Source organism: Seriola aureovittata, chromosome 2 (assembly GCF_021018895.1).
Source record: "Seriola aureovittata isolate HTS-2021-v1 ecotype China chromosome 2, ASM2101889v1, whole genome shotgun sequence".
Taxonomy (NCBI): domain Eukaryota; kingdom Metazoa; phylum Chordata; class Actinopteri; order Carangiformes; family Carangidae; genus Seriola; species Seriola aureovittata.
In genome coordinates, this window is record NC_079365.1 from 7370460 (window position 1) to 7514638 (window position 144179).

Here is a 144179-nt window from a genome sequence, read left to right on the forward strand (position 1 = left end):
TCCATGTTAAGTCTTTTATGGTAAAATGTTGTTTGTATTGCAATGAAATACAAGATTATTATCAATTACTTTTATTTTTAGTGCACAGGGGTTTGACGCAAAACCTTATATATTGCAATCCGATACAGTAAAGCAGTAAAGCTGTGATTGTGTCCACCTCTTCATGTAAGATATTTTGAGTTCATTTATCTTTATCAGTAGAGGAAAATTATATTGAAGTTGATAGAAGCCTCATGACATGAAAATCAGATTAACATTTAGCGTGTTTCCCCCATGACATACTTTACATCTTCTCAATTTTAAATCAGTCTCTTCATCTCATTTGTGTAGCAGCTGACCATTGTTGTTCTTTCATTGTGCCAAATATAGACCATCTGATTTGTGACAAGTTATGTGAGGAAATAGCAAGTGTGGTTGGAAACTAACTCACCACACTCACCTCACTTTTCCACCAATAGAAGAGGAAAAGTACAAGCACTTGCTTCTCTGAGATGTACAGTACTTTCTCATTCTCTCATTCAAATAAATTCACTGCACCTGCTTTTATGTGCACTTATTAGCCAGAATTAAAGGCATTACTGATAAACAAACTCACCAGACACCTTCTCATGTTGTAGCTTTATTCAGTAGTAATATAAATGAGTTGAATCAGCAGACAGTGAGAAGCACCACTGGGCCCCTCAGTGAAGGGACTCACACTTTTCACATCAGAACCCACTTGTTAAAGGTTGTTAAAACATCACTGAATAATCTGTTCGAGTGAACAAAAACATCAACACAAAGCAGAAAGAGAAAAGGAGACGATGAGTTCAGTTACAAAAAGAATCCAAGATTAATGAATTAATGAATGAATGTGAAGTGACAGTCGACTCACTGGTACACTTGTTCTTAACACTGAATGTTCTTCCATGTTTAAATGCAGTTCTCACCACTGCTTTGATTTAGTTTTACTTACAGAGTGCTACAGTATGCAATGGTTCTTCCATGTAACTTCCACATCACTTTTTCTGGGATCATTCTAAATATAGACTGCCATCCTATTTCTGCAGCTACTGTACGTATAGTGATCCCTCTACATATATTTGTGACTAATTTGTATTGCAGCAGTGTTTGAGAATAAAAACAAATATACAATGACTCACAATCAGTATAGCCCACATTTTGACAACAGAGAAGACCAGTTCAAATAGTAAAAGTGTTGTACTGTGCAATTAAATGAAAAAAAAAGAATCTACAGGTTCCTTTGAACACATGGAGGATTTCTACAGTGTGTGTGAAGACATATAAACAAATACAATGTGAAAAAAAAATAAATACAAGAGGGTGAGGTTGGACAGCTGAGTCAAAGATACGGTTTGACCATTTGAATATACAACACATCTGAATGTAGTTATGGTTTCTTGTAGGAATGTGACTTTGATGGTGTATTCAATATAATATTTAATAATATGCATCTGTTAATATATTTATTACATCCGCTTTTCTAATCACATAATTCATTACAGATCCTCCTGGCTTTGAATTGCTTAGGAGTGGGATGAGAGAGGGATAGAGAGAGACAGAAAGATAGGGGGGGGGGGGGGGGGGGGGGCACATAAGTTACTATGGGAGGGTGCAGGGGGTGGGATGGGGTTTAGCAGGAGACCTCCATGGTCTGGGGTCTGGCCTGGTTGTCCAGCCCCCCAGTGGCGCTGCCCTCCAGCAGGCTGTTGAGGTTGTTGCGACTGCGACTGCTGTCCATGGAGGTGATGCTAGAAGAGGAGGTGGTGCGCGAGCGAGCCAGACGAGTCATTCCCGCTGACGGCACTGGAACAGAGAAAACATGCATTAATATTCCACTCACACAGCACGCAGACTCAGAGCCGTGTGGGATCACTTAGGTAGTCAGATACAACAACAACGAAGGTGCTTACCATGCAAACAAGTCTCACATATGGAGGCTAATCAAATAAAAGGAATGTGTGAAACAAAAACTATTGCATGTGTGTTCACTGTAGAAAAAAATGAAAGCAGTATAAAAGCAGAATACAGCATTTGCAATCCAACTCAACTGACAGGAAGCAACACGAGCAGGTCATGCAAGAACAGAGGACACTGAGGACAGATTCCATGCTAACAGGAGGAACTAAACTCCTGCAGGAAGATGAACGTGTCAAAGTATGCAAAACAATCTCCCTGTGTATAAGCACTGAACTGCTGCCAGATACCAATATGAAACAGTGCTCTCTGGAGAATTTCTGCATACACTGACATTCATCCACCGTGTTACGAGGCCATTGGGTTCATAGCCTTCTAGTCTGGCAGTTGCTCAAGGACCCGATACCTGATTCGTTGCTCAGGTGACTGAGGAGAACGTAGGGAACTGTAAGCAATGATTCAAGAAGGAAAGAAAGAGGGAGAAAGGGAGAAATGTTGAGAAGGTAGCTCTTATGTTGCTTTATCCCACCTCAGTTTATTTCTGATCACTCTCACAGCTTGGCGATCGTGGAGGACAATGAACTGTCTGCTCGCAACAACAGGTAAGAAAAAATCAGCTTTATGTTTTGTTCTCTTTGGCCGTTCCCCCGTCACATTTCACACTGTGGCAACGTGTTAATGAGGGAAAAACAGCTTTTAGAAACATGCTGAGGTGTTGAGATTTATTTTCCACACTTTCTCTGTGCAACACACTCTTTTTAATCTGTTCTAATCCTGCAGTGGCATTTACTCAACGGGGGGGGGGGCTCGGTGGCCTTTAAAGCAACACTGAAGCACTGACATACTAGCTACAACCGAGAGTGCCTCCCATGGTGAAGGGTTTGGGAACAGGAGTGAGCAAACGAGAAATAGCATTACAGAAACACACACAGGCATCATCTGTGTGGCCAGAGCAAGCAAACCTACATTCATGACTTCATCCATCCATGGATCAGAGTCTGTGTGGTGCACTGCAAGTCAGTATGGTCTGACAGAAATGTGTTTGTTGTTGTTGGCAGATGAATGACTGTAAAAAACCCAAAGGCCTGTTTAAGTATGCACTTTGAGTCTCTGCATCATTAAACAGTTCTGAATAGAAAAGAAAAGCACACCAGGCAAAAAAACGGAGTATTCTTTTAGGCCCACTCTGAACTGAACAGGAAATAAATTGCTGTTCAGTGCATCTGGAGTGCTGCTGTCATTTCAGTCATGCTAGAAGCACAAACACCTCACCTACTGAGGGGTGTGGGTGCCACACACTGCAAAGAGCAGAGAGGAAATTGTGTTAGCATCAACCTTTGCACAGGCTGCCTCTCCGTGACCAGGCTGACAAAAACAGTGTCTTTTCATGCACTGTTGGCCACAGTCCAAACCCCATCAGCAGGGCTGTTCAGCAGCAGCTCTTAGAAGACCGAGGTGAAAACAGTTCTCAGTTAAATAACACTTGTCGCTGCACTTGTCAACAGGAAATTCAATGAGACAAACCTTGACCACAAATACGTCAGCTCAGAGAGATATCAGTCTGTAAACAAGTTTTGGACATTGACCATTTGATACATATAGTTTGAACCAGCTTCATGATATATTTAGATGTTTAGATATATTAAGAAGTTTTTACTCTCTGAACATACGAAATGAATGACGTGAGCATGTTTACTTACTGTAGCCCATCCCCTGAACAAAGTACTTGAAGGCCTCAGCAAGTTTCCCTGGCTGTGAAAAGATAAAGGATAAAAATTTGAGGATAATTTCGACAAGAAAACTGCTAGATGAAAAACTCCTTGATGACATGAAGCTGTGTCTAAAAAAGTAAATACCCACCTGCACAACCTGGGGCAAGCCTCCACAATCAGCCATCTGAAAGAGCATTATCAGTCTCATTAATTAATCATTTGTACAACCACAAAATGAATGACATTAATTGTATAAAAGTCATTATAAAAACCTTCACCTTTAGCAGTGTGGTCTTGGTCGGATTTAACCTGGAATTGCACTCCACCTTAAACATCAATGAGAGGTTACTACTGAGCTCAAAAAAGAGAAAGAACAGCAACTGCTTTGGTGCTGTAACAAATTCTTTGTGAAGCCTCATAAATCTGAAATGTTTGTGTGTAACTCACCACAGCCTCCACAGCAGGTGATGTGTCACCAACCACCAGCAACGCGGGGCACCTGCACAGAAACAGATTAGATTTAATCATTCTTAAATCACACCATGCACTCAGAGAAATATGTGTATTTGTTCCATCCTGGTCTCAAAACCTACGTTAGTGTGTTGACTGTGTCCTCATTGAGACCCACGACTGGCCTCTCGATTTCCAGGTCCCGGCGGCTGGTGCAGGGAGACAAATTATGATTAACAGCTGAATGTGATCTGGCTAAAATGTGAGGGGAATTTGCAGAAATCCTGCTTCTCAGTGCAGCTTATGATTTTATATTATACCCTTGTTCTTTATATTTTGTGATGCATTGCTTCTTTCTATGTATTCAGGTCTGGCTGACAACAAGTTCTGATACTGGAGGAAACATGTACGTGCCTCAACTGCACCCATAAATGTTATCAAGAACACAATAAATGTTTATTAAAAACATTCATATACAGTTTATAATAATGTACTGTATCTTACTATTGGTAGGAGCCACAGAAGAGGGCCAGGTTGTCCTGGTTGATATCTTGGGCGATATGCAGACGATATGTCTGGATCAGCTCATGGTTCTCTGTCAGCTCATCCTGGTGAACAGAAAAGAGTTAATCTGACCCAAACAGGAAATCTTTGTTCTGCTAAGAAGAGCTAGACTGCATATAACGTGCATGTAAGTATCATGTACTGAATGTACAGGGAGCTGTTTATATTAGCATTAGTCTTTCAGACAAACAGAGGGGTCTGTATATGCAGTAAGCTTAGCTTCAGCTCTGTCAGTTATCAAACTGAGCCAGTAATCTACATGTCATAAACCAGCAGTCTATGTATCCAGGAGGACAGAAATAGAATAATTAGTTATAAATGTCTGTATAAGAGTGAGGTGAGGTATCAAGGGAAATCAAGACAAGCCTCCTGAGGTTCAGTTACTTTTTAATGCAGTCAATGAAAAAGGTCAACACTGGGAAAAAAAAAACAGCACAGAGTGAGTAATACTGCGCTGCAAGAGGAACTCACAGTGCTGAAGTGGTGAGCCATGACGATATCCACCAGATTACTGGTCCATCCAGACAGCTGCACACAAGAGGAAAAGACAGACCCAGTTAAAACAGACAAGAGGGGACTTTTTTAAATTACTCTGGAATCTTAAGGCAAAATATGGCAATGTCCATGTTTACATGTAGTGTATGTACTGGCAGATATAATTATCAATTTTGAAGGAGGCAAATACACAGAGAAGCCATGTAACAGATTTAGAAATTGTGAGGGATGGGATGTCTTGGTGACCTAGTGCTTAAGACACACACTATTATAAATTCAGTCCCTTCAATTTCAGCTAGGACCTTTGTTGTTGCATTTCACATCTCTCTGTCAATCTCCCTCCAATAAACGCACAACAGCAAAAAAAATGAATGAACGTTTTTTTACTCTTTAATTTCCTTCTTAAACGTTGTTAGGTTGAACCAAGTAATATCAGCAGAACAGATACTAGAAAGCTCTTTTAAATGTATAAGGACAAAAGTTATATCAAGCTCCCCCTGGCTCTGTGACTGTGTGTAACATTAACACTGAAAAGAATGTTCTCCCTGAACAATCTTGTACACTACACACAACAATGTACACAGTATTATAATAAAGTAATACAGTACGGCATTGTGACCTGAAGCCAATTAATCCACTCAAAATGAAACTAATCCAAATGAGTGAACTCTAAAAGACTCCATGCTGCTCTGACGTGTTTATTGTGTAAAATTTGAGGCTTAGTTTTGATTAACTCGCAACCCAAAAACAGCAGGTATAATCAAATTAACACAGGATTAGAGGCCCTGCCTGTGTCTTCCATGCCATCAAGTCCAAAACTACGGTAAAAAAAAAATCTAGTTTTATGTTTATCTTTTTTTCTATTTTTATCTTCTCTTGTAATATCTATATAATATCATATTGTCTGGCTTGGTGTCAGAATTCATGATTTTAAAACTAGTAATCTGACTTCTAGCTTCAGATAGAGTAGATTATAAGAGAATTCTGGGCATAAATAACATTTTACAAAATTGTATTAAGGTGGAGAGCATACAGTGTGGTGGTTAAACTACAACATGCATTCATTAATAACAACCTAACAAAAGGCTGCAAACTGAACTGAAATGGCGGATCAAGTATTTAAGTAATAGCTCTGTGTTTCAGAGCATACTTAGGACTTTCTAGGTTCATACTGCAGTGGTAATACAGACCTTTGAAGCTGCCCAGTCAATCCAGCCTTCGGCACATGGGTCGACGTTAATCAGAACCAGTCCCTCCACCAGAGTCGGGTTGTTCAGCTGGGAGGGGAAGAACAAATGTCAAGTGTTAACGGCAAGGGACTTATGGGACTTGACAGTATGATTTTTTTGGTGGTATCTTGTATTTTGTGTGCTGTGGTGTGCTTACAGTTTTCAGGTAAGTTTTCACTCTCATGTACATTTAAAGGGTGGTTTAGTCTGAGAATTCATTGGTACAGTGAAATAAAGGAATCGTGCACAGACATAGCTACATCTTCACAATCAAAAGTTTTTCAGTTTTTCATGTTGTGCAGGTAGAGGATAAAAACACTGCAATGTTTCTAACATGATAAAAAAAGTGAAACATGTCTGTTTAAACGAGGACATGAAACAATGAAGGTGGAATCCTTGGCATCTAAATGAAGGGGTGCGGCTCTGGAATTGCCTGAAGACAGAACGAGGATGTCTGGGGATATCTAAGATCTGCCGAGGGAATACTGCGGATGCTGCTTTCAACATGATGCAAATGCAATGCAGCAACAGCTGCTATAAATCTATCATGGGTAAACACATTTTGTTCCAAGCCAGTTAAAGCAAATGCATTTCAGCATCAATTTTGCTTTATGTATTCTGAACAAGAGCAGACTCTCCACAGAAAGCCCAGTGCTACGATTCCTACTCCCAACAACCCCCCCCTTTTTTATTTTTACCCCTAAACAACTATCCCCTCTTTTCATTATTCATCTTTCAGTGCTCCCTTGCTCCTCTGTCATTTCTAGCTCCTTGTGCACTGTTGTACATAGATTGTGCTTATTTTTAGCTCCACTGCGTTGAGTGTGGAAACAAGATGAAAGCAACTGAAAAGGAGAGAATCACCAAGGTGATTCATCATCTGGGGAATGGCAGCATATGCAGCAGACTGTAGAGCAACCTGATGCCCTGTGTGGGTTTGATGTGATGATGTTCAGTGTAACAAGCTGTGTGGCCTGAAAACCCTCAATTATTCCAGGCGAGACAGAGAGGAGGACAAAAAAGACTGGGATGGAGAGTAAGAATAGTACAGATGCTCTGGTCCTGATGTTGACTCACTGCAAAGCGGGTGAGGATGTACGCCCCAGCTCCAACGCCAATGCCGATCACGCTGTTGACCCTGCAGAGAAACCACCAGTTACCGTGGGACTGGAGATGATATAGTCATTTTATGTACATTATCATTGATCAGGTATCACAAGGGGGGGCCCACTCACTTGAGCTGAGTCATCACAGAGGGCAGCATTTCAGCCAATTCGTCCATGGTCGGGTAGCGATAACTGGAGACAGATGAAATACATATGAGTCTGTGCAAGTAGCACATATAGGGGCAAGTTTGAATTAATCAAAAATCTGATTGGTCATAAATTTAAATACTGACACACTAATCAAACAGGATTTTCACTAATAGGTTATACAATTAAAGTGCTTCCATTAACAAATGAACCAGCAGTGCACTTTAATTTCTTAAAAAAGAATGAATTGATTGCTGCTCTTCTACCAGGACTGAAATAAATATATTCCCATTTATCAGCGCATGCACAACCAGCCTGACACCCACCCGCTGGGGAAGGGAGGTGCACCTTCCTGCTGCCCGGGTGCGTCCACATGAACCACTGCAAAGTGCTGCGTGATCTCCTGCATGTCCTCATAGTTGAACAGGGTATTGAAGCACGACTTGTCTGGAAAGGTGCAAATAGAGGACAAACTCAAAATGTGAGAGTTTAGGTGTTCAAACTGTCAATGACCTGAATGTGGCTCTTAGGTGTATAGGGTGAAACGCAACCATTTAACCGCACCCAAAGACATTGTGTATTGATTTGTCTATATTTGGCTGACTCACGGTTGAGGCCGATGTCGTGATAGGTGAGGATGACAGGTCTGTTGCCCTTGGGGACGCCTCTCATTGTCACATGGAGAACGCCATGGGGAGTCTCAATGTCATGCTCCTGCAGTCACAGAGAAAAGCAAACAGTTGAACTATATTAACTGAAGGATCAGTACCTGTTGTGCGTAAAGAGGAAAGGCTTGCTGAGAAGATGATCTGTCTTTGTAGCTAAAGCCTGATGTAGCTTTCAGCTCAGATCCTCACATCCAAAAAACACATAAAAGAGCCATACTATTACATTTACATTTACATTTCGCTGTCAAACCAGCACAGCAGTGTAAACAGGGATCCTCCTACATGCACAGGAATGTCTGTATGACACACAGATAATCACTATTAACAAAAATGCAGTTGCAGAACTAACTACATTGTCCATGTTCAATGTAATGGATGAATGTTACACAATGCACCAATCTTTCAAGTGTTTTCAATCATTTCAATAGTGCTCTATTGGTTCTATGGCCTAAGCTACAGTACATCAGGCTGTGGCTCTACAGACTCATTAGCAGGATACATTAATTTTAGTGTTGTTTTATTGATAAGATTTTTTGATAATAAAAGTGGAAAATGGGCTTTTTCTCTTTAAATGAACATTATCTCAGTCAAGCACAAAGTAAGAGTTTATCCATGTCATTCCCAAGACCAGCATAATCTTGTAAATATTTTCACCAAGTGAAAAAGTTAAATCTGCATCAAGGCTACAACAAAGCTTGAACACAGAAGGGAACAGAAATCAGACACAGGAGATACATATTCCCGAAAGTAAACACTCAGTGACCAACACTACATTTGGGGATTATGTCTCAGATTGAGGATGCAGAGCATGCGCCTCTCGTCTCCACCACACATCCCCTGTGCCCTTGGACAAACAAAGCACTGAATCGGCTTTCTGGAAAACAGTCTTTTCATTTGGGGAAAATAGTTTTTATCCAATAGTCTGAAACTCACAGCACTTTGACAACTATGACTTTGCAAAAAATGCCAGTGTCATTTGATTTGTTGAATGTCTTTGCGGAGAGACCCATTAAAATTCAAGGAGCTAACAACAGCTTCAATCTCTCACTGCTTTCTTTTGAATTCCTTTCTCTATCAAGCACAAGGACGCCCTACGTTAGTGCTTCTCTGTGCCTCAGCAAGAGAAACACATCAGACGGCTTAAAGGGAATTTCAGATGACAATTTTCTTTAAATATAAAGGCGGAAATTAGTGAAAACATGACACAGCAAAAACATGCTGTCATTAGTGCTTATGGGAAAGATTGTAGAAGGAAAGTGATACAATATACAGGAAGTGAAAAAGCCGGTTTCCAGACTGTCCTCAGCGTCACTTGGTATCATACATACACTTCCCAACGTCAGCATGACTTGGTGCAACACACAACACTGTCTGTGACGTAGTTACGTGTGTGTGTGTGTGTGTGTGTGTGTGTGTGTGTGTATGTGTGTACTGCACAGAGAGGGGAGGGAGTAACGGGCGGGGCCCAAAGCTCGTCTGGTCTCAAGGCCCACTGGTCATCAATAATAAAGAGAGTGAGCCTGGGTGGATGAGAGACGCAGGTTATGGCCGACAGACACAGAGGGAGTGTGTCTCCAACTGTACACCATTTCCCTCCTTGGATTCCCACTGCAGGCATTCGGCTGATGGATATGTGTCACAATCTCTTCAGAGGGGATGAAGGTTAATTCTCAAGGACAAAGCTGCAGTAATTTGTGTCTGCAATCTGTAATGGACACAGTAACGCAAGAGGGAAAGTGCTCATCCTGACAGCAATGAAATAAGACATCTTTGTTTGAGTGGGCGTTAATACAGAGATTAGCCTGTCGCACCAAACATGAAAACTATGAACAAACACAAAGCAATTCCCTCTGCCTGCTATCAATAGTGTGCTACAGTCTACAGGTACTCAATGTAACCTCTGTTCCTGAGATGGAATAAACCCTGAAGAAACTGTCCTGGAAGGAAGCCTTGTGTTCATTGAAGGCCTTTTCACAGATAATGAAATGATTCTGCAAACCTCGGCCATAGTAGGGGGGCAGAACAAGCTGTTGTAGACGGAGAGGAAACTCTCCATGACTGTGGTGCTGCAGAATTTTCATTTTTAGGCAAGGACAGAGTCAAGGACACTCAGTGTCTCCGCTCTGAGAAACAAGACAAACACACTTGTTCAAATGTCTGCCTTCAGTCATGTGTGCTGTACATGCGCCAGAAAAGGAAGGCGAGTACACCCAACCACTAATAGGAAATGAAATTGTGATGGGAACATAGTGGGGAAACAGAGAATGAAGATGAGATGGATAGAAAAAAAGAAGTAGAAGTAGATGGGATGAAATAGAGCGTGAAAGCAGGGACAGAGTGACACAGACAGGAGGAAAGAGAGAAAAGACAGGGGGAGTCTTGTATGACTAACAAAAGGGTGTGCCTTAAAACAGAAGGGGTGCATCGCTTTAATTTATCATGTCCTTCCAGGCATGTCCTGGCACAAACATGGGTGAAGAACCATGGAAAAAAGGTCTGTGGAAAGGGAGTGAAGGAGAGAGCCTTTTATCTATCCATTTAGCTCTTGGCGTGGTGTAGAAGCTGTATTGATCTAAGAGCTCTGCCTCTCATCATTTTCTTTCAGACACACACACACATATGGGTATATATGTATACACAGAGGCATCAGAGGAAAACAGACATAGGGTGGGGCTGCTAGCCTAGACAGCTAGAGGGGAAAAAGGAGAGCACTGCAATGACAGCAACCTTTTTCCCCTTTCATACACTCATGGTGACGAGCTGCTGGACAAAAAGTGTATGTGGATGTTTGGTGTGTTGTAGGTGAGACGGGAATACTGAGTAGGGGTTCATGCTTTGAGCAGAGGGGCTTCAGGAGCTTCCCTAGGGCCAACCGCGAGGTAAGGTCTAGGGTTTTGGTCCCAGAATGAAGGCGAGTGAAGGAGGTGGGGTGAGGTGACAAAAGGAGAGCAGTATGTCATGCTGTTCCTCTTCCCGCAATCCCTCACTTATCAATCCTTCCTGCCCCTCCTCCCTGTTTTCCACCGCCCTGCCTGGAACAGCATCAATCACCTTTGAGAGCAGCATTACGGGGCAGAAACACCAAGCAGCCTGCAAATGACTTTGGCGCTCGCGCACACGCACACACATATCCATATCTTCTATGTATGTGCTCCAGTGGGATCATCCCTGGTGCAAGCCATCCTACCGCCTTTTTGACACAAACGCAGCATTCCCATCCCAACCTGCAGCACACACACAGCAGGCGCGTGTCATTGAAGCAGTGGGCTGAAACTACAAACTCAAGGTCTCTGCAGGGGAGGGAAGGAGCCACAACAGTGGTTTTGGTGTGTGTTGTTGCTACAGTGTGTGGGGGGGTGAGTGACCTCCCCGCCTGTTTTCAGTGATAACAGAATAAAGAACACAATGCTGGCAATTTGGACAATCTACTACCCTGTAGTTATGGATACACAGAAAGAAACACATTTGAAACATGCGAGCTGAAACACACAAATACCAGCGACCCTGTTGATGGACACCCACACACAGAAGCACGTACACATCCTCCTGTTGTGGCATTTGAAGATTCAGAGACACTTGAGCGCTACACACATGCATCTTTCATATCATCACATTAAAATGCACCACTGCGCCCTGGGCATGTTTAGCCTGTGCTGAGAGCACACATGGGCACTGTGTGACCTGTAGACCTAAACACACATACACACACACATACACAAAGAACAAATGTTCAACCAATACCGTCAGCTGCTCAGAGAGAAAAGCCCAAAGTCTCAGCTGTCTGCCGAAGGTGGTGACAAGCAAGCCAGGAAAGACCCCCACCAGCTTTCCCTTTCCTGGAGCCAGCTGCTGTCACCCTGTCTTTGGGGAAACCACACGACAACCCCTCTCCTAATCTGAACCAAAACCCCCTGCTGCAAGGACCCAGCCAGGTGTGTCAAGGCAGGCAAGATGCATTTGTCACTCACCACTCCATTCCCAGAGCATGCAATCTGGTCCAGGTCCAGAATAGCTGACATGTTTTTCCCACGCAGGAGAGGAGTGTGTTATGCTATGTGCAAGTGTGTGCTGGGCAGCTTTGAAGATCTCCAGAAGGAGGAGGAGTAGGAGGAGGGAGGGAGCGCTAGTTGGAAGGGAGGGATGTAGGGTGAGGCGGCTAGAGCAGCAGCGGCAAGGAAGAGAAGAAGAGAGGGAGGAGAAAGACACAGCAGAGGAAGCAAGGAGGAGATGGGTAAATAATCTGAATGAAAGCAGACGAGGGGGGTTGGGTAAAATGCAGAGACAACGAGAGAGAGACAGAGACAAGAGGTGGGAAAGAGAGCAGGAAAAGAGACAGAGGGGGAGGAGAGTGAGACTGCAGTTTGTGCTTGGTAGTCACAGTGCGTCTGTACATCCAGCCATCGGTGCGTCTAATTGGATTGCGGCGGGTCAGGTGGGTAGAGGGAGAGGGTGGGGCTTAGAGGAGAACAGAGAGGAGGAGGGGGAGAGTGGGAGGAAGAGAGGGATGGGTGTGTGAAAGAGGGGTGATGGGGTGCAAAGGATGCAGAGGCAGTCCAGGAAAATGGGTAGGTTGCTGACGTCACGCTGTGATACTGATAAAGTGGAGAGGAGAGGAGAGGCGAGGAGAGGAGGCTGACTTTGACAGCTCACCCCTGAATTCTGCATCAGCAAAATGGCTGCTCCTCACTGAGATTCAACAACTGTCTCCAGATTCACTTTAGCTTCACCTTGCAGAGAGAGAAGACTCCAAATGACCTCAGCTCCCGAATAAGAAACATTTCAATGTGAATGGCCATAATCAGCAACAGTTAATAACTTCCAGGTGCAAGAGTGAGTCTCTCAGAAGCACTAGCATAAAATGCAGCAGTGTGTCACACACCAACAATAGCTTTGCTGCAAATGTTGGATCATACTGCAACACTTGTTTATCCTGTAAATCCTCCTGTAATACCCAGGTGTTTATTTCAGTATTGGCATATATATAGGTAAACCTCATTATATTTCAGGCTTACCAGAAAATGCAACCCCACACCACCTATACTATACTATACTATACTATACTATACTATACTATACTATACTATACTATACCTGTACGAAAGGATCTATTTCTTCTAAACCTCCCACTGAGTCATTTGATCCCTATAGTTTATTGATCTGTCATTTTCTCATATGTCTTATATATATATATATATCTCTCCTGTGTCATATGCACAACAGCTAGCAGTGCAGGACATCACGCCTTTGTCTGAGACAGGCTGTTATGCACAGCCAATGGCACACATGCAAACAGCACAGAGTGGGTGGCATGACCAAGACAAGGGGGTGCTTCATTGGTTACTCAATGCAGCAGCATGTTTGGTTGAAAAACTGCTTTTTCTCCTTTACATTTTTGCTGTCCTATCCAGCTGAGGGTGCCACTGACACATAAGTAGTACATGCACATTTAAAGGACTAAACACTCATAGTACATAGTAAACAAATACAGTAATACAAATATTTAAATGTACATTTGGTAGTTTTTGTATAATATGATGCTACAATAGAGTAGTATGTCCAATGTTGTGTTTCCACAGACACTTTCTTCACAGTATAAGGTTTGCAAAAATGTGATTACAATCTGTTATGACATTTAGGCTAGATCGTGATAAGAATGTGATTAATCGTGCGTAAACTGTAATGTGTAAACATATTTTTTCCAGATTAACGTGTACATGCATTCAGTCACATCAGCTCATGGAAACAATTTGTGTGACCGACTACACCCTTTCCTCGATAGAGCAGGTGGCTCTTTGTGTCGTACACTGAGTCATCGAGTGTCTCAGTGGGACTCTGCGGTCTGAGGAGTCACACAGGCTCACAGTGACGCTGCTCTGCATAGTTCATCTGAGCTCAACAGCAGCATCTAAGGTTTGATTTACACATATGTACAAAAGCAAAAATGCACAAGAAAAAGATTAGATTCAGAAAGAAAATCTATTATGCTGTCTACAACATGAGATGACATGGTCCACCATATAACATTATCAATTTTACCCTCTTCTGAGATGGTGACTGTGCTACAGCTAACAAATTTACTGTTTTTCTGCAATGCTTCAGCCTAACTCTAGGATATTCAGAGCAGACATTCAACAGCAGACCAAAAAGACATCACAAAGGCACAGCCCTCCAGCCACAAAATGAACAGGCTTATGGCGCCCTCTGCTGAGCTTCCTGAGACAGTGAGGATTTTAAAAAATAGGCATGACTTGGCAGCCATTGTCTGTACAAGAAAGTAGACATTCTCTTCTAGTCATTGTGTTGCTGTGGCACAAGGTCAGCAAGAGAAATGGATGAAAAGTGAACATAACCCTGAAATGTGAAACCTAATATGAGATGATGCTATAAAAACAACTGTTAAAAAAGAAATAAACTAATATTGGCATACAAGCTTTCAAAACATTCTGAGCCAATAAAATCAAACAAAACGATTCCATGGTAACCATCTCAGCCTTTTGCTCTCTACAGTAAACTCCATCAACCTCAATATGTTCTATTTTTAAAATGTACAGTCAGCCATTTCCATGTCCATGAAGTAACTTGGTGTTCTTAAGTATGCACTTTAAAACACAGCAGGTCCCACGGGTGGTGGAAGCTGACTCACTCCCTCCTCCCTCCTTTACCTTTCAGTGGCGTAAGCAGGACATCATAGAAGACACAGGACTGCAGCACCACACCCTTTAGGTTCTTTTCTATGACCCCACCTCACCACCCTCCTCGTGCAGGGGCTCAGGGTTTTGACATGACTGTTGCAGTACCTGTGGACCGCCTGTGGTAGGAGCTTTAGCAGCAGAGAAGTTAGCAGGATAAGGCAGCTGGATTTGTCCTACAGCTGCTGGAAAGTCACAGCGGCTGCTCAGTGAGATGGTGCAGCGCTGACGAACCCTCCCACAGACTGTGTTCATGTGAAGTGTGCTGCTAATGCCTTGTACTGCATGTAGGCTCCTACTGTACTAGCCATGTGGCAGTGGAAGTCAGGTGCAATGAAATAAAAAACCTTATTTCAGCAACAGACATTAAGAGGTTAACATCACATCTGAGTTCTGTACACTGTGTCTCTACACTGTGTCTCCTACATATACACATAAAGGTACACAAGTACACACACATTTACCATTTACCAAAATCTGGAAGAACACAAATTCATATTTGATGAAGTTAATATCTTTGGCTGACTAAAGCTGGCTACCAGAATGTAGCTGAAAGCCTATACCTAACTGCTAAATAGCTAGTAAGCTGCCAACACTCCTTTTGTCATAATTGCTGCTATTATGTTTTGTAAAACAGAAGATTACACAAATTCTCTTACATTTTTACCTATATAAACCCAAAAGTATACATTCAGAAACACAATTCTACCTGACTGATGCTCTTTAAATTCATGTACAAGTTGTAGCTGTTCCCAAGACTGCTTGCTAATTTGACAATATGCTTTTTTCATAGCAGACATTTTCACTAGCAAAGGCACAGGTGTTACTAATAACATTAACGACTCTGTTCTGTTCGAGTGTCTCAGTAGCCAATGACAGTGTGACAATGAGGCAGCATGTACAATACCAGCACCCTGAAACTGAAGCAGCTAAATAGAATTCAGTCCTCATTAATTTCATTATTTATACACCTGTGCTTTTGCTACTGTGACATGGTGTTGAATGTGACTGTGAGGTCAAAATGGCTGCCATGGAAATAAGGTCAAATACACTTAAGTCTGCCTCAATGCCACTGAGACTAATTCTGATACAATTCTTTGTTTAAAGAACAACTGCAGGACCTGGACTGTATCACAAGAGGATGAGTGTAAAAAAATGTATCACACTGAGAGTAGCTGGGTGCAGGTGGGTGAGTGCAGCGTTTTATGAATGTATTAGTGGCAATGCAGACTGGAATGGATGCTGGGGAGCATGTAGCATGCCTGCATCAGCTAACATGCATATTCTCCTCCCCTGCCTGCAGCAGCTATATTTAGCTCTGGTGGGATGCTGGAAGCAGACGTGACTGCAGAAAGTGAGAGAGGGATGAAAGGTTTAACCCTTCGTCGTCATGATGCTCATGAAACACAGCAGAGAGCTTGCTTGCCTGTGGGAGGACCCTCCTTCTCATGTAAGAAACTCCTTGCAAGCAGCGCAGCACAGAGGCAGAGAACGCGCAGTCTTATTCCCCATGCAAAGAAAGGAATCTGGAACACTGCATACTCAAGGCCAATACCTCTGTTTCCTCAGTGTTAATTATTCTATCACATAAAAAGACTTGACTGTAGCTGAAATGCTTACAGTGAAAAGGCACACACAGTCTCTGTTAACACTACAATCCTATTGTGGAAGATATTACCTGAGACAACTCTTAAAAGATACTGGACTCTATTAAGATCACCTATTTCCATCACACAACAGACACAAGAGAACCATCGCTACACCTATCAAAAATTCTTTGTTTCATTGTTTTGTGGCATAAAATGTAGAACTCTACAAAAAGTAACCCTTGGTGACCATTAAGCCACAGGGTAAGAGTCTAAAAGTCCTACTAAAAATCTCTGGAGGCAGTGCTGTATCTACTTTGACCAGAGTGGTTGGAAAAGTATAATGCCCTTTAAGTCCTCATCATATGTGTAATTGCACATTGTCAACTTCCAGTTAGTCCCATAAGATTTTGCCTTCATCTTATGATTTGACAGTAGACAGTAACAAGTGAGAGAGAGCAGGATGACATGAAATAAGTGTTCCCAGACAAATTTGTGTTGTGAAATAGTCAAATATGTCAGTCTTTACATACATTCAAGCTGCTGGATCATCAGGGTGTCCGTCCTAACATTAATGATTTAACAATTTTCTGGGTCATTAGCAAGGATGATCCAGCTGTCACTCCCAAAGCCTTTGTTTTTAGAAATGAGTCCCAATAAGCTAACCTCTAAATCTCTTTTAGTGGCTATGTCCCACACTGTCCTAACTCCACCAAACAGGCTGCTGATGTGAATGCATTGGCTTTTCATATTAGTACAAATGATTCCCAGTAAACAAGCAGTAATTTCACACAGACACAGTATGCATCCATCCAACCTAAAAAAAACTCTACAATTCCTTAAGTTATTGGTTCGTCCCTCAATGGTGCATAACAAAACAACCTGCCAAGAACCTACCCTACGCAACGTACCCTTCAATATGCAATATTATGTGTACAGACTCAGGTAGTGTCCTTGGGCTTTGTCACTCACCTGTACAATGGAATGAGCCGAAACAGTATTCAAAGTTATAAGTGATGATTTTGCCCTTCCCTCAATAGTCACAGATGCACATTAACAGGAACATTAGCAACAGTAACAGAAGGTTAATCAGGAAGGGGCCTGTTTTGGTGCTGATATATTGCTTTTCTGTTTTGCTCACAGTCAGTGTGAACAAAAGACAATCTAAGATAACAAGCTAGGAAAAAACTGTGTATAATGAAAACATTCAAACAGTGTCACCTTGAAAATGTAATGGGCAGTGTGGTGGATGACTTTCACTGATTTATCCATTAAAAAATTCCACTTTCTACCAGCTTGTGTTGTGTGGTAGAAGTTCATGGTGCTGGTGAGAGACAATGTTCAGATGTAGGGCAAGGAAGCAAATGGGCCCAGAATAAGGGGGCAGAGAATGGGGCCATGCCCCAGTGCCCCAACCTCCTTCAACTAGCAAAACCACTACCCTCTAAACATGGCACAACAGTGCTTTAGGGAGGAGCAGAAAGCAGCACTCACCTGGCAGTCGAAGTCTTGAAAGTTGCGAGCATTCTGCAAACAAAGTAAAAGAGGAAAGTTAATAAATATACCACAGGCTCATAGATGTCATTTTCTCTATGTAAAGCCACAAACATTACTTAATTTACTTTTGTTTCACACTGGAGGTTCATTTACGTGTATAGTAATAGAATTAATGTGCTGGTGTCTCACATTTTTTACAAGACGATGAATAGAAGTTCCATAAAAAAAGAATAAATCTTTAAAAGAATAAGAAAATAAATATAAAGAGAAATAAATAAATGTGCAAATCCGTGTCAAGGCAACTTCCTGTTGTCCACGCTAAAAAGTTCCCACCCAGGCACGATTCATGTGTGTAGGAATTGACTACTAAATGGATTAAATTATAAACTATATATATATATATATATATATATATATATATATATATATGTATGTATACATAGATATGTATACTTAGATATGTATATCTAAGTAGATATGTATACTTATAAATATACATATATAGATACACACATTGGTGTAATACTATGAGTATCTGCAATAGTTTCTGCATGACATGGATGGGTGTGACTTACTGTGGCTAGCACTTCATTATTTGTTTATAGATAAATTGGCCCAACTGATTTTAAAGTTAGCACACATAACTGTGACAACACTGACCACAAGTGGGTATGACTGCAAAACCCCTTTTCTTCTATGCATCTTAAATCATTATGTTATCAGTATGTTGAATTAGATCAGTTTTCAATAGTATAAAAATGAAATACTTTGCTGCACTGAACATGATTCATGGTAGTACTTCAAAGTATTTTTGCATAGCATTGTCTCAGTTGGTGTTTTGTATTTAGTCGGTCAGCTGGAAACAGGGTAGATGGGCAGAGAAGTGAAAGTGGGCATCAGACAACAGAGAAGGTTCTTGTGGGATTCAGTCGTCAGCCAGTCCAGTAGGTCTGGCATCATAGCTGCCTCTAGACCCTAGGGTGCAAAGCAGTGTTGGGGAGTTGTGACCTACATATAATTAAACTAGTAGTTTAACTGCATTTTGCAGTTGCTTGCTGGTAATTCAATTGCATTTAAATGTGCATAGTGATTTAAGTAGTTCATTTTTTTTTTTTTTTGCCATTTTTGTGTAGTTAACTAGTGAAACTACAAAAAAGTTTGGACCATAAAAGGAAAAGAATAATTTTCTTGTTATTATACCATTGTTTCTTTCCTTTTCATCCTGACCAGTGTGAAGGCATGCACAGGCAATGCATTCGTCAGGCAGTCCACAACACACACTTGACCACTGTGTAGTGCATTGCTCAACATCATCACGGGTAAACCTCCTGAATCTCAGCCTGAAGAAGAATCACCATGGCCATACTTCAGCAATTGTCTATGTATGACCTTTGAACATATAAGAACTTTTTTCAGTAAACTCAATGGAGTGGCATTTTTTGCTGACATGTGACTTCTTTGTATTTCATTTTATTATAATTTTGTATCACATGTACATTGTCAATTGGATAATTTTTTTACAAAGTAGTTTGAACTATTTCTTCTGAGTAGCTTTAGTTTACCAAACTAGATTTCTCCCTAGAGTAGCTTTGCTGTAGTTCAACTTCTCTCAGTGTGAGGTAGTTATGCTTTCAGAGAAGCTTCCCCAGCACTATGGGAGGTAGCTATAACGCTTCCTCTTTCTCCTTCCTACTGAAATAGCTGTGCAACAGGAACATGTTTCCAGCCAAAGTCTTCTCTTCTTCTGTTTCTGTAATGCATTTGAGGTGCTCAGTATTGTACAGATATGATGAAGGTACAGGAAGAAACAAAATATCCTTGCTTTGGATTTACAATAAATGAACCCCAAAATGTCAGCACAATCATTTCCATGACAACATTAGCCCCTGGTTTAATAATGAAACCAGTTTCTGGACTGTTTACAAAGCTCCTTCATCACAGTCAGCTGCCCCACATGCTGAGGGGCGATGACAGTTTTTATGCGAGAGATGGTGCGATGCAAATGTGCTCATCTGTCGTATCTGTTGTCATGCCAACTGTTGCACTAAGCTGCGAGTTTACAGCTGCTTATATGAATGTTCTAAAGCCATATAATTACATACAATTTTAACCTTTGGAGATTATACTTGTTAAGCTGGTCTTTACCATTATTATGGGTACTTTCCTGCTGCAGACAGTCCACACTTCTCCCTCCTACCTTGCTGCATCGTTAGTGTAATCATTCATAGATGCATTATCTGAATGGTAATCAGAACTTGTTTTCATCATTTCAACAGAGGAAAATGAGAATCCTCTTTCATCATTGTTATCATGTCATCATCTTCGTCTGCTTTCAAGACTCCTGGTTTCTCTTTTTAATGAGCTGGCCACTAGGTGGAGTGAGAGGTCAGTGCCAGTCTTCTTCATTCAGATAGGTTTTATGATATATATTCCCCACCCTGTCACCTCACACAAGACATCTATCTTAACTGGCACACAGCCCGACAAGGAGAAATATAAGAGAAGGCCAGGAGAGGATGTGAGGAGCTTTGATCTACCATTGGGTGTTTTTTTCTCTTCCATACATCTGTTTTTGCTGTCGCTCACTCGCTAGAATCTTTCATGCTCTCAAAAATTAAGAGTTCAGTTTTTTCCAGCTTCTCCTTTGATCTCTCTTCGTTCTTGCTTGACTGTCTTACGTTATACACCACCCTTTTCTTCTTCTCTCTTGCCTCATTCCGTCTACATTCTCTCTTTTGCCGTTCGACTTGCTCTCTCGTTTTCTCCCTTCTTTTCTTTTCCCTCTCGTCAAGAAGATATGAATAATTCACTTTGATGAACAGGACTGCAGAGTGTGCATGTCTAGTGTATTAGCGTATGTATTTGCTTGGGAGGACCATATGGGGTGCTCATTCACTTTTAGAGCACACAATACACAGTCTGTTCACTTTGTGTGTGTGGTTATAACGATGTGTTCAGGCGCACAGTTGTGTGCCTGTTCCCTGTAGCAACTTGTCACTAACTCACCTTATTGGTCAGCAGTGGCTTGATCTCAGTCAGCTGTACATCCTGCAGCTCATCCATCTTCCTCTCTGGTCACTGTAAACCACTCTGTCCGAAAAATGGAGAGAAAAACATTATAATCACTTCTGCAGTCAGGCAAGCAATTGTGCATATTGGTAAGAGTAGTGAAAAAGATATGTAATGAAAGCAGGATATTTTACAGCTTAACAATAAACTTTATTGTCCAAAATGACATCAGTGCACTGTAAGGGTAAACTTCACTGAGAATTACATGAAATAAGTGTAAAAAAATAATAACTATAAATAAAAAAACATAAGAACAAATAATGTGCAATAAATAAACATTTAACTTCAATGAAAACAAAGGATCAAATATACATAAAATGCTGCCTATATAACCCGACTTGACCAGAGCATTTCCACCGCATTATTGCTTCTTAATAAAAGTATTCATATCAGCGTATATCGGAGAATATATGCGCCGATACCGATATATCTGTGATAGGCCAATATCGGCCAATAAAATAAATAAATCGGTCGTACTCTAAGTAAGAGCATTACATAAAACAGCCCCCAGTCTTTTTGTTCACTCTTGGCACAAATGAACAAGCTCATTCATGGTGAGGAAGATGTCATTGTAAGGTCTGTCTTTTTATGCATGTCTGAAAATGAATGACTAAAATTCTTCAGAACTGACAGAGGGTGTCTGGATTGATATCTGACTTATATTTAATGGTGGTTCTATTTGCTCCCACTAATTATGTTTTTCATCATTGTTAAATACTAATTGTTAAATCCATAAAATGTCAGGAAAAAAATATGCCCATCACAACATCCCCAAACCCAAGGTGATAAATTCAAGTTCCTTGTTTTGTCCAGCAGTTCAAAGCCCACAGGGATTCAGTTCACAATTACAGTAATAATCGTCTCAGCACCATCTCAGCACCAGGTGCAGTTTATGGCAACACAACCTACACATCTGATACTGATCAATCAGTATGCGGTTGAAGTAAGTGGTCACAAGTCCAGCGCTGACAATGTAATGTTCTTTCTCTCTAGGGAACCTTCCCTTCCTGATTCCATACTGGCACAATGTGATAACACTGTACAAGGAGGGGGATAGAGGGCATTTTCTCTATCAATTCTCAAGGAAAGGTCACACTTTCAGTTCACACAGGTGGTGTGCAAACATGCACACACACAAAGATGGATCAGGCCAGGTTTAACAAGAAGCTCTAAAGCCCACCTCATTTGTTTTCCCCTTGAAGCCAGCCGTTTGTCCATGCACATAATTACTGAACAAGAACACTGACACAAAAATGCCCCCTCCCCTCCCCCACTTTCCTTGAAATGGTACCTCTTCAGCCTTGCCTGTTTGCACAAGGTGAGGACAGGAAGTGGTATTAAATTACCTGGCTGTACCCAGCAGAGTGGCTCATGTTGCACATAACAACAGATGGAGCCTCCGCCTCTTCTAGGTCACTGCTTACAACTGGAAGACAAAGCCAAATCAGCCTCCACCGCACCGCAAACAGCCTTTGAGGACTGCGTTTATCGAACAGATGCATATGATGCTAACACAAGAAAGCAACAAGGGCATATGAAATTGGTTAGAGTACTAGCCAATTGGAAAAGCAGCTACAATCACTTCCTGAGACAGAGCCAATCCCCTTGAACGACCTTGAGCTACTGGTATCAGATAACATTCAGGGTTGGATAGTGATGAGTCTTGCAGCCAACCAACAACGGGAGGTACCAGCAATGATGACATCACGTTAGGTCTGTGTTACCAGCAGTTTCATCCTCTGATTGCCTGACAGAGGTCTGAACAGACAGCTGCCTGTTGACGCATGAATAAGGTCAGAGGTCATCCTGCTCTGGCAACAGACAGCACCTTGCTTGGAAACAACCAGGGAAGCAGATGGATGCAACTGAGCCCAATCCTCAAATTACATAAAGCAGGGGGGGAAAAAAAGTAGAAAAATTGAGTGTTGGAAATACTCAGCCATCAGCATGGGGAGTGAAAACATGCCCAGAAAAATCCCTGCTGACAAATCCGGCTCAAGGGTGGAACTAAATAATATTTAGACAAGTGAACAAGGAAAAAAGAAAAACAAATACTCTGCATGCTTGAGCGGATTGAGCGTATTGGCCGGATCAATCCAACACTTCCTCAGACTGTCACAGAAAGTGGGATGGAGGCAAAGGCCGCTTTAATTGTAGCCGGCTAGCCCGGTAATCGAGGTGTTAAGGGAGACGGGGTCAGGGTGGGCTTAAACCAACTGACAGATTGACTGGGCGGCTTTCAGAGCCCAACCCCACTGACCCCCTTATACTGGGTAACCCGGGCAACTAGCAACCATCACTTCCCCACCATCATCCTGTGCTTCATTCTTCCGTTTCTATCTGAGGCAGATCTCACAACCCTAAACTGTGCATCAAATCACCTGAGAAAACACTAGCAACACCACATTTAGCAGCATCCACCACCATCGCAACCCTTTCCTACCTACTCCATGCCTGCATTACTCTTCAGCCTGCGCAGCTGTTGCCATAGAGACAAAGCTGGTTGCCGATGTTTATTCTGAGCTGGGCTAGCCCCAAGGGAGAGATGTGAGGCAAGGAGACAAGGGGAATAGATAGTGATAGAAATGAGAGGAACTGAAGCTCTAAACATGTGCTTTCAGCAGCGTTTACCCAACAATCACACGGACTCAAATGAGCCATGCAAACTGTCTAGATATGACAGCAACGGTTAGTGTAGTTGCAATAGAAAAATCAGGAGAAGTAGTCCCAGATGACAGGAGGGAAATTCCATTTGCAATCTGTGCAGCTTGCGGGGTTTGTCCTATATTCACACCATACCATTAATGTGGAAGAGGATGGGGGAAGGACTGAGAGAGCTGATGTTGAACGAGTCCCTACAGCGTCGGCAGCAGGACTGTATGTTGTAACGGATCGCTCTCACAAATGGTCTCCCTGTCACCAGAATCTGTTTTACTCAGCTCTTCTGCTTGAAACTGAGAAACACGTGAATTACATGCCGACTCTCACACATGACTTCCTTCATCTGTTCTTCAAGTCCATTTTTCTACACAGTGTGCAGCTTCCAACAGAGCCTCGTCTCAGCACTAAATATTATGCCACGCAGCGAGGGACCAGGGGGCTGTGCTAGGTGAACAAATGACAGCAGAAACAAATCGTGTCAGAGGAAAACCATGTGGCCCCTTCCGTGCAGCAAAGGTCAGCCTTCATTACAGTCTAGCGTCAGCGCTGCCTCCAGGAGACCAGAAGGTTTTCAATTCTGACCCAGTGTCTTCATTGAAAGAATTGCAAAGGCATGTTGAAATCTGTCAGTGTAATAAATGGATAACTTATTTACATCGCTCCTTCTCTCCTGTTGGCAAGCACTGCTGCCAACCTCACAAACATCATCCTATATGTACTGCTGTAAGAAGAGAGGACATGCCTTTACCTTCATACAGAGGCGTGTGCCAAAACACCTACTGTAGATATATGGTATCTCTGCCAACAAAAAGGAGTCCTGTAGCTGCCATGTCAGCAGACGGTGCTGAGTGATCGATGAACACATCCCCTGCTCCTCCTCCTACTTTTCCTCCCTCCCTCCCACATCTTTCTCCTCCTCCTTCTTCTCTCTCTCTCACACTCTCTTTTTGTCTATCCATTTCCAGCTCACCTTGGGTCGTCAGGAAGTCTAGTCAGGCTGCATGATGGACGACTGAGAGCCCAGCTGTGATGGTGACCCTCCCTTTAGCCTGTTCAATTAGTCTTCTTTCCTCTTTATTGCCATGGCAACCGTGACTACAGAGTCAACTGCTGTCATCATCATCATTCGCATCACAACTCTGAACTCATGCTTTGACTTTGACCTCTCTGGTCTCAGGTTGACCGAGGTGAATGTCACCATGATGACCTCGTATTAACCTGCCTCTGTGTCCCTATGGAGACCCTGACTCAGCCAACAGGCATATTGCCATGGTGATGTAAAGCTGGAATCTTTTACCGTTCACACATTGTCACCCTCTGCAGTGGGGGGATGTGTCCAGCAAACATGGTGAGGGTGGAGGGTTGTGTGACAGCCTGCTGTTCAACTTAATCTGCCGTGCAAAACACAAAAAAAATTGTACAAAATGTGGCAAAATGATGCCTGACTTTGATATAGAAGAATCCAGACTTCTTCAGTCGGTCACCTCTAGTACATTGGCTCTGATTTGAACAGACTTTATGGGAAATGTCAACCTGGATAGGTGTAGCCTGATAAACGAATCAACAAGATCAAAACTTCTTACAGTCAGAGTAAGAAGAGCAGTTGCTGTAAATATGAGTCGTTGAGCGTTTTACCCCACAACACACAGATTGCGAATGTATTAATTCAAAAACATCATGGTTTATTTATTATATTTACTTTAACCTCATACGGTCCCTTGATGTTGATCAAACTCTACTTGAAGGATGTTTTTTTAGTCGCCTGCCAAAGCGTTTCTTGCTTGAAATTGCAGACATTTTGTTTAATGTTTTGGTTCTCTAGATGTGCAAACAGTTTCAGTTTTGAAGGAGTATCTTACTTGACAGTAGAATAAAAAATATATTTTTATACAAACCCTGTATGAAGGAATTTGACCATGAATTATGAAAAATGCTGTGGTAGTGATCCAGACGAGACAAAACAATCACTTGACTACAGTATCACACAAAGAAAAAGCATTAGTCATCCTTTATTCCTCCTCCACATCACAGCCACATCAACACATCATTATGACTGTAGCTGCCCAGCCACTGCATGGGGTGGTGACAGCTCTACATAGGCAAAACATTGTTGGTGTGTCCCACTTTAGGAGCTGGATCCTCCTAAGTCTGCATTTCTATACCAACTACGTCCCAAATAAGCCTTTTGTTGACTAAATTTGAAGGAGACTACTAATGTAACTTTGCAACTTAAGTCAAGAAATATCATGTGATCACATCACACTTACCAGGTATTTGCATTCACTTAGTCAATCAGTATAGACCAATAAAAAGGCCACTGCAATTAAAAGTTGGAAGTCGGATATAAATTAGAAATTAAGAGTCACATTTTAGATATATGTAAACCTGGTACACTTTTTGCTAGCTGTCCATAATATATTGAACAATAAACTCAGGTATTATGAAACTTATCCCAATTTATCACTGGTTTCTAAACTTTTTCATCTTTTTCTCCCTAGTCAAATATTTTTGACATTACAAGTTGACAAATGTAATCCAAATGAGCCATTATTTTTGCATGCTTTGACTTGACTGTCTCCTTCAGAGCAAAGGATCAGGTTCAGTCAGGCCTTGGTAGCCTCTGAAGAACACACCTTATTGGGTGGCATCCATTAAAACATCCAGCCCCTTATTTGGGACGCAGCTACTGACAATTACCAACTTGTCTCCAGCCAAGAGAAGCAGTGTCCTCTGCCTGTCTGCTTTCTCTGGGAGCCAAATTATTCTAATGACACGGAAGAACACAAGCATGTCTGTCCTCAACTGGAGCCCCGGTCTTCAGTCAGCACTTCACCAGGCTTCACATCACAAGAGAAAATAGGCCACCACAAATTCCAGAGATACTACCCTCCTGCCAACCATTCAGACAGCCGAATGTCTATGTGCGCTCTTCTTTATGTGCAGGAGTGTTTTGCTGTCAGGGCTTCAAACAAGTGGAAACAACTTGTCCCTGTACAGTCACCAGTGTGGTCACGCCTTACCCTTAGACTGGGAGACTTTTCCATCCAAGGGGTACGTCACTAGAAAACTTTTCATAACCAGGCCAAGCCAGTGTTTACAGCAATCTGCACCGGAGTAAAGCTAATGGACTGTGACAAGGCTCAGTTCCAGATTACTGCTCTAACCTGAGCAATTTGGTAAGAGAATTAGAAAAGGAAAATCCATTTGTTTGGCATTTTAGCCCCCACCTCCCCCTCCTTTCAGGTCAATAACAACATGAGTGATAGAAAGGACGGTTGAATTTTATTCAATCCGTCCAATTCTATTCTGGAGACAAGGGACAAGACACAGAAGGAAATCTGATCTGAGTCTGCTCTTTTGTTTTCCATCACGGAAAAGCTGACCTATAGCACTGAACATTCCCTGCTGACGCTGTCAGCAAATACACACACACATGAGCGAGTAGGGACCAGCACACACTCACACGTGCACACACACGCACACATCTCCCCATGCTTCACGTCTACTTAATTAAATGACAGCTTGCTGTCCTGAGGCTCCATCATGCTCCTTACAGCTTATATGATTCTCCTGATACCAGATGACAGATCCTTTTTTTATTTTCTTTTGACAGTGCAACAAAAACTATGATGAGACATATCTCTGATGTCTTTTTCTGTCACGAAATGGTCTATTCTTATCCATTTTCTCACCTCAAAATGGAACAACACCCAACTGCTTTTGAAACCAAACTGAAAACACTGGAGGTTCACTTTGAGATGCAGATCCTGCTCAGGTATAAGTTCACAATTATACACACAGATACTATATATGCAGAGGACCACTGAGGCGAAGACAAAGCAAAACAAGTGACTCACTCTGCTAGAAGTTATTTTAAGACATTTAATAAGAGAAACAAATGTTCATCCTCAAAATACCAAACTTCTTGTTTGATCCATCCAGGATTAAAAAGGTCTAATAAACGCTAAATACTGCATTACTATGATTGACTTATCCCTTCTTTGGAAAACCGAATCTGATGGCACACTCTCTAAGTCACCATCACATTTAATATCCTGAGCCTGGGGCCAGTCATAACTCATAATGCAAGTGATAAAAATGTAGCAGAGGTTGTACTTGGATGGGACATGGGAGATAAGACACAAAAGAACAATATTGCAAGTGCTACTGTGAAGGTATAAAACGCTCATACGCATCCTATTGCATTTGTGTGTGGGAGGAGATTTGTGACCTTGTCTTCTAGGTTGTGATATTCACTCAGTGCGCATGTTTGCCTCCTCAAAACATCTGTATAATAAGCCGAACAGCTGCATCTTTTAATAGAGGAAATCCTAAACTTATTTTCCATCACTTGAATATTTCTGTGTATGTGTGTGTCTGTGAAGAAAAGTCTGGTTCCCCAGCAAAGACACTCATTGGCACGTAGCAGCCACTGCACTGATATGTCTGCCAAAAAGAGGATCCCCCTCTACACACACCCTAATCCGAACCTCTACACTCTATGCAGGATTGGGGACAGTCTCTGTAGCACTCACAAACACACATCCATGTAAACGGGCACATAATGTCCATACAGACACACACAGTCTCAGATATGCACACATCGACATTAACACCTACCATATATACCCACATACACATATCTAATCCTGCAGGGCCACTGAGTGCAAGACCCCTCTCATTACTCTCTGAGGGCTTTTAAAGAATTACATTATTCTGTCAGGGGCCATTTTATCTGCTAATGGTCTTATGAGATTAAAGAGCAGCATCTGGCTGTACTGATTTATAACCACATATCTATTGGCATCATCAGCATGCTTCACCTCGTACATGAAGACGCACACAACTAGAGAGTCTCAGAGGACAACCGACTGGCTCCCTAAATACAGTGCTGTGGTTTGTGAAATTATATGTCATAAATTCCAGTGGCATGCTAAATTTACTGCATTAATACGGACCCAGAGACCAACAGCAATATTTTCCATCGGTGAAGTAATGTTTCAAACCAGCAAACCGGAAGCTCAATTTATCCATTAGGCCCGTGTCAGACAAGGAAGTGTAAGTAGCAGTTATTAATTTTGTATGTGTATGATATATAAGGCCTTGGTGTGTGAGTCAGCCCTTCCATGTTCCTCCCTGCACAGTACATTGTATTATATAGCCTCAGAGTCACCCAGACATCTATTCTGGCCTTTACGTATGAGTAAAGAAGTGGTCCCCACAGCCAGCTGAATATCAATTTTAAGTGATTCTCATGGGTCAGTGTGTTTTGACTCTTAAAAGTGCTTGTGTCCTGTAATGATTTATTGCGATACAGATTTTAGTTCACACCACCCAACCCTACAAAAGACATCAATGACTCCTATTGGAATGTACAGTATATTCATCTTGTGTTTGCCACACACACACACACACACACACACACACACACACACACACACACACACACACACACACACACACACACACACACAAATGAATGATGTCTTTCATCTTTCCTTTGACTCCACAAAATAACCTGCAAGGCTCTACCACAGCTGATCCTTTCTAATGACGATAAATAGACTAATAAGATAATGGCAACACACAGCAATTTTGATAGCTGTAGCAACATGACACATTTCATCAATAAATCAATAAACATTAGCATAGACAGGTCTCACACAAAGGAACAAAGGAAGGCATGGGAGAAGGATGATGTTAAGGGGAAAAAAAACAAAACATATCATCACTACAGGGCGGGGGGCGGGGGCACCAAGAGTCAGATGAGTCTAGATAAATCTGCTGTGATAGATCAGAGAGAGGTGTGAGCCTGGCTGAATGAGTCTCTCCTGGCTGAGCTCCTCCTGATATCTGGCTATAAATAAGACTGAATGGCCAAGCCTGTCAGGCCTGCACTCAGTGCTGCTAATAGAGTACTTGCCCCTTCTCTGCTACGCTAGACTAGCTGCCACTCAGTCTGTGGGGATTTCCTCTGCCATGCTCACTTGTGCAGACAACACAGAGAAAGACAAAGTGCAAGAGGGATGCTAGTGTATGTGTGTACTGGGTCTCAGCTGGTGGATGTGAGGGGGCAGGGCTTCCACAACAGCGGACTCCTGCTGGAGGCACAGCACGATCTGTAGACTGCGGTCAGACTGGCCGAAGGGCAGCTGTGGAGGCAGCAGCGAGACCATCTGTATAGTCCGGCCAGCAGCTCACTCACACACCCACCCACCCACAGCATCAGTTCAACAAGCTCAGTGGAAACATTAGAAACCGCTTCCATAAAACATTAACAGAGCAGAGACATGAGAGCCCTTGTGTCCAGAGATAGCAAAGTCATCTGCCTGTGTATACAACCAGACTCTGTATTAGAACACATCTCTGCATGTCTTGCTGTATGAATCAGTGCTAAGAGGCCTGTTGCCTCACAGGAACACAGCCTCTGCTAACAGAGTTATCCATGTGGTCACAATGACTGATTACTGACAACTCAATCTCCCAGAGAAACACAGAGGTGGCTCCTCTGGCGCCTTGCCTCGCGAATGCTCGCTGTGGAGGTCGGCGGTGTCCTTGGCAACCACAAAGGGGGGGGGGCTAAGCCATCCCCAGCTCAGCTGGTGGCGCCGCTGAAATCGAATGACCTTTTTCAGCATCATTTACATGACGGCATTCTCTTCTTATCACAACAGCCAACGCAACGTAGAATATTTTACCTGTCAGCTTAGTTTCCACTCTGCTTTTGGGATGCTTAAATGCTTTTCATTAACTTTCAATACAGTGATTAAGCATCAAATAACTCAAGCAAAGGCACGGACAGTTATTTCTCTTCTTCACACATTCTAATATGTGTAACATGTACAAGTCACTACTCACACTGAGCCACACGCACACTCACCAGGAACCCGATCTCTCCAAGTGATGTTCCAGCGTTTGATGATTGGGTCTTTACAAATCATCTGTCTGACTTTAACAGCCTCTAGCAGGAACACAGCCTGAGGGGGAGGATCTTCAAACCACCAGGGCGCTGTATCTGCCATTTGCTCCGTCACAATAACAACCACTAAACCGTTTAACTTTCCTGGGTGTTCCCTAAACCATTAAAGCAAGTAGAGGATGAAATGATTCATACCGTGCGCAGCCGACCATGAGACATTGTAAAAAAAAGCTGTATCCTGCTAACATGTTTAACTTTAGAGAGCTGAGTGTGCAGTGTGTGTGTGCCAGCTTATTTGTATCTATGAAAGGGATGTGTCACAAAACATCCTCTTTCTTTACTCTCCATCTCTTGGTATTCACACACATATTCAGGATGAACACAGTTCGATTTTTCAGATTGGATATAGTTCGATTAACATTAAGGAACAAGAAAGAGCTGTAATTTGGACGAAGGAAATCAAAGTGGAAAAGAGGAGACTGAGACTTGATGCAATGCAATGTGTGCAGGTGTAAGAGGGGTGGTTCTTAAAATATATGATCCCAAATGACGAGTGGCACTGAAGGACAGTTCAGGGCATCCAGAGGTCCAGCTTGGCTCGTATCCAACACTTTGGATCAACAAGCTTACCACCTGTGCTCTGCCTCTCCTCATCGCCACCTGCTGATATTATTGCTGATGCTGATAGAGAAAATGGAGACAGAAAAAGTCCTCCTTCCAGCTGGGGTGTGATCCAGCAGATAAGAGCGTCTGAAAATATGTGGACACCGTCACTGCTTCACACAAGCCTGCTAGCGACTGTCACTGGTGTTTTGTCATTCATTTGTCTGCTGTATTTATCCTCAATTACACCGTTTCAGGAAAGACAGATGATAGAACAGGGATAGATGGGATAGCTGTCTGCATATGCTGTTCAGCCAGGGTCAAAGGAAATTGAGGAAGTTAACCTGGAACAGAGGTGTGTGTGCATCAGCTGCTTTTGCTTTGAGAGCTTGAAGCTGCTGTGCAGAGCTTGTCCTGTAACTCTAGGCCTGGTGCAACTTAAGTTACAGATGCAGTTCAGTTACAAAAACACAGCAGTGTCACTAGAGCTCCGGGAGAAAGGGTGAGACGCGCAATACAGTGTGAACATCATTCTCATGGCTACAAATAAAAAAAAATTAAAAAAATTAAAAAAATTAAAAAAACACAAACCTGTAAGTTGTATCTAACAAAACAAGACAAAGATGTGCTGATGACCACAGAGGTATTTCCAATTATGAGAAGAAGTTGCAGTAAATGTCCCTGTCTGGCACAGGTTATGTTTTGCGCTGCAGGGCTGGCAAACCAATACACACAGTAATGCTGAGGTGAGTGTGAACACAAGGCAGACTGACTGTCAGCACAGTGGCTTAATTACTGTCTCCATCTCTCCAGTGAGCGTTATTCGCTGACATTCATCCCTGCAAGAAATCCTCTTCTACAAGAGCATTTCTCACTTTTATGTACTCTGTAATCCCTGTAATACATCATGTGTAAATTGTAATCCAGGCTGAAAGGCACCTTAATAGTGCCGTTCCTTGATGCCGACACACAAATTACTTTACATCACTTACTTACAGTATAATTTTACGTATAGTACATAAGTGATGCATTGTGCTGCCTTTGTTTGCAATCTGAAAGCCTGGGGTAATTTTGTTTTCATTTCTCTGAGCACTTGTGGAAGGAGGAGTCCCTCCACAGTTTAAAAGAATATGAGCAAATTTGACAGTTTTAAAACCAAGTGTTGCAATAAAGTGCATAAACCCGTTTTAAATTATTGAAAGTTTCAGTGGGTGCTAATAGTTGGAGCCTACAGAGACCAGATGAACACATTTTCTCCACATTTCAAAACCCCAAGTACAATGTATAGCTTAATAAACAACTTTTGACACTCCCATTAGTTAAGCAGTAGTTTTTTACTGTAATAATCAACTAGGGCCAGGGCGCTTCCAACAATATGGCAATAAACCAATATAAATAATAAACTACCCCCAATCTACTCTGTCTGCTGCTTTCACAACAAAAGACTGATTTGGAGGTCAGCTTAAAGAAAGCAGCTATATGTTTATAGGTTGTTATCTATTGGCTTCTCTAGTCTGAACAACAGTCTGTCGCAACAATGTTGTGAGTGACAACAAATGCCTGGCCGATGCCTGTTGTGTAAGCTCCATTCAAGCCTTAATGATCATGTGATACTGTTGAGGGCATTGTGGGAGATCACCTGAGAGAGCACCTGAATTTACTACCACCACCATGAAACTAGAACATACTAAAATGTACACAATTTGATATCAGAATTAAAGCTTCAATATACAGATAGTGTTTCTGTGGTGCTTAATACAAAGGTTAGAATGACCTTCATGGTAATTCATGGTTTTATTTAATGTCCTATAACTAGACTTACTTTGAGATCCAAATTAATCCTGATAGTTTTACTGGGAACTATAGCACACACTGCCCTTTGAAAATATATATCACAAGATGACAGTGGTTACTTTTAGAAAGGGGAAACACCTGATGCCCACTCTGTTACACCTCCCACCTGTGTGACCTTCGCATGGCCACCAGTGACATTGTCATTACTCATGTGGTGTCTGAATGGTGTAATGCCTGCAGCTACATCACTGTGATTCATCTGATTAATAATGATGGATCTGCCCAGTCTAGACTGGGACAGTGTTTGGAAAAAAATGTGCAGAATAAAAAGAATTATCTACATTAGAGATGACAAGTCACACAACCAACACACAGACTTGGGCCTTTTTATCCAAAGGTCTCCTGCCAAACTCCACAGAAAAATTACTGCAAACATAATCATATTAATATTCCTCTAATAAACATAAAGGTACAAATAGTGTTTTATTGCACTTAGTTATTAATTTATAACCTTAACCCTGTTAATTTTTTCAGTATAACGGTATGGTAAATAAGGATAATACCTCTTCCCACAGGGACTTTGGTTGTGAATTTTTTTATTGTGTTAATGTATTTAATACATATCGCTATGAGCTGTTTGGCTAACATCTCTTTATTTGTTTTAGCACGGAAATTAAAGATGTAACGCATCGTGACCGGCCTCATTTCATTACAAATTGAAGTAAAACCTAAGTTATTATTAAGCTGGTAGATAATGTAAAAAAAAAAAAGTGACTACAAATACGTACTGCGCTGACAAAATGAAGATACTGTGTGGAAATAATGGTTATGTCGCATCACTGTTGAGAGGAGCAGCAGCAATGAACTCATTTCAATCCAACTGCAGTTTTTCTAACTGAACCGCTTCGCTCGCGCTCATTGTTCATCTGGCTTGTGCCGGTGTTTTAACATGTGTTTTTAATTAGTACATCGATTTCTCATTGCTGCTCTAACGGCTACCACCATTTCTCCAACAAACGACTCGGTGTATGGACAGTAACACGAACAGGTTGGGAAATCCAGCGAGCTGAGATAATCTCGTGTGGCATCGGGCACATCTGTAAGTGAGGAATGGGAAAATACTAAGCGAAAACACGGATGTGAGACTTACCTCGTCGGTGAAATAAGTATCCGGAGGGTTCTGCTCTTTTCCTTGCTGGGTATATTGTTGAAAATCAACGGTTAAAGGTGTATTTCAGTACACAGTACACACGTCTCCTGCCTGTCGCTTTCTGTCTCAACTAGTATTTCGATGTGACTCTGGGCGGAACTACACGCTGCGTCGCAGACACCGCGGAGGAGCCAATAGGAGGAGGCGCTACACACCACAGACAGGAGGAGGAGGCAGAGGTCTCACTCTGCTCCGAAATAACGAAGACGAGTCTTCCCTCGACGTAGAGGGAAAACAAAAGATTACGTTCTCAATGACTTAACTGCCCTCACAATCAAGTATTATGATTTTATGGTGGTTGACGTTTCCAATTTTTTTTTACCCACAGAACTGCATCAGTCTTGGGGCGAAAAAGGTGGACAGCACATATTTGACAGCAAATGCCTTTTGATAAGAAGATAATTGTATTGATTTATCTTTTTAACTTTAGACCATCTTTGGTAAAGGCCCAGCCCAGAGCCTTCAGCCCAAGAGGTGTTGAGTTGACTCTACAAGTTCTTCGTGGGCAAAATTATATCACTTACCCTGCTGTGTCACTACATGATGAGAGCTCAAATTTTGGAGATTAACCGATTAGAATTCCCATCAAGTTTCTATTTTCAATCTGATTATGTAACTGCACAAATCGGCTATGCAATAAAAATATTACATCAAAGTATGCACGCAACCTCTTTTTGACGTGTTTTTACTCAGATAAAGTTCTCCCTCCCATTGATGGAGCTCTCCAGTGCAACCAGTGACGTTTTTGGCTCGTGAGCACCACCACTTTAGAGCTGGAGTTCAAAAGCCTTGCTCGGTGGCATCTCAGCAGGAGGGAATTTAGCACCGATTACCTCTGGTTCACTTGCTCACAAGCTTGCACCTTCAAACTCTAGAGTACTGCTGCCCTTAATTTCAATGTGATTGTGTAACAATTCGGCTGCAAAGAATGTTACATCAAAGTCTGAATGATGCAACCTTTGACTTCTCTGGCAGTTACTACCAGCTGGATAAACAGGATGAGAAGGAGCACTCTTCTTCAATTACCCAGCCTGTCAGAAACACAGTGAGAAAATAGCCAAGAATGTGTCCATAGTGATTAATAACAATGATAGTTTATTTATGTACCAGCAAATCTGTTTGCATTGTTTTGGACATTTTCCCTGCTTCTAAGCCAGACACTTACAGTACAGTAGCATACAATATCTGTATTTGGAGACTGTTTTCAATAAAGAAGAGCACATTTTTGAATAACATATTTACAAACAGCCAAAATGCTGTAAATAAACAGATGAAAATGAACAGAAAAAAAGAATTTTACATGTCTTCTAAGTAGTTTTGTCATTGACAAAGCACAAGATGCTAGGTTAAGTAGAGACAAGCCTACATTACAGTTTTCAGTGAATCATAGGTCAAGTGCTACAGCGACAACGATGCAAACTGAAGTAAGGTATACAGAAACATGACAAACACATAAAAATTAACTGATAAAACTGGTACACTGATGAGGACTGTTAGGAAAGAAGCATTACAGTTTAAGACAAAACGGAAATCACACTTGTTATCGTTTCTAAAGCTGAAAATAAGATGCCTTTGATTCCAGACAAAAATAACTTCACAGTGTAGTATAAAACAAACCCTTGAGTAGGTCAAAAACATAACAAATCATTTGTAGAGGCTGCTTGTACAGCGTCGTTACATACTGGATGTCTTCAAGTTACTACCTGTCCAAACGTAGAGCAAAGACTTTTAACACAGTATGGCATGACAGGTGACCAAACTGAACTTTGGGATATGGTTAATGTAAAGACAGTGACCATTTGAAAATGTGTTCAAAAAACTATTGCAAAGAGGTTCAGGAACGATTGCAATTTCGAATATAAAGCTTCTGCATGTAAAGCACTGTGTACTGAGAGAGACAGGGCAACTTTAAGCAGTAGCTCAGACAAAAAGGCATTCAGAAGGTTTAAAGTTGCATGGGAACCATAGAAGTGTAATGTGGTCCTAAGGATTTTCTCCTGCATTTACGAGGTTACTTTTTGTGTTTAATCCTGATTTATGATGCTAACTTTCCATACATGTTCATATAAATATTCATATGAGACACTGGCTGGCTGTAGCACCAGATTCCACCACACAAAACCCTTTAAAAAAAGGGAGAAACAGCAGCAGAAATCAGGTCAGAGAGAATGTGCTGAACAATCCGAGCCTTGCACTTGCATTAATATCGTTATCTCTGCAGCCAGAAAGAGACTTGTGAGCTTCCTCCGCTGCATTGCTTCTGCATGCTGTGAGGTGCCTGAGGCTGCTGCTGTTCTCTGACGCCCTCATGTGGAGCTGAACAGGGCGATCTGCTGCACCTTGCCCAGCTGTGTCAGCAGCCGTTTCATGCGGTGTTTGAGTTGAGGCAGACGAGCCAGAGGTTCTGGAGGCTCCAGCTCTCCGGTGTAGTCCAGCCAGCTCTCCAGCACTGAGGATGAGGAGCAGAGGAAGAACCAGGGATGAGCACATGGTTACAAACGTGTTTCTTTCAATCCACAAAGACATTACACAATTCTCAAGCACAGTGTTTTGGTATGCTGGAACAGCCCAACCCAGGTATGATGCAATCATCACAGCCAGTTGTACATCACAATGACCTCTGGGCTGTTGCATAATTTCATGCATCATCAAAAGCAAATGTGTTTGCATTCAGCTCGACACCAAGTGACATTTAACTGTCTGTCTGAAACCTCAGTAAAGCCTTCTACACTTCACAGTATAGAGAGAGTAACTTTGAACTTTGCAGTAATGTTATATTGTCACCATAAACTAAGGCAGGAAACACATCAAAGTCAGACTAGGTGGACTTCTATTTTTCTATCTTTCACTATTAAGAATCTTCATTGGTAATAGGCTGGCAGGCTTCACATCTTCATTGGCATGTCTACACAGACCAATTATTAGCATTATCTACTAGCTGATCCTCCGTGACCTCATCCGGTCAAAAATTGCAGAACTGACTTTGTTGCACACAAACTTAATATATTGTTATTAACATGAAACACTTGGCTGCTGACATTAACTAACTTCATGGACTGATCGGCCTCTGATATAAGCAGGTGTCACTTTCACCTTTTTTTTTTTTTGTTAAATTATATTTTTGGGCATTTTTGCCTTTATTTTTGATAGTACAGTGACAGATAGACAACAAAGTCAGGGAAAGACAGAGAGAGGGGATGACATACAGCAAAGGGACATGGGTCTGATTTGAACCCACGGCTGCTGCAGTTAGGACTAAGTCCATGTACACGCTCTACCAGGTGAGCCACCGAGGCCCCACACCTTCACCTTTTAAACTCAAATTTAATGATCCTTTGACAATAACTCTCAGTTTCCCCACCCTGCTGAAGAGGCAACGTTAGTAACTAAGTCTCAAGTCCAGCACAGCTCTTACCGTCCAGCTCCCTCTCAATGAAGTCCATCCTGTGCGATACCTCGTCCTGGACTGCATCTATGTGATCCAGCAGGTTTATCTGCCACTGTTGTTGCCTGCTGTTGTCTGCGGCCTCTCCAGGATCTCTACCACCCTCATCCCTCATCTCAGCCTGGGACCACGAGCCACCCAACGAAGCCTAGAAACATTCAGGTGAAATCATCAAACAAGATTTTTATTACAACCAGGTTTAGACCTCATTATATGAAACCCTCTGCCAAACCAATGCACAAAATTCATGAACAACCAAAAGGGATAATTATACCATGATTTTTGGTCAAACAAAGGTTGAACAACAACCTTGAATCACTTGAGTGACAGATGTAATTAGGGATGTCATGATAGCAGAAATTTGGCAATCTGTACCAATACCAACAGAACTCCACAATTTGCAATACCAAATTTGATACCACAGCTAAAAACAGAAAACAACAGAGGCTGCTGCAAACGCACACACCCATCACTACAACAGATACCAGCTGTTGCAGGTCAAACACTAACTAACATTTCAGGACATGAACATGTTGAGGACATTGATATAAAGTTAAAACTGAAACTCACTCACCCTGAATTCTATGTACAGATGTGGATGTCTGTCTTTGAGCTGATTAGTTAAGTTTGAGGTGCTTCCTCTTTTCATTTGGTGCTGTGTGGCACCGTCACAGTCTTTTGGCTGTCTACAACTTGTCCCTGATGATCTGTGTCAGATACAAAATATCTCCATACACCAGTCATTTTGTTTTTTTTCTACTACGTCGTAGTGGACATGTTACTGCACCCACACTTGCTGCTGGCATTCAATGTGTTTGTAGTTTTTGTTTGTTGTCGTATCTTCGACTTTGATGATCGAGTATTTTCTCTATCATAACTTATGTGATCTACATATTCACACATTCATACAGTGGAGTGTGAGTGGTTACGCTCATTTCACCACTTTATAGTAACAACTCGGGCTGCACTTCAAACATCCTTGTCTGCTGTGAAATAAATCCCAACCTTGTTACTGGCGCCTGTTGATTTGGGCTTGTCTGTCTCCAGCAGGCTCCCGTAGCGCTGCTCCCGCTCCAGGAGTTCCTCAGTGCTTCTCATGCTGTCCTCCAGCTCTGAGCCCTGTCGGGTCTCTACCACCAGCCTCTGCTCCACCGCTGGGTAATATGCCCGCGGTTTCTGGTAGCAGTGTTCACTGGTAATGTATGAGTCTTGGAAGGATGGGAAGGGGGAGGAGCAGGATGAAGAGGAGGTGGCAGCTGTAGCAGCCCGGCTCAGCTTCTCTAAAGCGTTGGACATTAAAATCTCTCCTCGACTCATGTCCTCATCGGGAGTCACAGGAGACGGAGCTGCGTCACTGCCCCGACATGAGTCGGAGCCAGTCCGTGACCTCTCCAAATGCTTCCATGGCTGCCGCCACAACTGCAGGTCAGGGTGAGTGTTGCTCCTGAGGGGCAAAAGGAAAGTTTAGACCACAACTTAACTATCCCTTCATACAGTTCTTCTGTACTCACTGTACTCACTGTAAGACGTTCATCTTGAGCTGCAGCCCATTGAGGATCTCTACCACGTGGTGCACGTCCCCCAGCAGCTGGTGGGTGGTGGTGATCTTCTTGGCATTTTGGTGAGAGTAGTTTTCTTCCAGGAAGGAAAGGCCATACATGTGACCATTACTCAGCCACTCGCGATCATACCAGTAGCGCAGACTCTGCCTCTGACCTGGGAATGATAAAGGGAAGTGCAATAAAATGTTATCATATGCAAAAGAAATGCTTTAGAATAGACTTTGAGTTGTAACAATAAGTAAAGCCATTGTTGGGTAATCAAGAGTCTCTCTTTAAGAACTAGGCTATGTCTGGTTCCTGTTATAGTTGGTTAGTTAGAGTGTCACTGTTAGAGGCTTAAGGAAATTATAGACTGCTTTGCTTAAAGCATTGAGAGTCCAAACGCAAACAGCTCATACACCACGCTGCATAGCAGAGGATACAGATGTGCAGCAGGTTTTGCTTGGTGCACAGTCCACCAAATACTTAATTGTAAAAGTCTCAGTTTTACAGGTGATGTCTTTCACTCACTATGATCATACGTACCAGCTCTCTCCTCCACCATGGCAAAGTATGAGCACACTGCCACTTAAAACAGTCTTTTATGTCACTCTTTATTACCACGTTTACTGTGGACACACTTGTTAAGCCCCTAAAAGCCTGTATCATTTAGCATTATGATCCAACGAATGCATAGGCCAGGGGAGAATAATTACAGCCTGCTATTTTTAGTTTCCATTTAAAAATCAATAAGACAAAAGACAGTCTGCAGCACAAACATTCTGTAGTTTCACTTTTTTAATGACGAACTCAAATTAATATGCTTTAGGGTTTATTTGAAGCATAATCAATGGCCAATGCCAGTTCACTTTCAGTAACTGGAAGCACATTCTTTGCTGTACTGGCCACATTCACATCCAGTTTACTGTAACCTGAAGTTAACATTGTTCTCTTAGCAGGAAACAAGACAATGTTTTGATGCATGGGAACATAAAATTAAAGCAAAAATCTAAGTAAACCATCCAACTCCTTTAAAAAATATTGGTGCCTTATTGGAATTTCTTTTTTTATTTATTTTTTTTTAAGTGAATGCTAGAATCATTATGTAAAAAAGCATAATTTTATAATGCACTGTCTCCTAAAAATATACTTTCCCATAAAAATAATCACTGTGCACTTAATAATACAAATTGTTATCTGTCCACTGTCTCAAAAAAGAAGGGCACACAGTCCTCTACCAGATTAACCAAACATGAGCAGCAAAAAAATGTTGGATTAAAGGGGTTGTTTTTCCCTCACCTGGTGGGTCTCTGCAGATGTAGCAGGTGTATCTGTCTGGAACATTTTCTTCCAGCAGCCCCATGCAGGTGCCATGCTGCCAACACAAACAATCTTCACACTGAGGGAAGGATAACATATAATGTTTTACATTTGTACAGCCCTAAGATTAAAAAACAAGCTTGCAATGTCAAAATAGACAAACTATAAGCAGTGAGAAACAAACAATGGGCTCACCTGAATCATGAAGTCATTCTCTTCCTCCACCTCACAGATACATCGCACTATCTCCTGGTCATTAGTGTCCACAGCACCAGAGTCCACACTCAGGGGGGGTGTGGTGACATCCAAATCCACCCCATAGTCATCGTCACTCCACCCACAGCTGTCAGTGGACCAGTCACTGATGCTATCCTCATCTACAGTAATAGGGACAAAAAGAACTATTGGTTTTTCATGAGAATCACACAACTTGTCAGGATTTAACTTCTCCTTCTCTCTTGATTGAGTTAAGTTTGAATTAAATTTTAGCTCAGATAAAAATGTGTTGCACTATGCAAGTTTTAATGAATATTTGTGGATTATGATGAGGCAAGGCGTAGCAGCAAAACACAGCTCAGGATTCAATCAACCAAGCGTTACAAAAACATGATCTTATCTGTGACAGCAGCCAGTTTTATGCTGCAGTCTTATCCTGTTATATACAATAACATTTGGACACAGATAATAAGTGTGATGCAGATCAAACTAAAACAACCGCATGATGGATTGAATCCAAAGGAAATAGAAGAATGGAGGGGAGAGGAGGCCATGTACAGTCACACAGACACACAAACTAATATGCGCACACACATACACACAGTCATAGATATACCCACCATCCACATGTATCTGTTCTGAGTAGCTGTATCCGGGCCTGCTGGGGTAGGCCTCAGGCTTGTGATTGTGTGAGGGGGGGGATTTGAGTGGGACATTCAATTTGGACTGAAGACCCAATACTGAGATGTCAATATTCTCCTCACTACCTGTGTAGTCTGTTAATACAGGGAGGGGGGGAAGCAGACGTAGAACAAAAATGTCAACTTTGAAAATGCTAAACAAACGCCCATCAGGAGGTGACAAAACGTGGCACAACAAACATTATGGACACATGATAGACTCAAAAACAGTCTGGGAGACTCAATTTGAGAAACTCCATATGGCCCACATTTCAGGCCTTTGAACTGTGTGACATAACCAATCAGTGTAAGGTAGCCTATACATATATGTGTCTATGCCCAACACACTAGTGTCTAAGGAATAAGAGAAAACAGTGTTTAAATTGTGTTTGGATTAGTCACTATCCATGCCACAATAAAACCTGGCTTTTCATCTCCAGTACTGTCACATTAAAGTGTAAAAACTATGATTAACAGAGGTAGAAGAAATGAGTTGGAGCTTTTTGTTTGGCAAAATGGAGTGACAGAGGCCAGCGACAGAGGTAACACTTCTCCCACACACAGGGGCTCAGCCACCAAACCAAGAGGAGTGAATGGAGTACTTCATGCTTTGCAGATTAGCCATTTCCACAATGTCACAGTGAATGCACATGCAGAGCAGCAGAGATGTGAGGAGGCCCGATGCCAGCGACCCCTTCTTACCAGACTTGGCCTTCTTTTTCTTCTTCTTCTTCTTTAGTTTAATGCGGAGGAAGTCCTTCTGTTTCGGTTTCTCTTTCAGTTTGTCTTTTACTGACCCTGGGGACCGTTAAGTGGCAGAAGTTAAGCCCCGTGTGAACATTTAACACGAGAGGTTACTATTCTATCAGCAGATATGTACTGAAAGAAGGGAAACTAACAAGAGGTAAGTCTCTATGTAACACACAATCACAGTCTTTTTCACCTAATAAACGACACCTTCTGACAGCATCATACTGACCAATGTCAAAGCCACTCTTGTCTGAGTCCTTGTCCTGCTGCTGGCATCCGTTCCTGTCCAGCTGGTTCTCCTTGCTCTTCTCTCTCAGCAGTGCCCTCTGCTGATGGCCCTGGGTGTTGACTGCAGGTGGGGCTGATGTGCGTCTGCCTGCTGTCTTCACCTCACCACGGGGAGCTATGGCACCTCCAACAGACTCTGAGCAAAGTCAAAGGGAAGGGCAATTATAAGCTTAAAGCCCTAATGTTTATGCAAGGCTGGAGGTGCAGTATACTTACTATTCAGCCTTGTTTTAAAGGTGTATGATAAGTAATCACATCATGTCATAATTCACCATTTCTGATTTTACAGTTGTATGAGACATTTTGGTTTGAGAATAGCAGAAATAGCAGATGACCCAGTTTACTATAAAACTCTTCCTCTGTGACTTCAATTGGGACAAAAGTATAATTGCAGAGGAACTCACGCATAGAGGCAGAGATGGTGCGCCTTCTCTTCGCACCATCCAAACCGGTGGCTGTAGCCTGTTTCTCAGAGGCCCTGGTCTGGACGCTTCTGGTGGGGCTGCGCTCCTCCTCGGGAGGCTGCTCCTCACCGTGGTAATATTTCATGTGATAGTGCAGCAGCTTAGCCTTACGGAATGACTTTGTGCAGCCAGGAGCGCTGCACTTAAATGGGTTGTGGTCGAGGTTGATGGATAGGACGGGAGGAGGTTGGTTTTTGATAACACGGTACACTAAAATAGAGAACAACAAAAGTGAGATGTGTGAAGGAAGTATATCGAAGAATGCAAGTGATGACTCTTTGTTTACCAAGTGTTGGGGTGTACTCACATGGTTCTCTGCTGAATCTGTTGGGGTTGTGGAAACCTTGCTTCCTTACCGCTATCAAAAAAACCCACTGATTTATTCACTTGAAAATACACCCTGATGTTATGTAATATTGCATTGCATTCAGTTACTTATTTTACAATCGGTCGGATCCAGTGAAAACATTTCTGCTAATTTACGTCATTAACACTTACGTTTCACAGGTTGAGGGGGTGGCACATCTGCTGCAGGCTGAGAGCTTTCCGATTGGACGTTTGCCTTCTGCTCCATGTCATCACTGGATTCTGTGGTTGTCATAGTGACGGACACCTGCTCTGTCTGTGCCGACGGCTGAGTGGGTAACTCTGTGTATGGCTTGGGTGACTCTGTATATGGCTTTGTTCCACTCTCTTCCGTTTCCACCTGTTCCTCCTTCACCTCTCCGTTTACATGACAACTGTCATCATTTTGTTTGTCATCTTCCTCAAGCTTTACTCCATTTGTGAGTCCTGTCCCCTTTTCTGCATCCCTGGACTTGTTCTGATCTGTTTGCTCTGATATTTCCTCTTCTTGTTCGATAGTGGGCGCAGCTTCCAGCTCACCATTTGTTTTCTTGTTCTTCTCGTTCACCATCCCCTCTTCCAACTCCTCATCCTCACTGTTGCTGTCCTCCTGGTCAGAAGTGCTTCGTCTGGCGCGCTTGTTTTTGGGACCTCCGTTTTCCCGAGTCCTCCTGTCTCTGCGGTTTGGGAGCCCCCTAACCATGTTCCTTTCCGAGGACCTAGACTTTCCACCACCACCTCTCTATTTGTCAGCAGGACAAAGAGTTAGTTTAAGAAACAAGAGTTGAAAATGATGCTCAAGGTGATGATTGACAGAACACAAACAATAAACAAAGAGTGTGTCACATATGTATACAAGATTAATTATCGATCTATGTTTACCAATTAAATTTACCTCTTTAATAAATGGCTTCACGTGTATCCCCTTCACTGTCTGGATGACGCCATCATAGAACTTCACAGTGTAGGATGCTGAGAGGGATAAAGGAGAACAAGCTGTTGCAAACCATGCTTTATATACAGTCCATCCAACTGCTAGTCAGGTAGCTGCTTACAGACTAGGTCTGAAGTAGCTGTGCCTCAATTGTTCTTTCTGTTCTTAGTGTGAGATATTCTCCTATGATAACTTCAGTAATTGTTCATTAGACAGATCTATATTCACAGTTTCTTTTCCCAGTTAAAGAGAAAGCCATTTTGCTATCATTGAATGCTATACAATACTAGTTTCTTTTTTGAAAACATTTTAAGGTAGTCCTACTAAAAACTAAAAACACCCGAGATTATTAATACCCACCATCTTTATTGACCGAAATGACCTTAGCGGGATAGAAACGGCAGTCTGACCAGCTGGCTAGGACCTTGTCATTCACATGAAAACCCTGGAAGAAGGACAAAGACATTCAATCTAGGACATACTGTGGGCATCTTGTAAAAACATCATGGGAGTTGGCGCTGTTTAATACCAACAAAGTCATCTTTATTAAAATGACACAATACTCAAATTTAACTTGCAAGTAGCAGATACACATTTAGCTTATGCAATTAAACCCCAGTTTTTTTTTTTTCAAAGAAATACAGATAAAGAACCCCTCTACTATATGTATAAATACACTGTGGAACAAAGGCTAGAAGTACACAAGATAACCTAGAAGCGGTGAAGAACTTCCAATTTGTCTACGCACCACAGGGCAAACAAAGCATGAGCAATGTTCTTAGCTTACAGGTATTGGAGCGTCGTCTGGCAGGCCCTGTCGCCTCAGCTGGACCCTCTCCACGGGTCTCAGGTAGGGACTTGTCCAGTCAAACCACTCGTCGTAGCGGTGGCTCCACTGACGGTAATGGATTAGTACTTTTTCATCTTCGTAGTCAATCTTCTCTATATTGGCAGCATACCTAGTGGACAAAAGAAATTCAATGATCAGGATTGGGATGCAATTAGGGTTGAGATTGATTGATAGAAGGGTAGTTCTACATGTTTAAGTTACTTATCCTTAATCTCATACACATAATGAGGGTGGGAAGTCAATAGAAATGAACAGGTTTTGTAAAACATAAAGAAACACAATGAGGTTACACCCAAAGTTACAACCTCCAAAACAATCTCTTATTCTGACTCCTTGGGTGTTGACCTCATTTGCCTTTGTGCGAGTAGCTGTCTAGGAGAACCAATATCAACTGTATTTCTGTGTCCATAAAAAGGAGTGAGGTCATGTAATGTGTAATGCAATTAATAACTGATACTGTAGAGTAATTAGTATAAGAATGTATTAACTTTCGGGGGGCACCGATTTATATGTAGGTTTTACTAGTCCACTAAAAAAGGCTGATCACATTGTTGTGCTCGAAGCCAAGGTCACATGTGGGTTTAATTAAAAAATAAACATCTTTGCTTGTGTAACAATGATCATTCTCATTTGTATTTTAGTATATTATACCCTTAAAATAATTTACAATATGATTTAAAAATCCTTTTTCAGTCCTTCATTATTAATCCAGGTCGATGGCTGGTTTGCTGGCTACTTGAGCACACGCACAAACACACGCACACACACACACACTACCAGCTGTTGTTTACTGATAGAAGAGCAATGATGCAATAAAAGATCTGAGTGGCTTACTGCACCCTTTTCTTAATCTTTTAATCTTTGAAGACACACAGAACAGCTAACCCAGAGCACAGAAAGGAAAGCATGAGAATTTAAGTGAGAGAGTGGGAAGTGAACATGGATGGAGAGGAATGAGCGAGGCCATGACTCACCAGTTTTTGAGGCTGTCTCTGGCCTCAAGCTGAGCTCCCACCTCAAATGTTATCCCTCTTCTGTTAGGGGGCGTCTTACTCATACTGCCCACATCAAGGCTCCCTTCCTGTACACACACACACACACACACACACACACACACACACACACACACACACACACACACACACACACACACACACACAAACCAAGGAACACCAATCAAAACTATACCCATATGACCTTGGATACACTACTAATAAACACGGTGTGTCTTGCAAAGAACACAACACACTTGACTATCGAGGGCAAGGACAGACAATCTTGCAGTCCACTCTGTCTCTCCCAGGTCATTACTAACAATTGTTTTGACAGAGGAAGGTGGAAAAAGACAGCTTTGCACCTGAGTATCAATTTTGGTGTTAAATAGTCAAGTAAGCCACTCCCACTGTATGCCAACAGAACAATAATGCAGTCCAGGCAGGGAAAAGATATTACAAGTGGAGACACACACAAACTACAGATTACACATGTTTAAAGATGGTACAACACAGTGTACAGCAAGGGAAAACTGACATTTTAAGGTGAGCCATGCCCTTCACATAAATGGTGGTGAAATGTGTAACTAATACCAGATGTTCAGTGATCTGGGAACGAACTCACACTTTGCTCATGGGAGTAAATAAATAAAAGTAAGCATTATCTAATTTCAGTGCTCTTCAATTCCCTATCAAGAAGGCCCAAAGAGAGAAGGTACAACAGTGACTAAGCTAACATAGCATAGCTTTCACTATGCTAAGGTGGGTGGTAAGCACCCACCAGTACAGTAAGGAGGCAGTTATGCACCAAGATAACTTGACTGATTTAACAGCACATCCATCTTTCATTGGGATCTTGTCTATGTATCACATCAAATACAGGCCGTAGTCGACGGGAGGTGTTCAGCCCTTCGTCCATAATAAAAGGCTTGGCTTTTTGTTTTAACAGAAAATAGCAATGCCCCCCACCCCCCGCGACAGAGCCTCTTTTGACAGACATACAAATCACAACGGACGGACTGATGTCGGCACCCTTTATTAAAGGCTAAAAGATTTACATTATATATCACAACGCCTTACTTTTTTTCCAGGTCGACTCGGTTCACCATAGTGGAGTTATTAGCTCTCAGTGAAACCCACAAACCGGATATCTTCACACTACTCGGCCCACGTGTTTTCTGGTCAGCCGATTTCACGAATAGACACAATAGGAGACAATGGTAAAGACACCTTTGGGTTCATCCGTCTTTTGCATTAAGATGCCGAGCGCGACATCCAAGACCGAACAACATCCTATTCAGTAAAATACGACATTAAACGTGAAATTTGGTATTTTAACGGCCTGCAGAGAGCCAGACAGACGACGGCGACACAGACAGGGCGCACACCGAGTTGATGGCACTATCCGCAGTCAGGAAACGGATAGTAATCGACCGTTTAAACGTGAGGCTACAAGACACATTTTGTAACGATTCGTTTAATTGTAGGTCGATATTTTACTGTAATAAATGGAGAAAACGGTACCCCACATTGTTATAATTTGTTTCAAGCACTCAGTCGCTACTGTTCACATATATCAGTGATTTATCACAGAAAACACGACGACAACATGTTGCCTCACGTTGATCCGGGTAATCTATTGTTGACCACTTCTACCGCTACTGACACTTTATTGTCCGGTGTTTTATAACCAGTGGGCGTAGCGCGAGAGAAACGGCTAACCACGTCACTGACTTGGGCGAGTACGACTGGTCGAAAAAACTCACTGGGGAGGAATACTCGCATCCGATTGGCCATGCGGCTGTCACTCACCGAGCTCGTCTGGGCCTCGCGCTAGGCCTACTTTTTCATACTTTTCCTGTTGAGAACGAGCAGCGTGGAAATGTAAAGCATTAAACTTCCCCAACTGAAAAACCAGGGAGCCATTTAAAAGCCCCGAGTGAAAAATCCCACGGCGACCAAGAAACATACCGGTAACTGCACAAACAGAACAGCGAAATGTACAAACATAACATTTTATTACCTACTTCGTCACGTTTGTTTTGAACTCAAAAAGCCGACATGCGGCATCGCACCCTCTACGCTGTTGATGCATCCACCAAACGGGCCACATTCACGATTTCATTGGGGGTTATAAACTCTGAAATGCGAGGGGAGGATACGAATTGTGCTTCTTACCTGTTCTCCGATCACTCTTTGTCCGGTTGGGTGTAAAATGTGCAGTGTAATCCCTTTACAGTGCAGGCACCGCCGCCTCCGCCTGTCTGCTCCAGATCACGCAGTTGAATTTCTCCCAGTTGCATTCACCACCGGCGCGGGCTGTGTGGCGCTACGATGCGCATGCGCGTACAACGGACCCGAACCGTCATGTATTCCGATAAGCCCCTTTATCTCCTGAAAAATGCCAAAATGTGTTATTTTTAAATATTATCTTTAAGTATTTTTCATAGACTGTTAAACAGCTCAAAGTTGTGAAACAAAGCACTTCTAAATCCATTATAAATTGACTTCAATTAAGAAGTTAAGGCAGAGGCAATACAAACCTTTTGTGAGCATATACATTAATCAAACGGAGGCCACCATCAGAACATACGTCTTTTCCATATGAATACATTTGGATCAAGCAATTGAGAGGCCCTGAACAAGTTATAAGTCATTGCTCACACCTTTGTACAGATGACTGGGCATATAGCACCACCCATTGTCCATCCAAAGCATGTTGTTTACAGGATGTAGTAGAAGGCAACTAAGACCAACTCAATTGAACAGTTGTGGATTTCAGGCTGGTAAAAATGCCTTAATGTGATGAATTTATATGTTACAGTTCCACACTGATGCACATACCTTGATTTGCAGAAAACGTTCCCTATATGTGTACTGTCTGTCCCTGAAGAAATAAGGTTAGGCCTACTCAGTGAAGTCACAAAATAATGTATTTCCTATAAAGCATTGTATCTTGTAATATCTTGAAATGGATATTACATTTGGTTGTATAATAAATAATGCATTTACAGTATAAATCCTCTCAAACATAGACATGTTTCTTTACATGAATTTCCCCTAGTGGATAAATAAAGTATCTATCTATCTATCTATCTATCTATCTAGGGCATTGATTTTGGGGATCCTGTGAAAGTCCTTTAAACACCATGAAGACTTTTTGTTATATAATCTCTATTCTACTCATAGACAGTATAATGTAAATAACTGTTTACCGTCATGCTTCTGGAAGCAGAAGTTTATTTGTTCTCTGGATTTTACACCAATGTTTTTCCTGTACTCACAAAAACCTTCGGTCTTAAAGAAAACTGTCACTTGTCAAAATAAAACTCTAAAATAGTTCTTCAGAACTGTATCACCAGTACAATCAAAATATTAACCTGAGTGTGTCTTGTTTAATGGAGTGGCTTGCAATGTTTAACAATAACATGAAGTGCAAGTTAAAACTTCTCAGCTATAAGAACATCCCTGCATTTCAACTGTGGCAGGAACATAAAATGGCACATTTGCAGCATTTGGATAAAAAAGGTAACTCTGCTCTAAACCTGGGTTTATTTGTTAGATGGAGGTGGTTTGTCATTTTTGCAAAACCACATGTGGCAAAACAATGGAACCCTCACATCTGTTGTTGTTGTTATGGACCACACTGTATGAGATTCTGGATTTATCCCTTTGTGTGTAACAATACTTAGGAAAAAATGATCTTAATTTAAGGTTTCTTGAGCTGATGTAACTTCTACTTTATAGATCAATGTTTGTTGCATTGATAATTCTCCACACCATTCTTATAATTATATAACAGTCAAAACCTTCCATGTAGAACAGATAATCTCACCAGTAGCTCGGTACTCCGGCCTCCTCCTGACACTTCGTGCAACCAGGTGAACTGAACGCCACATGAAAGATGTTCTCCACAGCATAAGATGTCAGCTTTGCTCCAGTGTGGCACAGGAATGAGAAGAGGAGTAAAGGATCCAGCTCGAGGGTGTTGCTTGTCCCTCCCCGAACCTACAAAAAATAAAGATTGACAGTTGCTGTAATTCTATAAGTCAAAAAGTGCACAGCATGGGGGATATGTGAACAACTACTGGAAGATTTCCACGTTAAAACCCCCCTTATTTGGTATTTATTAGTATACACACATTTAAGAAATGGTGGTAGGCAGATAATTGTTCAGTAATGTATTTTTCATCAACTATCACTCCTCTGGTGGGAAATTAAATGAATGAAAATACAGCCAAACACAGCTGCAATTATGTAAAATATGTCTTCAAAGATGTTATAATTGTTAATAAACACTTAAAATGTCCTGTCTGTGTTCATAATACACATTAGTGTATTATGAACCATCACTTACATGTTTATAAGTAAGTAAGTAAGGCATCACCCGAAATAAATATATTCGCTATAGTATGAACAATATTCCACAAACAAAATTAACTATTTACCTACAGAGCACATTATGTTACAATTATTAAAGCTGTGACTATTTGTCCATTTTTAAACAGTGGTTTATTTGTTTTGAATTCTGTCTGGCGGCCAGAATGACACATAGAACAGTACTGTCAGATTAGAAAGAAACACTGTTAATCATTTATATATTGAACATACTCTATAGTATGTATATACTGTGTATTTGACACTTATGTTATACCCTCCAGCACCTGTGCACCCTAATGAAAAGACTCACAATTACTCACAAAAAGAATTTTGAGTAGATTTTTTACATGTACATACATACTGTTTTTCAGTACTTGTTCTTTGACAATAAGGCCTCAAGGGTGTAGGTGTACAGTGCGATCCTTTGTTAAGCCTCTCCAATGGCCTCTTGTGTTCAATGTTAAAGTCAGTCCCAGGGTTTTTTTTTTATCTCAGACCCATGAGGATAGTGCGAGACATATTCTCTATCTTCCATGTCTTAGTTGAAATCTTTTCGTTTTTTCATGGAAGCTGCCAGAAGTTGCTCGGATGTCCACTTGGGTTCAGCATGTAGAGGTCAGGATTTCCCTCTTACAGGCTTGATACCATTCTTGGTCTCGTTCTACAACAGATTCTTACTGTCTGTTTGTCATTGTGTAACACATTGCAAATCCTTTAAAAGAGCCTTTTTAAGAAATATCCTGTCGGATCTGCATCTGAGGCAGTTGGGGGCCATCACCGTGACCAGCAGGACTGGTGGATTGAGAAATATAGGGTTATTGCTTCTGCTTTCATGGAACACTAACAGTCTGAAAACATTTCAATTATATTATGTAAAAAAAATACATCCCAGTCAGAACCTCCATAAAATGAATCCCTTAATTTTCCATAATTCCAAATTCCATTTATATAACCATTGATAATAATCTAATTATGGCATGTCACTGAAATTTTAAGGGGATTGTTGCATTGTTAATTGAAAAAATAGTACCATATTAATTTATTTGTACTGGATTATATGCAGAGTTTTGGGTTAGGGTTAGCTTTCTAAATTGTTTTCTAGATTAAGACAAACTTAATTTTTCATTTAAGGTGAAACTTCAGACAGTTTACTTGTGTTTGTTCATTTACCTTTGAAAACCCCATAAACTGTGCTTGTAATTCATTAAAAATATGTTAATATGTTACAATCCACTAATTTATACAAACATTTTCTCAGTATTTGAGGTGATCCTCTGACCTTAATTGAAAAATTTAACATATTTTAAGGAACAAATGATGGAAAAGCCTTTTGGGGTATTTTAAGCTTAGGGTATTTAGCCTATATAAACCCCTTAAACTGTGCACATAATACATTGAACAAAAACATACAGCATAAACAAGAACATAACATAACACAAACAATAAACAAAAACGGAATCAAAATCATAACAATCCTTTACATGTAAATGCAAAAACAATTCGGAAATCCCTTAGAACATCCTTAATTTTCACCTGACATTTTAGATAAAAATCAAAATGATTTAAGTGGTTAGGAGAATATCCAAGAAATTAAACATCTCACCCTCTTTGTTTGTTAAGTTTATTTTGTAGATAAACATTGTATTAATCAATTAATGCATGAAGTGCCTTTTTCAGGTCTCCGTATTTATTTTATCATACCAAGTACTGTAAATTCAGAATTAATTCTTCACAAGAAGAGATTTAAATGTTCTCCAGTGAGCAATTTCATGACATTGACCATGTGGTTTCCAGTTTCCTGCTGGAGGTCTTTGTTGCATGTTGTCCCTCCTCTCATTTCCTGTCTCCTCTCTGCTATCCACAATCAAAATAAAGGCAGGATTGTCCAAAAATTAAACACGAGGCATCCAATCTACAATTGAACAAACCTTTATTTATGGACAGTCATTCCATATTTTAACAAGAAGGTATGCAAACACACATATACATACATGGAAAGTGGTTTGAATCAGTCCTGTGTTCAAAAGGCAGGTGGTTACAGCAGAAAACTGAACAGTTAATTACAAAAACACGTTTTTATTGCTTTTTACAGCCACATTTAACTTCACCCTTAACCTGGATCATTAGAATACACTTGAGAGTTAATACTATTTACACACTGAATTTATTTACATCGGCAAAGCCTGAGAGGGGACACAAAGAGCTTAATCTACATTCTCATAGTGCTTGACAGTTAAAAGATACTCCATTCTCAGTACAGGGGTTTGCGCTAGATTAATCAAATGTGAGTGTTTGTGAGGGTGGCCTTGTACAGTTATCACAACCAGCACCCGTTTTATCAAACGACCTGAGCCAAAAAAACATACACACCACAAACAAAAGAGAACACAATTCCAATTTAAAGACTTTTTATAGATAATAGAGAAAGAGTGTCAGTTGAATAACCAGCCTCCCACATCACTATGACATAAAGTCTAATTACAACACTCTTGTCAGGCTTCAGTTGAGTGTTTAGTCAGAAAATCAAAGCACTTCCAAGTTCCAAGAAAATCGCCACCAACAATTACAAAGTGCTTTCCGCACATCCTTCCAGTTTGTGCTTTGAAACAAAGACTGTACTCTTGTCAAAATAGTTGTGGCAGCATGGCTTCTTGTGTCTCGTAAAATGAAATACGAGGAGGCCAGCTATCAGCACGACTACTCAAAACAGCACAGGCAAGCTTATTAATAAGACACCATTACAAGAGTTCTTTTACTTTTCATATTTTCATATCTTCTGTACATGATAGAAGAAGGCTGTGTCTTTTGTTCACTCTCTGACAGTCACACACACACACACACTTGAATGAAACCAAAAAAAAAAAAAAAGCACAGCGTCAACACTGCTGCCTTAAGTGTTTTTGTGCAAGTGAATACTTCTGAAGTAAATACTGTAAGACTCTCACTTTACACAGCCCAGTTGTCCAATGTGACTGTAATACTACCCATTGAGTAAGAAAAGAACCAGTAAATCTGTTTTCACATGCAGCAGTTAGAAAACATAGTCATTAAAGTGAACCGTCACTGTAGATCTTTGTATCAAAAAACACAGTGAAAGCCCAGGTGATGTGTATTGTCTCTCAGCAACAAAGCAGGGGCCATATCGGCCCAAAGTCCAAGCTGATTTCACACCACTTGTGTTGTAAGAAGTGTAATATGTTACCTTGAGAGTTTCCAGTGTGGTCTGAGCAGAGACAGTGTTTATGCATGATTGTAAATGTGTAACTGGAGATGCTGGAGGGCTGATCCAGCACGTGAGGTGGTTTACAGTAGCCCCTTTTAAACAGAGATCCAGCTATATTGCCGTTAAGAAGACTCCTCATTATGCTGCCTTTGCTTGTTTACAATGAACCAACCAAAGCCGGCACAATGCTGCCCCAGTGTATGATTCTAGATAGCATGGCGGTGAGCCACAGTCTGAAGCGTGACGTGTAACACAATAGTGTTGGTGTCTGTCCTTCAGTGCCGGCTCTTCCTTTGACACAGACGTGGATACGGCTCTGTGACTACCTCCACACCCAGCATAAAGGCGGAACAACAATTCCCCCCTTATTCCATGTTTGTACCTTTTATACAGAACGGCGAGGCAGAATAAAGACGCAACATTCCTGCCTTGAACTGGCTGTGTAAAAGGGGCTGGTGTCTATACCACCCCTTCAACGAAACTGGTGTCCAGGTGAACAATGAGCATCCTCAGGAAGGACATCTCCTTGCGTGTGTTCTCAAAGATGATACGTGGATCGTCGGATTGGCATCTGAGGCAGTTGGGGGCCATCACCATGGCCAGGTTGTTCACATCCATCTTGGTTATAGCCACGTTCGATGGCTGAGCGAATACCTACAGATAGTCAGGACATAAGGAGAGAGGAACCCGTGAGCAAGGCTGAGTGTACAGACAGGCCTTTGACCTGCAGTGAGTAACACATGAGTCACTTTCAGTTACATAAAAAGATCAAACGATTAATACTTTTCATTTTCAGTTTTTAGTTGAGGTTTGTTTTCAATGTAAGTTTTAGTTTGAACTGAGCTTTTGTTTTGTATAAAAATAACTAAATAAAAATCTTCATTATTAATTTTTCATCCAGTCAGTAAAAACAGCCAGAAACAGAGCAGCCATTTTAAAACACCATATGGCATTAAACAAGAAATTAAAATTAGAATTATATAAATCATTTTTGTGTTTTTATTTTTTTTTCTTTGATGATTGAGGTATTATTGTATTAGTTTTAGTTGGCAATAATTACGGTACCTTATTTTCAGGGCTGTATACAATATAATTTCTGTTTCTGTGACAAAGGTCACATGGTGCGTCATTAAAAACAAACTTAAGGGAAATGTAAAATAAGAAAAAGAGAGTGCCAAAAAAGATCATTGTACGATAGTCATAATTGTGTTAGTGGAATAGGGAGCATGGTAGAGCTGTGTTTGAGAGGACTGTAAATCTATAGAGACATGGTGGTTACCTGCAGGAAGTGGATGAAGTAGCAGAGCACCAGTCTGTTGAGCTCAGGCAAAGACTGCACCACAGCGATTGCTGCCACTGGGTCGTCACAGTTACTGACGCACTGCTTGTAGAAGTTCATGGGGATGAGCGGTTCCTCCAGCTCCCGATACCATAGCTTCATCAGAGAGGCTGAGCAATATGAGCACACTCTTTTATTCACATATTCAAACACCACACATGCATGCAGAAACACAAAAACATATGAGTGACATAAAACACATCCTTCCCTCACCAGGAACATTGGGGTCAGAGAGATTCTCTGGGATCCTCCACTGGTCTACTTGAAGCTTCAGTGCGTTCACTTCATCAATGTCTCCAGGCACTCTGAGGATAAAACACAGCACGTCAGTTACACTCAGTGGCCACAAGAGGGACCTCTTCTTCTATCATTAAACGTTCTCCATGCCCTGTGGCAAATCCATTACAAGTGCACACCCAATTGGCTTCAAATGTGGCTTGGTGACTGAAAATACTCTGTTCTTTGTTTGCAGTGCCTCTTTAGAACAAAACAAAACCAGAGCAAACATAATGTAACTAAATAACACTCAGGAAAGTCCCTTTGTGGGAGCGGGGTTTCACAGGGAGATCCGTGTATACTACGTTTGACGAAAAGGAACAGTTTTCTAAACAAGTCAAGATGTTAAAGAGTGAAATTTGTTAGAGAAAGCCCTCCACAAACACATGGTTGTGAAGCTCCCACGTGCTTTTAAGCTTGAGCAGTAATGTAAACACATATTATGAAGTATCAAATTAAACGGAGCTGGTCTCAGGAGCAATGCAGGACTGTGTTTGTTCTGCTGTCTGTTCTGTGTACTGTACACAGAGAGAGCCTACTTTGAAATAAGGGGATGCAGGAGACCACACACACTTGTTTATATACACTATACATACAATACAGCACACACACATGCAGTACATAAGATCCCCTTCTAATTTCCTAGGATCCCCATCTCTCACACGGCTCAAGCCGAGGCATGTAATTGGCTGAGATGGGTCTGTCTCACCTGAAGATGCCCTCTGTCTGAGCCCCACCCAGAGCCAGGACATACTGGGAAAGCTGAACCTGCACCCAGGGCAGTTTCCTGTCTGGGAAGAGCTCACTTTGCCTCTCCATCACCTCTTCCAGAGAACTGCCAAACAGGGAGGGGGTGATGATGGCCCGCCTACTGTGGTCGATCTCCTCCAAGGTGGGCTTCCGTAGTCCCTGGAGGGGCGAGAGGTAAGAAAAGAGGAGAATTACTGCCTGGGTATGTCAGGGACTATGATACTAATCATGGCTGTGTCTGCAGCTGTGCTGCCATGACTGGGTCCATGTTTATGTCTCTGCCTGTGACTGTGCCAGTGGGCCTGTAATTATGTCTCCCTCTGTGACAGTATCTAGGATGACTCAGATGCGAATCACTACTTTCACACAGATAAGTCCTATTTTTATGATATGGACATGAAATATTTTGATTGCATGTAAATGCAACATATATAGCTTCACTCTTTTTTTTTTTTTATTCTTCTCACTCACCTTTTTGCCACCAGTGATAGCCACCTTCTGCAGTTTCCGATGGCAGAACTTGGCATATGTGCTGATAGGCAAGCCTGTAAGGTGACACAAGAGGCAAATTCAGGACTGAGGAACAATGAAACCCAACCTCACAAGAAACAATATGCACACCCTTGATATATCCTCAAAAACCCTAAATAAAACCCTTTACCATCAGGTATTACTGAACACACAAAATAATAAATTATTCCAATTCTTTCCCACAAACAGAACAAGCAGTGTTTTTTTTCCCACAGTTGTCAAATAGAGTATGAGAGGCTGGCAGTGGTAATTGGAGAGACATGTTGACAGTGTGATTCTAGCATATGGGGATTAGAGCAGGCCCGGCTAAACTGTCAGACTGAGGGAAGATTTACTGCTGTTGAACAAAAGCTTTAGAGACAGGATCCAGCCTACACATCCAACGTTCAGGTGATTCATCAGCGTACACACACATAAAGGCCTCGGGAGCAAATGAGAAACACAGAGGCTCCCTGTCTGCTGTCCCTGACCTATGTAGCTACTGTAGGGCCCAGATCTATGTCAGAAGTGAACTATATTAGAGGAGGCAGGATGTACCTCAAGAGACTCAGGCAGCAGAAGAACCTGATGTCCTGGAAAAAATCCCTAGAAATTCTGTGCACTTCTCGTACCCACACTAAAAGCAAACAGAAAGCCTTGCCTGTTAGGTCATCGTGTGCGCTCATAAAAAGGACAGATCGCCATCTTTCATTTCTAGTTCACACCAAACACTAAGATCTCATGGGGTCCATTCCTGTTCCCAGAAACTCCACTGTATCAGACACCTGAACCAGGGCCAGATGGACAAACTTACTGATGGGATTTCAAAAAGTAACAAACACTTTCCAGCATGTTCTCTACAGCCAAAGCCCCAAGATTTATAGCAAACAGGTGACTCCCATGCACGCTCACAACTTCTGCTAAACTGACCGAGTTTGACTATAATTACGTCTAATTAGAGAGATCATACCAATAATTTGCCCTTGATCTTGGCAAAGACAGGCTTTTTTCCCAAGGCTCCCACCACAGAGGCTCTAACTTACTAGGAGAAAAGCAAGAGTGCAGAGCCCCCTTGCTGCAGTGTGAAAAGGGATTGGACAAACTGGTCGTCTATATTTACATCAAGTTCGAAGGCATGAAAACAACAACAACATCCGAGCAACCAAAGCCCAGGAGAAATATGAGCTCATTAGGAGCTTGAGTGTACTGCACCAGGCAGAAAACGGCATGACACCTGTCTACACATGGGCTGCAGCCAAACTTAACAACAAAAACACAAAGCCATTAAAGGATGTTGAGGAGACAACTTCAGTCATATCCTGGTTATTGTTTATGAGATGCTCATCCAAGCCAACCAAGTGCTGGTTGAAACCAACCCACCGCAAACCCCAAGAAGTCAGTTTCTGAGCATAGGCCATGTCTGGCCTGACAAGAGGTTCAGTTCCCACATGTGACTCCCACTCCTGCTGCTTGCAGCTGCTTGTTGCTCTGGTCAGACACAATGTACGTGTTCCAGCTCCTCCATCCGTCAAGAAAACAGCAGCTTTCATTATGCTGTTTTGGGACATATGAGACCTTTTTTTCTTGTTGTTGGCTTTCATCAAGATTCCTCCCTCTAAAGACTTTTACAGTTAGTCAGAAATGTTAAGTAGGCTTTCTCTGTGACCTCCTAGTCAGTTGGAGTATTTCCAGCATAAAGCACTGAGTCTGAGTCACTCAAGTACAATGTGTGAGGCCGCTGCTGTGGTGTCTACTGTGAGACGATTGGGTTCCTCTCTGGTGACATCATCATCAGAGCTGGCAGTGTGGTCTGCTCTAATGAGGGCACGTGCCTATGAGTAGGTATCCGCCTGACATGCAAGTGGCTAGAGAGACCGCTAATATGATTCACAGTGTGGTCCATTGTATGCGTACAGAACCTTCTGACATTCTCATCCTACATGTTTTTTTTCAGTTCAACTTTCTGTGAAATCCATTCATTGTGTCTGCAAGTACATCAGCATGTACTCATCTGACAAACTGCACAGTGCGGAACTTTCCATCCCAGTCAGACTGGTCACTCTACAGGGAGCAATATGTCTGATTTGTAATGGCTTGTGTTGCTTGCAGACTCTAGCTTTTAAAGAGAGTAGAAAAACATCTTTGAGACTCCCTCCCCTACCTACTTCATGCTCTGTCAACAGATACACTTGTACAAATTGGAAATAAAGAGGCTCCAGTGTTCATAAAAGGAGCTATTTGTAAGTTTTGCTATTGCTACATAGCCAATGTTAGCATTAACAGGTGTTTATTTACCAGTCATGGTGAGAGCTTCAGCCATCATTGCGTTTATCATACAAAAGGTTATAATACACCTTCTGAGAAGCACTACTTCGTCAGAGCAGACTGACGCCACAGTGACTTGGTACTGGAAAGTGACTAGACAGTACGGCTGGACCAGAGCTAGCTGGTTAGAAAGGTAACTTCAGTAGAAGTGATAGAAATAGAAGCAAAACCCTAACCCTAACCCTAACCCTATGTTGGCAATAACAATAGCAAAACTTACAAATAGCTCCTTTAAAGCAACATTTCGGACTGAAGAGCAGGTAATTGAGCAATAGATTTACCTTCTTCCTCTTCTGTGTTCTGTTTTCGCTTCTTTCTGGACTTTGAATTCTTCTTCAGCTTTAGTTCCTGCTGTTCCAATATGAACTGAGTCACTATGAAACAGAGAAAGAAGAAAAGGTCAAATTTCTGGTGATCAGTTAGATAAACACAAGGCCAAAAATCAAATTATTGGACTTATTAAAAACAATAATGTACTTTTTATCATGATGATCATACTGACTAAATTAAATTACAATTCTACAGAATAATAGAGAGGATAATTAAAAAAGGGATATCTTTCTGGCCTACATAATCAATGCTGATGATCAGACAACACAGGGAGGTACAGAAGAAAGAAAGGTGACCCACCCTGTTGCTCAGTCTGAGACTCACATTTCTTGTCGCTGGTGGGCTCCGTGTGTCTCTGAATGTAGCCCTCCAGGTAGCAGCGGAACTTGGGCGAGGGGGCAAAGAAGGCCAAGCTGACAGCCATCAGCTCCCAGCCTGCCGCCAAGCTTCTGGGGCTGGCATTGCCCGTGGTCTGCCTCACCAGCTGCACGTACAGCTCGTCCCGCAGCCCCGGCATGTCCCAGCACTTGGTGACAATGAGTAGGGCGCAGTGACGGCGGTCCAAACGTGAAGGCCTGTCTCCCATGTAGGCCTGCACCAGCTTGAACATCTCGCAGGCCTCCTTCCTGACAGCTCGGTTGCTGGTGACAAGCATGGGCTTTTTTATGGATCCACGGTTCCACGACAGCATGTTGGCGATGGAGACTCGGCGACGGAACAGGCCTTGCGTGTGCATGTTGAGGTGCTTGCTGGCCCAGTCCTCCATGCCCATGTCGGGAGGTGGGGGCTGCCGCAGGGTGGCGTAGGAGAGCTGGTAGGAGGATCCTCCTGCTCTTCCTCCTGCCCCATCACCTCCCTCTCTGCTGTCATGGTTGGCAGGGCGGTGGGGGCCCAGGGAAGCGGTCCGCCCATCTACCATACCTTTCTTTCGGCTCTCCAACTGAGCCTGCAGCTCTAGGGTGCCCGCCTACAGGGGAACAAGAGGTAGACATGAAATAGAGAAGAGGAGTTGTACAGAGGAAGAGTAGGAGGGAGGGTAAAAGAAGAGGAGACAGAGGGGGTGAGGCAAAAATGCAGCAGAGGTACAAACTCTGTGTGTGTGTGTGTGTGTGTGTGTATGTGTGTGTGTGTGTGTGTGTAGCTGCAGAGTCTTCGAGCTGAGCTGCCGTCCGCCCACTGTGCTCTGCTCTGCAGTGCTGGGGCTCGAGGGGAAATTGTTGCAGGATCTGCACATTAATTTCCTAATGCCAGAAAAGAATTGTACCGGGAAAAAATCTCCCCAAATCCTCACGAACCTTGGTCTCAGCAGCAGGTGATCAGACAGTGGCATAACAATCCTTCCTTACCCCATCCCTCCCTATACCAGGCTCACTTCCTCTGGAAAACCAAAGTTACGCTCTACACAAGACCTCCCTGTGATCCCTGCGGTGGAGTTTATGACCACAGCGCACACCTCAGCCCCCTTAAGAGAGAAAGCCAGTAATCCAGATATACTCTGTAAACAGCCAGGAACAACACGAAACTCAAGCCAGAATCAAAGCTGAAATTTACTAATGGAACATAAAACAAAATGCATCTTTCCAATGAGACCCTGATTTAATATATAGCTGAAGAGTGCCAGACAAGCTGGACTTTAGATTTTGGTTTCTCAATCAAATGGAGCAGATCTGAGGTTTGGCTTTGGCAGAGAGTCGATACAGTCATACTGAGCTGATGTTTGGGTGAGTGACATAGGTCAGTGCAATAAGATCAAATGCAACAAAGAACATGCTTAACTAAGGAATGGGATATATACTGTACAACTTCTACTTTCGGTAAATTACACAGATACCACAGGGTGGCAATTTAGTTTTACTACAGATTGGGACACAACAGTGGAACGGCGGAAAATGCTCTCAGCTTATAAAAACATAAATTATTCGTGCTCTTTGTGGAAATGGTCAGAGTTTCAGTGCATCCTTTGAAGTTAGTTTAAAGGTCTTTCAGCAAGAACAAATATGGAAAATGTAGAGCTGCTCATACATAGCAAGCCATAATCTTTGAGTGTGTGAGTGATATAACAGCAGGTCTGAAGAACATTCCAGGACAGGCTTAGGGGGCCTGCTCAGTTCTCCTTGGCTGTTGTCTAACATGCGAAAACTACACTGGTACCAATAAACCTTGGTACCAGCCTGCCCCCCCCCTTCCTCCTCATCCCTGCCAAGCCTTGGCCATATGGGCCACAGCGGCTCTCCTTCCTGACCAAGGGAAGCCATGTCCTGAATCGCTCTGGTCTGGCATGGGCCCCAGATGCCCAAGCACAGAGCTGGCATATGAGTATACAGTACCTGCAGTGCAGGGCAGATGGACGGTGGTAAGAGGATGACAGGTAATGCTGGGACTGTGGCCATTATAGTCAGTGGTGCCTTGCCTGCCCACTGTCTAATGTGCTGGGGACATTTATGCTTCCAAGATTGGAATGTAAGAGGCATTACTCACAAAATGGTTTGTGTTCCTTCAAAGAGACAGATTAGCCTTACACTTTTGATCCCAGAGCTCCCTGTTGAATCAAACATTCATAGTTGCAGAGGTGCAGTGGGACTGCTTCTGAAAACAGCACTATAATGTACGGAGGCATGGGGTGTGATTCTGTTGCAAGAGGGGATTTGGAGATTAGAAATAACAGAACTTGGAATGGGCTCCACATGCTGCTACTTATATAACTGTGTTCAGAAGTCAAATAGCTCTTTCATCTTCAATCACGTGCACCTTTTGTAAGGATCCTTGACGTCAAGATAAACCACAGTCCATCCACATGTGTCTATTTGTATTTTAGTGCTTTGCAAAGTAAGTCAAAATACAACAAAATCTGATCTGCCCCAATAGTGAGAGGAATATTTCTGCTCAACCAAACAATCTTCACGTTCATTGAAGTGGACATGTCCATTCTTCCACTCACAGCTCCCTCAGGACTAGACACTCTACAATACAAAGACAGCAGTTAAAAATTCCCATAATATTCAGATGCTTTACTCAGGCATTGACCCGGCCCCATCTGACACAGTGAGAATGAATTATTTTCTAATCTGATAGTGAATCTGGAGAGACATCAGCAATCAGAGCACTTCCAGACCAAACAAAGCTGAATCCAAGAAAACCTGCTGAGGTAAACAGACCACACAACAACACAGACACAACTGAGCTCATAATCAGACAGGCACGTATCGTAATCTTGGATTGGCTATGGTGTATTCTCTCTCTGTTTTGTTATTAACAACAATATAACTTGTTAATTCATGCTCTCAGGCTCTTTGCCACACACACACACACACACACACACACACACACACACACACACACACACACACACACACACACACACACACACACACACACACACACACACACACACACACACACACACACCACACACACACACACACACACACACACACCACACACACACACACACACACACACACACACACACACACACACACACACACACACACACACACACACACACACACACAGGGTTTATGTTACCTGGGAAGGTGGTCCTGGGGTCTCTGGTGAGGAAAGGCTGGCCTGGCTGTTGATGCTCATCTCCAGGGTGTCCACCTTTTCATATGTCCTTTTTTGCCTCCCTGGTATGTCCAGAGGTGTCAGGGCAGGGTTGCCATGGTTACCAGCCCTATTTAGTGACCGGGGAGCCCCAGTGAGGTCTTCTCGTGATGCACACCTGCCTGCTGAAACCCCTCCCCCTCCTCCATACCACCGGAGTGAGTCAGCGGGGGAGCGTGTTCGCGGTATGACAACCCTCTCCCCCATCTCTGGGTCCAGTCCTGCTCTCACTTCCCTCATGGTGTTGGAACGACTCACCACTTCCCTCATCTCGGCCATTAGCCTCTCATTAAGGGCGCACAGCTCCCCGCTGCTGCCTACTGACCCCGGCCTGCCTCCTGTGCCACCACCGGCTCCAACCCTCCTCCTGCTCTTTCTTCTCAGACTTGGGGAGGGGCCAGTGGAGTAACCAGAGTCTTGATAGTTTGCTGTGGCCTGCGGTGTTGATGAGGGGAAATCCTGCGATGCCTGGCTGCTTTGCCTGCTGTGTCGTGCCTCCATGGCGCGCTGCACAGTGGCCTCCAGGACCCGCCAGTTTTGTTTCTTGTCCAGTGTGCTTGGGCCTGGGGTCCCCGGCTCTCTGTCCCTCAACTGGCCTCGGAGCTGGGGCAAAGAGTGGGCCTGGGGCTGGGGATGTGGCTGAGGCTGGGTCAAGACAGGATCCTGCCTGGAGGTAGGGGAAGGGGTACGTGTGGGTACGGGAGAGCCAGATAGGAGCCCCTGTTTGGGGTCCACATTGACCATGTGCTTGATGCACTCCAGACCAGCTGGGCTGTAGTCAGATGCAGAGGGATTCCTCCTGTGCCTGGACCCTGAATGAGACGGACCAGGGGGTTGGGGGTGTCTGGGCTTCTGGAGGCTATGGGTAGGTGTCAGTCGAGACAGAGGTTGTCCGTTGTATAGGTGTGCCCCCTCTACCTCCATGTCTATAGGGGGTTCATCATATATGGGACAGTCTGAAACTGGCTCATCATAGATTGGGGCAGTGCAACCATACTGCGGAGAGATGGGGCGTGGGGTACTGGTCTGTGACCTGTGAAGGAGCGGACTGGGGTGGCTACTGTCTGATGTCACCAAACAGAAGCTGCCATTGCTAGCTTTTCTCAGGTGATGGGCCTGACGTGCGTCAGCTGCCATTTTTCCAGATGGAGCAGTTTTATATCCCTGGTTGGAGCTTAAGTGTCCTCCTTGGGCCTTGTTGCTGGAGGGGTGCAGGGTGAAGGTGTTGGCTTTGCTTGTGTGCTGGAGATGCTGCTGAACTGGGCTGGGCTGGTTACGGCTCATGCTGTTCACCTTCACCAACATGGCTGCCTTTGAACCAGGTGCAGGCTGCCATCTTTGAGAAGCATCCCTGATAAAGACAAAACATGAGCAAAATTATTTTGACGCAAGTCAAAGCAACAAAGTCTGAATAAACATAAAAAAGTCAACAGACAACACAATAAAAACACTCATCATATTCAATCATACAGAGGTATGAAGCCATTTGTTATATTTAATCTATTTTAAAAATTCAAGGCTGACAGGGCTGAGAAAATCAGCAACAATCCACAAATTCTTCTGCTAACATTTCGCTGACCTCCAGAGACTTTACTCCATTTTTAGTCTGGCAGTCATAATGGCTTGGTCAAACCCAAGAGACAATAACTCCAGTGTGTGTTGTGTGAACCAAGGGCCTAAAAATATTGACACATCACACTGAAACCCATCCATAGCTGCTCCTAACATGTGTGACTACAGCTGTGGATGATATACATAGGGTAATGCTATGTATAACATCTGAAGGCTGTGTGGGTGTGAAGTAGCTTCTGTAGGTCATGTGGTATAAAAGTCTTCCATTTGAATCAGTGAATGAACAATTGAGCAGTAAACCAGCAGGCCACATGAAAAGAGGTTGATCTGAGAGAAGTCAGGATTGCAGTAGTTCACAGCTGAGGGGATCTTCACCCGAGTCCAAAGGTTAATTCTTCTCCTTTTGGTTGGGCGGGTTGGCTAACTTCAAACCCAATGGGCCACTGCTAATCCCAGCAATTTAAAACAATCTGCCATCAATCTGGTCACGCTGCAATGGGCTGCTGCCCTCCACTCTGCTGTCGCCTCATAATCTTCCCCTGCAATCAGTAGTTTTCATTCCTCAGCTGATCAAAAACTTGCCCTCTTAAACCAGTGTTGTATATGTGCGGGCATTACTGCACATATACATATGGACACAGTTGGCGGCTGGCCTGAGGAAGACACGTGACGCAGTACAGAATACACAAGTTCAATGTACTCGCTAAATCAAAAGGTCATACAGGTAAGTAAGTTTGAATGCAGGCAAAGGAGACTTACCATGCCTCCCTCCAACATCTACTTAACATTCAGTGGGGTAATTAATTAGATCAAAGCTGCTCACCTTCTGTCCTTGTAAATCCAAACACAAACAGAGCCAGAGCTAGTGTTCAAAAGCTTCCCACTTCCCAAGTCCCACTAAGACTCAGCTGAGAGTTCGGCTGTAACGGCAGGAAGAGGACGCAGAGGGAGGAGAGAAAGAGGCGGAGTGACTCCCCTCTCCTCCCCACATCTCTCTGGAACAATGCTGAAACAATTCCCCTGAGGTCCTCAAGCCAACGGCAAACTTCCTCTAGTCCTCTCTCTCTCTCTCTCTCTCAGGACCCTGTGTCACCTCCAGTCTATAGAGTGAGTCACACCACCTCAGTAGTTTGAATGTAAACAGGCTCTCATCTTCTAACGGTCCCACAGATTCACCATCCATACAGGGCCTGTAAACAGCTGGGTCTCAGCCACCTGGCACAGCACCAGGACAGCCTACCACAACCATTGTTGTTGGGAACGCTCCAAGTCCCCTGTCTCACCGAGACCAATTAAGACAGTTTACTGCCTAAATAACACATAACACACACAGACAGACAGACAGACACGTGTGAAGACAAGAAGCTCTGATGGATGAGATTCACCCCAAACCACCACTGTTTAGTTGTTACACGCAAGCGTGAGTGTGTAAGGTTATACAGGGGGAAGGTGGGGGGTTGATAGATGACAGCTGTAAACGTGAGAAGCCACTGTTTGTACTCTTTGAAACAGTGTATGTTTTCTCACTCTGGTCTTGTCAAGCAGGAGGAGGTGATACAAATGCTACAAAATCATTCCCACCTCAGCAGCTGACACACAGCTGACTGTTTAGCACTGGTTTGCTACAGCAGAAACGGCTCACACATGAAACATCAAGGCTTTTCTTTTAAGCAGCCAAGGAACATGGCAGACCTCACACACAGAACAACAATAATCAAATTCTTCTTCTATTATCCACAAAAAAATCAAAACTTGTTGCGCAGAAAAAAACTATCTCTGGGCTTCACGTAATAACTGACTGTCAAAAATACAAATCTGTCTCCTATGTTCTTGGTTGCTGGGGTGATGTGCTTTATGAGAAGTGACCCTGAAATGCTAGTGACCACTACTTCCTGTCTGAGGAGGTGCTGCACAGGGTTGAAGAGAGGGCTTCTCCATATGTAGCACAAACAGGAAATGCCTAATGTAATGTTCACACACTGCACACAGGGCGGAAGTATGGGCTAAATCTTGATAATAGAGGGCTTATATGTAGCTTTACAAAATGTTTGACTTTATACATGGGTAATTCTATATCCTTGGACAAAAGTAGCCCATGAGATACATCTTCACGTCCAAAAAACACAACACTGCTCTATATTATTCCATCCTGTCCATACAAACCCTAAATTATATCTTATGATGATTTTGGTAACAACACTAAACAGGCTATTCTTCAGGGACTGAAACTGAATACATTCACAGGCCTGCGAGGAGCACCCTGCTAAGTTCAGCTCACAGCGCTGGGACAGAGGGATTTTGTCAGGCTTTGTCTCTGTTGTTTGCCTGCCATTGTCCCACTCAGGCTCAGCAAAGGTCTAGCATGTTCACCCCCTCCAGCACTGGCACATTATGTTAGATGTCAGCAGGGAGCTTGGTGTGATGATCACCACCATCGCATGGGGGCAAGTAGCCAACTGCAACAGTAAGGCTGTACAGTGTCTTCTATCTCCCTCCAAAGCCTCTAATCCCATTACCCAGCTAGAACAACTCACATATCAGTAAACCCGGGGTCAACCAAATAAAGTATGATTACAAACTCTGGACCAAAAGAGAGAGAAGGACAGTACAATGGTGAGAAAATACAACAGGCCCATGCTAAGGAGACATTTGGTGGGGGATGGGGGGCCGGGGGGTGAAGGAGAACAGAGCTAGAGAGACAAGAGAGCAGGGTGTGAGCATGTGTAAATGAGAAGGGGTGGGGATTAGTCGTGGGAGACTGCAGCAAGGGAATGAGCGGGAAGGCTGGCATTCCTCAGGGCCCATTCAGGGGCCTCTGTGGTAGTGTGGGGAGCCTCAACACAATGTGTGGCTGTGCCATCGTCACGGAGACGCCTCCCTCAACGACAGCAATGGAGTGCAAAAGGGAGGGGGCAGGGAAGAAACTCAACCTGAAAGAGCCATCTTCAACCTCCAGATACAGTCAGGCAAACAGACAGGCTCTTACGCAACACTGAACAGGCCTGGACCTTTTTCTAACCATAATGAAAGTTGTTTGGAAAGGGTGTGTTGCCTGTCAGGTGTTGACTGTTAGCTGAAGGAGGGGATTAAGCACAGCAATTTATCACAGAGGTCAAAAGAGACATGATAATTATCACTGGGAGTGTAAGAACTCTCCAGATGTCTCTAAATGTCTCACTGTTTGCAAAGAGATAATTGCCATTTCAACTATTCCTCAAGCACACATGATTAGACACACACAGCGCACCTATTGCATGCCCACACTGACACTTACAAACCCCTTTATTCAGAACCTGGAGCTAGCATGTGAGACCTTTAGGAAGACTGAAAAATGTAAGATAAAATAAAGTTAGAGGCCCTTTGGACACCAATGGGATAATCTGATTGGCTTCTGGGGCAGCAAATCAACTTAACGGTCAGCAAATTTCAATTAATCTCAGCAGCACTGGTGTCTCACACCCACAAACACAGTCTCAGATACCTCTGTCACTGTTCTGAATATTCCTGTGGTCAGGCCGTCTCAATAGCCTACTAAATTCACTGCTGTCAGCAGATGCTCTGTTTCTTCTTTCTTTCCTGCCTGGAATAACTGTCGTTGGAAAAGTCATCAGCTGAGTCACTTTGGCGGATAGGGATATGGATTTGGAAGTTCTTAAATTTACCCCCTGGGAATAGTGGGGTCTGAAAAACAGAGGTTATTATTAACATTGGCTGGACAGGAAGAGGAAATGAGGTCGCACAGGCCAAGCTTCTGCTACACAAACACCTCAGAGCATGGACCAATGGGATCACTGCGATTTGCGTAGAGGAAGGAAACTGAAAAGACAAAGAGGATTCACAGAGGACAATGTCATACCCCCTTCTCCAACATTCAAAGCTGATTTTTCTTCTCACTTTTAAGCAGTCATAAAATTATGAAGCAGAAGCACATTTTGGGCTTGGGACAAAGCTGGTAGCCCCCTAGTTCCTGTAAGACACCTCCAGAGAGCCAGCTGTCCTGCAACAGCTGAAGTGACGCACCTCCCTCGTCTGAGCCAAGATGTCTACCAGCTGTGCATGTCTGTGGCTCCCGCAGCCCGACCCTGTGAGGAGTGCTGGGATGGGCCAGAGGACAGCCACTAGGATCATTTTGAAGAGACAGGATACAGCCAAACCCAACTAGATTCCAGAGAGACTCGCCTCTGAAATTTGAAAGTGTATCTCCAACTCTTCTCATGAGGCCAAATCCCACTATAGCACACTGTTTGGCTGACATGATTAAAACTGGATCCCCTTCTCTTTCTCTCTCTCTCATACACACACACACACACACACACACACACACACACACACACACACACACACACACACACACACACACACACACACACCACTAATAATGTCTCTTCATGCAGCGAGTCAGCTGAAGCAGCAAGCCTGAGGCCAGTATACATGTGGTGCCAATGCTTCTTCACTTGAGATACTCCACCACACCACAACAGCAGAGTGAAGTTAGCTGTAAAAGCAGTGTTTCAGTGATATCAAAAATAAAACAAGAGGTTTTGGATATTCTGCTTCAGAAAGACACATAAAACTTTAGCTCTGTAATCTAGTTCTTGACACCGCCATAAACTTTGCATTTATGAGAAAGACTTGCAGAGGAACAGCAGAGACAAAAAACGAAATAAGGACATTGTCACAGCTAACCAGACCAAAGCACTAAGGCACATATAAGGTTCAAAGTGCAACTTTTTCACAAAGGAAAAAAAATACTTCCTTATTATAGGCAGACTTAAAACTCCATCTGGAAAGAGCTGAAAAATGAGCTTACCACACCAGGAGTGTAGAGATAAAACAACTCTTTCCAGTGTGTGTAAAAATGCTGTGGCTACGTCCTCAGAGTGGCGGGAGATGAAAAGCATGAGAGGCTTGTGCTCTGGCAGTAAACATTCAGACAATGTGTGACTCATTAAAACTTAAAAACTTTATCTACCTCATAAGACGCCCCCTCGTTTCCTACATAAACCCACTGGTGATCTCTCCTACATGACTCACAGTAAGACAGTCACAAGTGTATCAGGGGAAGTCTGTTTTCTTTTGGCCTTTTTATACTTTTTCTTTCAAACATGGGGTTTATTTAAAAAATTCCCCCAAAATAGAAAGTGAAATAGAAAATCAAGAGACAATGTTTCCAGTTCGTTTTTTTAGGTGGTTGTGTTGTTAGACACTTGTCTTTTGCAGAGAGGTTTCTACATTTGCCCTTTGCCTTCCCTAAAATACATCAGACATCAAAATCCCTTTAAACTAAACTTGTTGCACACATATAAAGTATGAGTGTGAAAATATCTTGTCACATCTTTAAAGTGAAGAGTCCTTTGTATAAGCACACACAAAAATAAACAATGTAACAACCCAGACAGAGTTGAGTTCACTTAAATACTGATACACGAACATCTGTGTAAGCTTTCTGAATCTTTTTAAAGGAGTCCAAAGCCGACAATCAGGAAAGACGAGTGTCTAATGTCAGTGTGACTGCCTAGACTGAATGCTAGTTCGCTGCTATATCATTACAGGGCTAAATGAGAGGGCACATACAAGTCATTTGGTGTTCTTCACCATTCAGCATACTTACACTTCCTGCTTAGAGTAAGCTTTCGGTTGACCCTGGGGGACAACCGGCTTTAAGTGGGGGCCTTTGTTCCTTTTAGTGGTCCATTATATTCCCCAGGCCAGCCCATAAGACAAAAGAGTAATGTGACCCTGATGTGAACCACCTTGGGTCACTTGTGGGTTGTCTTACTTCATGCTGCTGTGCGTCCTCAGCAGACTTTTAACATCCACACAACCTCAGCAGGGATCTGTGACTTAAAAGCTCTGTAGAAAGGAGCCCACACACAGTGAAGACGGGCATACACACAAATCACACATTATGTATGGTGAAACCGCCCCAGATGTTACCTGGTTGATGACTACAACAGACAGACACACTCGTGTATTGAATGGTGGATGAAATTCAATACAGGTGTTATAAGCTAGTTGATCCGTAACACCTTTAGTTCCTACATCATGGAAAGAGCTCAGTTTGCTTTAGTTTCCTGTGCTCACAACCACATGTGACTGACATGTTTACCCCTGGAGGACACGGTACTTCCCTGATGAGCTCCACAGGTTCAAAATGTTCAGAAATTCCCAGGACATGTGATAAGACTTGGCCAATGAGTAACAGATTTGGCAATCAAGTCGAGTGTGGTCATATGTCTACACTTCCTACAAACATGTATGTAGATGAATACAGAGATCATCTTTAAAAATAGAGGGAGAGAGAGACAGAGAAAGGAAGCTGCATCAACCAACCAGTGCTTAGAATAACACAAAGGGTGTGCTGTGTGAAAACTTTGGAAACTCTTTTATCTAGTATGAACAGATATATTAATAGGCCAAAACAAAAGGAAACTGGTGTTGGAAGAACTGGGATTGTCCATCTCCACAGAGAACAGCATTGTTTTTCAGAAGTCATAAGTTAATAACATTTCATCTCTGCTGAAATTTCACAGAGAAAAAAGAGGAGGGAGAAAGAACATGTGAAGACATGTCTACAATAGCTGAGACATTCAAACCAAACATTGTGGAATTTGAAACAATGAAATGCCCCATTTCTCTAAGGAACAAAAAAAAAGTTATGACCAGAAGCAGTATGATCAAAAAAACAGGAAGACCACTATGTTGTCATGAAAGCCTGTGACACTCCTCTTGTCTGGGTGGGACAGAACAATTAGCTTACCTCTAACCACTATGACCAACTCTTCACTTAAACTTTCTCCCTTGCTCTTACTCATTGATCTTTGTCATTATCAGTTAGGTGGGCCACTAACTGAAGGCAAGTATGTCTCAGAGTTTGTTTTCAACCATTTTGAGCTGTCACATTCAACCCCCTCTGTGCTTTTTGAGTTGGTATCCAATTACCTGCAGAGATGGAGGCTAGTGAGCATACGAAGGGCCATATGGCTGAGAAGGGTATCAGGCCTCAGTGGTTTAAAAGCCCCTTCTACACGGCCTGCTCAAGGCGGGAATGTTGCACATTTATTCTGCCTTGGTGTTCTGTATAAAAGGCATGAGCACAGAATGAGGGGACATTGTTGTTTCACCTTTAAGCTCGCAAAACAAGGAGGTCACAGAACCAAATCGATCCCTGCATAAAAGGGAGAGCTGGCATGGCTGGACAGACGATGCTGTTGTTTTACATGTCACAGCTCTGATTCCAGCTCACCGGAATCTAAAAATCACATACTGTGGTTAGACCCGCTTTGTTTGGTTCAGAGTAAACAAGCAAAGGCGGCATAATGAGGGGTTTTCTTAATGGCAATATAGAGAGATCTGGACTCCTCAGCTTTCCTTTGGGGGAACACAGCTGGCCATTGTTTAAGAGAAGACAGAAAATGTTCTGGGAAAGGTTGAGTCACTGGGGCAGAGTGGGACCCCGTGTGTGGGGGTTTTAACACACACCAGGGAATGCAACAGGGCTCCGCTGGTGGCAGTCGACAACCACGGCTGACCAATTAGTTCCCCCTCTACCATTGCGTAATTCCAAAGGATCAGGGGGTCAGAGGATGGCCAAGGTGAGGTACAAGAAGAGCCAGAGGGAACCCGAGAGCCAGAGTTGCCATGGCAAAGCCTCTGAAAACCAGCAGGGTTCGCCTTGTTTATAGGCAGCTGGAATGTAAAGGTTCTGCTTGTTATTAACCACAGACAACACTCTCTCACATGCCTCTCATGCATGCACATTTAATCTCTCACCCATGAGAGGCGTTACAGTCTTTGATGGCTGGGGGCCTAGATTTGTTTTAGGAAAATGAAATGAGCATTGGAGCAGTGAGGAACAGGGTGGTGGTGAGCACACAGAAGGACACTAAGACGGCCTCAGTGGCCCTGTGCCAGGGGAAACAGAAGTGGCATGTCTGGAATCTGGCTTGCAGGGAAGAGATGGTGGTTTGGAAGAGGCCACAACGCCAAGCACATGATGGTGTCTCTGAAGGAGTTACTGTTAGGGGCTGTTCTGCACCAGTAACCCTAGCGTGAGTGGGGGAAATGTCGTGCTCTGTAATGTAACTGACCATTCTCCCCATTTGGTAGCGATTTGCTGAAATGGCTGAGCAGAGTTCACAGGCAACAGTATGGAAACATGGGACATATGGAATGTTCAGATAAGTGAGAATGAAAATAAAAAAAGCAGTTTGAGTTCAGCTCGAGTGGTCAAAAGTCAAAATAATCCTGCGTGTTCTCATGGCAGAAGCATTTGAAAGTCATTACGACTCACTACACCACATGCTGTGATGACTATCACATTTCCCCACTTTTCTCCTGGTAATACGATCCACTAATGATTACGCGCAATTCTCTTTCCAGATTTACTGTAGAGGCTACTGAAAGTCTGGTCAGGCTTACCTCTGTGGGTCTTTGCTGCCATCTGTGCTGTGTTCATTGCTGCTTCCGTCCCCCTGCGATCTGCTGTCTACTGCTGGGTCCATCTCGGGGTTGGCAGTCTCCTCGCTGGTCTCCAAGGTTATGGGGATAGGGTTGTCTCCGTCCTGCTCAGGAAGAGGGGTGCAGTGCCCTTGGCTCCCTACACTGCTGACACTCCCCGTGGTCCCATGGTGGTGCCTGTCCGCGCCCCCTCCAGTCCGCTTGGCCTCATTGCTTCGCTTCATGGCCTGGAGTTGGGAGAGGGGTACTATATCGGCTCCCTGGGGTCGATGCCAGACTGTGCGGCGGCCACTAGAGTTGTAGTAGTAGAAGCGACCGCTTTGGGGGTCAAACAGCTCCCACCACTGGTTACCGTCTGCCTGGCGGACAGGAACGCCTACAGGGGGATCCCAGCCGCACTCACCAGTGGTCAAGTTCACGTACATACGCTCACGGGAGCGTGGCTCCAGGATCTCCACCCAATCAGAACTGAAAGAAATTAGATAAAGGGTAAAGTGCTGTTTGCATCTGAAAATGGCAACAGATTATTTACCAACAGGATGCGATGATGCACCAGTCACGCCTGAATACTAATCGAGTTGAAAAGCAGTAAACAACTCACACTGTTTGACAGACTGAAAGGCTCAAAAATGCCCACTTGCCCATATGGAGAGTGTGTCAGTGTTTGTGTCCCCTACATGTATCCATCTGTATGTGTGTGTGTGTGTGTGTGTGTTAGAAGTGATGTCATCTCTCTGGAAGGCAATGGAGCGGCAGGAGTGATGGCGTGTATGTGTGTTTCCTGAATAAGGAGACAGGTGGACACACTCAGTGAGACACCAGGCATGAAGTCAGCAGGGGCCAAATAGAACCATACACTCTGAGTGCTACTAACGCAAAAACCACAGAGCTTAACTACAATCACAGGGTGACAGAAGCTAGCTCAGCACAACACACATAGACAATAAAACAAGAGACAGTGGAGAGGGGAGGTTCAAAAAAAGAGATAGAGGCAGAGAGAGAAACAGAGAAAAAGACAGCCCAGTTGACAACCCAGCAGAAAAGTACACAGTCAGATAGACAGATAAGAGGGACCATGACCATGGACTGAACTTAAGAGAAATTACAGGGCAGTCTATCTGTGTTAAACAAAGTGTGTATCATATTGAAACTGAATTATATAATGTATGTGCTGTAGCTACCCACATAAAAAAAATTAGGGTCAATAAATACATCTGACAAATAAGCAAGGACTGCAGTTTGCTGGTATCTAGGTCATGCTACCCTTTACTGGGCTCAATTATGACTCCTTTGATCTAGTTCCCTAATGCAGGCCTTAACTGTGACAGAAAATCCATGTGGGAACATTGCAAACAGCCAGCTAGAGTCCTTTATCCAAGCTCAGTATCACAGTAGACATCTAGATCAGAGCCAGAGGAAGGACTCAAAATATCCAACAAATCACAACGCTCCCTTCTCTTCTCTTGTAATGACCACTTGAGGGTCCTGGCAAGGCTAGGTGCTTTCTCTTCCTTAGTATCCTACCCAAATCTAGCCTAGCATCTTTAAGAGAAAGTGCCAGTGGGGAGGAATTAGTGTCACAAGAATCTGCCATAGGTTTGGATATTTTCCCAGCTTTCTCAGGACAGAAAAGCTTTTCTTCTCCCTGTCATGGTTGTTTGTGGTACGAGCCTTCAGTCCAGGCTACCTGTGATGATCACAAGGGAAACAAAGCTTAGCCAGGATAAGAGTGCCTACAGTGTCCAAGAAATACCCACATACGTTTCTCATGTGCCTTCCAATTCAACCCTGTGTGCACCCCCCGCCTCAGAAATAGACACAGAGGAGTGTGGTGCCAGTCAGGTCTGGCAGGGTTGCAATGTCACTCCTTTGGCTACAACTCACTGGGAACAACAGCTGTTCTCCCTTTTAACTGCAAAGCCTTGAGTAATTTTGGTGTACCTGTTCATCAAGCATTTAGTATCAATTCGAACCTCTTTTATTTTCTGCCAGCACCAGCCCCCAGCTCCCAATAGGTTAATTTAACAGCCAGGTAAACATAGAAAAAACATGGAGAGGATATAGGAACCTTCTACATACTGTCTACCCCTGGGTCCCACTGCTCTATGCTGACAAGCCATCTGGTCCAATCCCTCACACCAGGCAAGCAGCCCTGACCTTAGTGGACTCAAAATGTAGGATGTTTTTATACTGTGTTTTTAACCCATCTGGGATGACAAGAAGATGAGATGGGAAATTTGCATTAAAAAGTGTAAAAGTGTCAAAAAATGTTAGTGTGAATGTTTGTTTGTAACAGGGCTCGGATTCAGTATTGCAGAGTAGTGTTTACAGTCTGACTACTCACAAAGAGAGGGGCCCCACACATGAGGCCCAACTATAAGAAGATGACTTTCAGACTGATTAGATCCACAACACTTAATGAGCGGGGAGCCTAACAAATGGACATTCAAAGCAGAGGCCAAACAGTTAATACAACCCCAAACATACCCCAGCCTTTATCCTTTCACTGCTCCCAGCATCAAAAAGAGGCCTTCCCACACTGAGAAACTGATCTCTCCAAACTTGCCTTCCTTGTTATTAAGGTCTGTGTTTATCATCGCTCTCTGTAAATGCAGTGTTTGTATCTAAATACAAATGAACCAATCGCTTACAAACATGCAGTGAAATAAAGCTCAGGCTTCCATCACTTCACACTAGCAATGACACTGAGAAAACCAGCACAGACTTCAACATGCTGCACGGTGTCCTGTACACCCCAACAGGAAACCAGGGTTTGAGGGTCAACTGTGGAGGCCTCGGCTGAAGAGTTTAGCAGCACGGGGTGTAGTGGTTGCATAAGGACTGTTCATTCTGGGTAAATATACAGCAGTTAGAGCTGAGAGAGTGCCTGCTGAGCTCTGTTGACATGACCAGATAAGCAGGAAGACGGACTGGTGTTCAGGTTCTGAAATTCCTGGAACACCACTCAAACAACATGTGAGAGATTACATGGGTTTGTCTAATACAAAGGAACTTGTCTTCTGCAGGATCTACCATGACTGAGGTCAAAACACCTTTACTCCACATTTACAATGAAACTTTGTAATTACAGAATTACATTAGCTTGACTATCAAAATTAGATAAAAGTGATTCAATTGCCTGAAGTGGACTAAAATTTTAATGAGCAGGATCGTTGTTGCTATACATTTCTGCTGAAAAGTTACTGTCTGTGGTACCACGTAAATGAACCTCAGCCTACTCAGCTTTAGGCAATTCCCTGACTCGACAAGCAGACACAAAAGTATAGTGCAGCACTCCAAACAACCGAGGCAGTCTGCCTCATGCTGCAAATGCTCATAAATGGATTGGAATGCAGTCTGCACCAGCTCAGCGATGTTTAACTCCAACAGAAATGTTTTATATTGATCTAAAATTAACTTATTACACACAAGATCCTATGAGTGAAGGACACAGCACCTGATTTACCTCTAGGAAACTCAATGTAATTTAAACCGACTCGTATGCCAGAGACCCATGTTAGGAGTTTGTGTGGTCCTTCGCTGCTTTCAATAAACACATGATCAGAGAGAGTTTGGGAGAAGTTGGATTTTACACAGTCCTCTAGAAATATTTTCTTGACCTATAACTTTTAGTTGACACAATACTTTCCTGGATATAAATGATACTTTTTTCCCTTTTTTGTGGAAGCTATTTTTCCAGCAGCGCGTTTCATTGAGAATTTACTTTAATTTTTCTTCAAAACTCCATTGTCTAATCTAACAGGGTTTGTCATTCACCTGATGATATCAGACAGTTCTGTGTCAAAAAACTGTCTGCAGCTGTGACATATTTGGAAACTTGTGTATGCAATTTAATCGGCTCTTTACACTTGTGTGTAATAACACACTCTTTGCTGTCCCATGGCACACTGGGTCTTTGTCTCCCATTTGGGTCAAGGAGATGCTTCAGCAGCCCATGGTTGTTCCACAGTGACTAAAAATAAAGCTTGTCAAATTGTAAAAAAAAAAATCTGTGCAAACAAAGGCCACCACTGAGACGAAGAGGCCAAAAGTGACACATGCACCCACAACAACACAAAGAAGTACGCACACCTTCTTAACCATCTTGTTACTCCCAGTCCCAATGTGCCAGAGGTCTCCTTTGAAGGAGAAATACTTCATCTGTCTTCCACAATTTACAGTCAGCTCCAAAAATAACTGGAACTGAGAGCGGTTTCCCAGAGCGAGGGAAACAACAGAATATAGCTCATGGAATCTGCCCCATTGTTCGAAGCCAAAGCCAAAGTGTAAATGGCACTTTTCCCAGCAACGGTAAACGTAGAGGACTGCACAATGCATTCTCTAGAAATAGGCCAACACACAGGCTTGTGTCATTGTCCAGCTTTTGGATTTCACACAAACTGAATTACCAACATGGTTGTTGATTTCATCAAAAAGATAAACCATACAGAGAGAAAAAAAGATTGTTTTCTCTGTGTAACATAGAGTTTTGACTAAACTATAGAAGCAGTTTTTCATCAGATAATCTAGAAATGGCTGAAATGCAGCTTTATGCTTCGGTGCCACTGTGGCATTTCTGATGACAGATAGCATGCCTTCAGGAACTGAGCCAAATGGGGGGTATTACTGCATTCATTTGTCCATAAATTTGTTAGGGTGAGATAACAGGCAAAACCAGCAAGCCAATTAAACTCCCATTTACCATTTAGTGCTCTTGTAAGGTAACCTCTAACCTTTTCCAACAATAGACTATACTGAGCTGCTGCTTGTGACTGTCCCTTGTGGACCAAGCCAGGCTGAGTTCTCACACAGGGCCTGCCATTCATCTAGGAAACCATAGCGCTCTGTTCACCAGGCACAGCAACAAGTGCCAAGGTCCACCCTGGCCGGTATATTTACTGAACTGCTGTTTCCTATTTAGAGACATAAAAACAGCCTTTCTCCACAGATACTGGCCATAAAATAAGTAATCACTCACCTAGAGGCACAGGTACAAAACTATTAAAAATGTGGCAACAATGAAAAAACCATTGGTAATTTGCTCTGACAGGGACAAGTAGAGACCTGAACCTCAATATAATACAAGGAGTGATTTGCCCAAAGCAGACTACTGTTTGATTATGTATAAACCATGTACAAAGTCTATTCAGCATGGCTGCTAGGCAACCTGCTTATCTAAATATTGTAAAACAAGAGCAGGGACACAGAGTGACTACTGAGTGCTTGGCAGCAGTTCCAGTAGCTTTGACTAACGAAGAGCGTAACCATAAACCTTGCATGTTGAGTGCTGTGACCACGGTCCCCTGAACGGGAGTGAGGAAGGCAGCAGCTCTAGTGTATGTGAGCCCATCTGCAGCACTGCAAAGACAAGCCTGCACTGAAACAAACTCAGAGGCTCAGAGATAGTTTTCTGCATGTATGCAGTTTTCCTCTTACATACTTTAGTCAGGATATTTGATGGCTAGTTTTATTAAACATGTGTACAGGTGCAACGTAGCTACATTAGGGTCCTGATATAGCTGACAGTTAACCCCAGAAACTCTCAATAACACACATTTTTCCATTGCCAGTACTTGTTGACAGCGAAGACATGAATCAGGTTTGAGTAAGGCTTTTGTCCTTATCAGAAGCATTATTCAGCCTTTGCAAAGTCACATGTTTTTTCCCTGGAAACTGACCCAAATGTTTCTGCTGGAAACACAGTTGGAACGAAGTGTACTGTATATGAGTCGTCTCTGTTCAGGATGCGTGTGCGGGCTCCTACACTCCACCCAGGCGTCCAGAACAATCAGAGGGAGAGGGGATGGTGCACATGTTTCAGATGACAGAAAAAAACCTGCACCTGTCATGCACACATTCTTTGGTCCCTTTGTGTAACACCTCCCGTTCCTGCCGAGTTACCAGGGTTACAGGTCAGTAAAACTCACGGTACAATTTTGTGGGTGTGTGTGTGTGTTTGTGTGTTGCATTTAATTTAACAACAAACAAGCCGGCATAAAGACTGCTGAGTCTGTTGCAGAGTAATGGACTTCTGAGAGGCGACTTGGCATTCATCCCCACAGAAACCCTCATAAAGTTAATGCTAGGGGTCAGGATGCTGTATATTTATCTTGTTCTCTGGCTTGATGTGCTTTGTAAACAAGACCCACAGGGCAGCACAATGCCAGTCTTGTTTACTCTTTTGCCTCTTATTAGAATTTCTACAGGTGAATTTATTATTCTAATACCTTGAAAAATCAATGGGCGAGAAATAGGAATGACTGATGAGACCTGAAATGGATGGGACTTTCAAAAGCCTACTTACTTTTGCAATTTTTCTTTTCAAATAAATTTGAAAATACATGTTTTTTCTCTCAGTTTTTAGCCTTTCATCAAGACTAAGCCATTTCCCCAGCATAAACAACTGAGCTTTCAAATTGTTGTTGAACCTTGAAATTAAACAGCAAGCTCCAGAAGTATTGTGGACAGGACTTTTTTGAAAACACTAACAAATGCAGCATTTATAACATATTAAAAAATCTTCTGAGAAAAATCAATACAACACTAAGCTTGTGTGTTTGGCTATATTGAAACAAAATATGTTATCATGGAGAGTTGACAGACATTTGAGTTTTTGCCTTTTAATGTGGATAGAAAACACCAAATGTGGGCACACAATCAGAGTTTTCAGATTGAACCACATGGCATCAAACAGGTTCATACCTTTTCTCTAAACTGCACATCCCCCCCACCCCCACCCCCCTTCCCCCTCAGCAGCAGTTGTCAGTGTCCATTCCTCACTTGCCACGTGCTGACATTGGCAAATGAGTCCAGGGGTCGTCTTTCACTACGAAACACGTCAGGCATGATAGGGCTGGACTTGTGTTAGGCGGCCCAGGCACCAGGGCGGCAGGGTGCCAAGGAGGGGAAGAGAGGTAAAGCACTTTAAGACCAAACAGCCGGGCAGCCACATGCCTGGCAAAGAGAACAAGGCTAGGATGGGAGGATAAAGATGACCGGGGGGGAGACTCCTGAGCTCACCCTGTCACCTGATTCACCTCCAAAAGGCCTGCATGGATAAGAAACCAACAAGCTGTTGATACTGATGGTGAAAGTTTGGTTATAACAGTGGTGAAATGAATAAAAATAGTAAAGATACTGGACAGTCCCATGATCATCACATATGTAAAATGAAGGTGTTACAGTTTCCATCTCTTTTGCTGCAGGAGTAGAGGTGACAAAAATCCAGCAACAGATTTACCACCTGAACAGCCTATCTGCTAACAACTCAGTGAAGATGAGTAAATACACTTCGGGTGAACTCTTTCATCTTCTAGTATCATCTGAGAACAGCATGATTGGCAGTTCTGTCACTACAATGACTGCACACGCCTAAAATCGCAAGAACCAGATGGTCGGGTTTGGCCACTGTTCCATGCTAGGCCTATAGCAATGTGTGCCACTGCTGGACATGGGATCTATTTTAAAACTATGGTGTGGGTAAAAAAAACAGTGGACTTTTCGCATTTTGAGGCTTTCTGCACAATTCCAACCTGTACTGCCTTCAACACCAAAGAATACAACAGACTGCGTTGACAGTTTCCTTGTGAAAGAACACACTCATCTGATTGAGAAGTCAGAAAAATGATTCCTTTTTGCTGCACTTGCCAACAGTTTCTTGTTTTACATAAGTCTGTGAGCTCTGTGGGAATAGGAATAAAAATGGTTACCTAGTTGACAAGAATGTCCTGTGATGACTCACGGCCATATGCATTACAAAGCCTGTGAAATGCACCCTATTCTGAAGCCTCTGATGGTACAGAACAATGCAGACTATTGTCAGATCAACAGGCAGACTTAATTCAACGAGAACTCTCTGTGTTGCCTCAACACAAGCGAGCCCAGCCAATCGGAGAAGGGCCAGGGAGGAGCTTGGGACATGTATACATGGTCTACTGTGACCTCCTTCAACAGCTGCCCTAATCCAGATCTAGAGACAGTTTCTCTTCTTCTCGGGCACTGGATTAGACCGGATCTCACAAGGTCGCTCAGCCACCTTCAGCAAAGCCAGTCTTTCCCATGCTGCTCTCCAACTAGCGATTTTACATGGCCTGAGTGAATTCACTCCCTGTAGCTGCCAAAGTGTTCACCCCCACTGCAACAAACTGATTCTTCATGAGATGTTAAATAATAATGCCTACCTCGCCACCAATTCCAGGAGAACATTTTTGTGTTGGCAGTCTTGAATGTTACTTCAGATACCCTCGCAGTAATCCGCCTACAAACTAACCGCAGAGAAGCAGCACTCTGTCATTTCTGTATGGAGAGTATTGTCTTGTCCCGCCATCCTGCCTTCTCCCACGAATACTGCCGCTTTCTGCAGAAATGCTGGGAACTTCCGGCCCCCTTACTGCTCTGCTGAACAGTCACTGTCTGTCTGAGACACTACTCCGCAACAGGGTCAATAAGTTCCCTTTTATAGGGGTAAGCCTGACCAAACAGAAGTCCCTGTCCTTCCTAATATCCACCCCTTGCCCATAGTTGAAGAGCATGTGGGGACTTTTCAGGTCAGAAAAGACTCTGGACGAGAGTGAACATGTGCAGGAGAGGCTGATGGCGGGTTAAGGGTGTTTACCAGAAACAGGCCTGCCTTTCTGTCCAGTACACCAGCTGTCAGAGTGGGAACAATGGGTCACTTGTCGAAAGACAAAAAAATGAATTAACCTATTAGGATGTAATTGTGCTTAATAACTCTAAATATTCATTGTCCAAACTTTGTTTTGTCATATCATTCAGGGTCATACATGTTATAAATGAAGACATGTCCTGCAGTCTTTTTAAAATAAACCCCAGCATTCCTACGCTGCCATCTGTGTGCTGCTAAAACAACATTTTCCATTAGTATCTGACCTGCTTGTCAACCACCAGTAGCAGTTAGTAACTTCATTTTGAGTTTGACCACAACATCCCTCCGAATCCTCCCCTGCTGACATGACAAACGAGGCCAGAGTCTAATCCCAGCGCAGAGTTACTCGGTGTTTAGGGGGTGGGGGTGGGGGTGGGTCAGCGGCTGATTTAGGAGCCACACAGGAATAACATGTCCGGATTGTCCTCCAGAGGAAGTGAAGGTGCAGACGGCAGGCTCTCCAGGATTAGAAATGCAGAGCAGCCTGGTGAAGATGTTAACGCTGTGTCTGTGCAGGCCCAAGGGGAGCAGTGGGGTGGATTATAATCTAAGGGGCCATGGCAGGGGAACAGTCTGTAGGGACAGATTTTTTTTTTTTCATAGTAACAACTGAGTTTGGGGTTGTGCTAGAAAGAGACAAACATAATGGTGTATTTCAGAGGCTAAAACTTTTCATTTCTTGGCAGACTGTCACTACATTTCATCCCTCTCTTTCAACATTCAATTTCTGTGTATAATGTTTGTGTAAAGAGCCCATTTAAATTTTGCACTGTGACAGCTCATTACAATTATACAGACTTGTTCAAGTCTTTTGAAGCAGATGACTCATTCATCCTTATGGCCTATCCTTCCTTGTGCCATCCTACAAGTTATTATCCTCTGTAATGCCAGTGAGTGATGATCAGCACTCTTAAGCATCAGGTTCAACCTAGTGGGAGCTAGGAAGTTAAACTGGCTATTAATCCCCACAGAGGGAAGATTCAAAATGTCAGTGGATGTACAAGTAGATATAAATGTGTTTGGGCAAATCACCTTAACCTCATTGCAGTGTCATTGTGATGGTCAGATGAAAAGTGTGTGTTAAGAGCACTGATCCACATGGATGTGACAAGGATTACAGTACAGATAACAGGAAAGCAGGTGCTGGAAGTATATATGATTTGAAGTTGTATGTCCAAAAAGATCCCACCCAAAAAGAAAAAAAATCCCAGTCACAGTCGATATAATAACATATCACAACCCATAAAAAGACATTGTCACTGGAGCACAAGCTTCAAAATCACTTCCTCTCAACAGTCAAACAAACAGGTCTATTATCACATCCTCTGTAGGATGGACATCCTGCCTTGTCTTTGTCAAAAGACCCAATTTTGATCCATCTTGTCAGAGGGATGCATAGTTTGTTCTTTTGTCTGCATACTGTTGTGAGCAAGCAGGACAAACAGTGAGACAAGATCCTATTATAGAGTCAGCCCCACACACTGACAAACCAAAATGAACAACAGACAGGTTTTAGGAGGCAGAAAAACAAAATGGACCATTGTCCACTCCCGCCATCCTGCCAGTGATATAGCAGATACACAGATAAGGATGTAGTACTGGATAGATAGAGAAGTTAACATGTCTTTAGGAACCACGAATTTAACACCATGCAAATGCTCACAACACTCATCAGATGAGCTCTAGCTGGGCAGGGAGATGGTGGAACTGCCACACCCAGGATGTCAGGTTGGCACGGTGTGCCAGCAGCTTCAGGCTATATAAATGACATCTGACTGGGCAGCTTGTTTGTCAGACAGTGTACATGGCACAGTATTCAACATCAGGTCCACAGATAGGAGGGCGAAAACTGAAACATCAAAGACTCTCATAACTTCAGCTTCAGCCATCAAGTCCTAACTATATAAAAGGCACAGCACTAAAAAGTCTCCATCTGAAATATGTGTATCAAAACAGTTGAAAGGAAATTTTGAAAGGAGCCAAAGAAGCTTATCCTATACATCTCAGTAGCTTTAAATAAACGGTGTGGACTAAAGCAAACCATCTGTCTCAGGCGACCGATGAAAGCTAAACAAAGTTTTAATGCACATGTGCAGTCAAAGCAGATGCTGAAGAAATCCAGCATGTGCAGATCAAACCAGTGGCTAACAAGCCCCAGTTACCTTCCACTAGTAAAAACAGGAGAAACAAATGGGTTGTGGAACATTTGCCTTCCGTTTTAGTTATTGCTCTTTTAACCACAGCAAAGACTTAAACAACTTGTGGACCAGTTTAAAAGAAATCACAAGATGGGGGTGGTGATGATAAAAAACATGGAAAGTAGACTCAATCACCCCAGCGGCTTTTAGCTGATTCAACTCTACTATGAACAGAAAATGAAGGCAAAACTTCACTTAAAAAGAGCCAAACGTCTCTCATAGTTTTTCCTCAGTTACGAGCTAGCAAGCTACAAATCAGCTAACATGGTTTATAACTGCCCAACGTTACTGTAACGTAAATAAAACTGCAAAATGCAATTTGAATTTCGGTTTTTAAAAAATCCTTTCAAACTACTCGCTTCACATTACTATACTTTTCTCAGTGTAGTAAATCATTTTCACACAACTTAAAGTAACATTTAAACTTTAAAACTACCTACAAAGATACTTGAACATTATCATCGAGCGGTGTGGTCTTGTTCACTGTTGGCTGCCCTCAGGACGCTGTCGGCGGCGGCGGCGGGTGAAAGCAAAACAGCCGAGCCGCAGCTTTTAAACTTTCTCCAGTTAAACTTTGTACCGGTTTGAAATTAAAGTGAGAGTTAACTTACCTTGTCCCGGCCATTTTCTTCACATTGTAAACAAGGCGTAAACAAAGGGAAAACGATATTTTGCCAGTGTCTAAGTTGAGGTTACTTTTCCGAGCACAGAGCTGTTGGAGTAGTGAGCACGGTACTGTCCTCCGGCGGTGAATCCGATATGGAGTCTCCGCCTCTGCACGTGAGTCATAGGTTGGTATGGGGGTCACCCAGTCTGCACCCCCACCTCACCCCCCACCCTTTATCCCCCACGATTAAGCTGGTTGGAGAGTAGGAGCCAAACCATAAGCAAAACATTAGTGGCTCAGTTGGCTGAACAAAGTAGAGTGATAACATGTTAAACTTTTATCTGCTATCTAACTGTGGCATCAGGCTTCAACGGAAAAATCACGTGTCTGCCAACTTTTCTAGTAGTGATAGCAAAATAAATGATTTCCTGGGAACCACAGTTGTTATTATTTCTGTGAATGAAGATAACTGCATACATTTATTTTGTGACACTTAGTTTTTACTGTTTATTTATTATGGTTGTTACAAAAATGCAGTTAAAAAAAGTCTTTTTACTTGCAAAAGATGTGCTATTCAAATATTCAGTAAAATAAGACCAGATTTTAGCTTGAGTTTTACACCTCTGCTAAAGCCACATTTTGAAAAGAAGGTGCTAAGCACACACCTGCACGAGGGATGCTTTGATTACTGGATCCATATTTGAATATCAGAGATATAATATGCTCATTTATGCAATGTAATCTCATTTGACTCAGTCAGTTTCAAAGCTGAAGACTTTAACTCTCTCTTTCATTATAACTTGCTGTCTTTCCACAACTGTAGTCGCAGTGAGCTGTAAGTAACCGTGTAACGCTGGCGTTAACCTGTGGACAAGCAGACAGAGACACCTGCTGGACAGGAACACAAGAAAACCAACAGCTAATGTCAAAATAAAAGTCGGGTCATGTTTATGGTCAAACAACACTTTATTCACAATTACTATCAGCACTCAGGTCTATGGAAATATTTGCTAAAAAAAAAAAAGAAAAAAAAAAAGAAAAAAAGTAAAAGAAGCTAACAAAGGCAGGTAGCTAAAATTCACATCAATAAGTATTACACTTGTGTTTTTCCTCTGGCACAGAGTAAAATATCCATTAAATGTACATGGCGCGTCTCACAGTGAACCCTCTAAGTGCTTTTCTGATGTAAATAAGGAAAGGACAAACATACAAATTGAGGGCGATGGAATTTCTCTAGCTACATTTCTCCCTATATGTTCATTTTGTCAACTCATATCATACAATGAGGTCTGCCTCTTCAGTATTATAAAAAATATTGTAAACATTTATATTAATTGCACAACATACATTCAAATACATACTGTACTGTACAGCAAGATTTTACTTCTGTATTGTTATCCTGTAGCACCATGTATAGCGAGCTGAACAAACTTTTTTGATATTTCTACAGTGTGGTACTGACAATACAAAGGAGTAAGATGGCATTCACTAATGACGTATTCTGCCAGTGGTCAAATATTCTGGATATTTGGATTGTATTGTTGTGAGACAGTGGTTAGTGTAGGGCTGTCCAAGGTGTAGCTGACATTGTATGTGCTTGGATCAAGGCAGTCAAACTGTAGTCACCTCATATCTCACAGCTTTGAGGAAGATGATGCTTCATAAAGGACATTCATCAGCGTTAAGATCAACTATTATACAAAAGATTATGGCAAAGAGTTTGTTACCGTCGGTTGTTTAAAAGTCCACACCACTTCCATGTGCAGACAAAATGGTGCAGGGAAAGAAAATGTCTTGTTGTGACTCGAAGCACTAACGATTTAGCATGTACCACAGAGACATCATGAGGCCATGACATCGTTGCGTAGCAGCAGAGTTGTCATGTAACTCATGTTTCCACCTAGTTCCATACGACATGAAAGAAAGCTGATTAAAGCTGATATATATTATCTACAAGCAGTACTGTTGGAGTGAATGGCTTGCGGATACCAAACTGTCCCACCTGATTCACAGCATCTTGTTGATGTTAATGGTCTTGACAGCTGAGGGCAACAGAGGATGTAAATGGGTATGAAAGATGTGCAAAGGTAGAACTGACGAGTCGGAGAGTCTTTAAGCTTCCTCTCAGTCTCAGCATCTCCTCTGTCTGGGTGAGGGCTGCAAAGAGCAGCTCTCTCAAAAATTAAAACCCAGATTAGAGAAGAATAGTATCTCAGGTTATGGTCCATCGAAGTGTAGTCAAGGTCCTTGGGTTTGCCTGCACTCCCCCTTCTCCTTTCTTCACTGGAGGAGGCCGATGTGGTTGGTTGTGGAATGCAGGTGGTTAACCAACCCACCCTTCCCAAATCTGCCCTCTGTGCAAGAGAAACAAATACTGTGAGTTAAATGTGCCACTTGAGGCATTCACTGGAAACCATGGCTCCAGTTGTGGTCTGTTCCTACCAACACTGCGAGGAAAAGTAAGAAATGACAATAACAGGACTGAGAATGCAACATAATGAGACAATTTCACATCTGCATTGCTTTACTGAATTTGACTTGAGTGGGTGAATGAAAAAGAAGATGGTGTTGCTTTGCAATGCAGGTAAATGAGAGTTACTGTAATTAGAGGAGTACAGAACTACAGTAAATAGGAGAGAGGGGGCATGCTGCTGGGTCATCTTACCAAGCTAAAAAAAAATCTGGATAGAAATAGGAGTAGAACTTGGCTGACTACAAAGGAACAGATGGGTTATGACAAACTCACAGCGATTTGGAGGAAGGCTTCTTCACTTTTGGCCTCTTTCGACGATGAACTGGCCTGAAGCATGCACAGCACGTAAACACGCGCAGGGCAAATGCATGTGCATGGAGACAGACACACAGGTATATACACACAAAACACACACACAGGTGCACACACAAGCATGCGCACACACAAGCAGGCACACCCACATACACTCCCACACGCACAGCAGAGACAAGCAATTAGGCTTCATTACAAAAAGGGAACAGCAGAAGCTGAAAAGTAGGCTTGTATTTAGGCCCTCTTTGGCTTCTGCTACTGCATGCTGAAAAGGCTTTGATCACAACATTAAGGAACCATGGCAGTTTGAAGAGGTTCAATTTCAGCACAACATCACTGTATTTCATTTCCTTGACTCTCCAGATGACTCATAATGAGCAAAAAACTTAACCAAAGACTCACTAGGGAGGCTGTAACCTCTCAGAATTCATATTGTAACATGAGTTCCATCTGCAGTGTTTGTAAAAGTAATAAGCTGTGCTGCAGGAGGAAGAAAAAAAATACCTGTATTCACTGAAGTAGTTTCGCTCCTTTCCTCCTGAAAGGAAGTGGAGGTAACATTAGTCTCAGGCTGAAATTACTGGAGACAGTGTAATCCATCATGTTTGCCTTGGTGGTTTTTTACTCACCCTTCTCTGGGTTGCATTGCTTATGTCCCTTGCAGCCTCTTAAGTCCATGAGCTGTTGATGCATTGCATTCAGAGCGTTGCGGTCGAGGGTGCTGACAGCATTTATCAGCTGCAGGAATAATAAGGGTGCAATGTCAGCAAGGGCTTTGGAAACTCTGGAATATCTCTGGAAATCTTTGGAAAATCTGTGCCCCCTGTGCTCACAGGAATGCACACACATGAATCAATCATGTTGTGAGATTATTTTATAGTTATTATTTGTAAGCTATTTTTGTAGCTGCCATTATATGTGTGTCTGTACAAACGACATACCTGGTATGGGTCAGTGTTGAGGTCAAAATACTCCAGGAAACCAGTCGCAAATTCACAGAACAGGAAGTTGTGTGTGTCATTGATGGTCCTGAGGCACCAGTATGTGTTGTTGTTGGCACTGGTGCATGCACAGAATGGACCCACTGAGGGAGGGAGGAAGAGGGATCAGGTGAGGAAGGGAGGGGTAAGAGTTGAAAACAACGGATATTACACCAGTGTCACAAAAATATTTTTTTCATCATGTCTGCTCTGGGAAATATAAAAATTGTTCCACACAATATTCTTAAAATCATTTTCTACAAATACATGTGATTCCTTACTTGTCCAGAAGGGGGCAGTCTGCCAGTGATGGTTGTCATGGGTGAAGCAAGTGAGGCCAGGCATGCTGCAGGTGTCATTGTTCTGGAGCCTTTTCAGGAATTTACGTAGTTTCTTTCTGCGCTTCTGCTCCTTCTGCAGCCACTGATTCTTCTGTTTGGACGGCATCCTAATCAGAACAAACAACATTGAATACAGTGAATCTGCAAGAGGAAATAAAAATCAGTCACTCAGTCAGTGTCACATTATGTAAATCTTTACCTAAGTGAGTGCATGCGTCCTGCGTTTAGCCTGAAAGTCTCTTTATTCTTCAGGAGATAACTGAAAATACAAAAGACAACTGTCAAAGTCATGGTGATATCACTAAGCTGCTGGTGACAGTGTGGTCCTGATGAATTCTCACCTGGGAGTGTTACACTGACATTCCTCTGGTCGCACCTTTTTCAGGTGACCTTTTACCTCACGCAGGTTCTTGATTTTGGTCTGCAGTGTTTCAATCTAAACACAACAGGACACAAACCTCATTATGCACCACAAGCTACTAATCAACCTGAGAAATGGGGAATGAGGAAGAGAATGTGTCAGTACCTCATGCTCGATGTGTAGTTTGTGGTCTTTCCATGCTTGAAGGGACTTGTACAGTCCTCCATCACACTTTACTGTGTCATTCATAAGAATGGAGCACCTGCAGGAAACAAACAAACATATTAGCCAGACTAAAAATCATCCATCTACAGTCTAAATTATTGCCTAACAAGTTATTTCTTTCATTTTTAACCTTAAACATTACATATCAGTGTAGAGTGTACAAACACACACACGCACGCACTCACACACACACACACACGCACACGCACACATGCACATACGCACACACACACACACACACGCACACACGCACATACGCACACACGCACACACGCACACACACACACCTGTATGTGACTTTAAGAGCAGCAGGCGGTGTGAGACTGCTGCTGGTGGTGGGTTTGGCTGTGACCCCCATACCACTGAACTCTTCGTTGTCCTCCTCATTCCCCACTCCTCTCCTCCTGTCTCTGGTCCAGCTGCTGTTCCTGGATCCCAGGGGCCGGTAGCCCTCCTCCAGGTCCACGGCGTACAGGTCTCCATCCAGCTCAAATGATACAGACCGAGCCCAGCGCTTCTTAGAGACACTCTTACTGGATTTCATCTCTGAATAAGACGAGACAGAGGAATCTGAATAAGACGGAAAAAGAAGGATGTGTTTTGGATACTGTAGATCAGGATCTATGATGATGTGGACAAGTGAAAGCCGGCACTTGCCAAAAAAAAAATACTGATGATAGGATTCAACATTTCATGCAACTGGTTTCATATTCCATGAATAATTTACAAGGTTTTATATTTATTTCTTTCAAGGCCCTGTGATTAAAGGCTCACTTGTCTACTCCAGTCCACCACTTGATGGCAGCACAGACACGTACTTCTCATCTCATGAATACTTCAAAAGCTGGCTATTTTAGCTTGAGATTAATGGCCCTGTTTGGCAAGGCTTTGTAGGCTACTGCAAGGACATTTCAAAGTAAAGAACAAGTGTCTTTCTGAACAAAATCATATCTATTAATAACTTCTGGAACAATGGCACATGTGAGTGACAAGACCAACTCACTCTTTTTGGTGAACAGCCTCTTTCTCTTCAGGACTGATGTTTTGAAGCCCACATCCCCACAGTTACAGCTGTCTGAGTTGGATGCGAGAGACAGCTGGGAGGCACCGCTGGCCATCAGAGCCTGCATACGTGGGGCATAGAGACTAGCCATGCCCTTGCACTTATACAGCCTCAGCTTGCCAGTCGGGTCCTCCACACACTGCCATTTCTGAAACACAGCAGAGGAAAATATGATGATGATTGGTCTTCAGGCTATAGCACAGCATCAGTTTTGATGCACAGAAACCCTTTGATTAAAAATGTCCTTTATGAGGTTAACCTAAAATTACTGTGCAGTGTTTTTATTCAGATTTCTTAGCAAATCAGACGGTTCTTTATACACATGAACACAGACGCAAACACATGTCATACTCAGTGCACTTAATTTTGAAGGATTAAAAATGAGACTTTGATGTTAAATGGAACCCTGAGAGCACAATGACTGCATATTACACTCAGTAAACTGTCAACCAGATTGCAAATTATCACCCTGTGCGAGCTACACTCCATGTTGTTCTCCTCAAACTTTAATAACCTGTCTTTTCTAGCTCCTTCAGGTCAGATACCTGTCCTGGCTGCTGGCAGGAGGTCTGGTACTCTGCTTTTTGGCACAGGTCCTTCACCCGCTGGTATTTTGGCAGGAAGTTCTCCTCCTGGGCCATTTCCTTCCCATCGGCTCTCTTGTGCGGAGGCTTCCTGAAAGAACAAGAAAACACATGAAGTTTTTTTTTCTGTCAGCCAAAGACAAGGAGCCTGATGTCACCAGGAGACAATGTCTGGAATGAGAACATGTCCTGCAAAAGGTCGATCAATAAAACATACCCTCTTTCCACAAGGAAAGAATCTCTCCATGTTTTTCCCTTCCTGCTCAACTGGAACCTGGAAATGAGCAAAAAGAAATAAAAAATCCTGTCAAACCACTCTGTGATATTTGCACTGAACAAACATAGAGTCCATTTTCAAATACCATCCTTGTACAGTGCTGAAAAGAAAGTGGTGTTACATGTTTGTATTTGGATTGTGCATTTCATAACATTCAAGAAAACACAAAGAGCAGAGAGTCAGTAAAGCTTCAGGTAAATGACACATCTCCACCTAATCTGCAACATTTTAAATGCCATTCTTCGATTGTTGATTGAATGCCAAGATAGTGAGCAAACTAGTTGATGAGTGTGTTCACCTATTGACTGGCCTGTCTGTGTCCAGCAGCTTGAGGATAGACTTGCCATCCATTTCTGCTGGGATATCAACGCCGGCCATGTCAAGCAGAGTCGGCGCCAAGTCAATGTTCAACACTATATGAGAATTACTGCAGGGAAGCAAGAATTAAGTGATATTTTTTAAAAGCAATTTACTATAAAGGTCACATTGTCATATTGTGTTTATAGATTACAGCATCTAGTTTGAGAATATTGTGTGAATAACAGAAAACTAAGTCACTCACATGGCGCCGTGTTCCACATTAGGTCCTCGCACATAGAAGGGAACACGGATGTCAAACTCATAAGGCATTGACTTGCCCTTGACCAGGCCAAACTGGCCAATATGGTAGCCGTGGTCTGAGGTGTAAATGAGGTAGGTGTTGTCCAGTTCCCCTGTCTCCGCCAACATGTTGTACACCTACGGAGGATATAAGTCATCAAACACTCACAGAGTGTAAAAAGTTACACTTCACGTTTGATAGCTCAAGTCTCCTGTGCCAGTTTCAAGGAAAAAGGGATTGAACAATTTACCAAGTGTGTCAGTGAATACATTACACAACCCCAGTCAGAACAAGCACAGATCTCCCAGGACCTGAGACTGTCAGATGAAATGTGAGTGTGTCTGGTGCATTTAAGTGTGTGTGCCTCTGTGTTTAACCATATGTCTATCTGCCTGCAGGTCCGCCTACCTTCTCCACACTGTCATCCACAGACAGCAGGGTTTGCATCCTCCTGCGCTGCAGCATGTTAGTGAACTGCATGTGGACAGGCTTCATAGGTCCTGTGTAGCGGAGGATCCAGTGCTTGTCTGGATTGGGGGCATAGTTGTAGCTGGGGGTTCTGAAAGTGGGAGAAGAGAAAAACACTTCAAATTAAACCACAAAAATCCACTTTTTCGTTTATTAACATTTAAATGTTGTGGCTTTCTTTTACATCCTGAAAAGAGGACATCGCAAAGCCCATGACTCATTCCAGTATGTCAGCATATTTCACCATACATTTGCATTCAGTTGTTTTTTTCCATGTCTATATGTAGTTTCCATATTCTGTTGCTGTAAATTGGATCATAGAGAATGTACCAATGTGTGCACAGTTACATTATGCATTCACAGCAATCATATCTGCCCTCCTTTATCCTTTTCTTTCCAAAGTAGCCAGAAAACTGTTTATACAATGCTAAACTGGAGGTTACATACACCATGTAAAATGCAAAGCACTGCAATCAATGGCCTGTACAAAGTGAGCACAGTTTGATCAATATATAACTCCGAGCCATATGGAACTTTAATTATTTGCGAATAAACACTGCTAAATAGCTAATGGGATCTTAGAAGAAAATATATTTAAGGTTTAAAGTGGATCGATTAGACTTTTTAGAAATGCTAATGTCTCGCACAGCCTGGTCCACAGTGGGAGCTCTAATGTAGTGCGAGGATGTGTCTGCAAGGTGCCAAGGTGAGAAGAAGGTTTATCACCAGAGGAGTGCCAGACTTTTACTGCCTCTCTCTCTTCATGTGGTTGATAACGGCAGAGGGAGATGGAGTGGGAAGAGTAGCCAGCACAGGCGCATTCAGAAAACATCACCCGAGGGAGAGCAAATTTATGGAGAAGGAGCAATTAAAAGTTTGTACAAAGACACTGGGGCTGAATTTTCAGAGTATTCTGTGTATAAAGCCTGTGTGGCACAGGTTAATGATGCTGGAGGGATTAGATGAAGCAAGAGGAGGGTGTGAGGGGTTTGGAGGGAGGGGGCAGAAACTGCTGTCTCATTACTGGCCTTGGATTTGTCTCTCGAGGCCAGTAGCAGGTCTGCCATTAGCTAGCAGCACTAGACAGCCAGTCAGAAGCATGGACGGTGAAGAAGACCAAGCCTCATATGTTTTATGTGTGTGTGTGTGTGCGCACACCTAAATAATTACCTATGCATTAAACATACATCATTCATGCCTCTCTTTGATCATGGCTGACAAAATGGTACAAATTAGCAGAGCTCATTATGGTGGTAGCACTAATGTGAACAACACATGAGCCAAATAAACTGGAGTGAAACACTGGCTGTGGAGAGGGAGAGGGTGGAGAGGGCTCAGCTGCCAACAGCGTACTGCAGGCACAGGAAGATAAGATCGAGCTGAGATTATGGAATTTGTGTCATTCTGGGTCAAATGAAAGGAAGCGTGAATGTGGATGACTCATATGCAAGCAAATAGCTGTGAATGTGAAAATGTAAAAATTTACCCTTTTGCTTGTCAGCTTTGTCCCACATAAGCCAAATTGGTTTACACCAAATAGGCAAAGGCAGTTCTATTCAAACTGTTTCCCCTTATTTGTGCGGGTGAATCTATTATCATAAAACATCCCAAAACAATCTGCGGCTCAAAGCTTGGTTAATTACATCAATCTTATTCGTTTGTTCTCGCACTTTGACGTTCCCTAATTTTCTTTTCTTACATGTGCTGTGATGCGTTGGGGAAGGCAGAGCTGTACTGGGGGGCGGAGTCCTCTGGACCGTGCGGAGCAACGTGGCTCAGGACCATCATGACAGGGCGGTGAGGGTACATCCTCTTGGACATACGGAAGTAGTTGATGCTGTCGTTGGTAATGATGTCTGTCAGGTAGTCCTGTGGAGCGGGCAGACATTGTCCATCAGGCACTCGGTGAGTGACAGAGGAGACTAAAAGAGCAGACGTCAAGGTCTTACTGTGCTGGGTCAGTGCCCGTTACTGACTTACTGTGTGAGTCAAAAAATAGTCCCAAAATCTACTAAATAAATAATGACCCACACTGGACTTGATTATACTTTACTCCTTCAAACCCACATATTCATCTTAATCCCCTCATGATGCTTTCAAGTTAGAAAAAATCATTATTTTTGATTTGCTTAAACCAAAGGAAACATTCAGCCATATTTTCTTTCCATGAAATTAATACATATATATATATGTATATATATATATGTATTAATATTAATATAATGTATCGCATTTTGTGCATTTAACTAAAATTATGATTTTAGAAATGATAAACATGATGCCTTTATAGTTGAATTATTTAGTGATCTCAATTACAAAATATTGTTACTGTTAAAAGTAATGCTTTTAAAATTAATCTAAAAACGGTTTTGTTTAACTTTTACTTTCATGCAGGGATTCATTCTATAAAAGGTAGGTAGGTTTATCTCTCAGGGAGTGAGGAATGCATTAATACCTTTGAGTAGCTGCTGCTGTGTTTCTCTCGTACTCCGTTCCTGCAGAGGGTGTAGTTGTAGAAGCGTGAGTTCTTCACCAGTGCTACCCATTCCTTCCAGCCAGGGGGCACATAGGAGCCATTGTACTCGTTCAGATACTTTCCAAAAAAGGCTGAGTGAGGAACAGGCGAGCAGTATGTTAATGTTGTCCTCAAGCGCCAATGAATCTGTGAAACTTTCAACTTAAACTACGTGTGTGAAGCTTGGGTCAGGCTTGAAGTGTTCACCTGTCCTGTAGCCAGAGTTGTTGAGGTGCACGGCGAAGGTGTGTGGCTCGTGGTGGGCCTGCCACGAGGGTGACGAGCAGTTCTCGTTGTTGGTGTAGGTGTGGTGGTTGTGCACGTACTTTCCTGTCAGGATGGAGGAGCGGGACGGGCAGCACATGGGCGTGGTGGAGAAAGCGTTTGAGAAATGCGTGCCACCCTTCTCCATGATGTGCCGGGTTTTGTTCATGGCTTGCATTGAGCCTGAGAGAGAACAGTGGGAGAGAGAGAGAGAGTGGGGTGGGGCGTGGGGGGTTGTACGAAGGGATAGGAGGGCGAGAGGAGATTCAAAGGCCATGGATTTTGATTAAAGGGACACAGGGGGATATAAAGCAGTTAGAGAGGAAAAATAGTGAGAGGTCGAGGAAAACAGAGAGGGTAAAGAGTGAAAAATATAAACATAGGGCATGAGGGGGTAAGAGCAAAAACCATTATGGACATGGTGAGAGAAAAAGAAGGGGGGGGGCCGTAAATGAGGGGATAAATCTTTTTGGTAAAGTGTAACCCATTTGGATTCCTGTGTACTAAAAGCTTTTCAGGCTGATGGTGATTGTTTGGGGAAACAGATGCTTGACCATAAATTCCTGCTTTTCAATGGGAGTCTTCTCACTAGCGATCACAGGAGGACAAAGAGTGTCACAGAGGCCATTATGCAGCCACTCCAGTCCAATACGCCGCTAAAGGACTTAAGCGGGTAGGGAGATGGCCAGCGTTTGGCACCCGCACAATGGAAGCCATAGGCCGCCCTCATTTCATGCCAGCAATGGAGGAGTTGGCAAGGGGAGCACATGACTTTGAGTGGACCAGTTGTTATGGTGCCAAGAGGCAGCATTAGGCTGACTTTCCCTTGCTGATGCTGTTGGATACACATGGAGAGAATATCCATACCCATGGGACATGGACACAAAGCAAATAGAGAGAGGCAGATACACAAACACACACACACACACACACACACACACACACACACACACACACAGAGGAAATGATTAAGGGAGGAAAACATCTAACCCAGTTCTATGTCCTGATCATCAGTGAGGATCAGGATGATGTTGGGTCGGATGTTACGGATTTGGCGGTCTCTCTGCAGGCGAGACCTCAGGCGATATCCAGACAGGTAGCCAGAGCCGTGGGCCACAGGAAGCACTCCCACCAGGAGGAGCAAAAGAAGAGGGAGAGGGGCGGAGTGCACCCGCCCTGCCATCACGCTACCCTGCAGTCACCTCCTCAGCTCTTCGTTTCACACACAGGAGTCTGCAGCTTCCTCACTCAACCTGAGAGACAAGACACAAAGAGAGACTAATGAAAATAAAACCCACACAAAACACAGTAAAAAAAAAAATAGCAGATGCAAGCCTTGCGCAGCCATTACAGGGTGCTCTTCCGTACAAATGCACCCGTTTGGGCTGATCTCAGCTTGTTAATCAATCATTAATGATGCATTAGAGTGGTGTCATTGGCTGGGTGTAATGATCTCTGGTGATGAGCACATGGCTGCCAGGCTGGGGCTAATGGGCCTGGGCCCAGGGCCAGCTCAGGCCTCACCTCCCCCTGAGAGGGTTAGGGTGGATGTAAGGGATGAGGTGGGGTTGGAGGAGGGATAGGGAGCAGAGGTGAAGGAGAAAGACAGAGGAAGAGAGGATGAGAAGAGGAAAATGAAGACAGGGGTCACTGAGCAGCGTGACAATGTGAAGAGAGAAAAAGACTCCTGTTTTAAACATTTAGATAACGCCGACTTCAAATGGTACCAAGTCAACACACAGTGTGGAACAGAGAAAGCACTTAAGTACCTGTGGAAATGAAAGAAGGAAAAATAATTGTTGCAATATCACCGACGTCAGTGAAAGCAAACTGCCTCTAGATGTGCAGAAAATTACAAATTCCACTCTCCTTGTGAAAGTTTAACAAAACAATTAGAGTGAACTATGTGCTAAATAGAGCCTTTTCTGAATTAATCTCTACATGCAGTTCGCCAAAATTACAGCACAATCCTATTAGCTCTATAATAACTCTTCTTCATTAACACCATATCCCCCTGAGTTTACCATGGCAACTGTTGGTTATGCTTCCCTGCAAACACGCAGCAGTAGTTACCTGACTTTTTAGTCTTGAGCACAATCTGAGCTGCAGGAACAATGACTGCAGGAATAAAGCAAAGCAATAGACACAAGTGATTCAATAGCTGCTGTTCAGCCACGTTCACTCCTTATTAAACCTCAGTACATAAAGCAAGAACCTGTCTTATAAATGTGTTTCATTGCAGTGTAATTTTTAACACTGACGATTAAATATTAGATGGAACATACATATAGACTTTTAAATCAAAGCAGACTTAATTAAATAAAACAATTTTACTCCATGTTCCTTTCACTGAACTGTTAGATGTCATATTTATTATTAAAGAGAAATACTGATCGATTGTCCCTATTTTATCAGAGTAGCCACACACCCCAACGACCATAATCATGAACACGGTTTACAAGCCGCAGTGAATATCCACCGAGATGCTCCACTGTCACAGAAAGGTGGGGGTTTGAGCGTGTGTGCGTGTTTGTGAGTCCACAAGGAGTATGTGGCCAGAGCACTCCTTGTTTGAAGATGGAGACAATAACAACAACATAACTGCGAACTCTCTCTGCTGGGACTGGAGCTCCACCTTAACAACAAACCTGACTGGAAAATAGTTCAACCATGGGGAGAAGCAGACACAAGTGAACTCAAATGCAACAGTGCCTGGATGCAGACGTACACAACTGATGCGCTTATCAAAGACAAGATGACGCCATGAAAAGCAAAGATTTAAAATGCGTTAAACATTTAAGGGAAGAAGTGATTTTGAGAGGAGCTTTACATGCGCAGAGTCACAGCAGACGAAGTGAGTGTGGGCTGAATATAGGAGAGCTCCTCTCCAACACAAAACTCCCTGTTCCTCTCCAGTCCGCACTGTTGTCCGGATTGTGCTCATTAAGGTCTTCCCTGTCACACAAACACCCACACATGTCCTCCTTCCTCCTCCATGGACTTGACTTGCTTTGCACAAAAGGCACAAACCTATACACACAAATACACACCACGAGCATGTGAACCTGTGCATACGAATAAAATGTACAACAGCAGCTGTGTTTGCTCTGCTTCTCTACTCTCAGGGCATGTGGTTCTTCCCTGGAGGAACACATGAGCTCTGACCCAGGGCACTACGCGCTTTGAAATTGTCCTTGCTCCTTTCTTGTGCTCTCTCTCCCTCTTTCATATCTGGCATGGGATGAAAACACGACAACAGCAACAAGGAAATCCACAAGAAAAAAAAAACAGCAAAATAAAGACACACATTTAACCAGCTTTGTTTGTATTCAACAATGATTACCTCGCCACCAAAATGGATTCCAGCACATCTACAGTGAATAAAGAATAGGTTCAGTTGGCTTATATTAAGCTAGTACTCCAGTTTGTGGAGTCTTTCCCTTTGATAGTTTTCTGTCTGTTCAAAGGGCTGATGTGGGCAAAACCCATCAAGGAACAGAATACCAAATATAGTCCTGATTTACAAGAAAACATCCAGCTCGATTTTACACGCTGAACTATCAATAGCCAAGTATGTAAATGCTGTGTTATTGACATGCTATGGTGGTGGATACTTCCTGACATTACTCCCAAGAGGCTTTCCTCTTTCCCCAAGATACTGAGGACTAATTGGATTTTCAGGCTTTTATCAGCTCTAACTGACACATACAGTCCTTTCTTTCCAGTTTGCTCTCACCCGCTCTCTTTTATCTACCCGTATTGTTTATCTCTCTGGGTGGCAGATGCTACATGAAACCGCAAAGAAAAAAGGAAACCATAACGTCCAAACAGACAGGAGCCATTATACCTTGAAGATGTGCGGAAAAACAGAGATGGACAACCGTTAGGAAACAGCAGTACTTAGCCAAGCTCTTCTCAGTCTCCAATAACATGACCAGTGTGATGGCTTGTACACATATCATAATGCAAGGCAAGCCATGTTGTTTCTGTAAACTGGGATGATTTAGAGCTCGTTTTCCTGACAAAGCTCTGCCCACATCAGCTTTTTGCACTAAGTGAACTGCGAAACGACAATGCTGATTCAGCCGGATAAGACAGAATGAAAGAGGAATTTTTGCACTTTAGACAAAAGCACAAGGCAACATGAGTAAATATAACTCTCAGCAAAACTCATTAAAGGCTGGGGGCTCGGAGAGGAAGGGCTGGGGAGTAAGCTAGCGGAATATGAGATCATAGGGAATGAGCTTCTAAACGCATGTTTGAGGACTAAGGATCATCTAAGGTTATACTAATGCCAAGTGATGCCTGGAAGTCAGAACAGAAGAGGAAAGTTTTGCTCCTCAGTCATTCGCTTGTAAAGAGGCTCTAAGAGACAGCAGCACAGCATCACCAAATAAAAACTTAATGCCATCCATCTTTTATTGATAAGACTGAATTATAAATGCCATGACAACAGAGCTAGCCATGTCACAGCATGGCCATGATGGTAGGATGGTGGCAAGGGTGGAGGGATGAAAACACACACCGGATCGACAGACAGATACGTTACACTGCCCAACAACACACATCTGTACTTCAGGTACCACAGTTCAAGTGAGGTAGTGAGGAAGCTGAGAGGCAGCGAGGATGCTGCTTGATAAATCTTCCAAAGATTTCGTAGAGGCGTTAATGTACTTTTTCCCCTATAAATAAAACACCTTGGGCTTTGAAACAGGCATAAAGTCTGATTCATCCAATCTGCAGCCCCCTGAGAAGGCAAGAAACACAGACAGAAAATGAGAAAACCGAGGAAAAAAGCAGACATTTATTACAAATTGAAGGAGGACGAGTCATGGCGTACACTTGCAATTTAATCAGTGGTGTCTCATAATGCATATGAAATATGGAGGCGAAAGCCCACAAGCTTGCAGCCAAACTCCTGGATTCTCTATCTCAAACGTTCTGAGACAGAGAGAGATGGAGAGAAAAAGACGGAGCAAGTGTGAGACAGGGAAAGAACCTCTAGGCATACAGTCTAGAGAGAACAAAGCTCGAGCACATCCACTGCAGATGGATTTTTCCCAAACATGAAAACTAGATTCAAAGACCAAGGCTTCCATATAAAATAGAACAGAATAAAACAGAATTCAACAGCAGAGAACCTCGAATCTCCTCTGCGTCATTCTCGACACAGGAATTTGCCATCCGCTGTATTCTACTGCTGGAAAACATAAAGGAAGTGGCCAGGAAAGTTTAAATAGACACATCCAGTTCTGAATGTGGTCTGCTGCAACACTATCAAGCCAATCCCTTTGGTCATAATTGAGGCTGGCAGGGCTTTGCTAATGTGTGACTTTGTTCCCATTGGCCTGCCTCACTCTGAACAGAATGTGCAAAATCTCCAAGGACCCTTGAATTTACCAACAAAAGTTGTCATTCAGATGCAAATCCTGCAACGGCATGCATCTATGTGAGAGTAACTTTCTCTCAGAGCAGTTTATGTGTGTGTGTGTGTGTGTTTGTGTGTGTGTGTGTGTGTGTGTGTGTGTGTATGTGTGTGTGTGTGTGTGTGTGTGTGTGTGTGTGTGTGGTGCATGTGTGTGCATGTGTGTGTGTGGGTATGTGTGAGTGGAAGGAGGGGTTGCACTTCTCAATACAGTATGGAATGCTTTTTTCATGATAATAAGAACCATGGTTTGGTGCCATCCTTCAGCTACCATTCTCTAATTGCAAATCTCTGCACCACCACCAGAATCTGGAAAATCACAGCAGCAAAGTCATTATTTTCTATCAGTCTCATCAATCTCATACCTAAATGACAAAATATGTTCCTTGACAGGATATTTCTAAACACTGAAACACTTGAAGCTTTGGGAGAGACTGCCATGATAGCTACAGGGTACCGATGTGAACTGTTGTGTCTCATACTACATTTTATGAGAAAGTGAGCCCTGCTTTCTGGTGTTTTTTGTTTGCTTATCAACTATCCCCAAACCCACATCTGTACTTGCGTTGTGCTGTAATTCTGTCCCTGCTTTGGCACATAAATGTAAACACTGGCAGATTTAAGCTGCATTAACTAGTCACTAGTGCTGTCGTTCTCTAGGCAGGACAACCTCTTCACGACGGGTGCTTTAAGCATCCTGGTAGTGCAGCTGTGTCCCATATGATCTGCTCTGATGACCTCTAAACTAACGGCTTATCAGTTATTAATGCTGGCTTGACGACATCTTAAACAATGCCTCCTTTAACAAGTCAGCACAGTCCGTCCAAACTCTCTGGCTGGTAACCTATCCAAACGCGCTTTGGTTTAAAATAGCACCTCCACATTCTTTTGACAAATATGCCTTTACTTCCTAATAACTAACTTTAATAGTCGAGAATGACAAGAGATAATGCAGAGGCTGATCCCATTCACCGGGAAGATTTAATTTAGATTTCCCTCAGGTTCCGATAAGCTTGGCACTCTGCAGACATTCTAAGATGACAGTGAGAACCTGCACAGTCATTTTGTTTGAATACGCAGACACAAAAGAGCAGCGGTTACACTTTAAAAGTGAGAAAATGAGATTTCTGCTGCGATGAGGAGGCTCAAGTGTGAAATATTTCTTTCTGCAGTTAGTGTTAAACCGCTTGCCTCTACATTTATGCGCGTCTCTTTTCTTGTTTATACATTATATTCTTCCCTAACCTTTAATACCGCGTGGAATGTGCTGCCTAGACAGTGAAATATGAATGAGAGTAATTTTAGTACTTAACACATCATTAATCCTGCAGTGAGTCTGTTGCCCTGAGAAAAGGGGTGAAGCTGTGATGTGTTCTGGCTGGAAAACACGCACGCACGCACGCACGCACGCACGCACGCACGCACGCAGCAACCCATCTTATATGTACATTCCATTTATTTGTTAATTTCCCTGGGCTCGCTTTCTCTAACCAAGTGGTTTGGCTTCCAAGCAAGTGAAATCTCAGTGCTACAGAATACAATGATGTTTTAGCAACAAAGAAATGGTTTGTTTGGTTTGTCTGCACAGATCCCTCATCTCCATCCAACACCTTTGGGATGAACTGGAGCTGTGACTGTGAACCAGGTCTTATCAGACAACATCCATGTCTGACCTCACTCATGTGCTTGTGACTGAATGGGAGCAAATCTTTGAAGGCAGGATCCAAACATTGTGTGAACAACCTTCCCAGAATAGTGGAGGCTGTTTTAGCAGCATAGTAACGCCAATAGTTTTGGGATAAGACATTCAACAAAAACATGTGTGTGTCATGTTTCGGTGTCCACATATTTTTGGCCATGTACTTTCCCCTTTTGATTGGTGACTTAAAGTGAGAATAATATTTATGAAGTAGTATGTATGTGAAAGTAACATGGAAGTAGGGTAATACACAAACAAACGGATAAATTATAAATGCAAACACACAGTGAGAAACTGTCCTCAGAAGTCAGCTCCTGGTAGTCACGCTGTACTTTGGAAGACTTCTTCACAGAGTTAGAGCTTTGTCCATACCCAGAAAAAATCATCTCCATCTCTCCTACGCCCATTATCTTTTAAATGGTTTCAACACGAGAGAGTAATGGGTCGCTGGGCAAATAGTTTGGTGGTAAAAATAAGAGGGCGAGGGAGAGAGCGAGGGAGAGGTGGGAGAAGAAAAAGACTGTATGATGGTGTCATTTCAGACAAAAGGCCCAGTCATGATGTGTTCTCACTGGAGAACAAAGAGCTCTGACAGACTCCCTAGGTCTCCTCTGTTGACTATAAATGTACACCGTACGCATCCGCTTCCGCACACACACATACAGGCGGAGTGGCAGAGTGACACACAAACACACCCACACTGCCTATAAGACTTCAAATTTCTCTCTCCAACAAGGGGACAGAAAAGGAGAGAACAGTTAGACTAATTATCTGCGAATCTGGAGGAATGAACAGCTTCATATTGTTATATTGTTCTCAAATTGTTTGGGCCCCAGCAGCAATAGAGGGGCATCACGTAGCTACTGTCTGGCTTTTTGTCTCCTCCAGGTTTAACAAACTATCTCAGTCAAGATATTCTTCATAATGAGCTCGGATTGCAGCGACGTCACAAACAGCAACGTCAGAACCTGCTGCAGCGAGGATGTTTTGCTGACTGAATTCAGTCTTCATCTCTTAAGATGCCAAATTTCCACCTCGCTCTCGCTCTCTGTTTCCAGCAGCAACCGGGCGGCATGTAGGGCTAGCGTGGTGGTCTGCAGGTTTTTTGGGGGGGCTTCAGTCAGAGTCCATGGCAGGGTCACGGCATTTACCCCTCCTCCACTGCACCCCTGCGCTACGCTCCATGAGAGCCCACAGAGAAAACGGAGGTGTTAGAGAAAACACAAACAGAGCCCCGATTGTCCCCGACTTGGGTTCAACCCCCCCACAGCCCCACCTCCAGGGGTTTAAGACTGAGAGAATGAGCAACTGTCAATGGTGTTTTGTAAATACCTAGCTGTTTTCACTTCAGATGGGTTTATTCAGACGTCGGAGGGAAATGCTCCTGCTTTGCAGTCTGCGAGTGTCCTTGCCTTTCCTGTCCTATTGAGATTTGTATGGGAAAGCCATTTGTGGTGCGTCCGAAAGAGCGGCACAATCGCCAGCTCCTTTGAGACAGGGGTTGACAGCTGAAACAAGTGAGCAAGCTGGTGGACAGGGCAGCCCGCTGAGTGATGGCTGTTTCTTATTGGCACTTATTGACCAGAGGCAAAGCCCCCCTACAGTGTGTCACATCTCAGCTAAATGGATTACAGACAAATCAGCTGGGGACCATTGTTCCACAGACCTAACTACCTCACTGAGACCTCAGTGCAGCCAAGTGACTTCTGTCTGACATTGCATGACTGCTGCACCAGTGAGAAATCAAACATCACTCAAATTATGATCTGCTAAGAACTCCATAATACTAAAAAAGCTTGATGAGAGGAAAATTACTGGGATGAATACAGTGATATTTATCTGCTCGTGATAATGCAATTACCTCTCTAAACAAGGCTGTCTGCCTGTAATTCATAAACTGCACACATGTTGGTAAAATTAGATCACGTTCCACATGACTCGTAGGTTTTAAGCTGTCATTTGTTGTGTTTTAATTACATGCCAGTCCTCTCCCATCATCAAATTAGCACCTGCGGTGGGGACTGCTCCTAATGGCCCCGACGTAATGATGATTACAGACAATAACTGTTTCAACTTTCAGTAAACAACTTCTGCCCGACTGCTGAATAAATCCCAGACAGCCCAGATAAATCAATATGCGGGCTGAGAGTTACAGTTGAGCTGCTGCAGAAGTGATCACTTCTATGGACTCGGGATTCTTTTACTCGCCTGTTAAACAATGGCTCTTAGAGGGGCTCTACAGAGCAGAGGGATATTTTACTGTGTGGCGGTGGGGGCCATCTTATCTGGTGGTAAGCACACCCTTGGGGGTTGGAGAGGTGTTGGAGAGGTTTACTTCTTCACTCCTCCCATTCTCTGTCCTAACCCCCCATCATGGCGAGCCGGCTTTCTCCTGGCCCTTTTGTCGGTGGATTACTGGGGGTTTAGAGACACACACACCGATTCTTCCCTCCCCTATCGGAACCACACAGGGGGTTAAGAATAGAGCACAGAGGGGAGACCTCCACACAATGATGTGAATTACAGAGGCTTTCTATGTATGGTCACTTATATTCCCCCCATTTGCTCTACTCAGAAATCACTGCAGAGCGCTATTCAGAGCTTGTGGTTTTCCCAGCAGGAATCTTGGGCTATATGCCAAAGCCCTGGGCAAAAACCTTTGATTGTAACAACACCTACAGCGTTCAGTGAGTGTTTTTTTTTTAAAATCCAAACTCTTTGTCTTTTGTTCAGTTTAAACACGAACATGTGTGATGGTCCTTGTAATCATCCTTGGTAAATGACCAACACAGAAAATATAGACAACAAACAAACAAGCCTCGGGTGAAACCGCAGTGTTGTGTAGCTGCGCACAGTCAACACAAACCGCTCACATCATCTCTCCATATTGTGAGAGAGCACAAGCTGTCTCCTCCTCTACAGGTCGGTATCCATCTCTCTCTGCCAGCTGCCCAGACAGCCCATCTGTCTGTCCTGACCTGTGTTTGAGACCATGGGGGGAGCCTAAGTGGCCCATGAAGGGGGTCTCTGGCATGTTGCCCGCCCGGTAATGACAGTTAAGCTGCCAGCAGCTTGCCTGACAGCTCTTGAGGTCTCTCTGTGGTGCTACAGTATTGATATTGTATCGGGTTGCAAAGAGCTTGGCAGCCTTTTAATGAGAGCTCAGATTGATCAGGCAGTAGTGGCGCTCCCTTCACTGTGGATGATGCTTATTGGCTGTCCCTGCAGGTCTGACCTCCCACTGCTCTGATTCACTCACTGAGGAAGGAGACAAACACACTCACTCATTCATACACATACACATGAGCACACACACATATTGGCGCATCTGTACTCATGTACAAATGTAGGAGCGTTAAAGATGTCAGAATGAATGTTAATATCAAATACTCACATTCCAGTTGTAAGTCATATAATCATAAATTGTTTTGGGGGGGTTTCACAGTTCATTGGACTCAACACATTATTGGCTCCTTGTGCTTTGAATCCATCTCATTCTGTGTCAATATATAATGGGAGAGAACTGCCTGGACAGAACTGACAGGACTTTGGCAAACTTTATGATTATAATCCTGTTTTGCAAAGAAGTGCTTTACTAATAAAGTTTAGTTGGAACTAAAATATTCACTGGAAAATATATCAGCTTTAATTAAAACCATGTGCTCCTGGACGATCTTCATGGTTCAGATGGAGTCTGGTTGCAACAGCTGAAAAAAAATGATTTAAGAACTCAATCGGTTGCCAAAGTCATCAAGTTCAAAATAATACTGGCAGCAGACTTTACTTCAAAATAACTGAAACTTAAAATCTGCTTCTAAAATGAAAAGGAAATCTTTCAGTTTGGTTTAGTCATATAAAGATGACGTTGCTGTAATCTCAATAATTCTTTCCCCAAACAGAATAATTTATCAGCACTTACACACAGAAAATACTTTAAACACTTCTCCCAGTGAAGGGGATTGCTGAAATAACAACTAACAGTAATTTTAAAAAAAAACTATGAATAAAATTTTAACATTTATTCTGACGCATTCCAACACCCATGCACACACTTAACTGACTGACTCATTCACGCGCACACACACACACACACACACACACACAAGGAGAGAAAAAACTAAATCTCTCTTCTTTTGTGTTGAAGTTCTTTGCAGGGTTACTAACTGGACAACAGACATAAGCAGAGTTCAGATAAACAGAGAGAGAGAGAAAAGAGAGAAAGAGATATTTAAACCACCTCCCTGTCAGCCTCTATAATAGCACTTCACCTTTCCTTGCCTGCTCCTCTTCCTCTCCACCTGCCTGCCTCCACGGGCTCATGTCAAGGTCACAGCAGTGGTCTCGGGGACTCCACTCTCTCCTATTAGCCCTCCATTAGGTGCCTGTCAGAGAGGCAGCCAGCTGTCAGCCCCCCTGTGGTTGTGATCATGACCTCCGCTCAGCCTCTGGAGCCCCTCTGGGATCTACAGCAGTGAAGTAACAGGATGGAGGTAGGAATGAAACCCCTGCTCAGTGCTCAGGGGAGGGGATATTGTGATTACTTTTCGGTGGCCTTTGCTACTGAAGCAGTTGGGAAACCGTTCCATGACTTTGCTGGCAATCGGTCACACTGAAATGCAAAGTGAAAAAATTCAAATACCAAACAGATTCAATTTACACATGTGGAGAAAGTACATGTTGTCATTTTGTTCCTTTTTAAAAGGCTCTCCGCACACACCTGCTCACCCTCTCTCCGTCACCGTCGCCCTCTCCCTCCGTTTTCTCCCTCTCTCTTCTATTAAACATGAATTACCAGCGCTTTGATCAAGTTCATCACCCTTGTGTTGTAATTAGTGCTGTGTCAGAGTGTGGAGTGGCCCCATTTCACTAATAGAGTCATTACCGCACCGTCGGCCAGCTCTCTGACCTCAACACCCACACGCCTTCAAACCTTCCTATCGCACCTTCCTGTCGGCTCCGGTGGAACATAAAGCATCAGACAGGACAGGAGATATACCCAGCTTTTCAAGCACAGGGGGATTAATAGGCACCTATAACCTTTTACTGTGGATCACACTGAGCGAAAAGGTCAATCAGATTCATGAGAAAAGCGTCGTGGATGAATGTCTGCATTTAATGAACGCTGTATAGCACCAGGATTGCTGTTGCGCCCTCCTATATGTGAGTTAGAAAAGCATTAAAAATAAATGGGGAGCAAAGCCAATTTAAGATGCACATAAAATGGCCTGTAAATTCATAGGGTAAGCAGATAAGAGAGCGACAGTGCCTTGGTCTGAGGAGGAGAGAGGGACACTTTTACTGCAGGAAAGATTCAATTAATTATCCCTACATCGTAGTCAAGGGAGGGTTAAACACTGTAAGCAAAAGATGTGTTGCTTCAACCAGAATCGGCTGTCGTGCGTTTTTCACACGGTGGGCAGGGGTGACATACTCGGTGTCATTCTGTGTTTGGTAAGCTACTTGTTAACCATGGCTGTGATTAAAAGCCATTAAAGCAATTATCTGAACGGCAGGAGAGCTGTGGGTAAGACGAGAAGAAGATGGCCTTTTGTAGAAAAATGAAACCTCCTTTCAGCGCCGTCGCCCCAGATAGCTTAAGTTAACTGAGTGGTTATGCAAGAGGGCAGAAGAGATTTCTTTTTTCACGCACACATATACACACACACTTCCCTCACATCCTTACAAATACAGAGCCAACTTCCCAGCCAGCCGTTGGAAGCTGACACACAACAAAAGAATGAGCTGCTTCTGTGTTGTTACTATAAAGCTTGGCCAGAGTGCCGAGCGGCCTCTCTGTCTGTGGCGCCGCAGGTTGGCACACTCACAGGGGGCTTTATTGGGGTGCCATCCTGAGCGTCAGGCAACATGCCCGATGTTGACAAAGCCTGGTATCGCCTGCTGTCAGCCCATTCTGTGTGCACCCGGCGGAAAGAATCAATTAGGCCGAGCTCACAACAGAGCACTTTAATATTTGACTTTTAATCAGCGGGCAGAAGGCAGGCTGGGGCATGGAGACAGGCTGGCAGTTTTCATCTTGCTGATGTGGAAAATGAGGGTCAGGAAAATTCTCCCGGAGCCCCAAAGTGTGCATCATATACCCAAAGGAGGATGTGAGGAAAAGTCACCAACAACAAGCTAATCCCCCAAAGTGTAAAAGGGAAGATATTCCTTCATCACTCACAAGATATCAAAAGCACCTTATGCAACCAGCTGCAAGAAATGGATGAGAAATATCACATAACTCTGTTCATAAACAAGCAGAGCTCTGTGGAAGGGACAGTGGTTTAAGAGAAGAAAACTGAATTGATGAGGTCTTCACTCGGCAGATGAACTGCGCCTTTGAAGAGTTTCTCTTGAAGACTTTTGGTTTTTATCCTGCAATGCCGAAGGCCCCCTCTGCCAGAAGAAGAAGAGGAGGAAGAAAGAGTGAGGTGAATGCTGTCCTCACACTGGGGTTTTGAAGTGGAGATCAGTCCTCAAACAGAATAGCTTACCAAAGGCGCATCATTCACCTGTCTGCTCCTGCTACTGTCACGGAGACAAGAAGGAAAATCAAAGTTCAGCTCCCTCAAATGCTCCGTCAAGAAAAGTTATGTAGGCAGGCATATTTTTTTCACAAACAAAACAGTAAACTATCACAGCTATATTAGGAGCCGTTTGTAGCGAGTCATTTGTTAATCAAAAAGGAGAGCTGATTACACTCACACACACACTGATGGTGATAATGAGTCAGCTGTGCACAGCTGTGCATATCTTATGCCCACATGTGTTGAGAGCTGCTTCTTCTGCTGCTACCCAACTGTTCACACAGGATGACTCTGATCACAGCAGCAGCACAAGCATGTTACTGGTAAACAGCCAGAAGGACAGTGTTATCCTGCAGAGGTGAAGTTTCCAGATCTGGCAGATTTACTGCCGCTTTACAACATATTTGCACAAAAACATTTCCATTTCTCTTTTTTTACTCATTGCCTCCAAATACTGATTTAAAGCATGAAAAATGCCCTATGTTATCGTTGCTTGTTTAGTAAAGACATGAAGCTAGTTTGCAGCCCAAAACCACAGCGGGTGAAGGCTATTTTTCAGCTATTGATTTAATAATTCTAAGCTTTGTAGCTTGCTCATTAATTCTCACAACTATTTCCCTCAGCCTCACCTCACCCCCTCTCTCTACATCTTTCATTTCACTCCCTTTTCTCATCTCTTCATAATTACCATTTGGACTGACGGCCACTGAGGGGGCATCTGCTGTGGCCACAACACAACCCACAGCTCGCTTTGATCATGGATTCTATCTCAGTGGGGCCAACAATAACCATCCTCTTGTTTGTGCAGAATGAAATGCTAATCACTGGCAGGCAGATCAAATGAGGTGATGTGATTGTGAGGCTGACTGAAGCAGCGTGATGCATGAGTCGCCTCTGGAGGTGACAGATCTATCCCCCACAGTAAATAAAGTGTTGACGTTAACTGTAGCCTGCTGTGCTGTTTGTTTCCTCTGAGATCTGTAGAATCCATGGTAACAGGAACAATAATCAGAAGCCAACTTTCTGCTCAGATGAAGCTGTGCTACCCAGATAGTGGCAAAGATAGACATAAAAAATAGATGCAGGACAGGTCAGCGGCAGACTGCATTGGAGCGAGTGAACCTTGCGCAGACACAGACACAGACACAGACACAGACACAGACACAGACACAGACACAGACACAGACTCGACTTTACATGCTCTGGTCCACATCTGTGAGTAACCATATGCAAATACAATAAAATATACAGTAGCTGTAGCAACAAAACAAAACCTCCATCCACTCATGCAAGTCAACTATACAGTGCAGCGGCCATGGGTTCGAAACCAATCCATAGTCCTTTGCTGCATGTCTCTCGCTCCCTGTCTTTCCTGTCTGGCTCTCACTTTACTATAAAAAATAAAATAAAAAAAAAAAAAAACAGGCAAACAAAACAATACAGTGCATTCAGAAAACTGTTCAGGCCCCTTCACAGTATTCAGACAGGTCTACAAGGGTCTGAATACTTGTCAATGTGATATTCAGTTTATAGTTTTTCCTTTTTAATAATTAGCAAAATATCTAAAATTATGTTTGTCATTATGGGGAATTGAGTGCAGACTGAAAAATTAATTGAAACAATTTAGCGCAAGGCTGCAACATAAAAGGAATCAATGTGAAGTGAAGGGGTCTGAATACTTTCTGAATGCACTGTACGTGTGAGAGGTAGAAATGAGAGGGCAGAGAGAGATTTCCTTTTCATAGCAGTAAGAGGTGAACAGCCTTACCTTCCTTTCTAAACAAGCTGTCTCTGATGTTCTCCTCTCCCACTGAAATCAGCCTCTGACTGCCAAGTTCTGTAAGCAAACACAAAGTCCGGAGTGGATGAATACTTGGAACATATGCAACTTCCACTTAGGAGCTCAGACGGAGCCAGACTCGTCTCATATCTACAGCATTCAGGCTTGTTTTTTGAAACATCTTTTCATACTATGAATATTGCATGCATTATGATTCATCCATGTCTGATGCTGGCCTGTATTGTCTCTGTCCTCCCTAACCGAAGCAGTAAGTCAGTCTGAGCCCAGATGCCACTCCCAGTCACCACTCCTCCCTCACACCTACCCCGAGGATGGTGATACATCTGTCTTAGACCAAAACACTGTGACGCACAGTAGGATATGGAGATAAACAACCACACATGGCATGGCAGTCTACATGGTTTGTAATCGCATGTATCTGGAAGTATTCACACAAGATAAAATCCATATTTGACTGATGTGACGCCTGAGGAAGCAGGCAATAGTTCGGGAGGTGGTTTAATTAGACCTCTGCCAGAAATAGAGTAAAAATTGTCTCGTTTTTAACATAATTACCTCTCACCCTCCAGGACATTTTTAGTGATTGTGCTAATAATCAGCTACTGTTTGTAATGCTATGTAAACACTGCTCACTTTCAGTCAGGCTGACAAGTAAATCCCTACTTATAGTGCTTTAAACTAGGCGTCAGAGGCAGCTGAGGTAGAGAAAAATAGCTGTTTTCACCCAGCTCGTTCTATCAAGTGCCATCTAACACCGTCTCCACATTTCCAGCATCCTCTATCTGTGCTCTTATAAGCTACAAGGCCTCTTTCTGTGTCTGCCTGCCAAGACATGTTGACAGGAGTGGAGCTGTCTGATCCATGTTTTGATTTGACAGGTGTCAGTGTCCAGCATGTGAACATCTGAGCCGACCGACCGACCGTCAGACCGACCAACATCTCCATAACCACGCTGCGAGATCTGTTGCTTTAGTCTCTCTATACTGACGGAGTATCTAATGTTTCATATGTAGTCATTGGTGAGATGCTTTGCACACAACAGTGCGGTGGTGCACACACACACACACACACACATGCACCCCTTTGGTATGTGCACCTCGGCTAAGAATACCCTGGAGAACCTTACAAGCCCACATGTATCTCACTGCCAAGGCACGTCTCTGACCCCAGCTGTTCTCTGCCTGAGCCAACTCTGCCAGCCACTCATGGGCATCAAAGAGAGGTGAGACTGGACACCTGTGTCTGTCTATCTGTCTGTCTGTCCATCTGGAGCAATAAAAAAAAAGCAGAAAAAAAAAGCAGTCAAGGCTTGTTTCTCACTGTGAAGCATCTTCCTAGACAGCTTACCACAAAACTGACATAGACATTGAAACCAAGGACACAACAAAGAGGAGGGATTTCACTTGTGCAACAATAATACAAAACAGCAGAGACATCATTTATTTTGACAGGATTTTATTTGGCCAAAGATGACATCCACATAAACTTGCAGCATTCAGCAGACACCGCAGGCTGCAAATGGCAAAAATGATTTACTTTCTTTTTCTCTCGCTAAAATAAAGGAGTGACAGATTTAATATAAATAAGCAGGGAGGCGGAGGAAGAAGGGAGGAGATTGGAACAGGCTGCGGGTGACAAGGCAGTGTGACAAGCGTGGCAACTGAGAGAAAATTCAACACCTGGCCTTGTCTTTGATGTGAATAAGAGGATGATACATCAAAAAGTGACAGGGCAGAAAGATGGCTATTACCCAGGCGAAGAGGAAGAGAAAGAAAGAGAGGAGAAAGACACTATTTTTAGCCATGGAGTAAAAATATGGCAGGGTTTCATTTAACATTCCTTTCCATACCGGGCTCCTGTGCTAATGAATCATGCTTTATTAGTTACAATAATCTTGAGTTCTTGGCAGAGTTGCATTAAAATTGTAATGACATTCCAGAGCAACAAGATCAAATGCTCACGTTAACAAATAAAAGCAACTGAGCGACTCCATCCTCCTGTGATCGAGATAAGCTGGAATGAGCTGTCTGTCTGTTCAGGCTGATCCTGATGAAGTTTGACTTGGAGGGTAAATGAGCGGGAGCCCGGGGCCGTGTTTTCTTTGATTGGCTGCATTCGCCGTGTCGAGCAGGAGGCTGATTGATTTCAGTGGGCTGGAACCCCGGCTCTGCCCCTATTGATCCCTCATCCCCACTCCTGTCTCTTCCCCAATTAAGAGTTCACTAAGCCGCCACTATGGACTTCTTCTAATGAATACCACTACCTTTGTGCCAACATCTCAATGGTGCATTCACTACGCTGCCTGTCTCTGCCGCTTTCTCACTTTTGTCTGATGCTCCTCCACTTCAGTCGCAGTTAATGCTCAGCCACATCTGAACAATACGAGTGGAATTGATCTGGATTTGTGATAAGGTATCTTTTGGGTGGTGGGATCAAGGTAAGGAAAGGAGTCCCACAGTTCATTACACATAAGCATGGGGTAGACAGTCCAAATCTCTGTACATCACTAGGAATCAATTGCTTCACCTACGGCCAGATTTGAAGGATTAGAACGAATTGAGCTACTTTGGGATGTAGAAATCTGGGATGCGTCTGAGTGTCAGGCGAGGAAGATCAAAAGATTCATTAGATTAGAATTAGATCAAACACAGTCAAAAGTTGTGAGGACAGTCAGAGGAGGAGAGTGTGAGAGTGAGAGTGGTGGACATGAGAGAAGCAGAAATCCAGACGCAGACGAGCAAAAAAGATGTCTGATTTAGAATCAGTTTAATTGTCAAGTACAAACAGACACAAGGAGCCTGCCTGCCTTTCTGTCTTTCTTTGGAGCTCTCTGAGACGTCAATCTCTTGATCTGCCCACCTTGAGGGTGCATTCAGAAAAAGCAGTTCAGTCACAGGTCATTTGTGCCCTGATGCACCCAGCCTTAAACCCGTAATCCCACTGCTTTGGTGGAGTGAGAAAATCCAATTTCAGAGATCTGTAATTCCATAAACCTTATTAGGCACAACAATGGCTGCTACACCCTAAGGGAGAGGCATGAGGGAGGGGTGAGGGTGTGAAGGCGGTGGGTAGCTGAAGTTGTGACCGGCTAAACACAGGGACGGAGAGAGGGTGATGAACATAGAAATGGAGATTAAGGTAGAGTCGGAGTGTGGCAAATCAGGGAAATGAAAAAGACAGAAGTGCTCTGGCAGGGCCGCACTTCTAGTAAGTTACCATGACTAGGTACAACTGGATGAAATGGATGATGAACTAAGATTCACGGGGTAAAATGTTCAACTTTTTTCTTCTGTTTACCCCACAATCCCTTCTTTTCTTTTAAAAGCCTGAATAGGGCCGAAGGCTTTGGATGATGTTTCATACACCAGTATATGAAGGGAAAGTTGGTTTGGCTTTGCAAGTCCCACCGTCGCCACTGAATGCTGTATTCATTCAATCTTAACATCAATGGACCACTTAGACTGCTGTTACCTGAGTGCTGTCATTGATTGTTTGCCCAAATCCAGGAGAGTGGGGAGTGCCGCTCTCTTTTGCCTTACTAATGGACCCCATCTCAGCACACACCTCAGTGAGAGCGGAGCCAATCGCGAGCAGTGGAGGAGACATGGCCATAAAAAAAAAAAAAATGATGGCAGACAAGAGTAATGTACAGCAGGTTGATCAATAAAAACTCCTCAAATCCATACATGAGGGGACCCAGGTGGTGGAAATGTAGATTAATATAATTATAGTAATAATTACAACCACGGTGATGAGATTTTGCTTATCAGACAGAAAAACTGTGGAGAAAAATGGCTTTGAACTTGAGCAAGATTTTGGCTGCACTCCCAAATCTCCCAATCACTGCTCTTAGCAACCACAGTTAATTCTGTCATAAATTATTCACAACTGTAACAAAACTGTAGCAAAAGGCCACCGATAACCCCAGGATCTAAAAGCTGATTAGAGGAGGAGATTGGAGCGAGGATTTAATACAAAATTCGGAGATATAGCGGGCCTTTAGTGACATCTCTGCTGTTTGATATTGCAAGTGAGAAGGGGCCTCTAGCCGCTGTCTCTCCTGAGACAGATAGGGCAGTGAAGCCTGTATTCTGTGGCCAGAAGGGTGTAATTACATTTCCCTGTGGGGCACCTCTGCTGCAGCAGCTCAGCCATATAGAGGGAAGAGATTGAAATCTGATTGCACTCGCACACGCCAGTCGAATAGCTGTCCACACGTGAACCTTGGGAATAACACGTACACACGCTGTGCACGCTGAGCTGATACGGCGCGGGCACAAACACAGAGAAACCAAACACACACACACACACACACAATGGCATGCACATGCAAAACACACACCAGTGTGCTTCTCCGAATTTGCTCCCATCAGCCGTAGACTACTGTGTTTGAGAGGCGTCGTCAAAGAGCCCCGCTGCCTCTCCATCATTAGAGCTGAGAGGAGCAGCAGCACCGAGATTTACACACTGATCTCCTGATGCCGCCTCATCGCGGGGCCTGTTAACAGCAGCTCATACATACAGATGAACAGGGACTCCGAGAGGGAACACGTGAGTGCTACTTACTGTCAGGCTACTTTTAATGTATTCTAAAGGTGTGTGAGTGAATGGTTAATGAAACACTTGTTATGTCTCCAAGTTTTAAGCTAAAAATTCTTCTTCGGCTGGAAGAGATGTGAAGTAGGGCAGGTTTCCTTAAACTAAGTGTATGCGGATATATTTTGATATAGGCAATATAGAGCACAGATATACCGTGACATCTAATTGCTGCTTCTCCCCTTGGATGGCATTTTGTGTTTATTTTTTAAACAAGTAATATTAGAGTTATGTACTCCCGTGAAACTCATCTCTTTATTTTTTTATATTTTAGGTCTCTCTGGTGGAGTGAAGCAATTTAACAGTGCATGGCGGCGTGACATGAATGTTTTCTCTACAGAAGAGGAAGAAGAAGAAGCAGCAGGTACAGCAACATCAACCTGCAATGGAAAAATCTGTTTCCATCAGCTTTTATTACATCCTCTCCTCTTCCGTGTGCCAACTTTCCTATCTCGCAAGCTGAAAACATTTTTGCAATAATTTGACATCTTTTCCCAATTCTGGTGTTTCCACTCAGATTTTCTGCACGGATTTTTAATTACGTGCAAATTTAAAATGTGCGTTAACGCAAATGGACTGAAATGTACCAACTGGTGTAGCTGTAGACTAAACAGAGAGACAGCAAGTGGAGCAGATGGAGGAAGATCTCTGAGAGAGCTGAACGAAGCTAATGAGAGACATTAGCTTTAGGACTCTCTAACCTAACCTCACTGTGTTTAACCACATAAGGTCAAGGCAGCGCTAAAATGAGCAGACACCGGCGCTGCCCTGGCCGCCTGAGGGTCTGCAGAGACCATTGAGCGGTGTCACCTTGGCTGCTGTCACTGATATCTGCCACCTGTCACCACGCTGCCCCCGTGGCCAGGGATGTGGCTGCGTCGACAATGGGTTTGTCGATAGCACTTCCTCCCAAGAGTGGCGATGGGGGAACATGTCCTCTGCTTTCATCAACAGCTTGAGTCAACAGCCTCGGCGTGCGGAATTATCATACAATACATATTCATGCCCGTGTCTCCCTTCAACTGCATCGCCAGCCCTCCTGCACATTTTCCAGCCATTTTTACAAACAGCATGTCAAGCGCCCCATTTTCGCCGGGAGTCCCACATGGCCTTTTATGTATTCGCCGCACGGCCACCGCAAACAACATCAACAGGTCTCAAGGTCGTCGCTCCCACTGATTGCATGTGTGTGTCTTTGTGTGTGTCTTCGTGTGTGTCTTTGTGTGTGTGTGTGTGTGTGTGTGTGTGTGTGTGTGGTGTTCATGTGTTCAAAAAGAATGTGTGAACAATTGAAGAAGAAAAATAGGAAAATAAAACAGAGTTTAAGAGGTTGTGATGCGTGTGTGTATTTGGGTTCTGTGAGCACAGAGTGTGTGCACTTATTGTATGTTTGGGTTAATGCAGTGCAAATAAGTAGCTGTGATTTTGGGTGCACTTCCCATTACATTCATGAGTGTAACCATTCATTTACTGCTTTGTGTGAGTGAATACAAATCTGAACAAACTGTTACGTACATCTGCTTGTGTGCACTTGAGCATGTGCGTGTGTGTGTGTGTGAGCAAACTGTGCAGCTGCAGTCTTAATATGCCTGGGGACTAGCTGACAGGTAGACTAAGCAGCAGCATCTTCCTCCAGTCCACTGGCATCTCAGTCTGAAAAGAGGCCAGTTGATGTGGGGGTTAGAGCTTCCATGGCAGAGTGTGTTGTGATAAATAATAAATGCTTAAAGAACAGATCTCTGACGCTTCTTTACTTTCCATCCATCCCTCCACCCTTTCATTCGTTCATCCTTCCATCCATATTGCTACAAACAGCACGGGGCGTTCATCTGTCTCTATCATAAATATTTCAGCGTCTAGGTCAGCACTTGCACCCCTCACCGCCCCCCTGCTCTTAACCGCCACCACTTGGTGATGACACAGCCTTTTGACCCATAAAGATATTGACAAAACACTGATAGTGAGTACATTGACTGGGACCAGCCTCATAGACTAAAGCCGTACAGGCTCCTATAGGAGTGGCAATGGCTGCAACTGTTGAAATGGCGATTCTTGAATGAATGCTGAGCAGCGAACACCTCCTGGATTTCTTAAAAAAAAAGGTCCCCGCAAGGTCAACAATCCAAAACTAGACATTTGGAAAAAGTAATATTTTTACTGTTGTAGTTGTTTTTGCTCTATTTTTAAAACCCGCACACCATTTAGCAGCAGTCAGGATTATATTTGGCCGAGTAAACACAAAGCAATGCTGAGACAATGAATGTTCCAAATTTCAAAACACCACGGACTGTGAACCAGGAAGACAAAGAAAAATAATCACAAATTGGATTCAACACCAACACCGACAAAAGAACTGTGAAATCTGTAGCGACTTGTTTCACTCAATACAGTGGATTCTTACAGATTCTCAATACAGCTGCCATGTAATAACTCTCATACAACAGCGTACTATAAGATATGTGGAACCGTGAAAATCTCTCTCAGTCACTTCAAAACCAAAACGGACAGACAGCACATGACGGCAATGTCTATTCTACAAACTACCAACTTCTTCCACCAGATAAACAGCAGCTCCTCTCCACGCTGCTCTGATTTAAAGCCAGATACTCTGTGAAAAGAGTCCAGTGCATCCGCTGAACGAGAGGTCTCATCTCTCTTACCCTGATGAGCAGCGCTGTTAGCGACTCCATGCATAAATCTCAGAGGCGAACAGAACGGATCAGAGCATTCAAGTGTAAACTAGGGCAAAGCTCCAGCACTGTTCCTTCTAGATACACTACTCTAGAAGCAAGTCCTGCGGAGGAACAAGCCATCACACACTCAGGGGTACACATGCTGTCATCTATCACAAATACACGCATGCACAAACACAAATCCACACACCTGTTCTGGTCAGTCCAGTACCATCCAGTCCTGTCCGGTCCGTTCAGATCCGGTCCCCTGTGCCGGCAGAGTGAGGAGCTTGTCTCACCCCCCACACAGCCCGGTGCAGACAGCTCACTGTTATAGATGCACTGACAAGTGAAAGGAGGGAGGCGTGGTTTCACATGAGATAAATAAAAGAGGGAGGGAAAGAGGGAGGAGAGAGGCTCCCTCAATCTACAATTCAATTTTGCCCTCACTCCCTCTTTCAGCAGCGTTTCTGTCTTCCCCTTCTTTTCCTCTTCTTTTACAATATTCTTGCTGTTATTTTATCGTCCTTTCCGTTTTCCATCGTCCTCCCTGTGTGTTTCTCCTCACTGGCTCTCTCTGTTTCCATTAGTTTTAGCCTTTCTCCTCCTGTGTTGCTTCCTGCTTCTTCTTTTTCTCCTTGTCACATTTTCCTCTGCCTCTTCCTCTGGCTTTCTCTAGGCTCTCATTCATGGGGTAGTGTGTGTGTGTGTGTGTGTGCGTGTGTGTGTGTGTGTGTGTGTGTGTGTGTGTGTGAGACAGTGAAACAGGGCAGCTCCGGCCATCTGTTGGAGCCTGTGAGCTTCACCTATTCACAGTCTCATAAAGGCAGAGGCACACAGAGGAGTGAGGGAGAAAGGAATGGGAGGGAATGAGGGATCAATCTTAATGCTGCAGGGGTGGGGAGGGAAGGCAAAGCCTGGCACACACACCATATCTATCAGGCTGGCACCTCTGAGACGAGCTGGCGTGGGCACGCCTGCTCACTGGGTCCAGGCAGCACAGGGGATTTGGCTCACAGCGCATGGGCACGCAGATAGAACAGAAACGCACACCCAAATCAATTTATACACAAGCCCACAAAAGCATACATATAAATATATGGGTGCGTTCACACCACACACTTTCACACAAATCCACAAAACCAATTTCCTCTTTGACAAAACAAACAGGATCTATCAAGATAGATAATCCTACAAACTCAAAGAGACAAGGGGACAGGGGACAAATCTACAAAGTTACACAGACGCACACACAGGGCCTGTCCTGAATCCCTCCATCACAGCAGAGGTAGGCATTTTCCTGCCAGGTTTAAACCCCGAATTTCTCCCGAGTGCCGGTGTCACTCCCTATCGCTGACCAGGAGGGAGAGGTGCGGCGGAGGGTGGGCGGAGGGTGGAGGCATCCATCACTGTCCACGCCAGCCATCCCATGATGGATGCGCCTGTTTATCCCTCTCTGCAGGTTATTTAGATGCAGTCACAGCCAGGGAGATTAGTGATGGAAAACCCCTGCACCTACTCACCTCTCCTCCCACCCCATCTAATCAATAACACTCTTATCTATTATCTGCATTTCAAGGTATTTCTCCATGGAAATTTGAAGCAAGGAGAGAAAAAGAGATTAATTGTCCATCCCCTCTCAGTGTTTTCAATTACAACACCTACAATGGATCATCTATCTGTCAAGCTTGGCACACGACGGTATTTGTGTCATTGCAAAGAGATGAAACCATGCTGCTTTGAGAAAATCAAACAGCATTTTTTCTGGCCATGACTGTCCTTGCAGATGCAAAACAAACTATTCAGAGCAGGGGATTTACATGGCATTTGAGGATTAAAAAAAATTATATTTTCTGCTTTAACTTCAGGTGCATTCAACACTAATCCTGGTAAAAAAAACAACAACAACAACAAAAAAAAACATTGTAATTTAAGCCAATTGGAACCATAAGCCTTTTGTAAGAGTGGATTAGGCTGTTCTAATACTATTCATAATCATCTTAAAACAAAATATAGTGCTGGAAAATTATTTATTTCTCCACTGTATGCATATCAGATGATGTCTGAGACTCTGGGACTGCTTACATAAAGGAGCCATCTAGCTGCTCTAACATGCTGGATTACAGACAATGCCCCAGAGACAGACATGTTTTTCTTGAGCGGTGCCGACATGCCAACACAGCAGCCCAGTGACACCACTTTAGCACATGGTTTATTCATGCTCCCAGTCTCTCTCTTGCTTGCTCTCACGCACACTTGGGCTGTGTCATTCCACTGACTTCTAATTGGATTTAGATCAACAGATGTGTCCTCCATCACACCAGCGTATATAAGCAAGGTAAACACGCCTTATATAAACTATAGGTTGATACGTTTCTTCCAACCCAGCCGGCTCTGAAGCAATTCCCACAGAAGAAAAGTCACAGACAGACAAAAAAAAAAAAGAAAAAGAAATGAGGATGCATTAAAAAAAAGAATACAAAATGTCTGTGTGTCAGCAGAAAGAAATATCTGCACTGTAAAATCATAGGAAGGGTGCAGACCTTAGGGGACACATTTAGATTTTTGCTTTCTTTTTCATTGGACACAACGTTGTGCACGACCTTTGCATAATATTGCAGAGGCAAGTGCATAAATAAGAATGAATGATTTCTATTCTGATAGCGCAGACAGACAGCTATGTTCTATCCAGCTGGGATCTTGTCCTTGGCTGGGAGTGCGCTGTTACAAATGAATTTGTTCCTTTTCTGCGCTGTGTGTGCCAGGCTGATAAAAATATCCCCTGTCAGCTGGCTGCGTGAAGAGGGGAGGACTCACTACAAATGAGGCAGACCCCCTCACTGTCTTCTCCTCCTCGCCAGCTCTCTCTATCTCTGAGAGCACTCCTCCTATTATTCTCTTGGTTTGGGCTAGTTGGTTCAAGGCTGACTTCCCTTCACCACCACACACATCCCCCACACCCAGCCCTGGCTGAATATGTGTGTGTGCGTGTGTGTGGATGTCAAGTGGGTCCTGTGGATTGAGACAGCTCTACATCACCATGGCTACATTATGAAAAAAAAACCGAGATAGAGAGAACAACTGAGGGCGAAAGAACCCAGAACAACACTAACAAAGTGGTACTGAAGGACGCAGGGTTGACAGAACAGAGGATGAGAGAAGTCTCGGTGCTGTGAAACAATTCTCCTGAAAATAGCACAGCGGGTGCTGCAGGTAGAATAGTGAAAGGGTCATCTCACCTCTGAGCACGTGGTTTTAGAGGCAGACAGCCACATCATAACTACTTCAAAGATATTATAAACCAGGGTAAAGAACTGGTGAGCAAGTGTGGTCAAAATAAAGGATGCGCAGCAGATAATACCAAAAAAAGCCACTTTTGCGAGCCAACATTTCTGGCATTTTTAGGACACTGTTTTTTTCTTTTCTTGTTTATTTAAACAGGTAGTATATTGAGATCGGGATCTCTTTTTCAAGGGAGACCTGTACAAAACATAAACATATACAGTTTGTTTATGTTCACAACAAACAGATAAACAGACATACAATCAAAATTTTCACAATTAAGAAAAGCTTGTGCAAGGGTGATTGTCTGGGGTTCTCTGGTTTTAGGATTTCCATCCATCAAAATGTCCAAGAAGGAAGCCACATTAAGTAACCGCTTTCAAAGAAACATGAGACTGAACCTAAACATAAACCAGTTTTATGTTCAGCCAACCGGTCCTGTTGCAGTTAATTAGTGTGTGAATTCTTGACTTATGGCCAATGTTGGCTTATGTTTTGTGAGGTCAAAGTAACCTTGACCTTTGACGTTTGAAGTTTGCACCAAATCTGAAGAAATTGCCTCAAGGCAATCCTCAGATATTGCATTCACGAGAATGGGACGTACGCAGGTATGGACGGACAGACGGAAGGACAACCTGAAAACATTATGTCTCTCCAGCTGTTGCTGGCAGAATAAAAATGTTTACTCACTGAAAAGTGGCTGCAGCAGGTAGCCTGCCTCCAAACAAATACAACTGCACACAGATGTGGTACAAAATATGCAGTGAAAATCACAACCTCGCTGTGCCTTTTATATAGGTACAAAAAAATCTCAGTCATCCAGATTTTGAAAAGCAGAGAAGAGTAAAGAGTACATGAGCATAGTGCAAACTACTGATAACAGGCGCAGCCAGGATCAGAAAAACAGGGGCCCTCTTGCCATGTAGGACAGACTGAAGAAGAACAGCATCAAGCACTGTGTAATATTTTTCCGTTGGCCTTTCGCAAAGTGAAACATGCACATCCTATGCATTTATATGAGGAGGATATTGCACTGGAGGATCTGAGTATGTTGGCAGTGCATATCATTCATGAGAAGAGCTGGCCTGCGTCATGCAAAGAATCGCACACACAATCAGTTCAAAACTGAGTGACAAATTGAAGGCAGCTGAACTTGGGGTCTGCTCGATGATGGATCAGAATACAAAACAAAAGCGGAGCAGGAAATTGTGAACATTGTGTCTGTGTCCAGCATTCGGGAGTTTACCTCTGATTTCCCTGGATTCATTAATTTGGGTGTGAATCACGCGGCACAGGACGTAGTGAACAGACTTGAGGCTTGGTTTGCACAGATGGAGCTGCAGTCAATGTTGCAGTTTACAAAGGCGTCGTTCCCAATTGCGTCAGATGGTGGCAATTGGGGATTCCCTCGTGCATGTTCTATGAACCACCCACACCTTCGAGAACTGTGCCAAGTCAGCTGATCACATGGTTCCATACTGTGCGACATTTAATTGCTCCATTATCATGTTGCTAAGCTTTTATTTACAAAAAGGTGGCACAAAAAGAACAGAACAAGAACATCTGTGATGAGAATGGAAAATAGGAGAATGCAAAGATGAGCTCATGGTAGCTCCTGGACAGCTGACACTCCTGCTTGGCAGAGAAGGCAAGTACAGGAAAGAGACTATTTTAAATACTGATGCTGACGAGGCTGATATTGAGAGTTTGAAAGCAGATAGGAATCCCTCAAGTCATGTGATTCGTTTTTAATTTTTGATCCTTCAACTTGGCCTCAATAAGTTCAAGACCTCCACAGTTTTGGCAACACAACATTTAATATCATCCTTCAGAAATATGAGGCCAGCTTGTCTGTTGACAGAGACTCCACTGTAAGGGAATGGATGCATTTAAAGCAAGCGGGGAATCATTTGGCAGCTTCCTCTGTGTATGACTTAGTCAACATAGTAAAGACAAGCACCCCAGATAGTTATTCCAACATTCAGAAAGTCCTTCTGTTGTCCGTTTCACTGCCCTTCAGCAGTGCTGCATGTGAGAGGGGATTTTCATATCTCAGTATAATAAAAAGCAAGTAGAGATCCTGCCTGTCAGACAGCAAGATGACAACAGAGACTTTAGACCTAAAGCCGAGCTGTTGACATACGGACGCAAACAGCTAATTGCAGGCTCAACCAGGGAGAAAGAAGAAGACCCACATCATGATCATCATCGTCTGCCATGTTTGGAAGGGAGGAAGACAGTGAGGAGAGCAGTCAGGAGGGTAGTGATGACGACAGCTTGTAGGATAATACATGTAGGGTGAGTGCAACATCTCCAGGTTCTCCCTTGAGAACCAGAACAAAAAAGTTATGTGCACCTCTGACTATAAACATCTCCCCAGTGTGTGTTAAAATACAATGCCTGCACACAAAAACACACACAAACATCAGAGGACAAAACATATGGCCAGAGGACAGCTTTCTTGGCTAATTACAAATGCAAATAGTTCATCAGTTGCATTCTGCAGCTGTGTTTATTGCTGCTGAACCATGTTTCCTCCACAAGTTCCCATGGTGCAGAGGGTTGGTCAGAATGCCAGGCAAGGATTGGCTTTACATCATTACATCCCGGCAATGATGCACGCCACACATTGTCCTGTCAAGCCTAATGTATTCTCTTTTTTATCTCATCCCTCCTGTCACTGTCATGTCACACACTCCCATTATATAAATTGTTAATAAGTCAGTTATGAACGACCATCATTTTCCAGCAATTGGTTCTATATCCTGAGGTGATGTTATAATTCATTCATTAATGTCCCACAACTCTGAGTGGTACAATTAAAAAGAAAAGAGGCTTCAGCAAAGTTTCCTCCATCGCAGATTTCAAATTTAATTGCTAAGCTTTTGGTCATAGACATTTTTCAGACTGAAAAATGTCTGAAAAATGTCTGAGTAAAACTCTGACTAAAAGCTTTGCAATAAAACATAAAATCTCCAATAAAGCAAGTGTGAGAAAGGCTTTATCCTCTTTGCAGACTGCAGATTTTCCTCCAGCACCTTCCTGAGACAGTTTGCAGAGTGTGGAAGTTTTCCTAGTTGTTATCCAGGAACTCTGGGGATGACAAGGACAAATAAAAACAAAGACCGATATGCAGACACACAGTTGTGCTTGTGCGCTCCCTGTTTGTATGCCTCTCCCCTTCCTGACTTGCAGTGTTGACTAATGACTAGAAGTGTTTTTGCAAGACATTATGATGTCACAGTGAAGTTGATCTTTGACCAGTTGGATATAAAATATCATCACTTTACAATTTTATCCTATTAGAACATTCTGTTAAATTGTGTTATAATTAGTAAATTAATTTGTGAGTTATTGACAAATACGTGTTTTGTGAGGTCACAGTGACCTTAAACTTTGACCACCAAACTCTATTCAGTTCATCCTTGATTCCAAGTCAATGTTTGTGCCAAATTTGAAGAAATTCCCTCAAGGCGTTACTCAGGGAGCGACAGACGGACAGACGACCCGAAAACATACTGCCTCCGGCCCTGACGACTGTCGCCGTCGCGGAGGCGTAATAACAAGGGCCAATATGGTGTCCCAGTTGCATATATCTAGTAATTCCACATCGTATACAGCGCTTTGAGCATGTAGGGCATTCAAACTGGATAATTGCCAAACTTAAGTACTACTTGCTATTGCCACCATGCATACTAATATTTTAAGTGGGATCATGCACCAGAGAAATGAAAGAGCTGCTGACAGCTGACGTGAAAATATAAACTTTTCTAACAGCGTACCTTTTAATTGTCACAGAAGGATGAGCTCTGGTGTTACTAACAACATTTGTAGTGTCCTGGTAGCTATGTGACAGTGAACCCAATATCAGAGCCATGGAACTGAGGAGACACTAATTAGCAGTGTGATTAGTCATATCTTCACCAATCAAAATGTGAGGGCACAAAATTTTCACCTACAAAGTTCAAGTTTTAATTTTTAAAAATGTGTTCCCAAGCTGCAGTTTGACTGGCGTCCCACATGGCTTGTTCCTTGTTAGTACAAAACAGTACACTACACTGATTTCTTGTGTACTATTTCTGCCAAAACAGTGTGTTGTCAACATTAGTACATGGTGTATTAACACATAGTAATTAGAACTGGGACACCCTGCCAGTCTCACTAAGGAGCACATGTTGTTTGATCATCAGCCAGCAGGGGGAGGTGTACTCAGGTCTGGTAGGAATAAATGTTCCACTGTGCATCTAGACTGTAAAATAGTAATGATACATCACTTTGAGATTGAAGAGACAACTGCATTAATTTAGAAAGTTGATTAATATCTCAGTCTCATCACTGAAACAGTAATGCTGAAAACTGTCTGCCCACTGTGACGTGTTTCTGTTCCTTTGTGTACCTGCCTGCACTGACTGGATGTTTTCTGAAGCCACACTTTAGCCTTGGAAATAAATTTGATAAGTAGAGTTTTTATACTTTTGAAAGAACGAAACTAAAATTGTGTTAAATTCCATTGTGAGAAGTGACATTTCATTTTGCGCTGATTATTACGTGAAAGAAAGAAACATTTTGAAATGCTGTTGGATTCCCTCTAATATAGAGGAGACAAACATTTTTCTCTATGTGGTTGAAATTGAAGAAAAATCTTCTATAGATGAGAAACATGAACTCTCACTGTCACACTTCAAAAGATTATTGATCTTAACATGCCTGTTCATTCACAGCAGAGGAAGTTATGGTAAAAAGAAAAAAAGAAAAGAAAAGCAGAGTAGATCCTTCCCATCTGTCCATGTGCGGCAGAATTGCAGAGGTTGGGGAACTGCTCGCAGACCGTGGGATCCACAGATCAAAGAGTGGCCCCCCGTTGAGGTCTGCGGTCCCAAGGAACACAAGCCGCTATGGGCCACAGCCAGCATCACATTTCCAGCTAATTAACTAAAACCCCTTTGACGCCATGTTATTTGCATTCCTAATGTACAGCACTCAGTGTAATATCTGCCACACATATTAAATAAGAAGCGCTTGTGGGTTTGTCTAACAAGGCACCCCAGTGTTTTTAGCACAAATACATTTGTAATCACTTTAAAACATTGTGAGGGCGGAAGCACAGAGGAGTTGAATTACTCGATAACAGGGATGAATTTTACAACATAATTAAATGAACATTTGGTGCACATGCTCAACTTTTTATTTATTCTAATACCGATCAGCCCATGCTTTCCTGCATCGTGCCTACTGCAGCACACAGCTATGCCACACACAGAGTCACACAGGACCCTCTCTGAAGAGACACACACACCTTGCCCCAGTGAAGTTTCAAGTGCCCTCCAGTGCAGCCTTCCAGTCTTAGCACTCACTGGAGTGAGAAAAGGGCCTGAATTATAAATCAAGGGGCTTTAAACGGCTATGTAGATTAGCAAGCAGTCATGTTTGGTGTTCTCAATAATTAATGACTTGTTTGTACCAGAGTGGACCTCGCTTCTTTTTTGTAAGGTTTTCTGTGTCTGCAAACAAACACTCACTGACATGCAATCAGGAGCTGTCAGGGTGTGAGGAGGGCTCCTTACGAGCGCAGTGGAGGGACTGACATCGCAACCAAAGGTCATTGGTGCAAGGGGGGCATTCTCATGGTGTGTGAGTATGTGTTTATTTTTATACTTGTGAGAAAAACTCTCCAAAGTAAAGATGTTTTGCTTGTCGTCATGTCTTAAAGATTTTTAAGATAGTTTAGGCTGTGACCTCCGATTTGTGTTTTTAGATTAGTATTAGATTTGGGTCAGTCGTGGAGTTAAGAGGGGCATAGTTAGAATAGTGCAATACCCTCGCTGTGTGTGTGTGTGGATTTGATCATGTACCCTCTAGCAGAGATAAATGTTAATTAAGCTTCAGCCCTCTCACAGCATACGGACCACTCCCAGCCAACAGTATCAGCAGCAAGCTACAGCAGAATGACACCTGTACAGCAGACTGTCACAACACAGCAGCATTCATTAGCTCCTTGTGTACAGCCTGTTCAAGGCAGGAATGTTGTTCTGGCAGCAGATGTAGTCACAGAGCCGAATCGATGTCTGTGTGAAAAGGAGAGTCAGCTTTGTTTGGTTCAGTGTAAACAAGCGAGTCTGGCATCTTCACAGCAATAATGCAGGTTCTTAAGTTCAATAGGCAGGTTAAAACAAGGCTATTGTTTCTCTATCGTGTCGTAAAAAAAACCTACAGACAGACCTCTGCTCCTTATCGCAGCCCTTTGGCCCTTTCTCAATGGCTGCCCAGAAACAGCCCTGTAAGCAGACTGAAGACAAGTGGGAGGATGAAATAGCATCTCTCCTTTCCCCCCTGAGAAGCAAAATGATGAATTGTGTAAAATCTTATTTGGCACCTCATATTAAAAAAGTCAGAGATTAAGCCAGCAACGCAAAAGGCAGGAAAGAGCTGATGCAGACAGAGCAGAGGAGGGCCCATTAGAGAAATGCTCCTGTCTGTCTTTCTGTCCGGCCGGGTGACACCTCGCCTCTTAATGAGCTGTCTGATGTCAAACAGGAGAAATACCAACACAATAAATTACCAGGCTCATCGCTTCCTGTTGCCTCCACTCAGATACGGTTGAATAATCTTTCTATCTGGTCTCGCACCATCCAGAATGAGATTCTGTCAAATCACATTCTACAATCCTCGGTCCATTTGCATAACTACATTCGATGTTTCCAGCCAAACCGGTGACATGTTTTTCTGCAGTTAATTAGATTTTGGAATTAGTTTTCCAAAAAGAAAAAAGAAAGAAAAACAAGATGATTTCTCCTCTGCTTGGTCTTCTATTCCCATTTGGAAGTGACAAGATAAAATTGTGTATAAGGGTAATTGCGTGGCAGTGTTGGAATTAGAGCTAGAGAGAGAAGGTATTTTTGCAGTAAAGGAGCTAATACTCTATTCCAATTTCAGTCTGTTTAGCATGCAGGCTCTGAACTGTTCCCTCTGACATGGCAAACCTCATTAAGATAGAGCAAACTAATTCACTTGAGGACGAAAGCTAATTCTTCATATCTTTTTTTCCCTCTTCTTCTTTGAGATATAGAGACAAACTGAAATTAGGTCTTAGGGGTATACACACTTGAAGGTAGAGCTCTTTCCGGGCTCTTATCATAACACACTTACTGTAGATTAAAGAGGAGAAGGGAGAGGACATAACCTTAAGCTACCTTTGAACTGGTGCTGTCAGAAATAGAGGAGGCGGCTGAGCCTTTGTACGGCAATACCACTCTGGACAAAACTGTCAAGAGCTTGGACATCTGAGCTGCATGGGATCAGTCCACTCGTGTCTATTCCTGCTGATAAAGCACAGCTAACCTTTTATGAAGCAGAGGAGGAAGACAGGACGGAGGAACAGAGGGAAGAAAAGAGAGGGGAGGAAAAATAGGAGGGGAAAGCGCTGATGCTGGGGCTGCAATGGGCAGACATCCATTAACCAAGCACTCAGCATGGGATATGGCATTTACCGAGAACAGCCAAATGTCATGGCAATTAATCAGGGCTTTGAATGCCAGCTGTATCAATACCCCTTGTACATGGTCATGGGCATACAGAAAGAAACATATAAACATACATACACACATACACACACACACACACACACACACACACACACACACACACACACACACACACACACACACACACACACACACACACACACACCTCAAAATAGACCTATTCTTCTCACTGTTGTCACAACATTGTGTGGATAGAGTACTGTGGGTTGTGTTTAACCTTAATATTATTTCAATGTCTCAAACTAGGACGCACACAGAGAAATGGGAAGAACGCATCACTTACACAATCACAGAGTAAGGCCTGGGAGATGGCACACATTTTGCTCTGCAGGGAGTTGCAAATTGCTTTTGAATAACCAAGGTCTAATTGACAGGAAAAGAATGCGCTGTCACTTCGCTAGTGCATGTGTCATTAACACATTTTTCATTTTGTACATGCTCCAAGGCATTATTGTTTTGTTGGCCTCAATCCCTCCCCGGTGCAGTGAATATGTTTTAAAATGGTTGTGAGCAGAATGTTGTTAGCTACACAACGCTCCCCGAGGGGAACAAAACACAAGAACAATTGGCTCATTAGAAGCAGAAACACTTCAAACCACAATATGGCTGAACACACTCAGAGGAGAGACAAAGTCAGCGAGTGAGGAGCACAGATGGATGGATAGAAAGGACTGGGAGGGGAGGGGGGGGGGCAAAGGCACACCAACAGAGGAGAAGCAACCTTGTGTTCAACACACAGTGAGCTCAGGGTGCACAAAAGAAATCTAATGCTGAGATGAGGTGAATTTATAATAATCCTGCACATGAAGAGGCTGAGGAGCAATGTGTTACACACAATTAGATAACAATCTGATTGTAATTTGTACTACTTACAACAACATACCGTATGCTTATAGCGAGTTTACCGTAAAGGAATAATCATATTACTGATATTTTTGGGGAATTTAATCAAAGATATATGAAAAGAAGAATTTAGAGTTTGACTTTATACGCATTTTGAAAACATGATGTAGTATACAGTGTATACATTTCCTGATAGTGTAAATGGTAAAGTATTGTAACTGGTAAAGCAGTGCTATGATGCTATACATACGATTAGTATGTACTGCATGCCAAATTGACAGCATGGGTAATGTAAAGGTGTGTAAGCAAATGAACGTTACAAAGAGCTTTCATGCTATCATTTCCACATAAACCTTAACACGCCCGATGCTCTGCAAACCTTTAATAAACAACGAAGACAAATTCACACACCTGTGGTATATCCTACCTGTGCTGTCAACCTCTCCTGCCCGGCCTTGCATTGTTTCGTAGCGACATCTACCGATCGTTAACGATGCCTTTGTGTGTTAATAACACGACATGAACACGTTAAGGACGATTTTTCTTAGGTTAAGTAGCTGTTTCCTCGAGAAGACGTCAACATTTTGCTAATTTTAAAAGCTAAGCAAGCTAATGGTTAACAGCAGCGCATTGATATGTGAATTGTAATTAGGTTACAGGTGTACTTTGGTTAGTGATTTTACTACAGTCAGTCAGTATTTCGGTTTTTCCATCAGACATTTTGACTTGTCATAGCAGGTAATAACATTATTGATAACTCCGTCACATTTACATGTTGCAATCTTACCACTATGGGACATCAAATGGATGGCAGCCATAATTAATATTATAAGTTACACCTGTGCTTTTCCTGATGTGACATTCAAAATGTCTGCCGTGAAGAGCATTATTTAAGCTTTAGTGCTTTTAATACTGTCTATCCTGGCTAAAGTAAGCCAAGTCAGCCAGTTGTTGTAAGAACTTTGGTAGAAATCTTGAATTTAAAAAAAACATCCTCTCCATTATTTTTACATTAACCAATTTGACACACAAGAGGGCGCCACCGTCTTGGATTATTTTCACAAGTAGTGCACGTCTAGACAGACAGGCAGGACTGGCCATGGATTAGCTTCAGCCGACAGGACAGAGGAAAATGTGAGTTTACCTGCATTTCCAAAAAAGCACTTCTCAGTATCATGAAAGCTTGTTTGGGCTGTAGTTGACTGGGTGGGTGAATTTATGGATTTTAGGTGTGTGGGCTAATCTATCATAATAACTTAATCCCTTTACATCAATCAGGAACTCTTAGTGGATTTTCCTTGTCATCCGCCTTTCCATCCTCCACTCTCCGTGAGCCTATGAAAGCCCTAATTACATATGTCACAGCTGCAGCTTTATGTAGGGTATCCATGTATTATTCAGGGGTTTCTTTTTAGATTGGAAAAAGGTCTTTCCTTGAAATTATCTATGGTTTTCAGTACAAACATCTGTCAGTGTAAACTCTCTTAAATCTCATTACAATTTACATTATGTGGGACAGAACATGAAAATATGCGCCGGAGTAAGTGGTTTAACACCTTAATCATAAGAGCAGACCGAGGAGTATCAAAAGAATTTGGTGTCAAAACTTAAGAGGGTTTTGAAGTAATAGCATTAGCAGATTTTTTTCCCCCAAATCCCTGCATGTACCATATTTTTACCGATGAGACAAACACAATATTTGGACCCAAACAACCAATCTATAACCACAATTAATGGATGCTGCATCACTGGGAAATAAACTAATGCATCAGTTTATGATTTGTATTGATCAGGTTACATTAATTGATTCTAACCTTGGGTGAGCAACCTCATCTCAAGAAGATTATTATCATAAACACCCTCCACCAAGCCATTACAACTGCAAACCAATAGGTAAAAATGAGACATGACAGTAGCATCTGACATCCTTTACCCTGGAGACCAGAGGGGGGGTTAGGTGTGGGGGAGGGTGGGTGGACTATCTGCTTAGATTACATAAACTCATCCAAGAGCCATGGGAGAGCAGGAGTGAGAGGAGTGCAGTAATAACCTGTGGATCACCTATCTCTGAGTCAACATCAAGGCTCTGTGTTTATTTTTCATTATTTCCCAAAGGCTCTGAGCTCCTGGAAGAGAGGCCTCATACACATGAACAGCGTCTCATCCACACTACATACTCTACCTTAACTGCCCTATTTTTAGTCCTGAAAACTACTGTAACCATGAAGACCAAATGACAGCTTCGCCCCTTTAAGCTTACACGTTTTCCTGAGGTGACGGTAGAGTCTTTGCACATGGAACAACAGCCTACACCCAGGGAGAGGATCCCATAATCTTTTTAAATATGTCTCTGGCTGTTGTTGTTGTGATAGAGCTGTTATTACAGGCATTACTGTGAGTTTGGCAAGTATCTCCTGGCAAATGTTTGCTTATCTGTCACGGGCTAAGTGACATCACAGATGGCAACAATAAGTGGCTGATAGAAGATACATATATACAGAGATGGATCGTTTCAGTTCACATGTTGAACTGAGTGAATCAAAAGTAAGATGAGACCAACCACGAGTGAAAAGAAGGAGAGAGATACAGTTGGAGAAGTTGAGTGAAAGGTTAAGTGCCACCTGCAGACAGTCGAGCATTCAGGACGTCATAACACAGCCGTAAAAACACTCTTATGGCAGCTTGTTACAAACCAGGTTAACACAGTGGAGTAGTTTACAACTGGAACTGATGCACAGTAAAGCACTTTACACAGTCACTGTGACTGACTGGTTTGGCATATGCTACCTCACATGCACACGCACGTTCACAGAGACTCTCACAGAGATTTTGGAGCAATGATCTTTATTTTGATTTGACCCAGCTGAGTCAGTGCTACAAAAACAACTCACCTGTCACTAAGACTGTTCTTGTCTGGTTCTACCTGACAAGGCGTGACCACTGATATCACTCCTTCATTTTCATTTTACTCCCAGATTCAAACCCAAAACAACATTTGATCAAATGTATGAAATACATTCTGGAGAGCGTGATCACACTTGATCACTTAAAACCTTTCAACCCCACAGACACTGAGCTTTTGAAATATCAATTATTACAAATCAGCAATCATGTAAAGTACTGTTAAAATATATGATAAGAGTATTAAGATAAGATAAGATAATAAGAGTATGAATAAATATAACATTACTATATAAGTGGTTCTACACCCCGTTTTAGAGATCCCAGTATATAGCTGCTAAGAAGAGCCCATCATTGCTTGTTTACACTGAACCAAAAAAGCTGGCATCCCAATCCCGTCCCAGTGTGTGATTTTAGATGGCATGTCGGTGTTTTGGAACCAGAGGTGTGAGTAGTCATGCGGCAACCTCTGGGGCAGAAACATTAAGCAAACACAGAAGTGCCAAAGACACCAGTTCCACGAATGGCCACTTGAGGCTAACTCCAAAAGCGGGTCAATCACCATAGACTCCCGTGTTATAATGCCCTACTTAACAGCAGAAATAAACATGTTTACAGCCTGGCTAATAATATAGCTTGCTGTGCAGTTAGTTGACTAACAGAACAAGAAGTTTGTGCCCCTGTATTTTGAAGTGAGTGAAATTCTAGTATTATTTTTATTTATATGTTAGCACCATACCTGGCTTGTTAGTTTAGCCCGCTAACTAGCTAATCAACAAATGAATTAGCCTTGGGTCAGCCTTCGAGCAACATGCCCATATGTGCTAACAATGCTAATGGGAGTGCATGCTTGCCACAGTTGTTCAACCGGCATGCACCAAAGTCTCGGCTTCACACATGCCCCACCTCTTTGCCCATTTTTGGAATAGCTCGGAGTTAAGGGGAGTCACACACTGCCAAGATGGCAACAACAGAGCAGCCCACTCTGAGCTTCAAAACTGCTCTTCAGAAATCTGTGAGTAATGTCAAGGAGGCTATGTCCATCTTTGTATACAGTCTATGCTAGTAACACAATGTCAGTGACTGCCCCACCATGCTAGCTCCCCCTTTTACACGTTGATGTGACTCTGTGACTATGTCCACTGCCAGTTTATTAACAGAACAACAATCCCCCCCATTCCACGTTCATACGTTGTATACAGAACGGCGAAGTGCAATAAAAGTGCAACATTCCTGCCTTGAACAGGCTGTATAAAGGGGACTATGTAACCTTTGCTCAACATTGGCCACTCTGGCCACAATTGGTAATTACTGGAACAGCAACTTAATTTACTGAGATTCTCATGTCCATTGCTTTGAAGAAATTGCCCTTAGCTGACTTGAATGGGACCAGAGAGCAGATTGCTTTGTGTTCAGTCAATGCTGCCAATCTTGGTACTGCAATGCCAAAATAAAAATAAAAATTCCTTCAACCCGAAAGTTTAATGGCATTGATGGAACCATTAGTGTTATGGAAGCATTAACATTAATTAGTCTTGATATTAGTTGATTTTATCAAACCAGATGATACGCGCAGCAATTCCCACCAACTATTGCTCCTCTTCACACCTCCATTTATTTATCCATTTATTTATCACCACTTTATAAGCAGTCAGATCATGTACACGTCACTTCTCACCTACTGCAGCAGCCTGGCTGCTATTCATCATGCCTGACTTTATGACCAGGCAGAATGTATTCTAAGCTGCTGGATAACATGTTAAGCCTGTGTTTGCCTACCTCTCTGAGTACAAACACAGCTAATACCAGTCTGGCTGCACCACCACTGCTGTTGAGCCTCTCCCAGTGGGGCGTTGGACAGGTCTAGGTTGACAGTGATGTTGCCCCAGTAAGCCTGATGATTCACACACAATGATGTGCCAATCTGCAGGTTTCAACACACACCGACGGAGCACACGCCTAGGTAGCCAGCTGGTGTCTTATTGTGCAACAACAGGTCACCAAAAACTTTCTTCTGCTGTGAAAACTCATAAGTACAAAACACCCTCTATCTTAGACACATATTTATTGTGCGATATATTGGTCTCACTAGGACAGTATGATTCAGCACTTAGTCTTGAAATAAAATCCATTCAGCTGCCTCTCAGTCTGGTTTACAGTAAATCACTTGGCATTAAGGTCTATTTGTGGCTGTCAATGGGGCAAAAATAAGTACGTCAGCAGCAGTTTTGACCACTGCTGCATTGTTTGGAAAGGTCAAAAAACATTTCTATGATTCTCCTCTGAATAAAGTTTTGGTTTTAGCTTAAGGTCAGTGACCAAAGGGAGGTATTTTAGGCTGTCAATGAAGAGCACCTTTTGTTTCTCACATCAGGCGGTGTCAACTTGGCACTTGAATCAACTTTCAAGCTGCTTGGCTTATGCAGAGCAGCAAACCTGTCTCCTCGACCTTTGTCATGTGTGATACTCTAGCCCCACGGCTTTGACGCAGGTGAGAGCCATGCCGCAGTTTGCACCTGTAATCTGAAGAGCTGAGGTCACCTCTAGCACTTCAGACTACTTATTCTCTCTTTTGTCTTTCATGCCTGTTGTATCTTATGTCTTTCTCCCGACTCTCACCATCCATATCTGTCCTGTGACAAAAAACTAGGGTGGGAACCAGAGCCGACACAGGTGGTGAGAGGATGTGCAAGGTTCAACCAGAGTGAAACGTGAGAGTGAGAGAAGACCGTTTAAAGTAGGAACACTGTTTGTTCTAATGGCTTCCAGAGAAGGCAAACACCAACCAGTGCTACCCAGATGTTTTCTTTCTTTCTTTACTTCTATCTAAAATGAATATTACCTTGTTTTACTCAAGCAGCTGGATAATTTGTTCCATTTGAGGGAAGGGGGAGACAGCCAGGCGACAGTCAGGCGAGCAGCCGCACAGGTTCAGGCCTTGTTGGAGAGTATCACGTAGCCGCTTTTACGACCTGTTTAACACCAGAAAGTTGAACGCAGCCATTTATCCCGCAGTGTATGACACGGTGTGAATTCGAATGGGTGAACACGGCAGTAAAAAAAAGCTCATGTTCATTGCTGGGAGAGGAAATCAGGCAACATGGAAAGAAAGAGAGGTCGCTGTTTGTCTGCAGTAAATTAGACTGACGCCTGCCTCACTGGATCCACTGACAGAGGTTGTTTCTGCTACAACTTTCCACTGCTTAAAAGGAAGACACAATTGTGATTGTGCTCATGTGCCAAGGGGAAACCCTGATGCATGAAGCAATTATAAGATTTAAAACAGCCATCATCAGGCACAATGGATAATTTGCATAACAATTCATGTCTCATCTAGAACACAGAAGTTCCTAACTACCTCCCAAGACCGTCCACACCACCAAAACATTCATCTTATGAAGTTGAGTGCTTCATCCATCATGTTGCGTATGTCTCTCTCTTCACATTATGGGCTCCCATGCAAAGCTAATGAGTGCTCTCTTATGTGATGTATATCCGATAAAACTGAGAGAATACATCAACACAAGAAACTTTATCGCTTCCCGTGAGTGAGACACAGTGAGGTGAGAAAAATGTTCAAAAACAACAATGAGACAAGATGTGTATCGGCGTGTGCTTGTGTTGGACGTAAGACGGTAAAGGAAGGGAGGAGAAAGCACAGGAGTGTCACATCGGACAGCTGTCTTCATCTTTACAAGGTCTTCAGCACAGCAACGAACATTTGTCCTGACAGGAGCCAACAGGAGCCACCATTAAAACAAGGCCGAGTGTGTGTGTGTGTGTGTGTGTGTGTGTGTGTGTGTGTGTGTGTGTGTGTGTGAGAGAGCGAGAGTGAGTACGCAAGGTATCATGTTTATCGCACTGATGTTTATTACGTGTGTCAGAGCCAATATGTTTATATGACCGCTCTTTGGCTCAGGAGCCTGATCCTCAATTCCTTGAAAGATCACTGGAGGGTCCCCCTGTGAACACTTAGGCTCCGGCTTTCAGAGGGAGAGGAATAACAATCCCCTCTATGATGTCTTCCACATGCGTTCCGTGACGTGCATTCATTTTTTTCTGACTATTTTGCCCTTCATCAGATGTGTTGGAGGCTGGGTAAGAGAGAGAGAGAAGAGAGAGACAAGGGTGAAGGAAAGTGAGTGGGAGAGAGGAAAAAGTGAGAGCTGATCTTAAATTTCAACTGAGCCCCGGCAGCTACACAAACAGTGGATGAAGGTGGGAGGGGGGACATAGCAGCTGAGGCAGAGGGATGGATGGATGGATGTGGATGTGGAGAGGGAAGAAGGGAGGGAGTGAGGCGCTCGGCAGAGCCACTCAGTCTAGACTCCAGATGTGCAGGCAGCAGCAGTGTGGCTGTTTTGGCCCCCACCAGGCTGCTCTGGGAGTATCCCCAGCACATGTCCCCACGCCGCCTGTAAATCAGCCCAGCCAGGCCTCAGGCTGCACCGCAGCCACAAAACCCCTCCGCCCGGACCCCCAAAACGGGCTGGCCAGCGACAGACGGACGCCGATGAGCCCGCTGTGCCGCGTTACGCCTGTAATAGCCTCCCTCACTGCCTGTATGAGACAGAAAAGTCCAAGTTTTAAAAGTCACCACCCTTTTCCATGTATATCTTTTTTGCCTCTTGTTTTTTAAGTGTGTGTTTTGCATGTGTGTGTAGGTGTTCCTCTAAATTGACATGATGCCCACCACTGTACAGCTGCGTCTAGATCAGAGAGGAATGCAGCTTGGTGTCATAAACGCTGCCTTCTCTCCTGTTTTTGCTCCACCACAACTCGTCTGCCGCTCTGCTCCCTAGTCTCACTGGCACCAGGGCATTCCTTCAATAGCACACTGCTTCCCATACTTGACATCCACTCCAATATCCACAGAGTGCATTCACACAATTACAGATTCCTGCTGGATGTGAGTGTGTGTGTGTAATCCTTTCCCATCAGCGCTCAACACATAATTAGATGTTGGACTGGGAGGCACGGCCCATATATAGTAAGCAATGCTGACCACAAACATGCACTTAAAACCAGATTTCTTATTGTACTCCATCAAACCAGAGTGAGCTATTTTAAAGGGGCGGAGGAGGGGGGGGGGGGGGGGGGGGGTCTTTCAGTGGGTCACCGGGCAGCGTTTATCACATCCACGCAAGTCCACGCGAGCAGAGGGAGCACAGGAGGAGGAGGAGGAGGCCTGTGTGTGTTTCCAAACCAATCCCGTGCTATTGTGCAAAGTGCTAAAGTCAACGCTTCACTCAGCTGTTCAAACAGGTAGCGTGGAAACATTGGCGCTGTGTTTAAGTTGATCAGGCTGCAGACATCCTCTGAACAAACAGGTGAGTGCGGGGAAAAAAATGTGGAGGTCAGTGTGTGTGTGTGTGTGTGTGCGTGTGTTTGTGTGTGTGAACAGGTGAGCCAGCCCCCATTTTTAGTCCAACGAGACACAAACACAGTAACTGAAACACACACACATACACCTATTCACACACTCTTACACACACAAATCCCAGCTGATCCTCCTAAATATACCTATGCTTACTCATGGTGAGATTTCAGTACCAGCAGCTCACACAGCCTCCTCCTCCATATGTGTGTGTGGGTGTGTGTGTGTGCTTGTGCGCGAGTGTGCACATTGTGGTTGTTCAAACACCTTGATTGTGTTGTTCCTTGTCTTGGGGATACAAAGGGACGTTTCCCATCGTCAAGGCCCAGACCCTCAATGGGACGCTTCAGGGAAAAAACAGCTGACAGTCTGTGGAATGCTCCTGGACATATGAGGTTAACTGGACTTTAACCTCTGCACCGTGGGAGGGGAGCGCTGCTGAAACACAGCACAGACCTCCGACTGGACTGTAATCAGAAGCTTACATTAGACAATGAAGTGCACAAGATTCAACAACATGACCATTGTGAGATTTGACGTCAACGGGCTCTAGTTAGAACATAGAATGTGCCTTCACATGAGGAAACAGACAAAAAGGCCGGGATGTTTATGAGTCAGTAGGAATGCTGAAATGATGAGACGATAAATGGAGAGAAAATGAACCTATGTTAAGAAAAAATAGCAAACATTCACTGATTGCAGCTTCTCTAATATGAGAGTTTCTGTTTTTGTAACTGTAGATGGAAAATATTTAGGTTTTGGCCTCAGTCAAGCAAAAGAAGCAGTTTGAAGATATCACCTCAGGCTCTAGAAAATCGGTGGTGCCCTCCCTCTCTTGTCTGATGTGTCCCTGTGGCCCTGTCAGAGTGAAGTACTGCTTCACTGACATCACCCCTCATGTTCAAAATGGGTTCCTTTACATCGATTGTTAAGGTTGTTATTTAACACTATTGGTTATACACAAGTGGCACAGTTTTCAGTTTTTAAGTGGCTTTGTTTAAGTTTGCATTTGTATTGCTACCACTCGAAGTGGCAGAAGCTGAACTCGAATTGCAACACAGTCAGTTGTGTTACACTGACTCAAGATGCAGATGTATATTTTCCACAATTTCTAATTTTTCAAATTAGTAAAACTGCTTGAGATTCTTTCCAGAGACCCCCTGGAAACTGCTGAGGTCACCCCTGAGGTTGAAGCACCCCCGGCTGGGAGCGAATGATGAATTGCTTAATCCTAAAAATAAATGACAGAATAATCCAGATTGAAAGTAATTGTTAGTTTCAAGCCTAGGTAGCATGAAAACACCAGACATGTTTGTCCTTACATGTGATCTTCTTTTCAGAGAGAGAGAGAGAGAGCAAGACTCAACAGCAAGAGGAGCACATCTTTCTATACTCCACAGCCTCCACTCTGTACCACAAGAGGGCCACCTACACCATCCAAGATCCTCCTGGGGTCCACAACAGATAGGAATCAGTGTGTCTATGTGTGTATTTGCATGAGTGTGTGTTAGCATGCATGCATGAGCAATCCTGAGTGGGGGGGATTGCAAGAGACAAGGCAGTCAGTCAGAGGGCCCTGGGCTCTCCCAGTTAATTAGTAGCAGGGCCAGGCCACAAACAGGCCAGCAGCAGCCGCCTGGCCAGCAGTCATCATGTGAAACGGCTGGAGGGGAGAGCGTCTTCCTGACGCTGCAGATAGAACCGTTCAAAGAGCTTATCTGAGGCTGTCTGGCCTCGCCTTATCTGATCTGACCCCAGCTCATACGCCTCCTGTTACACTATGTTTCATCTGGTGCAGTGTGTGGAAGCTGTTCCTGTGTGTGTGTGAGTGCATGCATTTTAAGGCACATGTGTGTGTTGGAATCTGGTTATAATGTTAAATGCTTGGATTGGATCTCAACCAGTCCAGAGTGAGGTCACCATCAGTTGTAACACAGTAAAAAAAACAGGGATAAGGGAGGGGTTGCATATCAAATCAGCCGCAGGTAATGTCACTGTTACGAAGCAATCTGAAATCGTTTAAGTGTACATTTGTGCAGTGATTTATGAAGTGATTTATAGGAAAGTTACTCAGGCGAACGCTGTGGCCTGAGCTGGATACGTTCACAAGTGTGTTTTTGTTTAAGTGTGTTAAGACCAGAGCTCAAGGAGCGCAGCAGAAATCTAGAAATCTAGTCAGATATGGTTAAATGTGGAGGGTAATCAGTAATCTGCACAGAATTGCTTTCTTCAAACAGCCATCTGAGCTCTGCACGAGTGTGTACTCATCCTGCAGGTGATCATTTATTTTCTATTATATGCTAACAAGCAGTGTTGCATCTTTTAAATGTACCACTGCTCAGTAATTACATACCCACTCTAAGCCTTTCTCTCCTGGCACAGACTGACTGTGGGCAGGGACGAACAATTCAGACACAATTTAGCTACAATGCTGCAGTAATTGTTGTTGCCCACTGTCTCCCCCAGGGGTGACCCCTCACTTCCCGAAACACAAACACATGCAGATACAGATACACATACTCACACACATTAACACACAGTGTTGACACAGCTTCAGCAGGGACCCCCCCCCATACACCATGACAGCCCCCTCCCCCCTACTCCTCTTCCTCCCCTTTTGCCTTCTTGATCCCTCATCCCATAGTCCCTCCCTACACACACACACACACACACACACACACACACACACACACACACAGTGCTGTTTGGTGGAGATCAGAAGCCCAGCTCGGAGGCCCCACACCTGGGCATGTTTGCGGAGGAAGCGGGCCCTGGGCGGGCTGCGCTCCATGCGCCTGTCGACTGGCTCCACCAAGTCTGGCCAGCTGTGCTCCTGGCCTGGCCTCGCGCTGTGGGGGCTGTGCAGCTGGGAAAGGCATGTTTCCCAAAAGAGGAGAAAAAAAGACAGAGAGGGGAGGAGGGAGGGAGGACACAGAGAAGAGAAAAAGAGAGAAAAAAAAGGGCTTTAGGTTATTTCGAGCTCATTACACATTCATCCCTGAGCTCTCCTAAAGCATCTCCTTTTATATGAAAAAAACATTCTGGGCTAAGCTGATTAATACCTTGGAAGTATTTGAATTCATTATTAGATTTCTCATGGACTTATCAAGCACATTTGTATGATTTGAAGCTAAAAATAAAAGTTTTGCATGACAAATAATCCCATTGTAGCTCTTTTGTTGTGATAACTGTATCAGCGTATAAGAGACACATTTGTTCTCCCAACTGAAAATGTTAGATGTATCAATGTCATTTTAGATAAATAGGCCAGCTGGTAATATTTTGTATTCTTTCAAAGGTTGCCACGTTTGTCACTGTCTTTCACGTAGTGTCAAAGAAATTATGGACAAACTGAAGAGTTTCACAGCAGTTTCAAATAAATAAAATGAAAGTATTCATGTTGAATTTGACTGCTGGACATTGCCATGTGCCTCGGTGTGAGGAGAGGGCCCTGGGATACAGTGGACACACTCAAAACTTTCACCAGTTTGAAGAGATGACAAACAAACCATTGCAGCATTTGCTGTTTCAGATGTCACCTCTTCCTGTGTGTGTACTTAGCCTGCTGCCATGTGGAGCTCCCAAAGGCTGTCGAGCCCAGCAGTAGCTCAGGAAGTGGGGGACGTGTGGAGAGGCCGCCGTGTACTCCTGTCACTCAGCACTCCAGGGAACAGCCAGCCAGTCCGAGCCAGGCGGACCGGGGCCAGAGCACGGCAGTGATGGGGGATTCCGTCGGAACATGCCCAGAGCTCGGGCCTCGTCCTCCCTCCCTCCAAAAACCTCCATCCCAGAGAATGAGTCCCAAAAACTACATTGCTTTAATTATGATGGATTGTGAATGAGATTGTATCACCGCTGCTGTTATTTTGGTTGTGTAAGGAAAGTGAAACTGCCAGAGGTTGCTACAAGATACTGTTATCTCTCCAAGGTTCCTTCACTTGTATCACTTGTCTGTTTTTAGCTGTTTGCATAGTTCAGATTCTGGACACTTTGATACAATCTGTGTAGATGTTAACAGAGGTGATATAAACCTTAAGCACCCGTACACTTCAATAGGTATCCCTTGGGATTGTCTGAATATAGACTAGAGTGGTAAGGTGAAACAACACTAGTTATCCAGTCCAACTATTTATTGCCCCCGCCAGGTCATTCCCCTCAGAGAACCTCAAACATATGAGAGCAGCCGTGCAAACAGAGGAGCAACACACTAAACCCATTTGTCCATTGCACAAAGCACAGAGCCTCCTGACACACACCGTGTTCTGTCTGGAAGGAGCCCATGTGTGAGCCACATCCCTTCGGTTCAAAGGAGCCTCTCACAGTTTGGCCTCTGTGCAGGGGGACGTCGAGGTGGCATACTGGCTCCTTAGGCTATGTTGGCTAGCACCCCAGGATCCTTTAGTTCCATCCCCAGGCTAGTCCTGCTCCCTGCTGCCCTCTCTCCTCTGGCCTGACCCTGGACCTGCCACCAGCGGCCCAGGTGGCCAGATGGACATAAGGAGAGGAAGTGGTGGAAAGAGAAGTGGATGCTTTTGCCAGGAGTTTCATTTTTTTTTTTTTGTGACACGTTTGTGAGATAAAAACTGTTACAGTATTGCACAGTGATAAAATAACATTCAGGGATGATGGGTGATGTGTTGCAGGATGGGATTACACCAACAGATCAGACAGAGAGGCGTCTGAAATCAAACTATATTTTCTCCTACACTCTCGCTCCTTATGCGCCTTTTCCCTCTATCGCTCTCTGTTTCTCTCTGTAGGCCTGTGTTTACTCACCCACTGAGGCCTCCCTCTTACAAGCTGTCTGTGCTCTGTCCTGCCTGCCCCATCACAGGAGCCTGCTCTTGGGCTTGGCGTACCGACTAGAGCCAGTCTCTGCTCGCTACCAGGGCCCACACACCCACACCCACTACATTCCTCCACTCACAGCCAGAGGGGAGGGCGAGGTGCTGGATGAGGTGAACATCAGTACTAATGGATGGGACAGCCTGGTGCGATATTGCAAGATATTCTCTCCAGATCAGCAGGTATGAACTGAGCTTTGTGCCTTGGTCTGATATCATTAGGATGTATAATATCTGTTAGGCTCATTTTCCTGTGTGTTTCATAGATCTGCCCTCTCAGAAGATGATCTGTCTCTGGGGGATCAGATTCGCTTTGCATCGTATCAAAATAAACCTGCAGCTTAGCAAAGTAAATGGAAAAACAGTACAGGGGGAAAAGAAGACCTCTGGAGACACAGAAAGAAAGATAGAAAAAAAAAATCCTGACAAAGGCAGAAAGAGAGAATTATCTCCCCAGCTGTCTGTGCATCAGGAAGTCTCTCCCAGAGAGTCAGCTCTGACCGGTCTGATCACAGAGGCAGCACAGGAAGTCCCACAAAAAGAAAAGGAAGTGAACACCAGCTCCAGGAAGTGAGTTTTTGCAGCTTCGGCTCCACAAAGTCTGGATCCTGAAGGGAGGGAGGAGGGAGGAGGAAGGGAGGCAACTCCAGCTGAACACCAGAGTGTGAGAGAGGAGGAAAAGAGAGGGAAAGACACATAGAGAGAGGGAGAGACAGATTAGGGCGTAGTGACGGCAGTGACAGCTGTCTCCATGCCGCCAGCTGTGTGTCATTTAGTGAGTGCTTATAAAAATGAGCCTGGCACCAGTGAGTGATGATGCTGATGCTGTGGCGCCAGGCGCTCCGCTTCAAATGACATTGGGTGCCACCACTGACTTCCTCTCAACCTACACACACATACACACACAAATGAGAGAGCACAAAAAGCTCGATTCAGCACAAGTAAATGCAGGCTTGTGTTTGTGCGAGGCATATTTTCAGCTGCTCTTCTCCTTCTGCAGTCTCTTACAATAGAAATCTGAAATGTGTTTCCACAAAACATCTAATTACACAACACCGCGATTCAACAGTTTCTGAGCAAACACAGAGCACGTCAGGACAAACAGATTAGTGGCTCCCGTGACAACATCCCCACCACGTCCCACTCACACACACCTGTGTTCACACATTCTCTGACTAAGCCCATCGTTTTGCATGTAAATAGAGTGAGTAGCTGTGGTGAGGAGGTGCTAACTTCCTCTGTGTTGCACCTGGGCCGACTGCTTATGTGCATAAAGGGGGGGGGGGGGTGTGAGGGAGAGATACGGGCACAGAGAGAGAAGAGGGAGAACATCAGAGGTGTTAATGGGTTAAAACCTGGTAATTGGGGGGTACTTAGTCGTCTATTGTCATCGTGAGGTCTGAAGGACAACGGATGAAGCCTCATTTGGATTTCTTAGAGTTCACATGTCACTGACAGCAGTAGCACCTTTTTAACTCATATCACTTACTGTGCAACTGGACCGTAACTCTTCACCCCAACTTCTTCTGACACTATATACACTTATTATTTATGTATGGTGTATATAGTACTTTGTTTTAAGTTCATTCCTATTATCTACACCACTCACCTGCTTTTGAGCAATTTTTCTCATGTGACACTTTGATCTCCCTGCATCAGATCAATACTGTTATTTTCTATTTCTGTTATAGTATTAATAGTTAAAAAACTGCAGACTGCCTCTTTAAACTGTAACATATATTTTCAGTGTACAATATTTTCATGTGCGTCTATGTCATAAACATGCAGCTGTAAAATGCCAGCCAGCCGCGAAACCACGTCTCAAATG

General features: G+C 43.3%; 4 protein-coding genes across 17 annotated transcripts; all 4 read right to left on the reverse strand.

Annotated features, from left to right (window-relative positions):
* Positions 1–603: 603 nt before the first annotated feature.
* On the reverse strand, positions 604–34414 carry ndrg3a (ndrg family member 3a). Of its 4 annotated transcripts, none has more exons than XM_056399921.1 (17): positions 34257–34414; positions 21067–21150; positions 18058–18090; positions 8229–8334; positions 7947–8067; positions 7603–7665; positions 7445–7505; positions 6329–6415; positions 5115–5171; positions 4584–4687; positions 4223–4288; positions 4077–4128; positions 3908–3955; positions 3778–3813; positions 3618–3669; positions 2324–2362; positions 604–1806 (listed from the first exon to the last, which is right to left on the reverse strand). In XM_056399921.1, the coding sequence occupies exons 2-17, from the start codon at positions 21121–21123 to the stop codon at positions 1634–1636; spliced, it is 1155 nt and encodes a 384-aa protein (XP_056255896.1). In that variant the 5' UTR covers positions 21124–21150; positions 34257–34414; the 3' UTR covers positions 604–1633. The 4 variants fall into 4 exon arrangements, with proteins under 4 accessions (XP_056255896.1, XP_056255905.1, XP_056255913.1 ...); XM_056399930.1 differs by lacking the exon at positions 34257–34414 and adding an exon at positions 24539–24558; XM_056399938.1 differs by lacking the exon at positions 2324–2362.
* A 977-nt stretch (positions 34415–35391) lies between these two features.
* On the reverse strand, positions 35392–48476 carry phf20a (PHD finger protein 20, a). Of its 4 annotated transcripts, none has more exons than XM_056399262.1 (17): positions 48320–48476; positions 46124–46230; positions 45087–45258; positions 44660–44744; positions 44261–44337; positions 43519–44107; positions 43328–43378; positions 42961–43230; positions 42498–42692; positions 42221–42316; positions 41459–41614; positions 40818–40999; positions 40602–40677; positions 39282–39477; positions 38767–39205; positions 37732–37909; positions 35392–36765 (listed from the first exon to the last, which is right to left on the reverse strand). In XM_056399262.1, the coding sequence occupies exons 2-17, from the start codon at positions 46204–46206 to the stop codon at positions 36623–36625; spliced, it is 2988 nt and encodes a 995-aa protein (XP_056255237.1). In that variant the 5' UTR covers positions 46207–46230; positions 48320–48476; the 3' UTR covers positions 35392–36622. The 4 variants fall into 4 exon arrangements, with proteins under 4 accessions (XP_056255237.1, XP_056255223.1, XP_056255230.1 ...); XM_056399248.1 differs by having other exon boundaries at positions 40602–40701; XM_056399255.1 differs by lacking the exon at positions 48320–48476 and adding an exon at positions 47222–47483 and having other exon boundaries at positions 40602–40701.
* A 3958-nt stretch (positions 48477–52434) lies between these two features.
* Positions 52435–84544, reverse strand: arhgap46a (Rho GTPase activating protein 46a). Of its 3 annotated transcripts, none has more exons than XM_056392001.1 (10): positions 84384–84544; positions 72871–73377; positions 62800–64228; positions 59575–60241; positions 59226–59318; positions 56581–56654; positions 56069–56268; positions 55297–55388; positions 55024–55193; positions 52435–54398 (listed from the first exon to the last, which is right to left on the reverse strand). In XM_056392001.1, the coding sequence occupies exons 1-10, from the start codon at positions 84395–84397 to the stop codon at positions 54204–54206; spliced, it is 3441 nt and encodes a 1146-aa protein (XP_056247976.1). In that variant the 5' UTR covers positions 84398–84544; the 3' UTR covers positions 52435–54203. The 3 variants fall into 3 exon arrangements, with proteins under 3 accessions (XP_056247976.1, XP_056247970.1, XP_056247959.1); XM_056391995.1 differs by lacking the exon at positions 84384–84544 and adding an exon at positions 73511–73569 and having other exon boundaries at positions 59599–60241; XM_056391984.1 differs by lacking the exon at positions 84384–84544 and adding an exon at positions 73511–73569.
* Positions 84545–85326: 782 nt separating this feature from the next.
* On the reverse strand, positions 85327–118293 carry sulf2a (sulfatase 2a). Of its 6 annotated transcripts, XM_056392032.1 has the most exons (23): positions 117775–118292; positions 110263–110331; positions 106236–106430; positions 95834–96096; positions 94787–95026; positions 94520–94671; positions 93764–93933; positions 92005–92155; positions 91558–91733; positions 91294–91422; positions 90936–90992; positions 90680–90809; positions 90075–90282; positions 89359–89641; positions 89012–89108; positions 88827–88921; positions 88685–88744; positions 88426–88592; positions 88106–88248; positions 87794–87902; positions 87669–87702; positions 87126–87179; positions 85327–86733 (listed from the first exon to the last, which is right to left on the reverse strand). In XM_056392032.1, the coding sequence occupies exons 4-23, from the start codon at positions 96024–96026 to the stop codon at positions 86703–86705; spliced, it is 2679 nt and encodes an 892-aa protein (XP_056248007.1). In that variant the 5' UTR covers positions 96027–96096; positions 106236–106430; positions 110263–110331; positions 117775–118292; the 3' UTR covers positions 85327–86702. The 6 variants fall into 6 exon arrangements, with proteins under 6 accessions (XP_056248007.1, XP_056248023.1, XP_056248014.1 ...); XM_056392048.1 differs by lacking the exon at positions 106236–106430 and having other exon boundaries at positions 89359–89617; positions 117775–118293; XM_056392039.1 differs by lacking the exon at positions 110263–110331.
* Between the last annotated feature and the right edge of the window lie 25886 nt (positions 118294–144179).

What these genes read in the sequence shown, in the direction of transcription:
- arhgap46a (XM_056391984.1), bottom strand. Translation starts at nt 73,554, where the DNA reads ATGGGCAAGTGGGCATTTTTGAGCCTTTCAGTCTGTCAAACAGT. An exon ending in CTATCACTGGTGGCAAAAAG is followed by an intron (nt 56,269 to 56,580) that starts GTGAGTGAGAAG and finishes TCGCCCCTCCAG; the next exon opens with GGACTACGGAAGCCCACCTT. An exon ending in ACTTCATCCACTTCCTGCAG is followed by an intron (nt 54,399 to 55,023) that starts GTAACCACCATG and finishes GACTATCTGTAG; the next exon opens with GTATTCGCTCAGCCATCGAA.
- ndrg3a (XM_056399921.1), bottom strand. Translation starts at nt 21,123, where the DNA reads ATGGATGAGCTGCAGGATGTACAGCTGACTGAGATCAAGCCACTGCTG. An exon ending in ACATCCTCACCCGCTTTGCA is followed by an intron (nt 6,416 to 7,444) that starts GTGAGTCAACAT and finishes TTCCCCTCCCAG; the next exon opens with CTGAACAACCCGACTCTGGT. An exon ending in TCACCTGAGCAACGAATCAG is followed by an intron (nt 1,807 to 2,323) that starts GTATCGGGTCCT and finishes TCTCTGTTCCAG; the next exon opens with TGCCGTCAGCGGGAATGACT.
- sulf2a (XM_056392023.1), bottom strand. Translation starts at nt 96,026, where the DNA reads ATGGCAGGGCGGGTGCACTCCGCCCCTCTCCCTCTTCTTTTGCTCCTC. An exon ending in CAACTCTGGCTACAGGACAG is followed by an intron (nt 94,672 to 94,786) that starts GTGAACACTTCA and finishes TTCCTCACTCAG; the next exon opens with CCTTTTTTGGAAAGTATCTG. An exon ending in CCTGCCAGCAGCCAGGACAG is followed by an intron (nt 90,283 to 90,679) that starts GTATCTGACCTG and finishes GCTGTGTTTCAG; the next exon opens with AAATGGCAGTGTGTGGAGGA.
- phf20a (XM_056399248.1), bottom strand. Translation starts at nt 46,206, where the DNA reads ATGAGTAAGACGCCCCCTAACAGAAGAGGGATAACATTTGAGGTGGGA. An exon ending in CATTTCGGTCAATAAAGATG is followed by an intron (nt 44,338 to 44,659) that starts GTGGGTATTAAT and finishes TATCCCTCTCAG; the next exon opens with CATCCTACACTGTGAAGTTC. An exon ending in AGAATGACTTCATGATTCAG is followed by an intron (nt 40,702 to 40,817) that starts GTGAGCCCATTG and finishes TCCTTCCCTCAG; the next exon opens with TGTGAAGATTGTTTGTGTTG.